General features: G+C 53.3%; 2 protein-coding genes across 2 annotated transcripts; both read left to right on the forward strand.

Annotated features, from left to right (window-relative positions):
• Window positions 1-8662: 8662 nt before the first annotated feature.
• On the forward strand, window positions 8663-34252 carry PTPN7 (protein tyrosine phosphatase non-receptor type 7). Its single transcript, XM_074977488.1, has 10 exons — window positions 8663-8698; window positions 13094-13327; window positions 13899-14082; window positions 15168-15252; window positions 17158-17234; window positions 26700-26837; window positions 27697-27807; window positions 28656-28813; window positions 30320-30433; window positions 33425-34252. Exons 2-10 carry the CDS (start codon window positions 13197-13199, stop codon window positions 33516-33518), a joined length of 1092 nt encoding a protein of 363 aa, XP_074833589.1. The 5' UTR covers window positions 8663-8698; window positions 13094-13196; the 3' UTR covers window positions 33519-34252.
• Window positions 34253-56727: 22475 nt separating this feature from the next.
• On the forward strand, window positions 56728-119657 carry ARL8A (ARF like GTPase 8A). Its single transcript, XM_074977668.1, has 7 exons — window positions 56728-56941; window positions 97922-98002; window positions 99379-99452; window positions 104346-104439; window positions 115675-115742; window positions 117225-117295; window positions 117625-119657. The coding sequence occupies exons 1-7, from the start codon at window positions 56819-56821 to the stop codon at window positions 117672-117674; spliced, it is 561 nt and encodes a 186-aa protein (XP_074833769.1). The 5' UTR covers window positions 56728-56818; the 3' UTR covers window positions 117675-119657.
• Window positions 119658-121896: the final 2239 nt, after the last annotated feature.

Below are 121896 nucleotides of genomic sequence, written 5' to 3' on the forward strand. Positions count from 1 at the left end.
ACAGGAGTGTCGTGAGCAAGACACGAGAAGTCATTCTTCTGCTCTACTCAGTGCTGATTAGGCCTCAGTTGGAGTATTGTGTCCAGTTCTGGGCACCACAATTCAAGAAAGATGTGGAGAAACTGGAGAAGGTCCAGAGAAGAGCAACAAGAATGATTTAAGGTCTAGAGAACATGAGCTCTGCGGGGAGACTGAAGGAACTGGGCTTGTTTAGTTTAGAAAAGAGAAGACTGAGAGGGGACATGATAGCAGTTTTCAAGTACCTCAAAGAGGGTTACCAGGAGGAGGGAGAAAAATTGTTCTCCTTGGCCTCTGAGGACAGGACAAGGAGCAATGGGCTTAAACTGCAGCAAGGGAGGTTTAGGTTGGACATTACGAAAAACTTCCTACCTGTCAGGGTGGTTAAACCCTGGAATAAATTGCCTGGGGAGGTTGTGGAATCTCCATCACTGGAGGTTTTCAAGAGCAGGTTAGACAGACACCTATCGGGGATGATCTAGACAGTGTTTGGTCCTGCTGAGTAGGCAAAGAACAGGACTCGATGACCTCTCCAGGTCCTGTCCAGTTCCAGTGTTCTATGATTGTACGATTCTATAATTCTGATTCAGTATCTGTTCTGCCCCGTTTCCTACTTTTGCTCTGTCTTTGCCCAGGAGAACTCCCTGGGGAGGTGCACTTTTAAAAAAGCCCCTGCTATGTTCTATTGCCTCCTTATTATTGCACACTGGGGGAGGATCTGGGTGTTCTGACAAGGACCCGTGGCTGATCTCAGACCAGATAAGCAGCCGGAACACCCGTGTCACTGCTCACCAGAACGGCAGTGTGTGGGCGCAGGATCTGTTGCAGGAAAAATGGAAGTGAATGGTTTCTCACCACTTCCTTGCCCTCGCCGTCTCTTTCTCGCTCGCTCACCCCTCTTGTCAATTTCATTTCCTGTTATCGATCACCACCCCCGCACACCAACAGGAGAGGTCACTGTATTTAAATAGATGAAAAGGCAGCTGGAGCTATTTCTGCAGAGAGCAGCCCTCGTCAGGCTGCAAGAGACAGCTCAGGCTTTGTGACATGCACCGCCAGACACCAGCCCTGGGCCCTGCTTCCAAGCCCTTGGGCCAGATTTGCAAGGACTCAGCATGCACAGCTGCAGTCAGGGTTTCTAATGAGCTAAGCACGCAATATGCTGAGCTGCTCTGAGCACCTGGCCACCTGTTTTGGCATCCAAATGGGAACTGAGATCTTCTCAGCCTTCAGGCCTGTACTCTTCACAACCAGAGCTGCAAGAAGGGTCTTTTGGCTCCAGACGCTTCCTTGCTCCCCTTCCACTTCACTGTGTTTCTTGAATGGCTGCGCCAGCCAATGACCACAAGCAGAAAGCAAACTTTCTGTTAGCATCAAGCTGACCTGAGCTGTGTCATTGCTCTGACCTCTCTGTGGCATCAGCCCTGAACTCTGCCTTTCCCTTCCGCAGGGATTGCAAAAGCGCTGTTAAGGAGAGCTGAGCAGAGACAACAGCAAACTATTCAGATAGTCACTGGGGTTTTGGAGCAACGTTGTGACTAGGAATTGCTGGCCGAGGCATTTGCTGGTAGGAACAGCCGTTCAAACAGCGGTTTAAGTGAGTTTCACAGATCGCGGTTGTGCCTCGAAGTCGCTGGCAGATGCTGCGAGAGATGTTTTGGAGCATGTGACTCGCCGGCAGAGGTTTCCAGGGACAGGTAGCTTGGCTCTGTGGCGGAATGTTTCGTACCCTTGTGGCGTTATTAAGAACCCCGGGGGAGACCTTGGCTGGAGAATCAATATTCGTGGAGAGAAATCCCAGGCAACCGCAAGATCTGCTGCTTCTCGATGGGCTTGGCAGAGCCTCCTGGGCAGCTACTCATGAGAGCGATTCGGGGCTGGGTGGAGGAGGACACAGGTTCCTGCAGCTTTTTGTGTCATTTTGTGTGCAGTTGTCTCCAAACAAGGCGCCCCAGCTAATTCTGAAACATCCGCCCCAGAGCTCATTGGATTTGTGTCAGAGTGGTAGCAAAGGGGTTGATGGAAGGATTCTGAGAGGGAGGCCCACAGTTAAGCCCCTCAGTCCATATTCAAGCACCTAAGTAAAAGTATCCTGCTTTTCCAGCCTGATGCCAAGTGTCCTGAGCGAGCATGAGGCCAGGCTCACTTTGGTGCCTTACGTCAGGCTCCCAAATCTGCACAGCGCCTCTTTCATGCCCCTCGCTTAGGTAAGAACTCACCCCCTCCTGCATGAGTGGTGCTTTTATCCCCATTTCACAGCTGGAGAACTGAGACCCAGAGGCGAAGTGAATCACTTAAATCACACAGGGAGTGTGGGGCATGGCAGGGAATTGCAGCTGGGTAAGGGAAGTCAGAGACGCTTGTCCTAACTGCTGGGACCGTCCTTCCCCTGGTCATGGAAAACAGCTGCTTAAAGAACACCCCACAGAGCCAAGGGAGCGGACACTGCAGGGCTGGGACGGAAGGGCCCATTAGGACCCACTGCTCCAGGTGCAGGGACCAGAGGTGAGAGACGCCCAGGGTTTGACACTGGCGGCGATGTTGTTATCATGAAGAGAAATGATTGTGCTGTATTGTGGCAGGAGGACGCCGGGGGTGGAAGCGATACTACAGAAGGGGAATCTTGAAATGCAAATGAGGAACCAGCGCCCAAGCACCAAACGCCCCTGCCGCCATGACTAGGCTGTACCTGGCGCACAGCTCCCGGCTGGGCCAGCCAACGTGCCCTGAAATGTCTGTCTCCCCTTGGAAAGGCAACCAGGCCTCCCAGGCTTGCTTAGGGGCCTGCTCCTTTAGCAGTGGGGTGTCCTGTGCTCTGTGGGCAGGACAGCCAGGCAGCCGGGTGGGGCCTGTGCCATGGAGCTGGCAGAAGCACACGTGCCCTGCTTGCCCACTGGTGACGGAGACTGGCTGGTGCTGTTTCATGTTGCCAGAACTATGCCAGCTGTTCCCCAGATGTGCCAGGCCCAGCTGCTGACCGCGGCTGTGCTGGCTGGTTGGTCAGTTCCCAATGCCTCCAGTGCAGTGAGTGCTCACCAGGTGTGAAGGGCTGTTCCCCGTCCGTGCCCCTCCGGCTCTGTTTAACCCCTTCAGCTGCTCCCCGGGCGCAGCGCTGCATTTGCACTGGCTGGGCCAGGAGTGCGGTGTGGCCTGCAGCAAGGCAGCGCGACAGGAAGAGCTGAGGCAGTACAAATAGCACTACCTGAGGTCTGGCAGCTCTGTGCACCCACAGGAGGTTGGGCCAGACTGGCTGCACCTCGAGGGGCTGGATTTCTGGAGTACAAGGCTCTCGGCCTGCTCCCAGAGGGCTCCCTGACCTGGCCTCTCCTGGGAGCCCGACCTCCCTGGCAAAGACGCAGGAACCCTCCCCTGACCACTTCACCCAAAAGGGGTATTCACAGACTCAGTCAGGGGCTCCTTTGCAGAAGCCCTGAGCACCCGTGGCACAGCTGTGCTCTCCCAGGCCAGCACACAGGCTCAGCTCTGTCCTCTGCCTCTTGTCTTGCCCTGGGTTTTCTCCAGGAGGGCCCCACCTCCCTCCCATGCTGTAAGGCAGCACTCTGGGAGCCGACCTCGTCTGTGAAGCAGGAGGTTTAAAAAAAAAAAAAACTTTGAGTACTTCAGCTTTTTCCACATCATCTCTCACTAGGTTACCTCCCTCACTCAGCAAGGGTCCCACGCTTTCCTGGACCAGCCTTTGATTGCTGTGGAAACCTTTCTTGGTCCCTTTCACATCCTTTGGTAGCTGCAGCTCTAGTTGTGCTTTGGCCTTCCTGAGTACTCCCCTGCATGAACATAAGAACGGCCACACTGGGTCAGACCAAAGGCCCATCCAGCCCAGTAGCCTGTCTGCCGGCAGTGGCCAGTGCCAGGTGCCCCAGAGGGGGTGGACCAAAGACAATGATCAAGCGATTTGTCTCCTGCCATCCATCTCCAGACTCTGACAATCAGAGGCCTGGGACACCATTCCTACCCTTAGCTAACAGCCTTTTATGGACCTAACCTCCATGAATTTATCTAGCTCTTCTTTGAACTCTCTTAGGCTGCGTCTACACGTGCACGCTACTTCGAAGTAGCGGCAGTAACTTCGAAATAGCGCCCGTCACGTCTACACGTGTTGGGCGCTATTTCGAAGTTGAAATCGACGTTAGGCGGCGAGACGTCGAAGTCGCTAACCCCATGAGCGGATGGGAATAGCGCCCTACTTCGACGTTCAACATCGAAGTAGGGACGTGTAGACGATCCGCGTCCCGCAACATCGAAATAGCGGGGTCCTCCATGGCGGCCATCAGCTGGGGGGTTGAGAGATACTCTCTCTCCAGCCCTTGCGGGGCTCTGTGGTCACCGTGGGCAGCAGCCCTTAGCTCAGGGCTTCTGGCTGCTGCTGCTGCAGCTGGGGGTCCGTGCTGCATATACAGGGTCTGCAACTAGTTGTTGGCTCTGTGTATCTTGCACTGTTTAATGAAAGTGTGTCTGGGAGGGGCCCTTTAAGGGAGCGACTTGCTGTTGAGTCCGCCCCGTGACCCTGTCTGCAGCTGTGCCTGGCTCCCTTATTTCGATGTGTGCTACTTTGCCGTGTAGACGTTCCCTCGCTGTGCCTATTTCGATGTTGGGCTGAGCAACGTCGAAGTTGAACATCGACGTTGCCAGCCCTGGAGGACGTGTAGACGTTATTCATCGAAATAGCCTATTTCGATGTCGCAACATCGAAATAAGCTATTTCGAAGTTGGGTGCACGTGTAGACGTAGCCTTATAGTCCCAGCCTTCACAGTCTCCTCTGGCAAGGAGTTCCACAGGTTAACTATGTGCTGAGTGAAGAAGAACTTTCTTTTCTTAGTTTTAAACCTGCTACCCATTAATTTCATTTGGTGTCCTGTAGTTCTTGTCCTATGGGCACAATAACTTTTCCTTATTCACCCTCTCCACATCTGTCATAATTTTATATACCTCTATCATGTCCCCCCTCAGTCTCCTCTTCTCTAAATAGAAAAGTCCCAGTCTTTTTAGCCTCTCCTCATATGGGACCTGTTCCAAGCCCCTTATCATTTTAGTTGCCCTTTTCTGAAAAGGTTCCTTTTCCAGTGCCGGGATACCTTTTCTTAGGTGAGGAGACCACATCTGTACACAGTATTCAATATGTGGGTGTACCATAGATTTATATAGGGGCAGTAAGATACTCCTTGTCTTATTTTCTATCCCTTTTTTAATAATGTCTAACATCCTACTTGCCCTTTTGACTGCCTCTGCACACTGCGTGGATGTTTTCAAGGAACTATCCACGATAACTCCAAGATCTCTTTCCTAATTAGTTATAGCTAAATTAGCCCCCATCATATTGTAAGTATAGCTGGGGTTATTTTCTCCAATGTGCATTACCTTACACTTATCCACGTTAAATTTCATTTGCTATGCTTGAGCGATATATTTATACTCTTCCCTAGTCACGGGTCTAAGCTTCCATTTCATGTAACCTTCCTTTCACTGTTAAACCAGACTGGTCGCCTACCGTATTTACTTTTTTATGCTGCACACCGGGATGGTGCGATCCTGTGCTTTCAGTGAGGCCTCCTTAAGGGAGAGCCAGCTCTGCTGGACTCCTTTCCACTCATGTTAGTGTCACAGGGGACCCTGCGCATCAGTTCCCTGAGGGAGTCCAAATCTGCTCTTCTGAAGTCCGGGGTCTGTGTTTTGCTTCTCTCCTTTCTTCCTTGGTCGGGATCCGAAACTCAACCATCTCATGGTCACTGCTGCCCCGGTTGCCACCCACACCTCCTTCTCCTACCAATTGCTCCTGGTTTGTGAGCAGTGGGTCGAGCTGAGCATGGCCCATGGGCGGTTCCTTCGGCACTTGTACCAGGAAGTTGTCCCCATTGTTCTCCAAAATCTTCCTGCATTGCCAGTAGTCTGGACGTTTAGGGATGTGTCTGATTGTAGACGTTATTCTGCGCCTTTTTTTCTGCAGCTGGGCCCCAGGGGCATGAGCCCTGCCCTGACAGGGAGGGGCATATGTGAGTGAAAACAGCAAAGAGGGAGGTGTACCACTGCCAGGGCCACAGGCCAGGTGAATTCACTGATCCCACCAGCCTCACTCCACTGACTGCAGCCATGCTGTGCACCACGCTTGCCGGTGGCAGACCGTGGCCCAGTCTCAGTGCTCAGAGCCAATGTTCCCTGGTGTGACGAAGCCGCTGTGAAGGTTTTATTCCCCTCGCTCGGTTGTGTGTGTTTCCCATGGCCCTGTAGCAACCCGAGGTGGGTGCCTCAGTTTCCCTAGGCATGGTGGTGAAGGGCGTTTCGGTGTGAGGACTTCTCACATGTAGGCAATGGCCTGCCACGTCATTGGTAACCTAGGCAACCAGGTGACCCCTTTCTTCCTGGGGAAACAGGCCAAAGGTGGGCAGAGGGGCCTGGCTGGCTTGAACTGGACGTGGGCATTGGAGCTCCCAGGCTCAGTAGAGACCAGAACCATTGCAGGGCTGGTGAGGAATGAACACATAATCTGCTCCCTGCCAGGCCTCCCACACCCAGTTGCACTCTGAGCCCCAGAGGCATGGGTGACCCCCTGGGGGACAGAAAGGCTCCGTGCTCGCCCATGCTGGTGCCTTGTCCAGCTCTCCAGCACCACAGAAACCGGCTGCACACGGGGTGTGGGGCCCCTGAAATCGCTGCTGGCTGGAGCGGCTCTGCAGAGGCACACGGTGCCGGCCTCCCGAGAGCCGGCTCAGAGCCAGCGCGGCTGAGGCACCGGGAAGGTGCGCTGCAGGGTCCCTGAGGCTCAGCGGGGCAGCAGCAGACGAGAGGAAGGAAGTGATCAGCCAAGTGCCTCTCAAGAGCCTGGGCCATGACAAACAGGAAGAGCTGGAGGGGCTGGGCCTGGGGCTGATGGGAGAGGGCCCAGCAAGGGAGTCCAGGCTTGTCTACGCCCTGGGGAGCCCAGCGGCCTGGCTCTGGTGCTGCAGCTCTGCCAGCAGAGTCCCACGGCGGAGACACAGCCGAGAGCAAACAAGGGCAGCTCCATTGGCGGGCGCCTTGTCCCATTCACCTTCCCGCCCTACCCCAGGGCTTAGCTCAGCACAGCTCCTCAGCCCCTCAGCGCACGCCCCAGAGAGGGCAGGCGCCCCCGCCCAGCCGAGGCGGACAGCTCTCCTGGCAGCAAAGCCCTGACAGCCCCTGGGCCAGGGAGGAGTCAGGTGAGCACGTGCTATGGGGAAAAGGCAGGGCCTGGGCTCCTGCAGCCTCCAGCCCCCGGGCCAGCGTCTCGGGACTGCTTCATCTGCCTGGGCCTGGCAGCCCAGGGACACGTGAGCCCCAGCCCCCCTCATGATGAGTGAAGCCCTGAGCTCTCAGGAGCTCTGCCCCATTAATGTGGCCCTGGGGGTGCACGAGGCCTGGGCTGTGGGGCGGGAGGCCACGAGAGCTGACTTTGGCCAAGCGGGAGGAAGAGGGGACCAAGCGGGCAGTCCTGGGCAGCGTGCCCTGTGCGCTGAGCGCCGGGCGGCCGCCCGGGAGAGGTGCAGGGGCTGCCCAGCTGATGAGCAGAGCACCCGCAGCCGGCGGCCTGTGCAGAGTGGGTGGTGCACATGGGTGGTGCACGTGGGCGTAGGCCTCGTGCAGAGAACACAGTGCGTTTGCCGCGTGGTGGGAAATCTCAGCAGGAACACAGGTGCGGGGGTCTGCTGGTGCCCTGGCCCCCAGGGCAGGGCCTGTGAGGTGGCGGAGAGGGCAGGCGAGGGGAGGGAAGTGGTCCCCCCTGCAGGGTCTCACAGCGGAAGACGGGGGCGGGGGGAGCTGCGAACACAGGCCGGGATGCAGAGCTGGGGCTGCCAGAGGCCCTGCTCAGGAAGGGCCCCCGAGGAAGGAGTGGAGCAGGGGCATGAGGCTGACTGCAGCCATCTCCTCTCCGCAGGCTGGAGCCGTTCTGCTGAGGTGCCTTGGGCCTGGGCCGGGCGGGGCCGGGCGGGGCGGGGCGGGGTGGGGCGGAGGGAGCTGTACACCCAGGAACCCCCCTCAGGGGACGCCAGGCCCCGGTAGCTGTGGGGCAGGGTGCACCGTGCCGGAAGGGGCTCTGCATGCCCCCCGCTGCCCAGGGGAAGGGGGAGCCCATGCAGACAAGGCTGGGGGCTCTGGAGCAGTGGGCTGGGCAGGGCCAGACAAGTGGTGCTGTGGGTGTGGACCGGGTGACCCCTACCCCCGGGGCAGCTTCTCCGGACCAGCCGCTGTCTGTTTAGCCCAGGCCTGTGCCCCGTGCCTGACCCCGGCGTCCCCCGCTTGGGCTGCTGGCCAGGCTGGCCTCAACTGCGGCGAGTCTATCGGGGCGGCCACGTGCGGCGCACTAGAGCTGGCCGCATTCCCCCACATCCTGGGGAGGGGCCAGCGCCTCTGCAGTGCCTCCTGCCCTTGGTGGCAGACCCCCGCTCTGTGGGGGCAGCAGAGGGGCAGGCAGGGCCTGGCCCCACCTGAGCCCCGGGGAGGTCGCCGGGGCAGGGGCCGTGCCCGCCTAGCTGAGCTGCGGAGCGTGTGGCCGGTATGTGCGTGGGCGGCAGGCGCGGGGGGGACAGGGAGAGGAAGCAGCAGAGGCAGCAGCCTCCTTGATAAACAGTTTCCTGAACACTTTCAAACCCTAGTGCCCGACCCACTTGTGCGCAGCTCACAGCCTAGTGCCGGGCAGCCGCGGGCCAGGTAAGCAGCCGGGACTAACCTGGACTAGCTGGCAGAGACGGGCAGGGGGGCTGCAGCTGTCGAGGGCACGTGTGCAGCTGGGGAGCCAGCCAGGGCAGCACAGCTCTCTGGGGACGGGCACAGGGTCAGCCCGCGGCAGCCCCAGGCAGCAGCCATGGGTGGGCCTGGCCTGGCACTAGGGCTCGCACGCGTGGCCCCAGGTGGGGGCTCGTGGCTCGGCGAGTGTGCAGAGGGCCGAGGGCTGCAGCAGCGTCAGAAGGCTGGTGCTCTCTGCCCGGAGATCGCGCTCCAAGGCCAGGCTCCGCCGGGGCAGGGCAGGCTGGGCTGGCGGAACTCAGCCCCTCCGTCCCTAACCCAAACGGGGGTCCCTGGGCACCTCCCATCTCCCCAGGGCCATTTGGCCGAGCCTGACGCCCTGGGCTGGGCCACGTACACACTGGCAGGGCTGGTTTGCCACGTGAGTCGCAGGCATCTGGCCCAGCCAGGTCCCGGCCCCTGGGGGCGCTCGTGGGCTCTGTGCCCAGCTTGGCACCACCTCTGCGCCGTGGAGTGGCTGTGCCCCACCCCGCACTTTGGGACACAACCTGCTCCAAACTGCAGCGCTGGGCAGTGGGGAGGGGCCAAGGCCCAGCACCACTAGCCTGGCCTGGACTTCCTCTCTATGGCCAAGTGCGCTGTGGCCGGGCGAGACGCCCGTGCTTGGGCCACTGGGCAGATCCGGACGAGCTTCCAGTCACGCTGGACCTGGGACCTGGCTCCAAAGGCAGATCTGAGTCCCTGGAGAGCCGGTGCCCAGTCCCAGCAGAGTGGGGCCTCTCCGTGCCCCTGGAGAGCAGGTGCCCAGTCCCAGCAGAGTGGGGCCCCTCGGTGCCCCTGGAGAGCAGGTGCCCAGTCCCAGCAGAGTGGGGCCCCTCGGTGCCCCTGGAGAGCTGGTGCCCAGTCCCAGCAGAGTGGGGCCTCTCCGTGCCCCTGGAGAGCAGGTGCCCAGTCCCAGCAGAGTGGGGCCCCTCGGTGCCCCTGGAGAGCAGGTGCCCAGTCCCAGCAGAGTGGGGCCTCTCCGTGCCCCTGGAGAGCAGGTGCCCAGTCCCAGCAGAGTGGGGCCCCTCGGTGCCCCTGGAGAGCAGGTGCCCAGTCCCAGCAGAGTGGGGCCCCTCGGTGCCCCTGGAGAGCTGGTGCCCAGTCCCAGCAGAGTGGGGCCCCTCGGTGCCCCTGGAGAGCTGGTGCCCAGTCCCAGCAGAGTGGGGCCTCTCCGTGCCCCTGGAGAGCAGGTGCCCAGTCCCAGCAGAGTGGGGCCCCTCGGTGCCCCTGGAGAGCCATGAGGGGCTACGAGACCCAGGGGAATCGGATGGAGGAGAAATATGGACCTGCCCGCCCCTGCCCCCAGGCTAGCCCCTCAACCTCTGCTCTTGCCTCCATGTCCCCATCCCGATGTGGCTCCCCTTATTTCCAGTCGTTTGAGGTTGATAGGCCCAGCTGCAGCCTGAAAGCCTGTTACTGGCTAGTCCTCCACTCTGGGGTTGGCCAGTAGCAGAACGCTGCAGCCCTGCCTGCACAGGAACGCTGCAGCAGGCGAGCAGAAAGCTGCTTCCAACCAGGATAGGTCATCCCCATGCGGACGCCCGGATTTCAGGCGGAAAAAAACTGCTTGAAGTTGGCTTCAGCCTCTTCCCACTGGACAGAGCCCACAGTGACCTTGTTTAGTGTGGAACAAGCTGGAGCCCTGCTCCAGCCAAACCAGCTTGAACCCTGACTGGAGTTGAGCTGCTGCCTCGGCCAGGCCTGGCCAGCTCGCCAGAGCCAGAGGTGTGCTCCAGCAGACCCAGGGAGGGAGGAATGCACAGCTCTGGTTTCATGCAGGGTTCCCCCTCTCCCCTTAGGGAGGCCTGGATGACTTTTGGGAGCTAGAGAAGAGATGACGCCTCTGACAGGTGCAGCTCCGCAGCCAGGAGCGGAAGCAGCAGAGAGGCTAGCGGCCACGCAGGGCGGACCCCCGGGTGGATTTCAGGCTCTGTATGCAGGGCAAATCTCCCCTCAAGCCAGCTGCTCTTCACATGAGCCCCCAGCCTGCACCGTGGGTTGCCCCAGTCCAGCTGCCCTGCTTCAAAGCCTGGCTGTGACCACAGGCCTGCTGTCACTCGCCAGGCAGCTGGGCCGTGCTGGGCTGAAGGTCTTGCCCCTTGCCTGGGTGGAGTTACAGCTGCCAGCCTACGCGGGCTCTGCAGCCAGGGAATACGGCCTTTAACCCAGCAGGTGTGGGGTGGGCTCTGCTGCTGGGCTGTCCTGCCCCCCTCCAGCATGCACCCCAGGGCAGCAGACTGCAGCGGAACCACTGCGATTCCCGGCAGGCAGGCAGCTTTCCAGCTCTGGCACGGTGGCTCACCGCTCTGCTGGCCAGCCCTGGCTTTGCCTCCAGCCCCTCCACGAGCTGGCAGCACCTGGCACGCAGCGGGCGAGCTGCGGGATTGGCTCTGCCCCACTGCCCCACCGCCCACCTTGGCCATGTGCCATCTTGCTCAACTGCATGGTTATGCCGGTTTCCTCTGACGGTTGGAGCGGAGGCGGGGCGGGGTGGGGCAGGGTGGGGCGGTGTGGGGCGGGGGATTGCACCGAGCCGGTGCCCGAGGAGGGATGCGCACAGTAGTGGAGAGCTGGGAGCAAGGGGTGGTGCTGCTCAGGTAGCAGAGTGCCAGGGGCGACCGTGCCCTCTGCTACTTCACAGCCTTACTCCTCCCCAGGGTCCTTCTCCTTCCCCCGTTCTCCTCACCCTCTCCCAAAGGCGGGGGCATGGGAGGCTGGCGCTGCCCAGCTCCTCCCTGAAGCCCTACCGGGCACCTCCCCTCACCCAAGCAGATAGGTTCTGGCCCTGCTGGGGTCACCCTCTGGCTCTTTTGAGGCGCCTGGTGTGACGGGGACCTAGGGACCTCCAGCCTGGGGGCATTAACCACCGTCAGAGCCAGGGCAGGAGCGTGGGCTGGGCCAGCTGCCAACGGTGCCAGGGAAGCTGTGGGTGTGGGAAGGGGGCGGGGGTCCTGCAAGTGGCAAGTGAGCTGGGCTGTGGGCAGTGAGGTGCACCAGGCTGAGGCCAGCTCCAGGGGCAGCGTGTGGGGATGGCGCGGGGCAGGCGCTAGAAGCAGCTTTGTGGGCTCCAGGGGTAGGGCTTCTACTGGTCCTTGTTACAGGCCCACCTGGGTGTCTGGCCTACGCTGGCCCCACTCATGGTCGCCAAAGGGCCAGCAGGAGCCTGGGCTGCCCCACACCTTCCAGCGCCAGGTAGGGCTGCTGTGCCCGAGGGGTCCAACGAGGGGAGGGGACAGCAGCACCTCCTGGGTGCCTGCACAGCGGGCGGAGGGCAGCTGCACGTGCCGTGTGGGGCTGCATAGCAGCAGGGCCGTGTCGGTGCCGTGGCCCCGGAGCGCAGGCTGCAGCAGGGCCGTGTCGGTGCCGTGGCTCCGGAGCGCAGGCTGCAGCAGGGCCGTGTCGGTGCCGTGGCTCCGGAGCGCAGGCTGCAGCAGGGCCGTGTCGGTGCCGTGGCTCCGGAGCGCAGGCTGCAGCAGGGCCGTGTCGGTGCCGTGGCCCCGGAGCGCAGGCTGCAGCAGGGCCGTGTCGGTGCCGTGGCTCCGGAGCGCAGGCTGCAGCAGGGCTGTGTCGGTGCCGTGGCTCCGGAGCGCAGGCTGCAGCAGGGCCGTGTCGGTGCCGTGGCTCTGGAGCGCAGGCTGCAGCAGGGCCGTGTAGCCACCGTGGCTCCGGAGCGCAGGCTGCAGCAGGGCTGTGTCGGTGCCGTGGCTCCGGAGCGCAGGCTGCAGCAGGGCCGTGTCGGTGCCGTGGCTCCGGAGCGCAGGCTGCAGCAGGGCCGTGTCGGTGCCGTGGCCCCGGAGCGCAGGCTGCAGCAGGGCCGTGTCGGTGCCGTGGCTCCGGAGCGCAGGCTGCAGCAGGGCTGTGTCGGTGCCGTGGCTCCGGAGCGCAGGCTGCAGCAGGGCCGTGTAGGTGCCGTGGCTCCGGAGCACAGGCTGGAACAGGGCCGTGTCGGTGCCGTGGCTCCGGAGCGCAGGCTGCAGCAGGGCCGTGTAGCCACCGTGGCTCCGGAGCGCAGGCTGCAGCAGGGCCGTGTAGGCGCCGTGGCTCCGGAGCGCAGGCTGCAACAGGGCCGTGTAGGTGCCGTGGCTCCGGAGCACAGGCTGGAACAGGGCCGTGTCGGTGCCGTTGCCCTGGAGCTGTGTGTGCAGCGGCTCCAGCTCCATGACAGGGGCCCATGTGCTGTGGTTGCAGAGCTGAGTTCGTGCTATGCCACGAGCTCACGGGCTGTCCAGGCAGCTCTGTCTGGCTCCTGGGAGGAGCAGGGGACTTTGCTGTGCCCAGGTGGGCAGCTAAGTGAGCACTTTGCTTTGTGTTTTCCAGACACCTTCCCCCGATGGCTCATTGATCTCCTGGGAGCCCTGCGCTGCCAGTTCCCCTTTGGACCCTCAGCGCCTCAGTCTGAGGGCTGCGCTGCCGGCACAGCATGGTCCAGGACTGCTCAGCGTGCTCTGGAGTTCCTAGCACCAGTCTGCCAGGCCAGGCAGCCCAGGGAGCAATGGACAAGCCTGGCGCTCCCGGCCCCTCTGCTAAGAAACATGTGCGGCTACAGGAGAGGTGAGCAGCAGCCAGGCAGTGGCAGGAAGGGCAGACAGCCTGTGACTGCCCTGAGCTGCCAGCCAGCCCAGAGGGAGAAGGCCACCTGCCAGGCCTGGGGACCCCTGGCCAATGCATCCCAGATGGCCTCAGCATGGGGAGAGAGGCAGCGTCCTTGCGGATCCAAAGCCCCATCCCTAGGGCTGCGGGCAGCTGGGCAGCTGCCCTCTGGTCCCACCGCTGCTCCTGTGTGGCCGTTTTATAATCTGGCTGTTATGTGTGGTGGGTGCCTGGCCAGCTGCCAGGAGGCTGCAGGGCCTGGAGCTGCTGGGGCCTGTAGGGCGGGGCTTGCCTGACCCGAATGTAGGGCCTCGGAGAGTCACGCCTGGGCACCAGGTGGGGGTAAAGGGCTGTTCCCGCAGCCCTGCCCAGAGCCCAGGCAGCACCTCCCCTCCCGAATCCTCAGGCACCCCCAGAGCTGCCCCCACGAGGGCACTGGCCTGCCCAGCACAGTGTCCCCTGCAGAGCTCTGCCTGCTGTCCTGCTGGACTCAGCCGGGGGCTTCCCCCTAACGAGCTGCCCTGCCTTGCAGGAGAGGCTCCGCTGTGTCGCTGGTGCTGGACATGAGCTCGCTGGCGAGCGTGGAGCCTCTCCACTCAGTCTGCACGCCCCGGGACGTCGCGCTGCGGTACCTGCAGACATCCAGCCGTGTCCTGACCTGCGCCGAGCTGCAGCAGCGTGCCAGCAGCCTGGAGCAGCTCCAGGAGGAGTTCTCGGTGAGAGGCCCACTCCCCGCTTTTGGGCTCCATAGGGTGTCCCCCTGCCTACTTTCAGGCTGCTCCTCTTCCCCAGCCTCCCCAGCTGTGATGGGCTCAGGGGTCCCCAAGCCCTGTGCCCGTCCGCAGCCAGGAGTGACCTCACGCAGCAGGCAGAACAGGACGTTCATTAGTCAACAGAGAGCCAGGGCAGCGCTGAGGTGCTAGTGCAGGAGGCAGAGAGATTCATTCCAACCCATCCTGGGGAGAGGAGCCCTAGGGGTGCCCCATCTAGGGTCTGGCCCCCTCCTTTGTCCCTCTCCCCTCAGCACAGGCTACTGCCTTCCAACTCTGCCCACACTGACTGCCAGCCTCCGATCCAAACCCAGCTGGGCTTCTCCTCGCTCTTCCTTCAGGGCACAGGTGTTGCCTGACAGCTTGGGTTAGAGCCAGAAGGGGTCGTCCCCAGCCCATGTGAGCAGCACAGCCTGTCGCACACACCCCGCTGCATCACACCAGGGCACAGCCATCAGCCTGGGGTTCAGTCCCCAGCCAGGGGAGGGCACTAGCTCTGCCCGCCTGGAGCCGGTAGGGACTGTGCATCCCACCCGCAGCAGCACGATCAGGGGACTGAACGTGGGGTCCTCTAGGGCACAGGCACTGCCACCCTCCTGGCAGCCCCAGCAGAGCAGGCCAGGCCCTACCCCAGAGGCATCAGCCTGGGAGTGTGGGGGAAGTGGGCACCGTGCTGGGGCACAGATCTCCTTGGCTGCGCGGCTGGATCATTAGCACACCCCCAATTTCCCATTTGCTCCCGCGCCGTTCAGGCCGTGCCAGAGGGCCTCTGGGGCACAGGCAGCAGGAGTGGGGACCCAAGCTGGCACTCAGGTGCCCTACGCATTGGCTGGGAAGGGCCCTTCCAAAGCCAGGCCAGCAACAAACCACCCAAAAGCCCAGTCACAGCCACAGCCTGAGGGGCCAGAAAAAGGATCCCACCAGCAGCCCGCCTGCTAGCAGAGTCCTGCCCCGGGGCAGTGGTGCCTCGTGGCCTGGCCTAGCCAGAGCAACCACCAGGGCATCACAGCAGCATCTGCTTCCCCGGGCAGAAAATCCCCTCCAACATTGTCATCCCAGAGGAGCTGGACATCCCCGGACGGGCCTTCAAGGACAGATACAAAACCATCCTGCCAAGTAGGTGCAGCCCCCACCTGCTGTGTGCGTGTGAGCAAGACGGGCGCAAGGGTGGGGCTGTGTGAGTGTAAGTGTGCAAGTAAGATGGGTGTGGGGGAGGGGCTGTGTGCGTGTGGGTAAGATGGGCGTGGGGGAGGGGCTGTGTGAGTGTAAGTGTACAAGTAAGATGGGTGTGGGGGAGGGGCTGTGCGTGGGGGTAAGATGGGCGTGAGGGAGGGGCTGTGTGAGTGTAAGTGTGCAAGTAAGATGGGCACGGGGAGGGGCTGTGTGAGTGTAAGTAATATGGGCGTGAGGGAGGGGCTGTGTGTGTGGGTAAGATGGGCATGGGGGAGGGGCTGTGTGCATGTGGGTAAAATGGGGGTGGGGGTGGGGCTGTGTGCGTGTGGGTAAAATGGGCATGGGGGAGGGGCTGTGTGCATGTGGGTAAGATGGGCGCGGGGGTGGGGCTGTGTGCGTGTGGGTAAGATGGGCGCGGGGGTGGGGCTGTGTGCGTGTGGGTAAGATGGGCGCGGGGGTGGGGCTATGTGCGTGTGGGTAAGATGGGTGCGGGGGTGGGGCTGTGTGTGTGTGGGTAAAATGGGCGTGGGGGAGGGGCTGTGTGCGTGTGGGTAAGATGGGCGGGGGGGAGGGCTGTGTGCGTGTGGGTAAGATGGGCGTGGGGGTGGGGCTGTGTGCGTGTGGGTAAGATGGGCGTGGGGGAGGGCTGTGTGCATGTAGGTAAGATGGGCGCGGGGGTGGGGCTGTGTGCGTGTGGGTAAAATGGGCGTGGGGGAGGGCTGTGTGTGTGTGGGTAAGATGGGCGTGGGGGTGGGGCTGTGTGCGTGTGGGTAAGATGGGCGTGGGGGAGGGCTGTGTGCATGTAGGTAAGATGGGCGCGGGGGTGGGGCTGTGTGCGTGTGGGTAAGATGGGTGTGGGGGAGGGGCTGTGTGGGAAAGATGGGTGTGGGGGAGGGCTGTGTGTGTGGGTAAGATGGGTGTGGGGGAGGGGCTGTGTGGGAAAGATGGGTGTGGGGGAGGGCTGTGTGTGTGGGTAAGATGGGCGCAGGGGAGGGGCTGTGTGTGCATCGGTAAGCCAGGCATGGGGGAGGGGCTGTGTGTGCATCGGTAAGCCAGGCGTGGGGGAGGGGCTGTGTGTGCATAGGTAAGCCAGGCATGGGGGAGGGGCTGTGTGTGCATCGGTAAGCCACGTGTGGGGGAGGGGCTGTGTGTGCATAGGTAAGCCAGGCATGGGGAGGGGCTGTGTGTGCATAGGTAAGCCAGGCATGGGGGAGGGGCTGTGTGTGCATCGGTAAGCCAGGCATGGGGGAGGGGCTGTGTGTGCATAGGTAAGCCAGGCATGGGGGAGGGGCTGTGTGTGCATAGGTAAGGCAGGCATGGGGGAGGGGCTGTGTGTGCATCGGTAAGCCACGTGTGGGGGAGGGGCTGTGTGTGCATAGGTAAGCCAGGCATGGGGGAGGGGCTGTGTGTGCATCGGTAAGCCACGTGTGGGGGAGGGGCTGTGTGTGCATAGGTAAGCCAGGCATGGGGGAGGGGCTGTGTGTGCATAGGTAAGCCAGGCATGGGGGAGGGGCTGTGTGTGCATCGGTAAGCCACGTGTGGGGGAGGGGCTGTGTGTGCATAGGTAAGCCAGGCATGGGGGAGGGGCTGGGTGCATAGGTAAGCCGGGTGTGGGGATTGGGGACGTGCACGTGGGGTTCAGCCCAGGTGCCCCCTGTGGCTCTGAGATGCCCAGTGAGTGGCTGACCCAGGGCTCTGAGCTCTGCCGTGATGTGCGGGTCCCTGATGAATTCCGTCCTGAGCTGGTCTCTGTGGGGGGAGGCCAGGCAAAGATGGCCCCTGTCCTATGGGCTGCAGGCCCTGCCCACTCCCAGCCCACTCTGGGGCTAACTCCTCTCTGTCTCCCAGATCCCCACAGCCGCATCCATCTCCAGAGAGCCGGCAGCCAGGAGGACGAGGGTTACATCAATGCCAACTACATCCGGGTGAGACCCACAGGGCCCCAGGAGTGAGCGGTGCACACGGCTGCAGTCCTTGGGTTGGGAACCCCACAAGCTGATCTGTCGGGCGGCACTGGGAGCGCTACTGGGGCCTCTCCCCATGCCCCCTCCCACACACACAGACCCCCGGGGCCCAGGCTCCCCGTGCGCTGTAGGGGAGCGTTAGAGGGGGATTCTAGAAGCCGTCAGAACTAGGCTGCCTGAGCCGCCAGAGGGAAGGGGCAGGGCTTAGGTTCCAGTTTACAAAGGCCCCACAGAGTCCCAGGCTTCCGGGAGCTGGGGCTTCTTGCATCCCAAACACCGCAAGAGTTGGAGCCCAGCAGGCAGGCACTGCCACCGAGGGCATGCAGCTGGCTCAGGGTCTGTGGGAGGGTGTGCGTATGAGCCCATGTGGCGCTGGCCTGGGGACTGCTTCTTCACCCAGGGATCTATCACCGAAGGCCCCGTGCACCGGCTGGCAGCGGGGAGTGGGGAGCTGGAGCCGGCTGTGGGAAGCAAGAGGGGCACAGGGAGTGAAACGACAGCAGCCTGGGTCCCTACCCCTGTTCTGCTGCTGTGTGAGCTTGTCTGCAAAGCACCTCGCAGAGGGCGCGCTGCTGGCAGCAGGCCCATGGCACACAGAGCCCGACTGGCTCAGGGGCTCAGGAGAGGCTTGAGGGGTCGCTGCTTCCTGTGTGTGTAAATGCTTTGGCAGGTCTCCTAGCCCAGCCCCACCCATCAGGTCAAAGGGGTTCCCAGCCCCAGGGCTGTGGGGGGCATTGGGAGAGGTAATGCTACTGACCTCCTTTCTAAGGGGCTTCAAGATTTACTGAGAAGTGCTAGATAAGTATTGTGCGCTGTTATCGAGGCTGGAATCCAGCCCTTTGGAGGTGGTGACCACTTGTGGGGACTGTGACATGCTCAGGCGTGCCCCGGAACAAGTTGGGGAATCTCCATGGAGTGGCGGGGGGATGACTCAGAGAAGTGGGAGTCAAAATGGACTTTTTTGTTATGCCCGTTTGATCCAGCCCAGCTAGGCAGTAACTGATTTGCTTCTTGGAGTGAGGGCCATGAGTTGACCATGAGTGAGGGCCATGATAGCTTGGAGTGAGGGCCATGATAGCTCTCTATCCACGCCCCAGGTATCAGGTCCCCAGAACTACCAGCCCAGCCCCTCCCAATTGGTGCTAGCAGTGGGATCTGGGAAGCAGGGAGGCAGCGTTTGCTGTCTGGAAGCAATGGCTTTCTCTAGAACTGCTCCCAAAGAGATGGTCAGCAGCTGACGCACCGTGCATTGGTGCATTGCCGTACTGTGGGGGCTGCGAATGGGGACAGGTCGGTACAAGAGGAAATGCTGGCACAGAAGCACCCTTTGCAGGGCACAATTTCAGGCTTGTTTAGTGCTGGTGTCCTCTGGTGATCAGAGGCGGTATTACACCCTCCACTCACTGGAGTTTGTAGTTGTGAAACATTTCTCCTGGGAGCCAACATTTGAAAGCCACTGACATGGACATGCAGGGGTGTGGGACGGGGGGAATAAAATTCCCCGTGTGATCTCCACCAAAATGCACCAGTATCAGTTAACTTGGGGAGCCATGAGAGAGCAGGGCAAGGGGGTTAACCAAAATTCAGCAGCTGTCTCAACCAGGCGTGTGCTGAGTCCCTAGCAGTCCCAGCCTTGCACAGGGCGCACTGGGAACTCATTTCCTGGGGGAGGCTGCATGGATTTGCTATGAGTGACAGTGGGATTGGAATAATACCGCTGAGCAGGTCTCCCCTTCCCTGAGCTTCACAAATCCCAGGCAGGCCAGATGGGTAAAGTGGAGCATTGAGCAGTTAGGTGAGCTGCCCAAGGACCATAGACCACAGCAGTGCCAAACAAGCCGACAGGTGGTAAGGCCCAAGGAGGCATTTGATGGGGCACTCCAGCCATCTGAACCCCCAGCTCTCAGACAGCGAGGCATCCGAGTTCATGTCAGACCAGCGTAACCCTGCATCTCTGCGTGAAAAATGCATCACGTCACAGGTACATAGCAGGCATGTGCGAGCAAGTATCTGAGTGTGAGCTCACGGCCTTGCATGGGCAGAGGCGTGTGTATGTGTCTGCCTGTATACACTGCCCTTGAGTACACATACACACATGTATACCCTTGTGTACACATGCACACATGTATACCCTTGTGTACACATATACACGTGTATACCCTTGTGTACACATGCACACATACATACACCTTGTGTACACATCCACACCTAGATATATTTGTGTACACATACAAACACGTATACCCTTGTGTACACATGCACACATACATACACTTGTGTACACATGCACACATGTATACCCTTGTGTACACATGCACATATCCATACATCTTGTGTACACATACACACCTGTATACCCTTGTGTACACATACACACACCTTGTGTACACATACATACATATATAGACTTGTGTACATGTACACACCTGTATACCCTTGTGTACACATACACACATGTATACACGTGTGTACACATACACACATACATACACTTGTGCACAATAACACACATGTATACCCTTGTGTACACATACACACATACGTACACTTGTGCACAATAACACGCATGTATACCCTTGTGTACACATACATACATATATAGACTTGTGTACATGTACACACATGTATACCCTTGTGTACACATACACACATGTATACCCATGCACACATACATACACTTGTGTACACATACACACATGTACAGTCTTGTGTACACGTACACGCCTGTTTTCTTTGTTTTACAAAACCCCTGTACATAATTTCAGGTCAAGCTTATACATAAAAATAGCTGTAACACAGCAGGGAACTGGCTAATTGGTCTCAAATTTGAATATTTGGCAGGGCATAATCTATTTTAAAGATCTCTCCAACACATTTGATGACACATCAACCCTCAGTGGGAAGTGAATCTATCTCCAGAGAGCTTCAGAGGGTTAGTCTATCGAGTCACCCATAACAAGCAGTCCTGTGGCACTTTAGAGACTAACAGACGTATTAGGTCATGAGCTTTCGTGGGCGAGATCTACTTCCTCAGATGAAAAGTGGGCTTTGCTGTCTCCAGATGAGGGTTCACTGTGAAAACTCTTTCTGCAGCAAGTAGCTGGCAGGGGTAAGAACTCGTCTTGGCCAGACTCCCTGGGACCTTTGCTATGTGTTTCCTATGAAGTGTGAACCTCTGTTCCCTGTAATATTTAGGGGGGTTCTGGGCACAGCTGAGAGAACCAGCCCTGGACAAATGGCTTAAAAACAAGCTACTTACAGCCAAGATCGGGGGCCTCCTTCTCAATAAGGTGAACCAAGTGTAATAGGACGAGGTTTTGGGGCACAGCTAAGGAAATCAATCCAGGGTATGTTTTCTTAAATTTGGGCCACTTACAGCCCAGGCTGGGATTTCCTTCTCACGAAGGCAAATCCAACCAACCACAAAAGCACCTCCACTAGCCCCACTGGCCAGCCAGAAGCCACATAAGCAAACCCACAGACTTCCCAGCTGCCCTGCCAGCCCAAACCAGCAACCCCCAGCTGAGGTGAGAAGTTATTAAATCTATTTCACCCAATCCACACAGATTCTTCAGGGTCCCCAAGGGTCCAGCCACAGTCCCTGGTCAATATACGCTTGGCTCTAACCCAAATCGCCACACTTGCCAAATCCTTCAGCTCTAAACATCTAAAGATTTCTTAACAAAAGAGAAAGAATAGGGTTAGAGAGAAAAAGTGTTAAAGCAATACTTTACATGCATCAGTTACAGCTGGTGACGCAGACCAGTGATGTTCTCTGCTGATTCTTGAAAGTCTCTGAAAGTTCACCCCATAAGGGGTACGATTCCAGGTTAAAAAAAAAAGCAGTCAAGTAGCACTTTAAAGACTAACAAAATAATTCAGACTCACTATTTAAGGCACAGAGAACCAAAAACAGTAATGAAGGTGGACAAATCAGAAAAAAATGATCAAGGTGAGCAAATCAGAGAGTGGAGGGGTAGACGGGGTGGGGAGGGCAAGAATTAGATTAAGCCAAGTATGCAAACGAGCCCATATAGTGACTCAGAAAATTCCCATCCTGGTTCAAACCACGTGTTAATGTGCCGAATTTGAATATAAAAGACAGTTCGGCTGTCTCCCTTTCAAGAGTGGTGTGAAAAATTTTCTTCAGTAACATGCAAACTCCTAAGTCATTAACAGAATGACCCACTCCATTAAAATATTGACTAACCAGCTTGTGGATCATAAAAACACTCCAGGTGCACAAACTGGTTAGTCAACATTTTCATGGAGTGGACCATGCTGTTAACGACTTAAGAGTTTGCGTGTTCCTGAAGAAAAATTTTCACACCACTCTTGAAAGGGAGACAGTTGAACTGTCTTTTATATTCAAATTCGGCACATTAACACGTGGTTTGAACCAGGATGGGAATTTTCTGAGTCACTATAGGGGCTCGTTTGCATACTTGGCTCAATCTAATTCTTGACCTCCCCCCACCTTCTACCCCTCCACTCTCTGATTTGCTCACCTTGATCATTTTTTTCTGATTTGTCCACCTTCATTACTGTTTTTGGTTCTCTGTGCCTTAAATATTGAGTCTGTTCTGGTCTGGCTATGGTCTGAAGAAGCGGGTCTGTCCCACGAAAGCTCACCTAATAAACTATTTTGCTAGTCTTTAAAGTGCTACTTGACTGTCTTTTTGTTTTGATAGTGTATAGACTAGCACGGCTCCCTCTCTGTTACGATTCCAGGTTACATAGTCTTAATTACTAGAGAACTGGAGGTCAGGCGAGCTGGAATCAGCATAGAACAGGACCATGAACAAAGACAGGAACAAAGGACATAGACTTTCTCTCCAGGATGGACGCTGCTAGGCCCCTTTTAGAGTTTTCTCCGATGGTGGGAAAAAGTCCTTTCTCCTTCCCATCAGGCACTGGAGAGTTCATGTCCCCTGATCCAGGTATGCTGCTGTGGCACGCTGCCATTAGCTGCTGAGCTTGCCGGCACACCTCAGTCCATATGCATAACCTGTGGAATGGATATCTGGGCATCTGGTTTCCATCCTATTGTTTAGTCCAAAGTCATCTGCTCCAGTTGGGCTACTGTGGCCTTTTCCCATTGGATGCCTTCCAGGAGAGAAGATCCACGTTCCTGCAATGTGTATCGGCTGTGTGAGCCTTTGTTTAGCACGGCTGAGTTCATCCCTCCTATTGTGAATCTTAGCACTAAAACATTGCTAATACAGCTGCAGAGCTAAAACCCATAACTCTACCTAGAAACATGAAACAGACACACAAGTAGCATACATAGAGTCAGGGCATCCTCAGCTTTCATTATGCACCTCACATGGCCCCCAGCACACTGTTTGGGGCCAATAGAGACAATGACCACCTAAATCAAGTCACGTGACACCAAGCCAGCCACAAAATACTTCTGCCAGCCCCTCTGACCAGCCAGCAGCGACAGAAGCAAATCCCCAGATTCTCCAGCAATAACAATGCTCAAACCAGTAACCCTCCTTACTCAGGTGAGAGGTTATGAAAACCCATTTCACCAAATCCACACAGATTTTTCCAGCCCGCCCCCCAGGTCAAAATCTACTTAGCTCTTACCCAAAACAGCAGGCTGGGCTAGTCCTTTAGAATCTAACATCTAAAGGTTTATTAACAAAGAAAGACAGAATAGGGTGAGAGAAAGAATGTTAAGTGGTAAGTTACATACATCAATTAAACCTATTGATGGAGGATACAGCTGATGGTACAAGTTGCTATTCTTGTGAGTCTCTGAAAATACATCCTCTGAGGGATGGGCGCCCAGTCCACACAAACTTAGTTCATGAGGACTGACGACCAAGATGGCCACTGCCGGGGACACCTTTATAGACTTGCAATGTGAAGGGAAAAACCCTTTGTCCTTCACTAGGCAGTGGAAGATCACCTGATCAGGTTACCTGTGGGGGCACTCTGCCATTGGTCGGTGGCTTTGACAGCACATCTCAGCCAATGTTCCTTTGTTGAGACCGTGTCACCTGGCTGGGAGGTGACCCGCCTTCCTTTGTGAACCCTTAGATCTAAAACATTTCTAACCCAGCGGGAGAGCCAATCTCTGTAATGTCATGTACAAACATGGCACAGACACACAAGTAGCGTATGCAGGTTCAGTGACCTCCCTTGGCCCACCTGGCACAACATTTGGTGCAAACTTAACACAGTGGTTATGCAAATGGTTTTACATTTATTGTAAAACTCTGGTGACATGACACCCCCAAGACCAGCTTGTCTGTGCGTCCTGACAGGGCAGCACTCTGCAGCCAGCACTGCTGGGGTGAGAAAGGGCAGGGAACCCCTGACCCTATCTAAGCACACATGGTGGCAAGAGGCAGTGGATGGCTGCAGGCCCTAGGGGTAGTACGTCCGGGGCGGTCTCTTTTGCAGATTGCGGCCCTGGCAGGCAGAGGGGCTGAGTGCACACAACACGCCCATGTCCAACAGGAGCAGGGGGTGCTCGGCATCTCTGGAAAGTGCCCTGGGGGTCCTGAAAGGGAGATCCCCAAACCTGCTGTGGGCTATGGGAGATCACAGTAATGCCAGGACCAGAGCCAACATCTCTGCTGGGCCTGCCTCACAGCCTTGGCCTGCGGCAAGGAGAGGACGCAGGCGTCCTTCTCACTGCCCCCTCCCCGGCTCAGGGCCCAGCGACGAGGCTCATCGTTTGCTGAGTGGGCAAAGAGTTGCCAGCCAGACGTGCCCCTCTCCCCAGCTGGCGCCTGACCCAGCAGTCCTGCATGCTGCGAAGGGAGGAAATGCAGCCTCCTCGCCCACCTCGGCTGGTGCTTAGGCTAGCTCGGGGGCAGTGGGGCCCAGTGGGTGGAACATGCCCTTGGCCTCAGGTGATGTGGGTTTTACCTCTTGGCTTGCTGGGTGACCCTGGGCAGCTCTCAGTGCCTTAATTCCCACCCTCCCCCCTGGGATGTCGGGATCCTGACTCTCCTTTCTCATGAGAACGGAGGCTGAGAAGAATGAGGTATTAGTACTATGGCAGGGGGTCTTCCATGTGCCCATCAGGCTCTGTCCCATGGGACCTGTGCCAGCCCTGCATGCTGGGCTGCACGCTCTTACCTTTGCTATCATATGAGCTGCTGGCAGCTCGGGGTGTGGTGGGACTCAGGTGTAGCACCCGTACGGAGGTGCAGAGCTATTCAACCGCCTCCCTCTGGTGGCCAGGCCAGGGAGGTCTCATTGGGTCTGGCGCAGGGTTATCCAAGGCTGGAAATGTTTCCAAGACAAGCCAGCTCAGGAGGAGGATGGGAGGTCCAGCGGGGAGAGCCCCAAACACAACCAGTTCCTGGGGAACTCACGCAAAGCGAAAGGGAAGGCACAAGCCATTTGCTTCCACCACCGTTGCACTCGCACTGCCACCGTTGTACTCACCGTTGTACCCTCACTGTCACCGTTGCACTCGCACTGCCACCGTTGTACTCACACTGCCACCGTTGTACCCTCACTGTCACCATTGTACTCGCACTGTCACCGTTGTACCCTCACTGCCACCGTTGTACCTGCACTGCCACCATTGTACCTACACTGCCACCATTGTACCCGCATTGTCACCGTTGTACCTACACTACCACCGTTGTACCCACACTGCCACCGTTGTACTCACAGTACCACCGTTGTACCCTCACTGCCACCGTTGTACCTGCACTGTCACCACTGTACTTGCACTACTGCCGTTGTACTCGCATGAGGCTGACATCAAACAGCCCCGGTCACCCCTTGCCATGAGTGACCAGCCAGGGGCGGCAGCAGCTGCTCCTCCCTTTGCTCCCATTGGTGTGGGCAGCGGCAGGCTGAGGAGGTGGCCAGGGGCCACTGCTGGGCAAGAGGAGCTGTGGGCCGCCAGCCACAGAGCCATGTACCCTGGGAACAGCAGCGGCAGCAACCCCAGCCCAGCGCCTGGCCTGGGCCAGTAGGAGCAGTGCGGGGACCTGCCCTTCAGCCCCAGCACCTCCAAGCTGCTGGTGCTGGTGCTGGTGCTGTGCTCGTGCTTCCGGCACTTGCACCTGCCACCTCTTCCTGCTCAGCATCAGCCTCCTCCACCACTGCACCTGGGGCGCAGCCGGCTGCCGTGGGACAGCTTCAGCAATGGCCTCTTGAATGAGGCAGGGCACCCCTGCCCCTGCCCCTTCCCCACCGGGCCCCCCACCACTGCCCTCCTCCCGCCATTGCTACTCACACCCCTGGCAGAGGTGGACTGGTGGGTCACAGGGCCCTGGGCCAGAGTATGTGCCCCTCTTAGTGCTCCTGCCAGGGGGGTGGGGTCAGGGCATGGGGCATGCCCCACTCTCCAGCAGGAGTGCCAGGCAGGCTGGGCACTGGGCTACTACTTTAATGGGGGCTCCAAATTGGCTGGTTCCCCTGTTCATAGCAGGTTGGCTCAGTGGCTAATCCACCACTGCCCCTTGTCAGCACCCCCTCACCATAAACTCACCCCAGCTCCCACCAGCCCTTCTCCCTTCCTCCCACCCCAGCCGCATCCTGCCCCAGCCCTGCTGCCCACTCGCTGTGCGCTCATCTTCTCTCTCATTTCACCTTCCAGCTCAAACCTGCACCCACACCTTATCCTCTGCCCACCACCACCCACCCCACCCCAATTCTGCAACATCCACTGTCTTGTCAACCCCCAGCCTCTCCCTCCCCTCCACCTGAACAACCGGGTCTCCAGACCGTTAGTGTGTTCTCCCAGGACCCCTGCCGACTACACCATTTTACCTCTCCACCCACATCTTCCGCCAGCTTCATTCCCTTGTTGACACTGCTTCCCACCATCTTCCATCCCTTTCCCCCAGTACCTGAAATTTATCGTTAAATTAAAAATTACTATATATGAGCAAACAACAGTTTTACACATCACATTATGAACTATTAATACAATCATAAAACGGCAAGTTCGTGTTAAGTATTAAATTCTTGATTCAAATGATTGTATTATATTCAATCCAAACCTGAAAAAATATCATAAAATATACCTAAAACCTAATGTCTCATAATAAATAATTGAGACTTTGCACTCGCCGTACATTGCTTAGGTGGCCCTGCGAGTTACCCGTTGTCGTTTGTCGGCTTTGAGTTTGACGTGCCCGACTTGCGTTGCTGTAGGGAGCAGGGTGCATTGCAAGGCCGCCTCGAGGTGCATTCTCGCAGTCCCTTGGGCGTTGCGTGCTCCAGGCAGAGCTGTGGTGCTCGCGTTGCATGGACTTTCCATTTTGCCCAGGTCTCTGCTCCAGCTCAGAGGATGGTTCGGATGGTGCATATGTAGAACTGAAGTTGAGTCGTGTAGCTAATCTGTGTAACATCCCACTGTGGCTTAGGGGCAGGGGGCCCCAGAGGTGCTTGGCTGCTGTTCCCGCCCATGCTGCTCTCACCTGGCGCTGTGTCCCTTCCTAGGGCTATGGGGGGTGCCCGCGTGAGTACATCGCCACGCAGGGGCCCATGCTGAACACGGTGGTGGATTTCTGGCAGATGGTGTGGCAGGAGGGCTCGCCGCTCATCGTCATGATCACCAAGCTCAAGGAAGGCAAAGAGGTATGTCGGGCCAGCTCCACCCCAGGGCTTTCCCCTGCTGCCTGTGCAGGACCAAGGGAGCTGGGTGCTTGTTAGCCCCAGCCAAGAGCGGGTGGTGTTGGGACGGCAGGGGTGTAGGAGTGGGGGTGGGGGTCTGGGCAGGGGGTTGGAGTGGGGGTGGGGGTCTGGGCAGGGTGTAGGAGTGGGGGTGGGGGCCTGGGGGGTGGGAGTGGGGGTGGGGGTCTGGGCAGGAGTTAAGGTGCAGGAGGTGGCTCAGTGTTCGGGCAGGAGATTGGAGCATGGGATGCTTACCTGGGGCAGCTCCTCTCTGGTAAGAGAGAACCGCTTTCATTGCACTGCCATGTGCTCGCCTGAAGGCCCCACCCCTGCTGCTCCCATTGGCCCTAATTCCTGTCCAATGGGAGCTGCAGGGGTGGAGCCTCCAGGTGAGGGCAGCGTGTGGAGTCACATCCCCAGCCCAGAACCAGGGCCGGGGCACAGGGGCTCTAACGGCTGCAGTCCTGGTCCCTGGGCTCAAGGGACTCTACTGTCCCTGTGTGAATCTGGCCCTGCAGCCTGCCCCAGCTCCTAGCTGCTCGGGCAGAGCCAGCCACTGCCACACCCCACTCCAGCTGCTCCACTCTGCCCCCCGGCTGTCCTGCTGCTGATCTCCCCAACACTGCCCATGGCCAGGAGGGGGCTGCCTGAATGCTCCCACATCCCCCCACTTCAGTGTGCAGCAGCCTTGCAAAGCTCCCCCACCCCCACACCGCCTGGCCGGATGGGAGATGGGGACACACAGCACTGTGCCAATCATGATCGGACCCCAAGTGAGGGCTCTTGGCCGCCCCCTCACCCTGACGCCCGCCTCCACTTCCAGAAGTGTGTCCACTACTGGCCCGAAAGGGAAGCCACCTATGGCCCCTTCACCATCCGCCTCCAGGGGCTGAGCGAGTGTGCGGAGTACACAGTTCGGGAGCTCACCATCCAGGTAGGTCAGAGCCCCAGGGCCAGGCGTGTGGGTGGGGGACGGGGCCTGTGAGGGAGTGAGCAGCACTCAGTGGGGCATAGAAGCTGTCCCTGGTGGGGTGGGGCAGAAAAGGGGGCAGAGTTCCGCATTGGCTTTAATTTCCTTCCCAGCACTACCCCTCTGCTTGCAGGTGGGCAGAGTTAAGGGGAACCCGGGCTCCCAGCCGCTACCCGCCTCCTGCTCTCAGTGAGGCCAGTGCAGTTTGGGGTTTTGCCACTGAATGCAATGGAGCTGGTGTAAATCTGGTGTCAGTGGAGGGGTGCAGAAGGCCCTGGTGTAATGGAGAGTAGGGTTTGGGGTTGAATTTGGCCAGGGCAGAGGGGCTGGGGCTGGGGAGCCCTCTGGGCGAAGCCTCGGGCCAGGCCTGCCTGAGTGTGTTGTGGGCAATGTTCCTGTTGGCCTCGTGCTGTCCTCACCCCCAGGGTCTGGGCCTCTGGGAGCAGCGCTCCCTGCACTGGCTGGGCAATGCTCACACCTATCCAGCGCAAGCCACTGAGATCCCGAGGCCAAGAGGCACCAGCCGTTTAATGGGAGTGAGACCATCCCCAGAGTGGGGAGTTAACGCAGACGGAGCTGCGCCACCCAGAGAGGGGCCCTGGCGCTCAGGGCTCCATCCACGCTCTGGGATTAGCAGTCAGGGAGGCCTTCTTGGGGGCGAGCTCTCCCTCCTCTGCCTGCCGGGGTCTGGCACTGTCCTCTCCAGCAGCTGGTGCTGGCTGTGGGTGGCCCTGGGATGGGCTGGGGTCTGAGCCAGCCTGGCCAGGCTGCATTCCTAGGGCCTGTTTCTCTTTCACCCCACGACTGGGAAGTGTGAAGGTGACTGTCGCCCGGTGAAGCACGTCTGCTTCCCCTCCTGGCCCGATCAGCAGGCTCCCGAGTCGGCCAAGCCCCTGCTGCGCTTGGTGGCGGAAGTGGACCAGATCCTGCAGGCTGCCGGCAGCACAGGGCCCGTGGTTGTGCACTGCAGGTGAGTTTTCCCTGCTCCTTGGGTTGGGAGGTGTCAGCTTCCACCCGAATGGAGGTGGGGTTGGGATAGTGGCGGGGAGCCCCCGTCCATGAGCCGTGTGCGGCAGGAACCTGGTCTCTTTCCTGTCCCTCTCCCGGTTGCACCCAGGGCTGCGGCTGCTGGTTGGGAGTCTCGGCTTCTCCCGGGGGCCCTGGCATAGCAGGTGGGCTTCACTGCAGCACTGTGGGAACTGAGGCATATGCAACGTGCTGGTGGTGTCCCCATGGGTTCCTCCCCACCGAGCTTCCCTTGCTCAGCGCCGGCTGCCGAGCGAACCCAGACACGCGGAAGGGGTCATGCTGCTGGCCCTGGAGAAGAGGGTTTAATCACTCCAGCATGGATGGGATAGGCCTCTGGGGAGGTTGCTAGGGCCTCATCAGCCTTGGGCCCTTCAGGCTCCATGGCAATTCATTGGGGTGGGAGGGTGGCCAGAGACAGGAGAGCCAGGGTCAAATCTGGGCTCTGCTACTGACTCCCAGCATGACCTTGGGTTAGTCACTTTGGCTCAGCACCTAATGTACCATCCATTGACATCCGTGGACGCCTTTATCTCTGTTCTCCATGGCTACGTCTACGCGTGCACGCTACATCGGAATAGCTTATTTCAATGTAGCGACATCAAAATAAGCTATTTCGATTAATAGCGTCTACACGTCCTCCAGGGCTGGCAACGTCAACATTCAGCGTCGATGTTGGGCAGCACCACATCGAAATAGGCGCTGCGAGGGAACATCTACACGCCAAAGTAGCACACGTCGAAATAAGGTGCCAGGAACAGCTGCAGACAGGGTCACAGGGCGGACTCAACAGCCAGCTGCTCCCTTAAAGGGCCCCTCCCTGACACAGTTGCACTAAACAACACAAGGTCCACAGAGCCGACAACTGGTTGCAGACCCTGTGCATGCAGCATGGATCCCCAGCTGCAGCAGCAGCAGCCAGAAGCCCTGGGCTAAGGGCTGCTGCACACGGTGACCATAGAGCCCCGCAGGGGCTGGAGAGAGAGCGTCTCTCAACCCCTCAGCTGATGGCCGCCATGGAGGACCCCGCTATTTCGATGTTGCGGGACGCGGATTGTCTACACGTTCCCTACTTCGACGTTGAACGTCGAAGTAGGGCGCTATTCCGATCCCCTCATGAGGTTAGCGACTTCGACGTCTCGCCGCCTAACGTCGAAGTTAACTTCGAAATAGCGCCCGACGCGTGTAGCCGTGACGGGCTCTATTTCGAATTTGGCACCGCTACTTCGAAGTAGCGTGCACTTGTAGACGCGGCTCACCTGTGCAGGAAGGGTCAAAGCCGCTCTGCTGACAGGGTGGCTGGTACTGAGAGGGCTCATACCCACAGCAGTGATGAGGGCCCTAGATCTAAGTGAGATGGTAGCTGAGTCTGGGGACGAGGGGCCTAGCAGAGGCGGACCATTAGGAACTAGCCTCAGGCACCTGATCAGTCCTTCTGTGTCCCATTCAGTGCTGGGATTGGTCGGACGGGCTGCTTTATTGCTACCAGGATTGGCTGCCAACAGCTGAAGGCCAAAGGAGAGGTGGACATCCTGGGGATAGTGTGCCAGCTTCGCCTAGACAGGTAGGTGCAGAGGGACAGCAAGGGGCCCAGGCACCAGCAGTGAGGCAGAGCTGGGAGGATGCGCCAGGTGGAGGGAGGCAGTGTCTGGTGGAGGGTTTGCCCTGCATCCTGGGACTGATGGGAGAGGCAGGGAGGGACTGGGAGCAGCAAAGTGGGACGGGGTATGGAAACAATGCAGCAGAGAAGGAGGAGCACCTAGGGGAGACGCCCTGCGCAGTGGGGCTTGCTTCAGATCAGCTGCCTGCTGGCCAGGAAGGCAGCACTGGGGCTGGACACAGAGCGATTCAGTACAGGGGCGTCTCACCTGGTCCTGCAGGAGGCAAACCCGACTCCTCACTCCATCTGACTTGCCTCCGGAAGTGGCCGGAGCCCTCGAGGCTGTTCAGACCATGATACGGGCCAAGCTTCCAAAAGAGCCCAGCCCCTTCGTGGCACCAAAATACGTGGCCAGGTTTGCAGAACATCCCCAGGGTATCAAAAACCTGGCTCCAACTGTCAGCACAAAGCACCAGAAAATCTCACCCAAACTGCCCAGGCTGCATTAAGCAGGGTGTTCCTCTAGCAGATCTGCTATGCCTCAGGCCACAATCCCCCTCAAGGCATAGGGAATTGTCTCTAAAGCCCAGACCCAACACGTCAGCAGGTCCTCAGCATCCCACTGCACCCACCCTGCGTTCCACATGTGGGAGGCCTTGGTCCCCGCCACAGACAGAAGGGGTGTGGGATAGCTCTGTGGTTTGTGCATTGGCCTGCTAACCTAGGGCTGTGAGCCCAGTCCTTGAAGGGGCCATTTAGGGATCTGGGGCAAATAGATTAAAAAGTAAATCAGCCAGGATTGGTGTTAGGTCCTGCTGTGAGTGTAGGGGACTGGATTCCATGACCGCTCAAGGTCTCTTCCAGCTCTGTGAAATAGGTGTATCGCTTCAAATCAAGAGTCCCAGGGCTAGAAGGGACCTCAGGAAGCCATTGAGTCCAGCCCCCTGCCCAAAGCAGGATCCACCCCAGCCAGGGCTTTGTCAAGTCAGGACTTAAAAACTTCTAGGGATGGAGATTCCACCACCTCTCTCGGTAACACATTCCAGTGCTTCACCTCCCTCCTGGGGAAAGACTTTTTCCTAACGGCCAACCTACACCTCCCCCTCTGTAACTTCAGCCCATTGCTCCTTGTTCTGCCGTCTGTCACCACTGAGAACAGCCTCTTTAGAGCCCCCCTTCAGGAAGTTGAAGGCTGCTATCAAATCGCCCCTCAGTCTTCTCTTTTGCAAACTAAATAACCCCAAACCCCTCAACCTCTCCTCATAGGTCATGTGCTCCTGCCCCCTAATCATTTTCATGGCCCTCTGCTGGACCCTGTCCAATACATCCACATCCTTTCTATACTGGGGGCCGCAGAACTGGACATGATATTCCAGCTGTGGCCTCACCAGTGCCCTTTTCATCAGCTTCTCATGGGCTGTCCAGCAGGAGAGCCCCAGTGACCTGGCCAGTGTTCCCTGGGCTGACAGAGACTCTGTGTGCTCTGTTTCCTGCAACCAGGATGGATTTGGCTTGAATTCAGCTTGCTCCACCGTACCACAGCTACCCTCCACCCAGACCAGAAGGGCCAATTCTACGGACCAAGGCTTTAAGACACCAAGTTGATTTTTCATATGTTCCCCTAGAACGTTTAGGTCCCATGTCTGACCATGGCTGTCCTCACTTGTTCCAGTAGGGGTCAGAGAAACCTACAGCCAGAATCTGATCCCAGACAGTGCAAACCCAGACTTCAGTGAAGTTACGCCAGATTGGTGCCGATGGAAAAGCAGCAGAATCTGTCCTTTCATCCAGGCTGGGAACAGCCTCCTAAGACTTCCACTGCTTAGGGTCCCAGGGCAGGGAGGCTCTGTCTCACTGGGGTTATCTGGGAGTTGCAGACAGGAGAGGAAGGCTCATGCTGCTGGGAGTTCTCCAAGGAATTAATCCATCAGGTAGCTCCAGTTTAGCTAGACCAAGGGTGGCCAAACCGCGGCCCTGGAGCTGCACACAGCTCTTTGATCAGTGAAATGCGATTCCTGCTCACCACTGCTCTGTGCACGCGCCCCGATGCCTGGAGGGAAACGTGCGTGGCAGCAGCTCCAGTGAGACCCAGGGTTAGAGCGGGAGTGGAGGGTGACTGGCTCTGGGGGAAGAAAGGGGGATTGGGTTAGAGCTGAGGGCTGGGGCCTGGCTCTGGGGAAGGGAAGGGGGATTGGGTTAGAGCAGGGAGGAGGCTGAGGTTTCCTGGCTCTGGGAGGCTGAGGGGGAGGGCATTGAGCCCCATGTTATATATTGATTTTTATCTATCTAGTTACTAGATAAATAGATAGATACATAGATGGGGTGGGTGGGGATAGATAGATAGATAGATAGATAGATAGATGGGGTGGGTGGGGATAGATAGATAGATAGATAGATGGGGTGGGTGGGGATATAGAGACAGAGAGATGGGGTGGGTGGGGATAGATAGATAGATGGATAGATAGATAGATAGATGGGGTGGGTGGGGATAGAGAGACAGAGAGATGGGGTGGGTGGGGATAGAGAGATAGATGGGGTGGGTGGGGATAGATAGATAGATGGATAGATAGATAGATAGATGGGGTGGGTGGGGATAGAGAGATAGAGAGATGGGGTGGGTGGGGATAGAGAGATAGATGGGTGGGTGGGGATGGATAGATAGATAGATAGATGGGGTGGGTGGGGATAGAGAGACAGAGAGATAGGTGGGTGGGTGGGGATAGAGAGACAGAGAGATAGGTGGGGTGGGTGGGGATAGAGAGACAGAGAAATGGGGTGGGTGGGGATAGAGAGACAGAGAGATGGGGTGGGTGGGGATAGAGAGACAGAGAGATAAAATCAATATATACTATGCGGCTCTTTGCACTCTACCCACCGATGTTTTAGTTCTTGGTCTGTAACTGCCTGGCCACCCCTGAGCTAGACCTTACAACTGAGCATCTTTTCTTCTCGCAGAGGTGGAATGATTCAGACGAGTGAACAGTACCAGTTCCTCCATCACACGCTGGCTGTGTACGCTTCACAGCTTCCTCAGAGGCCAGGTCCCTAGGCTGGCCTGCTTCTGGGCCCCGCCTTCCCCCCGATGTCTCCAGCATCTGAGCCGGCAGTGGCACTCCCGGAAGCGGGCTCCAGCTAGCCCGGGCTCCCGCCTGCTCACAGTGTGCCACCGTGGCTGCACGAGAGGAACTGTGGCCCCTTTCAATGCAAATGGCTCTGGCAAACCTGCCCCATGCCTGGCATCTTGGACTCAGGGGAGATACCTGGAGCTGCTTCGAAGGGCCCCAAGCAGCAGTGCTGGCACAGGCCAGTTTGGACAATGACAGGACTTCCAGGGCGTTTTTCTTGGTGCCATTTGCGAGGAGCAGAAAGCCAGATTCACTGACAGAAACGGGCTTTGGTGTTCTAAACCCGTAGCATTTCAGCCCCATCTCTCCCAGTGACTGTACTGAGGACTGGCCGCGTGCTAGGAGCCGAGTGTCGTGTGCAGTACAGAAAGAGGCGCCAAGAACTGAACAGTCCTCCACAGCCAACTCGCTTCTCACCTCCATAGGTTGCCTGTGGGCAGGGTGGGCCCTGTAACAGGTATTTCTACTGCTGCCCATGCTGTGTCTGCCCTCAGAATAAGCAGATCTCCAGCATCCTGGGCTGTCAAAACAGGACTTTTCATTGTACAGCGCCCAGCACACTGGAGTCCTGATCCCTGACTATGGTCCCTCAGGGCAGCTAATACACCTAATAAACATAGTACAGCGCCTGGCACAGTGGGTCCTGTCCATGACTAGAGTTCCTAGGCACTATGGCAATAAAATCAGCAGCAGCGCTAAATCCTTCTGAGGAGAAGAGCTCTTGTTCCCAGGGGCTGGGTGGATGCATGTGTGGGGGAGCTGCTTTCTTTACACCCTTAGGGGCATTCTGGTCTCGCAAAGCAAGGCGAGCTTCCTGCAGCAGAGCTCTGTGGGTGCAAGGGTGTGTGTGGGATTCCTGCCACTGCTCATATGCAGGGACAGCCCTGCAGGCTTTCTGCACGCCTCAGTGTCATGTATCTTTGTCCTCATCGACCACCTTGTGACGAGCTCATGAGCTGCCTCCCTGGGAGGCCCCAGGTGTGCCCAGAGAAGAGATTTTCACAATGCCAGCTGTAGAGATCAGACCCTGATGGGACTACCTCCAGTTATCAGAGCAGCTTGGCCTGGCTGCTCATGAGCCAACACCACCTCTCCTGCCAGACGCTTCTATACCCAGCTGGTGTAACCACCCTCAGGCAGGCTCACACTTGGGAGCTTAGCGCAGGAGCCCCTGCAATCCCAGCTAGCGCTCAGCTACGGCGCTAAAGGCGACTCAGCCTCGCTCCGTCAGTGGTCTAGGTGCTACTCCATGGGACACTGAACCAGACCCAAGAGGCGTATGCGTTACACCATGACGAGGCACAAATGTTAGACTCGGGGTTGGCACCCCCCGGGGTGCATGCCACTCTCGGCACACAAGCCGATCTAGAGCAACAGGCAGGGAGCTCCTCCCCCAGGCAGCATGGGAGAGGGAGGGAGTATGAAGTCGGAGCCCCTGCCAGAGCGTGAGGCCACAGCATGGGGCCTAGGGCTGGGGCTGGAGCCCAACTGAGCCGTGGTCTGGGGCCAGAGCACAGGGTCCCCACCCCCCTGCGACATGGCGCTGGGGCTGGAGTGTGGGGCTCCCAATGGGGCGCAGGGCTGCAGGGCCCTCGCTGTTGAGTTGCCACCTGCCATCATGTCCCTGCTCTGCCACAGCATGGGGGCTGGGGCTGGAGTCCATGGGGCCAGAGCCTCCACTGGGGCATGGGGCTAAGCCTGGTAGCCTGGGGTCCCCACAGGGGCGTGGGGCCAGGGCTCCCACCAGGAGGAGCGTGAGCCTAGAGTGTGGGACCCCTACTGTTGAGTCACCCATTGTTTCCCTGCCTGCCATAGCATCCCTGAGGCTGAAGTATCAAGTACAGTATCGGTCCATCAGAGAAGATGAAGACTTCCATGACACATGGCAGCATTTAGGACTGCAGGCACAGCGGCTGAAGAATCAGTAAGAGCAGTACAGAACAGGGAGGAGAACTGGAAGAATGTAACCTCCAGGAGAAGAAAGCCAGTTCAGGCATCCCTGTTTCTGGTGGAGATAGGTAGTAGTTTTCAGGGTTTCTGCATGGATGCTACGGTGGAGAATGCTTGGCAGAGACCTCTCAGGGAAGGGATCAGAAAAGACTCCACTGACTGAAAGGCCTGGGATGCGTAGTCTGAGGGTTGGGAGTTCTACAACCACCACCCTAAGACAAGAAAATGGGTGATGGGACACTCTCCTAAGAGGGTCGGAATTATCCATCTGCTGTCCAGACCTGGAATCTCAGGACGTTTGCTGCTTACCAGGAATAGAATTCAGGATATGACAGAGATACTTCCAGAAGTCAAACCTGTGGATTATTACCCCTTCCTGCTTCTCCATGCAGGAACCAATGACATAGCCAAGAAAGACTTTGAGCAGATCACTGCAGATTATGTAACTAGGAAGAAAGATCCATGCATCTGGAGCTCAAGTGGTCTCGTCCATCCTCTCTCTTGAAGGAAGGGGTCTAGGTAGGGATCGTCTAATTGTGGAAGTAAATGTGTGGCTGCGCAGGTAGTGTTGGAGAGAGGGATTTGGTTTCTTTGACCATGGGATTCTCTTTCGAGAACCAGGATTGCTAGGAAGTGATGGGATCCACCTAACAAAGAGAGGAAAGAGCATCTTTGCAGGCAGGTTTGCAAATCTAGTGAGGGGGGCTTTAAACTAGGTTAGCTGGGGACGATCACACAAGCCCTGAGGTAAGTGGAGAAGGAGGAAGGAATGACAAAGGAGGACCCCTGGTTCAAAAGGAGAAAGCAGGTCAATCTAAGGTGTTTGTACACAAATGCAAGCCTGGGAAACAAACAGGAAGAATTAGAGGCCCTGGCACAATCAAAGACATATAAGGTGATTGGAATAACGGAGACTTCATGGGATGACTCACATAACTGGAGCACTGTCATGGAAGGGCATAAACTATTTAGGAAGGACAGGCAGGGGAGAAAAGGAGGCAGGGTGGTGCTGTATGTGAGGGAGCAGTATGATTGCTCAGAGCTCCAGTATATGGAGGGAGGAAAGCCAGTTGAGAGTCTTTGGGTTAAGCTTAGTGGCAGAAGCAACAGAGGTGATGTTGTGGTTGGTGTCTGCTACAGACCACCAGGTCAGGTAAATTAGGTAGAGGAGGATTTCTTCCAACAAATAAGAGAAGCTTCCAGATCACAGGCCCTGGTTCTCATGGGAGACTTTAATCACACAGACATTTGTTGGGAGAGCAATACAGCAGCACACAGACAATCCAGGAAGCTTTTGGAGAATGTTGGGGATAACTTCCTGGTACAAGTGCTGAAGGATCTGACCAGGGGCCATGCACAGCTTGACCTGCTGCTCACAAACTGGGAAGAACTAGTAGGAGAAATAGAAGTGGGTGGCAACCTGGGCTGCAGCGACCATGAGATGGTGGAGTTCAGGATTCTGACAAAGGAAAGAAAGGTGAGCAGTAAAGCACAGACCCTTGATTTCAGAAGAACAGACTTCAACTTTCTGAGAGAACTGATGGGCAGGATCCGCAGGGAAGCTAATACGAAGGGGAAAGCAGTTCAGGAGAACTGGCAGTATTTTGAAGAGCTCTTATGGAAGGCACAGGAACAAACCATCCCGATGTGCAGTAAGAAAAGTGAATATGGTAGACAGCCAGCCTGGCTTACCCGGGAAATCCTTGGCGAGCTTAAACTCAAAAAGGCTGCATATAAGCAGTGGAAACTTGGACAGATAACAAATGAGGAGTATAAATGTATGGCTGGAGAATGCCAGGGGTTAAACAGGAAAGCAAAAGTTCAATTGGAATTGCAGCTAGCAAGGAAAGTGAACAGCAACAAGAAGAGTTTCTACAGCATGTTAATAAGAGGGTTATCAGGGTGAGCGTGGGGCCGTTACTGGATGAGGGAGGTAACCTGGTGACAGATGATGTGGGAAAGACTGAAGTACTCAATGCTTTTTTTTACCACTGTCTTCATGGAAAAGGTCAGCTCCCAGAGTACAGCACTAGGCAATGCAGTTTGGGAAGGAAGTGGGCAACCCTCAGTGGGGAAAGAATGGGTTAAGGGCTGCTTAGAAAAGCTAGACATACACAAATCCATCGGTCTGGATTTAATGCCTCCAAGGGTATTGAAGGAGTTGGCAAAAGTCATTGCAGAGCCTTTGGGAGCTCGTGGAGATCAGGAGAATTCCTGGATAATTGGAAAAGGCAAATGCAGTGTCCATGTTTGAAAAAGGAAAGGACTATTCAGGGATCTATAGACTGGACAGCCTTGCCTCAGTCCCAGGAAAAATCATGGAGGGGACTCTCAAGAATTCCATTTGGAATCACTTGGAAGAGGGGAAAGTGATCAAGAATAGTCAACATGGGCAAGTCATAGAATTGTGGGGCTAAAAGGGACCTAACGAGGTCATCTAATTTAGCCCCCGCCTAAAGCAGGATAAACCCCAACTAAATCATCCCAGTCAGGACCTTCTCAAACTGGGACTTAAAAACCTCTCGGGATAGAGATTCCACCACCTCTCTAGGTAACGCATTCCAGTGCTTCACCACTTCCTGGGGAAAGAGTTTCTCCTAATATCCAACCTACTCCTCCCCCTCTGTAACGTCAGCCCATTGCTCCTTGTTCTGCCACCTGTCACCACTGAGAACAGCCTCTCGCCATCCTCTTTAGAGCCCCCCTTCAGGAAGTTGAAGGCTGCTATCAAATTGCCCCTCACTCTTCTCTTCTGCAAACTAAATAAGCCCAAATCTCTCAGCCTCTTCTCATAGGTCATGTGCTCCAGCCCCTTAATTATTTTTGTTGCCCTCCGCTGAACCTGCTCCAGCACATCCACATCCTTTCTATACCAGGGGGCCCAGAACTGAATGTAATACTCCAGATGTGGCCTCACCAATGCCAAGTAGAGGGGAATAATAACTTTAGTTGGGGGTGATCCTGCTTTAGGCAGGCAGCTAGACTAGATGACCTCGTAATTTCCCTTCAAACCCTATGATTCTATGAATTTTCTTTCTGACCAGTGGGGCTAACAGACTTCAGGAGTGCACCTGAGGAGTGATCGCATCTGGCCATGAGTTCTCAGAGTTCTCAAGGTCACAAAAGATCCCCAGCATGGAGCCATCAGGAGATCCGGATCTCATTTGTGGGGAAGGGGGTTCTGTGCTGAATAAACTGCTAACCAGCAAAAGAAATGCAAACATTTATGGGAAGATCTCCCAGGGCGTGATGGAAACGTCACAGCAGGGACGCTCAGCAATGCTGGCGGAAAATCAAGGAGCTCAGGTAGCCATTATGAGAAGGTGAGAGATGTCAATGGACAGTCTGGGTCATCTCTGAAAACATGCCGCTTTAATGAGCAGCTTGGTACGATTCTGGGGAGGGACCCAATGACAGTCTCCAAAAGCTGTCTGGACTTCTCAGAGAAGACTGCTTGGCTGTTCTGTAAGCAAGGATGAGCAGATGCAAGCCAATGAAGGGGAGGAAGATACTGAGCAAGCCAATCAGCAGGTGGCTGAGTAAACTTATCCTGCCAGCCGCCAGGAACTCTTGATTAGTCTGGAGGCAGACCCCTCATTGCAGGATGCTCTGGAGGCAAGCAATGCTGGAGAGGGCTCTTCTGGTGAGCATATTTTTTAAACTGCTACAAGTGGGTTGTGGCTGGGTTTGGGTAGAGGGTTACTTCTGGTGAGCATATTTGTTAAACTGCTACAAGCGGGTTGTGAGTGGGGTGAGGTGGATCTGTGCATCTGCAATCCAAGGTACTAGAAAAGCTTGTTAATATTTTTTGGGATGGAGCATTTGCCCTTTATGGCGATCTCCCTAAAGGTCTCAGCTAGGTACTCTTTTGTTTTCTCATTAGGTTTTTGGGGAGGCCTGATTTATTCCAGCTTCCACAATAGCACACCTTGCCATGCCATGCCACCAGTAAGTAATCTGGAATCATGGCACCACACTGCATTGCAAATTTCCCAGCCCTGTTCCCACAGAATATGAGCATATTTTCTTTTGCACTCTCTGTTATTCTTGGGAAGCTGATGTCTCTTTTTGCAACCTGGAAGAAGCATGGAAGTTTCATGAAAATTTGTCCCTTTCACATTATCACACTGCCCCCTGGCCATTTAAATTTACCAAGACTTCCCTACTGCACCACATGGCTGATGGGCTCTCCATCCCCCTGCGTCCTCCACACAGCTGGCAGGCTCTCCAGGTCCCTCCCCTCCATCATGTGGCTGCAGAGGAATTAGGAGGAGATGCTGGGAATTTTGTTTTCTGTGCTTTACAGTCCACGGGACTCCCCCCACCAGCCCACCACACAGCTGGCGGGTTCACCCTCTCCCCCCTACCATGTGACTGCGTGAGCCCTGCTTTCTGGACACTGGCATGCCCAGAGCAGGCTTTCAGTGCTTTAAATGGCTTTTTCCCTGAATAGGATTGAGGAGGAGACATGAGGAAGTTGTTTTCTGAGCTTTACATTTGACAGGGGTACCCCTACCCCACCTACCTCGCAGCTCGCGGACTCGATCCCTCCCTCCTGCCACTTGGCTGCTGGGCTCTGCAGACCATGCTTCCAAACGCTGGCAAGTCCAGCACGAGGTTTCAGTGCGTTACTGGCTGCTGTGCTCTATCCCCCTCTCCCTTACCCACCAGGATCTTAACAGGTCCGCAGTGAAATGGTGTGGAGAAGATGAAGCTTCTGTTCTGCAGCGATTTATTCATTCTCAGCCTTAAGAAGCCAAAAGTGGCCTGATAAAACAAAAGATGCTGCAATTGTTAAACAGACATCCATTCATTATACGGCTCTGTGCATTGTGTCACGTTTAAAAACTGCATCTAAATTTTGACCTTAACTGTCTTCAACAAGCTGTGCAAGTGGGAGTGTAATTGATGTCTGATTTCTAACTGTGGGCAGGTTCACCCTGATGTGCCAGAAGAAAAGGACAAAGCAAGACCTCACCCTGCAACAGCTGCAAGAGGTCCAGAAGGAGCAAGTGCTAGCCACCGCTGATAGAAGGAGGACACGGGCGTAGTGGCAAAGCATGCTCCGGCATAGGATTCAGGACTAGGCAGAGCTCTGGTGGCTGTCAGGGCACAGACCGATATCCTCCGGTCCCTACTGGAATTGCAGAGGGCCCCTCACATGGCCTCCTCGCCGTGTTCCCTGGCCTCCCCTCGTCAGGGGCCCGGAAAGTGGAGGGAGGGGGAGGGCAAGGACAGTCTCACAGTACACCCCCAGGACTTCTCCACACTGCAGAAGGCTTACATTCCCCCATATGTGATGGCAGGACTCAATTTATTCTTCCCACCCCTTAACCCTCAGCCCCTAAATAAAAACAATGCAGGTGAGAAAACCACAATGGTATTTATTGGTTATAATAGGGTGGGGTGGGGTGCAGTTGGAGGTGCTTTCATAAATGTTACGCACACATCATTTGGGAGTGTGGTGGGGGGCTGTCACAAGAGTTAAGTACAGAGATTCATCTGGGTGTCTGCTCATTCATAAAGCTATTTTTCAAAGCATCCATGATGTGCATTGCATCTCTCTCTGCTCTCCTGATTTCCCCTGTATCTGGCTGTTCATAAACAGTGCCCAGGACGTCTGCCTCTGCCCTGCAGACTGGCAAAAAAATTTCCTTCTTGCCTCATAAATGCTATGAAGAATACAGCCACCCCAATCACAGGGGGGATGTTGGCTTTGCTGATGTCCAAATGGGTCAGAAGACACATGAATCTGGCTTTTAAATGGCCAAAGGCACATTTTACCTCTATTCTGAACTTGATTAGCATATAGTTGAAGGGCTCCTTGCTGTGGTCCAGGGTGCCTGTGTATGGCTTCATGAGCCAAGGGAGAAGAGGATAAGCAGGGTCACCCAGTATCATTATGGGCATCTCCATGAATCCAATCTTGATTTTCTGGTTTGTGAAAAAAGAACCACGCTGGAGCTTTTTGTACAGATCTGCAATCTAAAGATGTGTGTGTCTTGCGCCTTTTCCCAACTATCCCATGTAGATGTTGGTGAAATGACCTTTGTGATCCATCAACATCTGCAATACCATGGAGAAGTACCCCCTTGCATTTATGTACTCTGAGGCCAGGTGGTTCAGGGCCAGGATGCGGATGTGCATTCCATCTATTGCCCCATAGCAGTTAGGAAACCCCCTGGCAGCAAAGCCATCCACTATGTCCTGCACGTTCCCAGAGTCACAGTCTTTCACAGCAGTGGGCATTGATTGCTTTGGCAACCTGGATTGCCACAACCCCCACTGTAGATCTGCCCACTCCGAATTGATTTCCCACTGAGTGGTAGCTGTCACGTATTACAAACTTCCACAGAGCAATTGCTACTCCCATGTAAACAGTAGTGGTGTTACAGTGCTGTAGAGTGGAGGACAGCAAATCACAAAGTTCCATGAAAGTGGCCTTGTGCACGCAGAAGTTTTGCAGCTACTGCTGATCATCCCGTATGTAGTGGGGTGGAGTGGCCACCCCACTATCCGGGAGGTAATCAAGGACGATAAAGCCATTGCAGAGGGACTAAATGATTTCTTTGCATCCATCTTCATGGCTGAAGATGTTGGGCAGATTCCCAAACCTGCACCGTTTTTTGTGGGAAATGAAACTGAGGAATTGTCCCAGATTGAAGTGTCAGTGGAGGAGGTTTTGGAAAATAGATAAACTTAATGTTAATGGGTCACCGGGACCGGATGGCATTCATGCAAGGGTTCTGAAAGAATTCAAATGGGAAATTGCAGAACTAGTAACATGAGTTTGCAACCTGTCCTTTAGATCAGCCTCCATACTTAATGACTAGAAGATAGCTAATGTGACACCAATATTTACAATGGGCTCTAGAGGTGACCCTGGCAATTACAGTCTGGTAAGTCTAACATCAGTCCCAGGCAAATTAGTTGAAACAATAATAAGGAATTAAATTGTCAGGCATGTAGAAGAACATAATTTGATGGGCAAAAGTCGACATGGTTTCTGCAGAGGACCAGTCCTGTTCAATTTATTCATAAATGATCTGGAGAAGTGGGTGAGCAGTGATGTGGCAAAGTTTACAGATGACACTAAACTGTTCAAGATAGTCAAGACAAAAGCAGACTGTGAAGAACTTCAAAAAGATTTCATCAGACTGAGTGATTGAGCAACAAAATGGCAAATGAAATTTAATGTGGAAAAGTGTAAGGTAATGCACATTGGAAAAAATAACCCCAGCTGTACTTACAATGTGATGGGGGCTAATTTAGCTATAACTAATTGGGAAAGAGATCTTGGAGTTATCGTGGATAGTTCCTTGAAAACATCCACACAGTGTGCAGAGGCTCTCAAAAAGGCAAATAGGATGTTAGACATTATTAAAAAAGGGATAAAAAATAAGACAAGGAGTATCTTACTGCCCCTGTATAAATCTATGGTACACCCACATCTTGAATACTGTGTACAGATGTGGTCTCCTCACCTAAGAAAAGATATCCTGGCACTGGAAAGGGAACCTTTTCAGAAAAGGGCAACTAAAATGATTAGGGGCTTGGAACAGGTCCCATGTGAGGAGAGGCTAAAAAGATCGGGACTTTTCAGTTTAGAAAAGAGGAGACTGAGGGGGGGACATGATAGAGGTATATAAAATTGTGACAGATGTGGAGAGGGTGAATAAGGAGAAGTTATTGTGCCCATAGGACAAGAACTAGGGGACACCAAATGAAATTAATGGGTAGCAGGTTTAAAACTAAGAAAAGAAAGTTCTTCTTTGCTCAGCGCATAGTTAACCTGTGGAACTCCTTGCCAGAGGAGACTGTGAAGGCTGGGACTGTAACAGAATTTAAGAAAGAGCTCGATAAATTCATGGGGGTTAGGCCCATAAAAGGCTGTTAGCCAAGGGTAGGAACGGTGTCCCAGGCCTCTGATTGTCAGAGGCTGGAGATGAACAGCAGGAGAGAAATCGCTTGATCGTTCACCCCCTCTGGGGCACCTGGCACTGGCCACTGCCGGCAGACAGGCTACTGGGCTGGATGGACCTTTGGTCTGACCCAGTGTGGCCGTTCTTATGCTCTTAAGGGGAAGATCCCTTCCAGCGGCCATTTTGAGTGGATCGGGCCCCTCGCAGCCACCTGACCGGAAGTGCGGGGATGGGGTGAGGTCTAGAAAACCCAGCCTGAGGACTCAGTTGGGGCAGAGCCTCCAGAGGAACCAGAGGGCGGTTCTGGGCTCCCTGCGTGGGAGGCTGAGGACCGACTGAGTGAGGCCAAGGCTGGAGAGGGCTGCCTGGGCCCCTGCCGGTCCTGACAGTGGAAGCTGCCTGATAGAGACGACCAGCCGGACCCAGAGGACCGACGTGAGTACCCACCTCAGCCTGCACTGTGAGCCAGCCTGAGGCTGCAGAACCCCTAGCACCCAGACCCCAGCTGGACCTGGACCCCTGTGAGCCGGCCGGACGCAGGGTATGTGTGCGGGGGAGTGGCCCAGGGCGTAGAAAGGACTGTTAAAGGTCCCAGGGTCAGCGTGTTGCGGGCTGGATTCCCGGCTGGCCCATGCAGCAGACTGTGCTGCCGTGACCAGAGCCCCGGGCCAGGATGTGGTGGAGCAGGTGGGCCCGTGTCCCCCATCACCCAGTGGACAGGTGGCAGGTCTCCTCCCTCTCTGGCCAGCCCGGGAGAAGTGTCTGTGCCCGGTCGGAGCTGCGAACGGGGTGTGCTGTCTGCCCTGAGCTAGGGCCTGGGCTCCTAAGACTGTGTTTGTTTGTTGCCCTGCCTTGATCCAGGGCTCGGGCTCTCTGCAATGTTTGCCACCCTGCCCTGAGCTAGGGCCTGGGCTCCTCTGACTGTTGTGTTTGTTGCCCCACCCTGAGCTAGCGCCCGGGGCCACCTAAGAGTGGGTTGTTTCTAAGCCTGTGGCTTGCCGTCACCCTGACCTAGAGCTAGGCCCTGACAAGAGCTAATTTTCCCCAGCACCTGCCTGAAGTAAGGTGGGCGGCTTTGAACCTACCTGAGGCAAGGTGGGAACCCCTGAACGAGGGACTTGGGGGGTTGTTTGATACTCGTGGCAGTAGGGTGGGACGGCCGCCCACTGACCCAGAAGGGGAGGAACCTTTCCGGGAGCCCAAACTGGCTACACATACCTGCAAAATGATGTGGTTCTACCATTGTGTGCTGGTTTCACAGCTCCAAAATCGGTGCTGCAGAGAACGCAATGCATCCAGTGCAGCCAGCAGCTCTGCATTCCTGATCTCCAGTCCTTCAACATGCTCCAAATCGAGGGCTGCCTCCTTCTCATCCTCCTCATCCTCCCGCTCGCTTTGTCTAATAAGAGGCTGGCCATACCACACGGTGTAATGGCTCTAAGCTGCTCAAGCCCCACCCCTAGCGTGGGTAATGGCGTGTTGGGGGCAGGCTTAGGAAAAGTGGAGCAAAAATTTCTTTGCTATTTGTTTTCAACAGCGGGGTAGTGGGGAGAGGGTAATGCACTCTGATATGATGACGTCAGACTCTTCAAGGGGAGAGGAACCCCAGTTAGGTTGACCTAATCCCCACAGTAAATGCAGCAAGGTCCATGGGGGCGGGGGAGATAAATTAATTACACCTCTGGCCAATCTCTTCCACTGGCGTACTAAGTGTCTGCTCTACAGCCATGGAGCTGCACTGTGCAGCTGTACTCAGGGATGGGCATGGCATTATTACTGATCAGAGTCTTATTGTCTGCGTTGCCTATGAGCTCTGCCGTAACCAGAGACAGACTAGGTGGTGATTTTAGCATTGGAAAGCAGGGTTCTTTCTACTTGCAGGCCTGCCTGTAACCAGTTTCGTGCCCCTGCTCATATGCCTGTCTGTGCTGTCTCCTCAGTTTAAGCAGCAAGATCTTTGGGATGGGGAGTGTCCCTTCCTCTAGCCTTGTCTGTACAAGAAGCGCTTAGCTAGTACAGCGGCACTGGCAGGGCTCTTTAGTGTAATGCCGAAAGGTGTTTTTTTGTTGGGGTGACACCAACCCCTTGAATAACAATAGGGGTTTGTGTACATTTCTGTGGCAGTTCTGGCACTGCAGTTGTGTCACTATAGCTGTGAGGGGTAGATTGGTGATTGGTAATCCAGGCTAGCAAGTGGGCCACAAGCGGCCCTCCATCATCTCAATGGGCTGCAAGACTGTCAGAACCAGGACAGCCTCCCGGATGGTTTTGATAGCTGCACTTGCGTGCCTGAAATTTGCATGCTGCGCGGACTGAACCCGAGCAGAGCCTTGATTGGATGAGCGGCGCGCATAGCTCTCACCAGCGGTGGTGTGTGCAATCAGCTCACGCCTCCCTTCATGTGCCCCGGCTTTATGTGTGCACCACTTGAGTAATACCAGTAAGAAAAAACCTACATGGAAGGAAACCAGGTGAATCCAGCAGCAGTAACCACAATGTCTTGTGGGCCACACACAGAACCTGATGGGTCACACAGGGCCCTTGGGTCACAGGTTGTTCAGCACTGGTGCATGAATTCTGGTATCCATTTTCCATTGATGTACCTGTTTGAGCAGAGATGGCTAAGGTGACAGAAGAGCTTTTCTGGTCTGCAGTGGGGCTTGGGTTGAGCTGACTACTCACACAGGGACAAACTGTCACAGCCTTGAGTGATACAATAAGGTGGATCTAATTTTTAGGGGCAGGCCTGATGCAGCTATATTGACAGAGGCATACTGGTGTTGGGATGGCCATGTTCACAACAGGGTTTTGCTGGCATAGCTGTTGGCTACAGAGCTGTGTGTGGTGTTGGTTTTTGTCCATATCTTTAACTGACAAAGCTCTGCCACCAAAACTGTGTAGTGATGTGCTGGTGTGTTTGGCACCAAACGCAGGTGCTGCTGGAATACTGCTACTAATAAAACAGTAACTACGGATTGGGCCACAAGCTGTCATTATGACACACAATCTTGTATTGGGCAGGAAAGCTGCAATCTGACTGAAATGGGAAATCTTGGGGTTCTGCAGCACCAAGGATGTCGAGGCATTTGCCACTGCTGTAACCTGTCTCAGCAACTATTCAGCATGTAGGTGGAAGGGATAATGAGGGACAGGTTTGCTGGTACTAACTAGGGCAATGGCAGGCAAGATATGGCCCGTGGTCTGCATATGGCCTGTTTAACACTTCCAGCCAGTCCCTGTACTACTTCTATCCCACTGCCTGGGTGGCGGCAGGGGCTGGAGCCGTGGGTTTATTAAATAGCCGCAGGAAGTGGTCAGATAGTGCAGTAGCAGTGGGGACCAGGAGCCCTTTAGGTAGCAGCAATTGAAAGTGCTCCAGGCTCACATCTCCCAGCCCCTGCCTGGCCACTGCCTGGGGTTCCCACAGCTACTTCAAAAGCCCGCGACTCCCAGCCCTGCCGTGGCCAGGTTTGCTCCACACGCAGGCAAAGAATCTGTGGAAACATGGCTTCTAAAGGGAGTTGTTCTGTCCTAGGGACGGAGCCCCAGTGTAAATTCTGCAGGTGCCCTGATGGCTACAGTGTTTTTTCCACAGGTCTCTGGAGAGGCCATGGGGTGAGGACGCACCATCTCCTCAGGGTGTGACAAGGAAAAGGAGGGGAACACATAGGAGTGGCTGAGGGTACTTCCAGTGCCACTTCCTCCAATAGATGGTGATGTAATTTCATTAATAAGAGAAGTGCGGCCGACAGCTTACCCTGCCGCCCCCAGCACAAGTTACTGCCCAGCCATGAGCTCGAGTGCGCAAGTCAAGCGCATGTTCATCAGCGAGACACAGACATGGTGTCTGAGCAGCTCCCGGTCTATAACAGTCTGTGGTGTAAGGTGAGGAATTTAATTTAGAACGGCTAAGGCTGCGATGGGACCCGTAACAAAAACAGGCTCTGGCCCGTGTCATTGCATGCCAGTATCTGTTGCCTGGACAACCCTTATTCCTACCAATAAAGAGATGAAACATTAATATCTAAACCAAACCAAGGGCAGGTTATTTAAAGAAATAATTTACAGTGTGACGAGAGAAACCAGTAAACTAGCATAAAACACTCTAATGATACCACTCAGTCCCCAAACCAATACCAACAGGTGTCATGCGTCCATTCATTACCCTTCTTCGCAGTTCCTGTTGGTTGCCCAGGACCTTGTACCATTGGACTGGTGTCAAGTCCACCAGGAGGAGCGCTGGGGCGGTCCCTCGACGGTGAGTGGATGAAACACTGATCACGGCTGATGGATGGTACGAGTGGTGGCGTGTCCCGCGGTGACGAGTGGTGGATGTTGCTGGGAGTCCTGTGATGTCTGATGCCTGCGCCACTCTGCCACTCGGATGGGCAGCACCCACAGAAGCTCAGTGCTGACCTCATATTGTCCTTATGGCAGGAAAAACGTATGTAATCGAACCCCTGCAGGGAAACCCCTTGGGAGGCTCTGAGGTAAATCAGAAAGGGCGGGAAGAATCTGCTGCACCAGAATGACTCAGAGAGATTCTACCCTCCTTTTCGGGACGCCATGTAAAATGGGGCTCTGTGTGGGACACATGACCGTCCTCCATTCTGAGGCATGAACAGTTGTGGGCGTTTTGGGTTTCACTCCCAACAGTGGGTTGGCTTCAAACCTCCTTTAAGCTGATGAGGGCAACCAGGCTGGCCAACAGGCAACTGCCACGGGGCCTGGTCTTAGAAAGGGCCCAGGGCTCCCAGCCCCCATCGCTGCTACTGCAGAGCCCTGGGCCCTTTAACTCACTGCTGGAGCCCCACACAGTACCGAAGAGCTGGCTGGGGGGGACTAGTCCCCAACCCTGCCCCTTGCGGCTAAAGCCCTGCCGCTTCCTGGAGCGCAACGCCACCCCGACTGTAACAGGCACATTTCTGTCAGGTTAAATGTACAAAGCCCTGTCTGGCTTCATGGGTACGGCTCCACTGCAGTTAAACACCTGCGACAGCCCCCAGGAGCTGGCTCAGGCTCAGATTATGGGGCTGTTTAACAGCAGTGTAAATTATATATTAGGTGAGCTTTCGTGGGACAGACCCACTTCTTCAGACCATAGCCAGACCAGGACAGGCTCAATATTTAAGTGCCTGGACCTCTCCACGTCGGTGAGCCGGCAGACAGGCGGAGTGTGTTTAATTGCATGGGGTAGCAGAGGTGGCAGCTCTGGGCACCACCAAAAATGACAGAGAGTGACTCCCAACCCAAGCCCTACCTTTCATGGGTGGACTCCGGCTCTGGGGTGGAGCTGGAGATGCATGGTTTGGAGTGTGGAAAGGGCTTGGAGTTGTGGGGTGGGATGTGGGGGTTAGTGCCATGTGCCTCCTCCCTTGACAGATGCAGCAGTCAGCCTGCTGTGGGGGTAGGGAGGGGGCTGTTCCCTATAGCGCTCCAAGCCAAGCTCTTTGCTGCAGGCTACAGGAAGGGCAGGTAGCTGGCAGGGATGCTCGGGATGTTCACAGAGGCCAGGGGAAAGACCTGGCCGGACCCTAGTGTAGCTGGGTGGGACATGACTGGGTGTTTAAGTCAGTTATGAAAGCCATGTATGTTACCAATGTATGTAATTGGCACCGACCCTTGTGCCAGCTGGGCCAAGTGAGGAGTCTAATGAAAGCTGGTGATGCCCTGAATCTATCAGTGTTACTTGTATGTCTGTGCCATGTTTGTAGGTGAAGTTACAGATTCTGGCTCTACAGCTGCATTAGAAATGTTTAGTGATGAGTTTCACAGGGGGAGGCATGATCGCCAGCCCAGCCAGGAAGAGGGGCTAAGACAAAGGAATAGATTCCCAGATGTTCAATACACATCTCAGGAATGTGGGACTTTCCTTCTGCATTGCAACAAATAGCAACATGCCACAGTAACCCACCTGGTCAGGTGGTAAGCCAAGACATATGGGAGAAGAAAGGAATTTTCCCTCTGCATAGAAAAACTATAAGATGGGCCCTAGCAGCGACCGTCCTGATTCCTTCAGTCCTCATGAGTTAAGCCTGTCTGGATTGGGGGCCCATCCCCCAAAAGGGTGCTTGCAAAGACTTTCAAGAAATCAGGATGTAACATGGCTGGTCTGCATCATCATCAGTAATTGATGTATGCAAGGTATCACTTTAACAATATCTCTCTCAGCCTGTTCTTTCTTTCTTTGTTAATAAACCTTTAGATTTTAGATGCTAAAGAATTGGCATTCAGCATGCTGTTTGGGTAAGATCCAAGTATATATTGACCTGGGACTGTGGCTGGACCATTTGGGTCCCAGGAGAATCTGTGTGGTGTTGGTGAAATAGGTGTTAAGAACCTTTCACCTGAGTAGGGGGCTGTTGGACTGGGCATTTTGAAGTAGCTGGGAAGTCTGTGGGTTTGTCTGTGTGGCTTCTGGCCAGCCAGTGGGGCTGGCAGAGGTACTTTTGTGGCTGGTTGGATTTGCCTTATTGAGAAGGAAATCCCGCCTGGGCTATAAGTGGCCCTGTTTTAAGCTAAGATACCCTGGATTCGTTTTCTTAGCTGTGCCCAGAAACCCCACCATATAATACTGGGCTCCCAGGACCTCAAGCTGTTTGAAGCCCCAGCACCCTGGGCCCATACAACTTGCTGCCTGTGCTGTGTAGATGTTCACTCGCTCAGGAATTCTATGAAGCAGTTTGGGAGGTTTGGGCTTTGAGTGACTAACAGTAAGAGCGTGCAGGAGATGGACGCAGCCTGGACAAGTGCAATGTGGGATCCTGCCCTTCAGAGGAACCCAGAATGGCAGCTTGTGGTATGAAGAATGTCACTTTGCCATTATAACAATCTTGGTAATTGTTACAAATAAAACAGCCCTCGAGTCATTGTGATTGAATGTACATGGTGTCAGACTTTTTGTTCCTTCCATACTCCCAAACATGAGGCCTTTATTATGCACAGCTGGTGGAGTGTCACTTCTCTTGTTAGGCTCAATGAAACTGACAAACAGTTGATTACAATGAATTATATAGGGTGCCAATGGGCAGAGGGAAGCAAAGGAGCTGGGCGTTCCTGAAGACTCCTGGACAAATGCTAGTGCCAAGATATAATGAGCACAAATAAGCCAATCATCTAAAAGATTACATAAGTTTTCTCTTGTAGAAGATAAGCTAAATTCCAGGTCCTAGTCTTTAGGAATGGCTGGGGCACCTTCTGGTAGGTGTTTTCTGCGGGTACATTCCTATATGGCTTTGAGACATGAAGGGACAAATAAACAATACAGTAGACCCCTGAGTTATGCGAGGGCTGCGTTCCTGGGCAACCTCAGGACTCAAATTTCATGCAAGTCATGGGGAGCTGGGAAACAGAACAGCACTGGTCAGTTTCCTGGCTCCCACCATGGTCGGGAGCTGGGGAGAAGCTGCAATGGCATGGCCGTCTGCCTGCCTGGCTTCCCCCAGCTGAGTGGGTGGGCAGACAGCCATGGTAGAGTGGCTTCTCCACAGCATCCCCCAGCTGGAGGAGCCAGGGGCTGGAGCAGGGAGCTGGCAGAGGAACTTTGCTACCACCAGCCCCTGGGAACCCCAGGACTTCGACTCCCATTAACACAAGTTAAAAGCAAGTTGAAATTGCATATATTGTGGGTTTGCTATACATATATTGGCACAATTATAATTATATGGGCTCAGATTGGCACCTGTGAAGGGTAGACATCATCACTCATGCTGACATGTAACGGAGAGGGAGCCGTACTAGTCTATATACTATCAAAACAAAAAAGCAGTCAAGTAGCACTTTAAAGATTAACAAAAGAATTTATGAGGTGAGCTTTCGTGGGGCAGACCCACTTCTTCAGACCTAAACAAAAAGCAGTAAAGTAGCACTTTAAAGACTAGCAAAATAGTTTATTAGGTGAGCTTTCGTGGGACAGCCTCACTTCTTCAGACCCACTTCTTCTTTTTGTTTTGATAGTGTATAGACTAGCACGGCTTCCTCTCTGTTACTATTCTTCAGACCTGTTAGTCTTTAAAGTGCTTCTTGACTGCTTTTTTGTTTTCATGCTGACACGTTAGACCTTTTCTTGAACTGGGCTAAGGAAGATTCGTTATCTCTTTTTCAACTAAAAAGCAAAATTTTAGGCACCTCTCCAATGAATTATGATGCTATAATTCAAGATTACTTCTTTCACACCCAAGGATTATACTGACTAACTTCAACGAGCCGTTGTGGAAATGGACCATGCCTGGCTCACTTAGAATGAAATGCTTGGGGCCCTGTTTTTGTAATTTTATGTTAAAGATTTTGAACAAAAACTGGGCCAGAATCCAGTATAATACAGTATCAGGATCTTAGCTCTTCAGCTATGGAATCTGAAATGTGGTACAAAGATGGTCTCTTTACTACCCATGTGCATTTATGAGGTTCAAAAAGATTTTGCTAATTTCTTCCAAACTAAGTTCCTCTTCAGGCAGAAACTCCCACTAGAAAGTTTTGACCAAAATGTGTGACTTTTTTCACGGCATGCGAAGGAGCTACAGTGGTGCATTCAAATCAGACCAAAACTACTTCTTTAAGGGCTCCATGGGAAGCACAGGAATTTCCGTCTTTCACTGGTAGGAGCAACTCTGAAAAGAAAATGGCTGCTGCTCCAGAAACAAAGGCAGCTTCATAGTGACAGCCACCACCTAATGGAAATGGTTTTGCAAACTTACCTAGAGTGGGCACAATAGAATCCACATAGTAACAGAGAGGAAGCCGTGCTAGCCTATACGCTATCAAAACAAAAAGCAGTCAGGTAGCACTTTACAGACTAGCAAAATAATTTATTAGGTGAGCTTTTGTGGGACAGATCCACTTCTTCAGACCATAGCCAGACCAGAACAAACTCAATATTTAAGACACAGAGAACCAAAAACAGTAAGCAAGGAGGACAGATCAGAAAAAGATAATCAAGGTAATCATAGTGATGCAAATACTGACAACTAAGTTTCTTCAGTGAGCGCATACTTGTCTTTCAGACAGCTAGCTAGCTCTGGTATGGCAGAAATGAATTCAGGACAGCTTGATGGCTAGAATGGACCAGAGTCTTTTTGCAGTCGCAACTAAGGGAGGAAGGGCCTTTTGATTACCCAGCCTGAATTATAAGCCCACCCACATTTAAGCATCAGTCAATAGCTTGTCTAAGAAGTCTCCCTTGTTTGGGCTGGCCTATGGGCTGCCAGGGGTTGCTGGCTAGAGGGATTTTTTTCTAGTGTGAGAAGTGAGAGAGTGGAAATTACACTGTTGCATGTGAGATGCTAGGTCTGGTTTGCAGTTTTCATGGTCTACCAAAAGAACAAATACTAGTGTAAATGCTTTTTGCAGCCATCAATTTACAGAGAAAATCCTTAGCACTAATTTGCCGAGGAAGTCCAGTTGCCCTGGCATTTAAGTTCTTTGTTGAAGTAGTAAATAAACTTCTGCTCAAATGATTCCTGTTTATCTTACATACCCCTTGTGGGCTCAGAACAGCATAAGGAGACAGTCTCTCAGGGGGCAGAACAAGTATGAGCTGGAGTTGTTCCCATATTAAATCATTTCTGCATTTCCCTCGCACCTTCCATTGAGGTTCACAGAATGTAAAGCGCTCAGAATCACACCACCATCCTTATGAAGTACAGAAACTTCAGAGCTCACTCACCGCACTGATGTGGACTGTACAGGCAGTTAAATAACCCACAACAGTGCAGAGAGGTAATAAATACCCCACTCGAGTATCCCCAAAATGGCTTCAGATTTGGGGGCCTCAGCTTCATTGTTACAAGGGAAGTGTGGTCCTGAACACCCACTCTCTGAAAAACATGGGCAAATAATTTACTCCAGGTCAAGCCAGGTCTGATTCTCAACCCCTTGCAGCATCCATTTGTTTCCACAGTGACCTAATGACTCGCATCTTACTGCTCCCTGACTTGGCAGCTAAAAAAACTAAAATCAGAGCCATCCCTCTGCAGAAGTCAGCACTGGGTGACACTAAGGGGACTGAAGTTCCTAACTTGGGTGTCCCCCGCCCATTTAAACACTGTCTCTGTTTGTTCCCTCAGGGAGTTTCTGTGGTATTTGCCCGACTTCAGCACCTGGCCATGCCCTGCACTGATATTCAGCATCCAGTTTTCTCTGGTTCAGTTGCCTGGCAGAGATTCTCACTAAAGAGGCGGGTAGGGTGTAACTTGCAGAGCCCAAGCCCGGCAGGACATGGGCACCTGAACTAAAAGCAATGCAGTGAAATGTTGTATACGTAGACCTTGGTTACTTGAAGGGATGTGTGTGTGTGAGGAGGACAGGCTGAGGAAGGGGGTTGGGCCTGGGGTGGGGGCATGCCCAGCCATGTCAGGAGGGGCCAGGCCTTGCACTGGGGATGGCTTAGGCCCTACGTGTGCATGCGGGGAGGGTTAGTGTGTGAGAGGGGACAAGCCTAGTATTGGGGGAAGGGAGCTAGGCCCTGCGCATGTGTGAGTGGGAGGGGGGGTTATGTCTGCCATTGTGGGGCAGTGAGGTAAGGCTTAGCCCTTGTGTATGTGGGGGGGCTTAGGATTTAGGGGCTTAGGCCCTGGTGTGTGTGGGGGGAGGCTGACATGGGGGGTTAGGTGCTGCTGTGTGGGAGGGGAAGCCTGATATTGCAGAGGGTTAGCTCCTGGTGTGTATGGGGGGGGTGGGCTGGCATTGCAGGGGAGAGGGACGAGGTGCTGGTGTGGATGCAGGGGGGAATGCCTGTCATTGGGGGAAATAGCCCCAGAGTGGGTGTGGGGGGCTGGCATTGCAGGGGGAGGGGGATAGGCCCTGGTGTGGGTGCGGGGGGCTGGCATTGTGGAGGGGAGGGAAATAGCCCTGGTGTGAGTGCCGGGGGGACAGGATAGGCCCCAGTGTGGGTGGTGGGGGCTGGCATTGCGGAGGGAGGGGGATAGCCCCGGTGCGGGGGGGGGGGGGGGGGCTGGCATTGCGGGGGGAAGGGGAATAGGCCCTGGTGTGGGTGTGGGGGGCTGTGTGATGGAGTGGGGGATACCTGTGTGTGTGTGGCTCACAGAGGGTGGGGGGCTCCTGCTGAGGGTAACCCTGATGACCAGGTAACACCTTTGTACTGCAGACAAAGGAGGAGGTGGAGCCTGAGGGGTTTGAATTGGAACTGGGAGTTGAAAGCAGTTAGTCTGGGCTGGGAGAGAGAGAGACAAAGGAGGGGGCCAGGCCCCAGCTCTGGGGGCCTCTCGGGGCCTCCTCTCCCCAACATGGATTGGACTGGCTGTCTCTGCCTGCTGTACTGACTCCTCTGTACAATGCTGTGTCCTGTCGGCTAATAAACCTGCTGTTTTCCTGCTGAGTGAGAGACTCTCCTGCCTGCGGACAGGGTGCAGAGCTTGGGGGACCCCAGAACCCCATCACAGGCTGGCACTGCGGGGGGAAGGGGATAGGCCCCGGTGTGGGTGCGGGGGGCTGGCACTGCGGGGGGAGGGGGATAGCCCGGTGTGGGTGCGGGGGGCTGGCACTGCAGGGGGAGGGGGATAGGCCCTGGTGTCGGTGCGGGGGGCTGGCATTGTGGAGGGGAGGGGAATAGCCCCGGTGTGAGTGTGGGGGGGGCTGGCACTGCGGGGGCAGTGGGATAGACCCTGGTGTGGGTGCTGGGGGCTGGCACTGCGGGGGGAGGGGGATAGGCCCTGGTGTGGGTGCGGGGGGGGCTGGCACTGCGGGGGGAGGGGGATAGGCCCGGTGTGGGTGTGGGTGCGGGGGGGGCTAGCACTGCAGGGGGAGGGGGAATAAGCCCCGGTGTGGGTGCGGGGGGGGCTGGCACTGCGGGGGGAGGGGGATAGGCCCGGTGTGGGTGCGGGGGGCTGGCACTGCGGGGGGAGGGGGATAGGCCCGGTGTGGGTGCGGGGGGCTGGCACTGCGGGGGGAGGGGGATAGGCCCTGGTGTGGGTGCGGGGGGGGCTGGCACTGCGGGGGGAGGGGGATAGGCCCGGTGTGGGTGTGGGTGCGGGGGGGGCTAGCACTGCAGGGGGAGGGGGAATAAGCCCCGGTGTGGGTGCGGGGGGGGCTGGCACTGCGGGGGGAGGGGGATAGGCCCGGTGTGGGTGCGGGGGGCTGGCACTGCGGGGGGAGGGGGATAGGCCCGGTGTGGGTGCGGGGGGGGCTGGCACTGCAGGGGGTTGGGGGATAGGCCCGGTGTGGGTGCGGGGGGGGGCTGGCACTGCGGGGGGAGGGGGATAGGCCCGGTGTGGGTGCGGGGGGGGGGGCTGGCACTGCGGGGGGAGGGGGATAGGCCCGGTGTGGGTGCGGGGGCGGGGGCTGGCACTGCGGGGGGGAGGGGGGATAGGCCCGGTGTGGGTGCGGGGGGGGGCTGGCACTGCGGGGGGAGGGGGATAGGCCCGGTGTGGGTGCGGGGGGGGGGCTGGCACTGCGGGGGGAGGGGGATAGGCCCGGTGTGGGTGCGGGGGGGGGGCTGGCACTGCGGGGGGAGGGGGATAGGCCCAGTGTGGGTGCGGGGGGGGGGGGCTGGCACTGCGGGGGGAGGGGGATAGGCCCGGTGTGGGTGCGGGGGGCGGGGGGCTGGCACTGCGGGGGGAGGGGGATAGGCCCGGTGTGGGTGCGGGGGCGGGGGCTGGCACTGCGGGGGGAGGGGGATAGGCCCGGTGTGGGTGCGGGGGGGGGCTGGCACTGCGGGGGGGAGGGGGATAGGCCCGGTGTGGGTGCGGGGGGCGGGGGCTGGCACTGCGGGGGGAGGGGGAATAAGCCCCGGTGTGGGTGCGGGGGGGGGCTGGCACTGCGGGGGGAGGGGGAATAAGCCCCGGTGTGGGTGCGGGGGGGGGGGCTGGCACTGCGGGGGGAGGGGGATAGGCCCGGTGTGGGTGCGGGGGCGGGGGCTGGCACTGCGGGGGGAGGGGGAATAAGCCCCGGTGTGGGTGCGGGGGGGGGGCTGGCACTGCGGGGGGAGGGGGAATAAGCCCCGGTGTGGGTGCGGGGGGGGGGCTGGCACTTTGGGGGGAGGGGGATAGGCCCGGTGTGGGTGCGGGGGGGGGGCTGGCACTGCGGGGGGGAGGGGGATAGGTCCCGGTGTGGGTGCGGGGGGGGGGGGCTGGCACTGCGGGGGGAGGGGGATAGGCCCGGTGTGGGGCGGGGAAGGCGGGAGGGGGACGAGGCCGGCGCGGGCTGCGGCGGAGGCGCCGGGGCTGTGACGGGGCCTCCGGGCCGGCAGGGGACGCTGGCGGCGGCGCGCGCAGTCTCCGCCCTGGGCCGGGGGCGGGCGCGCGGCGCGGCGCGGCGCGGCGCTGAGGGAGCCGATCCGATCGGAGCCGAGCGGAGCGGGGCCGGGCCGGGCCGGGCCAGGCGGCGGCGGCGGCAGGATGCTCGCGCTCTTCACCAAGCTGCTGGACTGGTTCCGGGCGCTGTTCTGGAAGGAGGAGATGGAGCTGACGCTGGTGGGGCTGCAGTACTCGGGCAAGACCACCTTCGTCAACGTCATCGCGGTGAGCGCCGCGCCGCGTGCCAGCCCCTCCCCCGCCCGGCCGGAGCCGCTCGCCGGGCCCTGCCGCGATGGCCTCGGCGCCCGCCCGCCCGCCGCCCCGGGGAGCATTGCGCCCTTGGCAGCCGGCGCGCGGGGAGCGGGGCGCTCGCAGGGTGCAGGGTCCAGGCTCTGCCCGGGCCGCGGGGGCAGCGCTGGGTGCGGGGGCTCCGGCTCGTCTCGCGTTGTGCAGCCGGAGCCGTTCCCAGCCGCCTCCCGCGCGGCACAGGGGGAGCGGCGGCCCGGGCCGGAAGCGCAGGGCGCGTCCCCACGGTACCGACACTCGCGTCGGCAGAGGGAGGTGGGAGCCAGTGACGTGCTGGGCCGGTCTGTCCCCTTTAAAGCCCCCGACCGGAGCTCGGGGCAGACCCGGAATCGGGCTTTGCTTGGCCGGCAGTTTGCTGCCTGTGCGGCTTCGTTTCCCGCGGGGTGTCACTCTGCGGAGCGGTCCCCGGGGCGGGTGTGCTCGTAGGTAGCGCCGGTCACGCCCGCCTTCACGGAGCCTTTTAGCCCGTTGAAATCAGCCAGGTCCATGTCGCTGTGGCTGGGTGCCGCACTTGCTGCTCGGAGTCAGATGCAGGTGTCCGACCCTGTCCTCAGCAAGCGACGTGGGGTCCTTAGTGGCCTTTGTGACTGCTGGGACTCCGGCGTGTGGCTCCCTTGTCTGTGAGTGTGGAGGAGTTGTGCTGTGAGGGGTGTAACCCCCTCACATGCTCTTTCCAACCTGCTTGTTTTCGCACAGTAGCTGGCAGTGAGGAAAGATGGAGGCTTCTGTAGGCTTCACTTTGGAAGGGCTGGTCTGTCATTGGCAACTGATTTAACAGCCTGTGCTGGACAGAGCTGGGGGCCAGACATCTGTACCCCCTTCAGCAGTAGTGTCCAGTAGAAATTCAGGGATCACCGCCCCTCCTCCCTGCTCAAAATAAATGGCCTCCCCCTCCAACAGAGTCAGGCATGTGCATGTACACAACACGCACAGACACACGGCACAAACTGCTGGCAATGCACCAGAGCTGCCACTGGAGCTGCAGGGCTCTGGGCTGGAGCACAGGAGGAGCTGCTACTGCCATGTGCTTGTACCACCAACTGGTGCGGCGTGTGCGTGGAGGGGCGGAGGGCGCTCCACGTGTCCGTCTCTACGGAAATGCATTTTGCCACACCACAGCAACAAGTTCACCGCGTGGGGTGAACAGAACGTATATTGGGCACTGCGGCCCTACCACTCTCCAGCAGCGCGCATTTTTTATTTCAGTGACAAAACATCCGCTCTCTTTAGACAGTCTGCAGTTGGTGTTCCCAACCCTGTTTTTGTTGACTGCATAGTTGAGGCCTTGTGATGTTAATTGAGGTTGGTGGAAAATACCTTATTGTACTGCCTTGTAGTACCCAATGTACCATTAGCTGAAATAATGGGAAATGTTGGGGTCTAGGTGATATAAAGATTATAATGGGGTATGGAAGCTTTCACTTCTTGTTGTTGGTTTGGTCCTCTCCTAGCTCAGTGATAGCAGTCTAAAGGTACTGCTCTCTGGCATTAGCCGATGGTCAGTGTTTCCTTCTCTTAAAATTGGCACTATTGTTCACAGCCAACATAGCCAAAGACTGATTGGCCAGGGACCTTGAATCTTCTTTTCACGCAGAGACAGGCCTTTTGTATGCCCAGGATGAATCAAGGGGTAGCCAGGAAGAGCTTTCACTGCACTGGATAAACAGAACAATTTTGTCTCCAAGGTGGCCATTCTGGCATCTTTCGTTCTGGGCACTGCTGCATATGGCGACCCTTTCTGTTAGGGTAAAATGCCTCTCAGCTATGTTAGGCTTTGTAAACTGACAGCATGAGTGAATTTATCAATTCTGTTCACTTGTAATGCAATATTAATGAGAAGAGGTTCTTAAATGCTCTAAAACTCAGACTGTCCTGCCTGAGGCAGCTGTGCAGGGCAACAGCAGGCAAGGGCCCCAGGGGAACATGTTAGTTGCTCTTAGTAATAGCACCCTAACAATGCCAGCTGATCTGCCAGACTGGACTGTGCAGCTGCACAAGCCATGACACAACAGCAGAATTCATCTGGGAGCAACGACAAACCAGCAAGTTTTGGAAGTCTTGGTAGAAGAAAATGTCGGCGTATGCCGTTGTCTCCAGAATTAAGCACTTGTGAATAATATGTTTTGGTGAGAAGCCGTCCCCATCTTCCTCGAGTCTTTGCGCTCTTTGTGTTTGATTCCTCCACTGCTTTATTTTGGAGAGGAGAGCTTGTTTTCCCCTTATTTTTCTCACCATTTAGTAAAGGTGGAGCGGATGTGGCACTGTATTGGGAGAGCCAATGGCTTCTTTTCATGGGTCAGCTGTCAGAGATCAGAATTTAAGGCAGCATCATCTTTTCTCTTGCGGAAGCTTTGATTGTTGCTCCAATAGTGGCTCAGAATGCCATTGTCTTAGGCTGTGGAGGAGGCTAACACACTTGGATCTCTTTGAAGTGCCCCAGTACCTCTGGGGTACCTTTGCTTTCTACTTCATTTATGGTCTGTGATATGTGTTTTCTGAGGCAATTATCCTTATTCTGTAAGGCATGCAGGGTGGACAGTATGTATTCTTGAAGGACAGTCATGGCATCCATAATAACCCAAAACCATGCTGCTTGTGTTCACAAGACTTCTGTGGAAATCGCAAAGACATTTGTGTGGATGTTACAGCTCCTTTCAGAGCCCCCTTGCACATTAGTGCCCATCTATTGAGGAGGCTGGTCTCCCATCCTACTGGCAGTGCGGAAACAGAATACTCTGACTGAGCCCCCACCATATTTGTGGTCATGAAAAAAGTATCACTGATCTTCAAAACTGGTCATCCTACAGGAGATCTGGTCTTTTGTGTGCTTTTACCTTATATACTATGTAGATTTTACAAGCGAGACCAGCATTACTCCAGTTGGGGTCCTGAGCCAAAAGGGAGTTGCAGGGGAGGGGGTCACAAGGTTATTTGGGGGATGGGGACTGTGTTATTGCCACCATTATTCTGCACTGGTTTCAGACATGAGCAGCTGGAGAGCAGCCAGCTGTTAAGCAGGTTCCCAGCTCTAAAAGCAGTGCCTGGCCAACAGCAGGGTAGATGTAGGACAATACAATACCGTAATACCCTATGGCTCCCTAACAGCTGTGGTCCTGCCTTCAGAACCAGGCAACTGGAATGTGGCAACTGCTGACTGAGAGCCCAACTCTGCAGGCAGCAGTGCAGATGTAAGGGTGGCAGTACCATGTCATTCTTAATATTTGTGCTGCTCCTGGCAGCAGCTCTACATTCAGAGCTGGGGTCCTGGTCAGCAGCCACTGCCCTCCAGCTGCCCAACTCTGACAGCACCACTGCCAGCAGCAGTACAGAAATAAGAGTAGCAGTACTTTGCCCCTCTCCCAGTCATTTAGGAAACAGGGCTTCTAAAATAACACCACCATGAACTGTCAGATTGAAATGGAAATCCATGATATTTACAATTTTTAAAATCCTTTGGCAGTGAAATTGACCAAAATGGACTGTGAATTTGGGAGGCCCCTAAATTATGACCAAAATCAGTTCCTGCTCTGTATTGTGGCAGTGGTCATATCAGAGCTACTTTACACAGTAAGCTAAAAGTACTACTTACTCTGATAATGGCTCTGATTATTTGTTTGGTGCTAAAGGTGAACTGAAGAGAGATATTGAAGGTTTTGGTGCGTAAAGAAGGCTTAAAATATAAATTTTTCTTTTTATCTTTAGAATATCAGGGATGTCAGGCCTTATTTGTTTATTTGGTAGTTACCACCAGTTTGGGAGCTCATTTAGTCCTTCTCTGAAGGGAATTTGGTATTGAATCTAACAATTAACTGTTCTACAAATATTTATTTGGGTGTCAACTTGAAATCTACTCAGCCGTCTTTAAGAAATATGTCACAAATTAAAATGTGAAGCTCCTCTTGTCTTAGAATGCCCTGGAAATGTTTGTTATCTTAATGTCCTGTTTAAAAACAAAAAAAAATCTGCCCCGAATATTGGAAAGGAGTACATAAACAGGAAAAATAACTACCTATGGTACTGTCAAATAGGGAGCCTTTCTGTGCTCTGACGGGATTCTTAGAAGTTACTTTCAGCAATAGAAGGTAAATATAAATTTGAGACCTGTGTGCTTAAATTGAAATGCCCCTTTAAAAAAAAAGGGGGGTACATAAAACCATTTTAAACAGTCCACATATAACTGCTTCACCTCTTAGTAGTGAGTCAGGTTTCTCTTTTGGTATCTGCTTCCAAGAAAAATAGGCTGGACAAGACTTGAATTTTAATATGCAGAACCTCTGGAAAAAACATTTTAGGCAGACTTTGTGCATGATACCTAGTTACAGCAAGGAGCAAGAGTTGTAAGGTGACTTTACCACTCCTATTCTTTCCCCTGCCCATGTTGCAGGGAGTTGCGATGGCATTAGTTGTGTCATGGTAAACTCATGTTTCTGAGGTTGGCTGTGTCTTGGCAGATGTGTAAAGGAGGAGTGATTTCTTGCTTTTGTTTTATAATGTAGACTTTACTTGTAAATATAAACATGTTAAACTTTTTAAAAAGATGTAGTTTCACCTTTAAAGCTAGATGCAAAGTGCCTAAGTGAAGCGAGGCTGGTCTGCACTGGGGTACGTCAGTGTGTTTTGAAGATCCTTGAGAGACATAACTATGCTGACTCAGCCCCCAGTGTAGATGGTGCAAGGTGGGCAAAAGAGCCCTTCTTGTTGGTGTAGGCAGTGCCAACCCTGAAGCGTGAGAGCAGTGCAGTTGCAATGTTTTAAGTACCTGGGACTGCAACTGTCAAAAGAGCTCTTGTCTGCAAGATGGCTACCAGCAGGCAGGAAGCTCCAGAATAGTCGTCATAATTAAATCATTAATTTTTCAAGTCACATCTGAAGTGTGTGGGTTGGGAAGGCAGGAAAGACCTGAGGCTTTCAAGGTCTGTAATTGGTTTTGTCTCCCAACAGGTGAAAAACTTGCTGAGCAGCAGTTGCTGTTAGAGTAGAATTGCTGAAAGAAGGGACCTTGGAGTGGTGAGGGAGGCTGAGGGGCTTTGTGAGGGAAAACAGTGTTTTTTTCAGATCAGAATCTTTGATGCTGTTAAATCTGTGAATTCAGGTAGAAATTCAACCACAGGTTTACAGACATAATCTTAAATCTGTTTCCCTATATGAACCTTATTTTCCCCATCTTTCATTCTGAAGAGTTCTATCCAGATCCTATTAGGATGTTTGGGATATGTGGTAGTGATAAGCCGAGATAATCGTTGACAGGTGAGGTGCTGATTTTCTGTTACCGTGGCCAGTCCTCTGCCCCATTACTTCTGTCTTTTTGTTTCTTTTCACATGTTGTAGCTTGTTATGACACTAAGCTCTGAGCTCTCTTGCTTGAGCATTTGGCACCATGAAATTGTGATCCTTGAGTGGAATCTCCAGATGCTAAAAATGTGGCATAGTCAAATCAGCTGCCCATGTCTGGTAATTTCCTTAATCCTTTTAAAATAAACATATGGGAATTTATAGGCCATTCTGTTTTATAGTTATCCATATTTTGCTATGATTTGGGCTATGTCTACACTACAGAAATCTTTTAAAAGAAGCTCTTCTGGAAGATCTCTTTTGAAAGAGTGCATCCACACACAAAAAAGCGGATCAAAAGGGTGATCTGCTCTTTCGAAACAGAGCGTTCACACAGCCCCAGCTCTTTCGAAAGAATGGGCCAGGGATTGAAAATGAAGAGTTCTTTCGAAAGAAGGGTCCTGCTGAGCGTTTCCACGTTTTCTTTCGAAAGGGGGTGCTCTTCCTGAAATAGGAACAGAAGAGTGATTTTGAAAGGAGAGCCACATTCTTTTGGTTTACTTTCGAAAGAATGCTTTTTGTGTGTAGACGCTCCATGGGCTCTATCGAAAGAGCCCCCTTCTTTTGAAAAACCTTTCACAAGAACTTGCTAGTATAGATGCAGCCTTGATATAACAGAAATGTTATCCAGTGATTATACGCTAGAGCTCTGAACACCAGAGTTACAAACTGAGTAGCCAACCACACACCTCACCTGGAACCAATCAGGCAGCAACAGTCAACCTCCCCCCCCCCCCCCCCACCAAACAAATACACTATAGTACTGTCAAATAACAAGCAATTCTGTAGCTCCTTAAAGACGAACAAATATATTAGGTAATGAGCTTTTGTGGGTAAGATGCACTGCTTCTGAAGTCTTACGCGCAAAAGCTCATTACCTAATAAATTTGTTAGTCTTTAAAGTGCTACAGGACTGCGTATTATTTGTGAAGATACAAACTAACATAGCTAGCCTTCTGAGCCTAGCACAGTACTGTGTTAAACATAAACTAACAAGTAAGGACACTTTCTGAGCTTCTTTCATTTAAATTTAAATGTTTAAAAGCAACATTTTTTTCTGCTTAGTAGTGTTTTAAAACTATATTGTCAATGTTCCGTTATCGATTTTTGAAAGAACAACTGTAACATTTTGTTCAGGCTTACAAACAACCTCCATTGCTGAGATGTTCAGAACTCCTGAGGTTCTACTGTGGTAGCATTCACATCAAATGTGCCACACTCTGGTTTAAGGCCATTATGCACTGTTCTGGAGAATAGAGTTACAGACTGTCATGTATGCCAGTGGAGTAATTCAGCTGACTGAACTCAGGTGTATAACAGCAAAGTTTAAGTCCACTATACATTTGACAAAACCACTAAAATGGCTTGAAAGGTTGTTTAGACATTTCAAATTACATCTTAGTTACCTCTTAAAAATCAGCACCTTACCTTTTTAGAGTCCAGTGCTTGAGGTCTTGTCAAGGACGATTTGAAATTTCTGGCTGATGCTGTGTTTCAAGTGGTGTTCCAAAAGCTTTCTGAAAGTAGATGTAATTCAGTTTTTGAAAATGATTCTAAGGCTCAGTAATTCAGAAACAGCTTGTCTATTTCACCTCTTTTTTTCACCAAAATGTCTTCTGATCCAGACCCCACAAATGAAGTTTCAAATGTAAAGCTCTCGGTTGGAAGAAAGACCCAAACTAAATTTACAGTGGAAATCTCATCACAACTTTTAATTATGCATCAGTACTGGGATTCCGTAAAACTGAAGGTTGCAATTCAGTGTGAAGAAGTGATTATGACAAAATGGTTCTTGACTATGGAGCTGCTTGGGATAAGACCTGAAGAATATACCATGAAGAACTTTCCCAAACTGGCCACTGCAGGGAGCAGACTAGAGACTTTCTTTAAGTTTTCCTAAGACCTTGTCTACCCTGGGTTTTAGGCAGGAGACCGCTGCACTGGTGCAAAACCTTTAGTGCACCTTACATAACTGGTCTTCCATGGCATCTCAGAAGAGTGGAGCTGGTTTTCCTTCCCAGCAGGTGGCTATAGGAGGAGGCACTTCTTGGCTGTCTTCTGTGTCCAGCAAAAAGGCTTGCTGACTGGTCCTATTTTGTTAAGAAGTCCTGTTCTAGTCTGTCTGGAGTGCAAGGGATGTATTCCTCCTTCAAAATATAGTACCTGTTCTCTGCCGCACCAACCGTCTTTCCTCACCTGGCTGGGAGAAGTTTAGTTTCAACATAGTATGTGTAAAGAAGGTCTGAAAGGAATTGCAGAACAAATTCTGCTTGACTTTCATGAGACATGCTGCTCTTGCCTACCTGTTTTCCTTGGAGACTCTGTGGACAACTTTAAAACTAGCAGATTTGACAACAGATACACAAGTAAAATTTGATTGAGGGGGGATTTAACCGGCTTCAGACTTTAAGACAATCCTTAGACATCTCCATCTGTTGAGGTTTTTAAGTCCTGTCTTAACAAAGTCCTGCCTGGGATGATTTAGTTGGGGTGGATCCTGCTTTAGACAGGGTGCTGGTCCCTTCCAGCCCTGTGATTCTATAACTCAAGTTCATAAAACATACCTAGAAGAAAAGGGAAGAAGGAAGCTTCAACCATCTTTTCAAATAAGGGCTGAGAAACTTTCCGATCTGCATTAAGGTGTCCTCCAAGGGAGATCTCTAGCAAACATACTGTTTTTAATTATGTGAATGTTTTAAACAATTCTGTCCGCTCTATGTTGTCCAAATGGGTTTTGCTTAGTGGATCCTAGGACCCTTTGTGTCATGAGGAAGGTCAGTAAAGCTTCTGGAAGCTGAATGCAGAAAACATTGAAGCTTCATGAAATGATGCACTCACAGCATCTGGGGCTTGGTGATTTTACCATCGGGGCCAATGTCAGATGCCAAACCAAGATGGGACCAGTCTGTTCTGACCACCTGCATAGCACAGGCCAGAGAACTTCCACATGTTTGATCAGTCTGGCTTTCATTAAGATGGACCCTTGTGGGGGCCATTTGAATGGCTGGCCGTTCATTACCTTCTCTTGTGGCTGAAAATCTTGTGTGGAACCACCTTAGACTGCGATAAGGTCACCCATCATGTATAATTTTTTTAAAATAAATTACTAAGTGGGTTGAGGCCTAGATTTCCAGACTTCCCTGATATTGTACTTGATGAACAGTAACAAGGAGGAGGAGTCCAGTGGTGCCTTGAAGATCAACAGATTAATTTGAGTGTAAGCTTTTGTGGGCAAAACCCACTTCGTCAGATGTGTGGAGTGGAAGTTACAGAGGCAAGCATGAATATATATACTAACGTGAAAAGAAGGGATTTACCTTATCACGTGAAGGACTGGAGCGAACAGAGCCAATTCAGTCAAGGTTGAGTTTCAGCAGTTTTCACCCCACCATCAACTTCCGCCTAGACCCTCCCATACAAGTGATCCACTTCCTGGGTACTACAGTGCAAATAAGCGTATGGCCCCTTTTCATCTCTAGAGATGGTGGTTAGCAGCAACGGTGAGGATCTATGGGCAGTGTTTGAGTCTGCAGCTTCTCTCATGGCTTATCCGTCCAGTATTGGATTTTCACGGTTGACTGCAGTAACCGCATGTTGATCTGTTTCTGAATTCTCAAGTCTGAGAGCTTTCTAAAACAAAGTTCTCTTCTGTGGCTTGCACATGTACTATCAAAGGGTGATGTGCACTGTCGTAGCAGTCATCGCCAGGTATTTTGATCTGATGATGTAGATTCCCAGGATTTTGGATCAATGTTGAATCTTTTCATGGCATTTTTGCATATGTCCTTGAATCTTAGCTTTGATCTGTCTCTTCTTCTCAACCCACATGAGAGCTCATCAAAGAGGATTTCTTTGGGAAGATGTTTGTCGCCGATTCTTCTCACGTGACCAAGCCAACATAGTCTTCTGCTGTTGAGGATCGGTATAAGGCTGGGTATGCCAGATCTTGACAGGAGATCTGCATTTGAAACGTTACCTTGCCAGTTGATATTCATAATTCTGTGGAGGCAACAAACCTGGAAGCTGTCCATTTTTTTTTCTCCTAGTTCGAGTAGGTGGTCCATGCCTCAGAACCATATATCAAAACACATGCCTGACAGATTAATGTCTTTGTTTTCACTGTCAGTTTAGGATTATTCCATGCACATTTTGTAAGTCTGCCAAAAGTAGTAACTGCCTTCATGATTCTGATGTTCCGTTCTTCGTGCATGGAGAGGTTTATGGTGACAGTAGATCTAAGGTAACAGAATTGCTGAACCACATCTAATGGGTTGTTATCCAGAATGACATTGGGTCACTGAGGTATACCTTGAGTGAATACAACAGTTTTCTTCATGCTTATGTCAAGGGAAAACAACTTGCAGGCTCTGAACAGAGAATCCATCAGTGACTGTAGTGTGTCTTCATTATGAGCAATGGGAGCAGAATCATCTGCAAAGAGGAGTTCCCTAATGAGAACTTCCTTGATCTTAGGTTTGGCCTTGAGTCTTGCCAGGTTGTAGAGAGAACCATCTAATCTTGTGTGGAGAAATACATCACTGTGTGAGTTTTGAAATGTGCAATTTTGAAAAGTGCAAATAAGTGATGGTCACATAAATGTCATCCGAAGCCAGAAACCTACTGAACTCTGTCCTTACTTACATGCGTCCAGCTTCCATCTGGGACATATCACACAATCCATTTTCTGCAGCCTAGCTCAAAGATAAAACCACATGTGCTTCAGTCCCTCAGGCTGGGAAGAGAAGTTCCCTAATGAGGACTTCTTTGACAGTAGTTTTGTTGAGACAAACACAAAATCTTTATCCAGCATTCTGAAAACTACAATACCCACCCACCTGTTGAAGTGAGAAGCAGACTGAGGAGTCATACAGGTACCCAGATTTCACCTACTATAGGACAGGCCCAACAGAGAAAGTAACACCACCACTGGCTATCACCAGTAGCCCCCACCTAAAATCTCTCCAGCACATCACCAGTGGTCTATGCTGGAAGATGATCCTTCGTCTCATAGACCTTGGGAGGCAGGCCTGGCCTTGCTTACAGACCCCAACCGGAAGCAAATACAGGAGCTCCTTGTTATAAGTCGCTTTGCTATAAGTTGTTTCGCATATACATTGTTAAGTAATTCAGGAAAGCAGATTCACTATAAGTAAACTATAAGTCAGCTTCCCCATGATGGTCCTAGATGATGCGGTATGGGAAGGTGGAGGGAAGCCATCTGTGGGGAAGGAACAAGTTCTGAGCTATCTAGAAAAACTAGATGTGCACAAGTCCATGGGTCTGGATTTAATGCACCCCAGGGTACTGAGGGAATTGGCAGAGGTCATTGCTGAACCTTTGGCCATTATTCTTGATGACTCCTGGAGATCGGGGGAGATACCGGATGACTGGAAGAAGGCAAACGGAGTGCCCATCTTTAAAAAAGGAAAGAGGGACAATCCAGGGAACTATAGACTCGTCAGCCTTACCTCAATCCCTGGGAAAATAATGGAGAGAACCCTCAGGGAATCCATTTTGAAGCACTTGGACAAGGGGAGAGTGATCAAAAGTAGCCAACATGGATTCACCAGGGGCAAGTCCTGCCTGACCAATCTGATTAGCTTCTATGACGAGGTTACAAGCTCTGTGGACATGGGGAAGTCAGTGGATGTGATATACCTTGACTTCAGCAAGGCTTTTGATACGGTCTCCCACAACATTCTTGTCCATAAGTTAAGGAAATATGGATTAGATCCTTGGACTATAAAATGGATAGAAAGCTGGCTTGATGGTCAGGCCCAACGGGTAGTGGTCAATGGCTCAATATCTGGATGGCAGTTGGTTTCAAGCAGAGTGCCGCAAGGCTCAGTTCTGGGGCCGGTGTTATTCAACATCTTTATTAATGACCTGGATTAGGGACTGGGTTGCACCCTCAGCAAGTTTGCAGATGACACAAAAGTAGGGGGAGAGCTAGATATGTTGGAGGGTAGAGAGAGAATCCAGAGTGACCTGGATAAATTGGAGGACTGGGCCAAAAGAAATCTGGTCCGGTTCAATAAGGAGAAGTGTAGAGTCCTGCACCTGGGGCGGAAGAATCCCAAACATTGTTACAGGCCGGGGACCGACTGGCTCAGCAGCAGCTCGATGGAAAGGGAGGGACCTAGGGGTTATGGTGGATGAAAGGCTGGATATGAGTAAACAGTGTGCCCTTGTAGCCAAGAAAGCTAACGGCACACTGGGGTGCATTAGGAGGAGCATTTCAAGCAGATCTAGAGAAGTAGTTATTCCTCTTTATTCAGCACTGGTGAGGCCACATCTGGAATATTGTGTTCAGTTTTGGGCGCCCCAGTATAAAAAGGATGTGGATTTGCTGGAGCACGTTCAGCGAAGGGCAACAAAAATGATGAAGGGTCTGGAGCATAAGACCTATGAGGATAGGCTGAGGGATTTGGGCTCATTTAGTTTACAGAAGAGAAGGCTTAGAGGTGATTTAATAGCAGCCTTCAACTTCCTGAAGGGGAGCTCTAAAAAGGAGGGTGAGAGACTGTTCTCAGTGGTGTCAGATGGCAGAACAAGGAGTAATGGTCAGAAGTTGAAGAGGGAAAGGTGTAGGTTAGATATTAGGAAAAACTACTTCACCAGGTGGGTGGCGAAGCATTGGTATGCATTGCCTAGAGAGGTGGTGGATTCTCCATCCCTTGCGGTTTTTAAGTCCCGTCTGGACAAGGTCTTGGCTGGGATGACTTAATAGGGGTTTATCCTGCTTGAAGTAGGGGGCTGGACTAGATGACCTCCTGAGGTCCCTTCCAGCCCTGTGATTCTGTAAGCTGCACTTAATGTCGTTTAGGGTCCAAGGGGCCTAAAGCCGGGAACATAGCAGAGCTTTGGGCTGGCTGGGTAGCAGGCACTGTAGTGCAGGGGCCCTGAAAGTTAGCCCTGAAGTCATGGGGGAGCTGGTGGGGAGCTGGCTTATCTTTGTTTATTTGTTTATTTATTTATTTATATTGTTTTTTGTGGGTTATAGGTACATTATATGTATTGGTAATGTATCTTAAGCTAATTACATTATTCATTGTAGATATTATTTCTCCTGTATAAGTCATTTCACGATAAGTTGCGTTATTTAGGTATGTAACCTGAAGTTATAACAAGCAGCCCCTGTACTCACCAGCAACAACACACCACACCACAGAAACACTCGGGAACCAATCCCTGCAATAAAACCAGCTGACGTGAGTAAGGGATGTTTGGGCCTGTGAGCTGCTGTTTCAGGTTGTCAGGAGATACAGTAGACAGATGCATTCACTCCCATTTTGGAGTCTTCTCTTTGCAGTCAAGTGGCTAATGATCTCTCCAAAAAAAAGCTCGAGCAGAAGAAGATGGAGTCCACAGGGAAATTCGCTGTGTTGCCACTACAGTGAGCCCACCCAATTTGACGTCAACTAATTAGTTTTCCCAGCTTCCTGCAATGCCCATATATAATAGTATGCAAAAGGAAATTTTAAGTACAGAATTCAAATGACTGGGTCACTGCCGAGTCAGTGGCAGAGTTCAGGTAGAAGCCAATATTCCTGAATCCAAGCCTCCTTGTTCTAATGTGTTCCCTCCGCATTCTTGAGGTGGTTAATAATGTGCAGAGCACCAGATCTCATTTAGATGCCATAACACAGCCCTGCACAGGGATATTGGCAGGAGTAGCCAAGTGTAAGCAATCTAGATTAGATCTTGAACTGAATCCAAATAATGCATTTTGTTTAAACTAATGTGTTGAGGCTGTGGTGTTTGTGGGTGCAGTGATACCCTAAGTCACCTAAAGTAGGCTGAAAAGTTTTCTTAGACGTCAGCAGGCAGAAAAGGCTTTATCCTGTTCTCAGTGGCAGTCTCCAGCTTTTCCTGGTAGTAACAAATAACAGATATTTTCGCAGTATTGATTTTTCTTAAACAAAGTTCTTTCTTGTTTGTAAAGCTCAGAGAAGTGTGAACATAGTGGTAATCTAGTCCAGGGAAGTTAATGTTGCATTTTGAACGAATTATCTGGAAGAGGGCTGCAGGGCTGTGGCAAGTTGGATTTGGGCCATGGCTGTCTTTCTTTTTTGGCAGGACTCTGCCTTGCAGTGCATTTGCTGATCCTTGCCCATCTCCTAGTGTCCTTTGCTCCTGAGGTTTTTCCAGGTCTAGGGTTCAATGATTCTGTGCTTCAAGTGCACACTTACTAGCTTTCCTTTCTTCTGCGTCTGACACTTGATGGCTTCTGGCTCTCATATTTTGGCTCCATCAGAGAACATGTGCTGCTAGGGCAGGTGGACAAGGATAGAGCACCCCTGTCTGCTTTGTGCAGCCAGCCTCCAGGTGCTCCTACAGGCAACCTGAGAACTGCAAAAGAGTGGGGAAGAATATGGGCAAGTGACTTCTCCAGAAGCAACCTGCCGTTTACTCGTTGGTCAACCAGTGAGTTTGTACAGCTTGCAGGGCTGTGTTGGAGCTTTTCCTGTTGTCACCTTGCACAGTCTTCTCAGTGCCCTGCTTGGTTAGATTGTTTCCCCACCTTTCCTCCACAATACCCAGATGGAAAAGAGTTGCAGTAGAGAGATTTGAAAATCAGTGAATTTTAAAGTCTCATTTAAACAAACAATGGAACTCTTCAACCTGAAGAGAAGGCCTGTACCAGGCATATGAAGAAGTGGAAAACTGGGCAGCAGTGACAATGAAATGGTCAAGTTCAGGATCCTAACCAAAGGAAGAAAGGAGAGCAGCAAAATACAGACCCTGAACTTCAGAAAAGTAGCCTTGACCCCCTCAGGGAACAGAAAGGCAGGATCCCCTGGGACATGAACCTGAGAGGGAAAGGAGTCCAGGCCAGCTGGCTGTATTCCTGATGTGCTGTTAAAAAAAAAAAAAAAAAAAAGCAAATATGGTAGGAGACCAGTGTGGCTTAACAGTGAAATTTTTGACTGTAAACACAAAAAGGAAGCTTACATGAAGTGGAAGCTTAGACAGGTGACTAGGGAAGAGTAGAAATATATTCCTCAAGCTGCAGGGTAGTAATCAGGAAGGCCAAAGCACAGCTAGAGTTGCAGCTAGCAAGGGATGTGAAAGGGATCAAGAAAGGCTTCCACGGGCTTGTTAGCTATAAAAGGCTGATCAGGGAAGGTGTGGGACCCTTGCTGCTTGAGGGAGGTAACCTAGTGAGAGATGATGTGGAAAAAGCTGAAGTATTTAGTGTTTTTTTTAAACCTGCACCTTAACAGACAAGGTCGGCTCCCAGAGTGCTGCCTTACAGCATGGGAAGGAGGTGGGGCCCTCACTGGAGGAAAAACAGGATAAAAACTATTTAGAAAAGCTAGAGATACACAAATCCACAGGGCTGGATCAAATGCGTCTGAGGGCGCTGAGCAAGTTGGCTGATCTGATTGCAGAGCCAGTGACCATTATTTGAAAAACTTGTTCCCAGGTGATTGGAAAAAGGCAAATACGGTGCCCATCTTTCCAAAAGGGAAGGAGAATCTGGGGAACTACAGACTGTTCAGCCTCACCTCTATCCCTGGAAAAACCGTGGAGGGGATCCTCAATCAATCCCTTTTGATGCGCTTGCAGGGGAGGTGAGTGATCAGGAAAGGTCAACAGGGAGTCAACAAAGGCAAGTCACGTCTCACCAACCTGATTGCCCTCTATGGTGCAATAACTGGCTCTGTGGACATGGGGAAGGCAGTGGGCATAATATATCTCAACTTCAGCAAAGCTTTTTATATGTCTCCCATAGTGCACTTTCCAGCAATCTGAAGAAATATGGATTGGATAAATGGAGTGTAAGGTGGATAGAAAGCTGGCTAGATCATTGTGACCTATGGGTAGTGAGCAATAGCTCTGTGTTTGGTTGATGATGGGTATGAAGCAGAGTACCCCACGGGTCTGTTGTGGGGCTGGCTTTGTTCAAAATTTTGTATTAGTGATGCGGATGAGAGATTGGGTTGCACCCTCAGCAAGTCTGAAGGTTGAAAGTATGCTGAGGGGAGAAGATACGCGAGGGGGTAGGAACAGGACCCAGAGTGACCTAGACAAGTTGGAGGATTGGACCAAGAGAAATGTGATGTTCAACAGAAGCAAGTGCAAAGTTCTGTACTGAGGATGGGGAAATCCCAAGCAGTGCTACAGGCCGTGCATCAGGCTAAGCAGCAGTTCTGCAGAAAAGGCTCTGGGGATTACAGTGGATGAGAAGCTGGGTGTGAGCCAACAGTGTGCCTTTGTAGCCAAGAGGGCTAACAGCATATTGGGGTGCATTGGTAGGCACACTGCCAGCAAATCTGGGGAAGTGATTATTCCTCTTTATTCTGTACTGGTGAGGCCACATCTGGAGTAAGGCATCTGGTTCTGCCCCACCCACCCCCCTTACAGAAAGGGTGTGGACGCATTGGATTGGGTCCAGCGAAGGGCAACAACAGTTATTCGGGCACTGCAGCACATGATTTAAGAGGAGAGGCTGAAGGATCTGAGCTTATTTAGTCTACAGAATAGAAAACTGAAGGCAGATTTGATAGCAGCTTTCAATTACCTGAAGGGAGGTTCCAAAGAGGACGGAGAGAGGCTACTCTCAGTGGTGGCAGATGGCAGAACAAGAAGTAATGGACTGAAGTTACAGAAGGGGAGGTGTAGGTTGGATATTAGGAGAAAGTATTTTACTAGGAGGGTGGTGAAGCACTGGAATGGGTGACCTAGGGTGGTTGTTGAATCCCTAGAGATCTTTAAGCCCTGGCTTGACAGTGCCCTGACTGGGATATTTAGTTGGGATTTGTCCATCTGTCAGCAGGTGGTTGGATTTGATAATCTCCTGAGGTCTCTTTGAATCCTGTGACTGTGCGATTCTATGAAAGGGTGGGAGACACTCGAGAAGACCAGCGCTGGTAGGGTGAGGGCGCGAGGTCTGGTGGGAGACAGTGTCGGAGCACTGCTTACCTGTACTGGAGTGGTTCTCAGTGTGGTCCAGGGACCTCTAGTGGTCCATGACCACCTTGCAGGTGGTTCCAGGGGCTCCCCCTCTTGCCCCCTGCCCTCATCATACTAGGTTGGTGAGCCAGTGCCAGCTTCCTGATGTGGGCATGGGGGGAAGCCCCAAGCCTCACAGGCCAGAGCTCGCTCCTAGGGAGAGCAAGTGGCTCCACGTGCTGCTGTTCCTCCTTCCCCTGGCTGGGGGAGTGGCAGCCAGGAGACTACTCGCAGGAGGCTCCATTGGCCAGAATCGCAGCCAGTGGGAACAGTGCAGAGCGTGGTGCCAGGTGAATGTCCCCCGGCTCCCTCCTGCCCAGACCCCCACCCCAACTTGCTTCTGTACCCTCCCTTCCATCCATATCCCCCCACCTGAGCCCTCTCACGCAGCCTCCCTCCTGCCCAGCCCCCCACCCTCAGTCTGCTTCTACACCCGATCTCCCACCCAGACCTTGCACCCTCACCCTCTTCCCTGCCCAGATGCAGCACCCCCATCCCTCTCATGCTCCCTGGCATCCCCCTCCCACATGCGGAACCCCTCAGTTTTGGCCCCACCCCAGAGCCTGGGGGGCCCACAAACTCTATTTGGTCCTGATCCCAGGTAAATTATTCTGGCCCATGGGAAGCTCTGAACCTCAGTCCTTCCTTCCTCCTTTCCCTGGCAGGCTGGAGTGCAAGAGGAGTGAGGGGTTTCAGCTGGGGGCCACTTTCACCTTTGTGTCACCCCGGACTGATTGCTCTGTGAGTCAGCAACCTCAACCCAAAAGGGCTCCTCCTGCCATAAATAAGGACAAAGTTGAAACTTTTTGACATAAAGTAATATTTGACATGAACTTAGCATGATATATACGTCTCTTATGTCATAGCTGTGTAGTTACATTTTCCATGGGCCACATACAGTGCCTTGCAGGGTGACAAGTGTCAGAAGAGTAGCCATGTTAATCTGTACCTGAAAAACAGTGAGAAGTCCTGTGGCACCTTATAGACCAGCAGATCGTTTGGAGCATAAGCTTTTGTGGGCAATGACCCAGTTTTGTTTTTGACCATGGAAGCTTATGCTCCAACATATCTGTTAGTCTATGAGGTGCCACTGGACTTGTTGTTGTTTTTGGAGATACAGACTAACTTGGCTACCGCTTTCATACTTAATATTTAAGGTATTTAGAGAGAAGCAAATGCGTGTGATCATTTTGGGCGGTTGGCTGGTGGGCTGCGGACAAGTTTGCATTGAGTGGGGTAGGCTGCGGGAGGAGAAGTGAGAGAAGCACTGCTGTTCAGCAGCCCAGTACTGCTTCGGCTTTGTCAGGTTCTCTCAGGGCCCCAGCACCCTCCCGTCAGCACAGTCTCTCATTCCTGGTCTTTCATTTTTCTCATTCTGTGGTGCACGAGGGGGTGGGGGTAAGAAATACAAATTAACTTAATGCAGAACTCCAGTTATTTAAATGACAAGTACATGTTGAAACTTCCCTAAATCTGGGATCAAAATCTGCTTGCCTTCTCGACTGACTTATGTTCAGAACATGTTTCTCTGTGTTCTAATGGGCCCCCACTTTCTGGAAGTGGCAACAGTAAAATGCTACAACTGCAGGTATTTCTTTAATATCTACTTTTATTTTATTTATCTTTACAGCCTTTGATCATCAGTGAATTCCCCTTTACATTGCTTTCAGACCTAGCATAATCCACCCCTTGTTTGCTCCCTGCCCTCCTTAGCACCTTCAGAGTGGAGAGAGAAGCCAAAAGGGTACAAAAGTCAATTCATTGGCCTCAGTAGTCCCCGGACTCTGTTGCAAATGCAAATAGTCATCTGCCCAAATCCAGTGGACACTGTTAGTCTAGGGACTCTGTTATTGGCTAAGGTGTAGTCACGTGATTGCGAGAGCTAAAATAGATATCCATCCAGAGGCAGGGTCTAGAAGATAGTTGGTATAGAGATGGGGAGAGAAATTATTGGCTGCTGTGTTGAAAATGAGGCTCTCAGGAGGCAGCTAATCTCTGTCACTCTTTCGTATTGTAAGGCAATAGCTTATTTTCCTCTAAACCTTCACTTCAGGAAGTCTAGACTGCCTTTCTCTGGGGACATAGGATTACCATGACAAATTACAACCCATGGTGTGTAACTGCTCCTTAGCCAATGAATAAACTGGAGTCAGTGCTTACAAATGACACGCATCTTTCATGTTTCCCCTCAAACCAAAACCCAGGGAGACTCTTTTCCGCCTGTGACCTCACTGCAACAAAGGTGGTTTGTTTTCACATCAACTGTTACCTCTGTGTAAAATCCCAGTAGAGACAAGGTGCTGTGGTTTGTCTCAGTATAGCTAGTTGAGGTAGAACGACGTTGAAGTATACAGTACCGTGGCTAGCTACATCGAGGTAATTGCCTTAAATCCTGGGGCAATTATTTTAAGAGTCATCTTGATACAGAAGCACACATCTTCCTCTAGTGAAGATATAGCCCAAGTGACTCTTCCAAGAAAGGACTATATGCTGAGCCACTCCCAAAGGGAAGATGTAATATTCTGTGCTGATTAAAGAATAGATCCCTGGCGTACTGAGCCTTAATAGCACTGCCATCAGGGCTGACAACTGTTGAAAACCGTTTTATGTAGGCAGTGGTGGTGTAGCTGTGTTGATCTCAGGGTGCCAAAGAGATGCTCGAAAGTGTGTCTGTTACACCCAGAGAATAAGAGAAACTACCTCACCCATCTTGTCTCTCTGAACCCCTTTTAAACAGACACAGCCTGCTCAGGCCCCAAGCAGCTCCTTTTGGAAACTGCGCCATGTAAACTGTGTTGTTGCAGAAAATCTCAAGGTTTTCCTAGCAGTTTTTTTTATCTATTCACGCAGTACAGAGAGAAGTGTGCTGTACTCAGCCATATTGGAACCCAATGTCCGACGTGTGTGGTCGTGTGTACCTGGAAGGAAACACCACACTTGTTGCGGTTAGAAGGCTGGTTGGCCAAATAATGGGAGCTGCCTGGAAAGAAGTGGTAACTTGTGGTGAGGGATTAATAAAACCTTCTCAAGGTGGGAGTTCTAGTGATTTCACTTTTGGCCACTGTTGGGAGACAGGATACTGGGCTAGGTGGACCATTAGTCTGTCCCACACTGGCCATTCTTCTGTTCTTCCACCCTGCCCTTTTCACATGGTGATTACAACACTGGTGGGGGCTTTGATTTTAATTTGTAAACAGCTGTCTCCATTCAATCTGTAACTGAATGAAATTCAATCCGTTTGATGCCAAAGTAATTCACTTTTGTTTTCCTCACTTGACCTCCTTCCTCCATCCTGTGATTATTTTTTTTTCCCCTTTAAGGTCTCTTCTTTCCTGATGACTTCCCCAGCACCTTAGGACCAGATAACTTGGGTCCGTTTCGTTCACTGGAGAAATGTGATGAGCTGAAGGGTGCTGGGTTTGTTTTCAGCCAGAGCACAGGAAGGGAGACTCTGATTCACACCTCTTTCTTGTACTCCAGATGCCCTTTCTGATGTTGGAGCATCCCAGCCTGCTTTTGCTTCTCCTACATGGTGTTCTCTTCCCTTCTGAGTGGGAGCAGCAAAGTGAAACTGGCCAGGACTTGTCAGTTTTACTGCTGCTGTCCTATGGGAATGTTATGTAATAGCAGGGGCTCTAGTGTTATCTTCTGTAACGGGGATGGGAAACTTTTTTGAGGTCAGAGGCCACTAACTCACATAGAAATCAGTTGGTAGCCACACAAAAGTGACAAGCAAAAACCAAAAAACCCCTACTCTGGCTGATGTGACCCCTGACTAAGACACCTCCCCTCCCGCTCAGCCCCACAAGGGAGGACAGGAGGGAGGGAGGATCAAGGTTCAGTATTCAGGACTGCCCCCTGACCAGATTAACTCCTCTGGAGGCCCAGGGCTTGCAGATTTTGTGAGCCCCCACGACCCTGGGATGGAACCAAAAATGAAGGGTTTGATGTTCTGGAGAGGGCAGGGAATGCAGGGTCTGGGCAAGAGGAAGGTGCAGGAGTGGGGTGGGGGTGTGAGGTCTGGCCAGGAGGAGGCACTTACCTGCCACTGCTCCCTGGGGACGCATGTGGCTCCATGCCTCCCCACCGCTCTTGGGCACTGCTCCCCGCTACTCTCACTGGCTATGATTCCAGCCATTGGGAGCAGCAAGGGGAAAGCCTACAAGCCATCACTTCCCTGTGCAGCCATTCCCCCAGCCAGGGTGTGTTGGGGGTGAGAGGGAGTGGCAGTATGCAGAAATGCTTCTCCCCCTCCCACTGCACCAGGCAGTGTCCGTGGGCTGGATCTGGCCCTGCGGAGGCTGAAGGGGCTGGAGCACTAGCATGGGCTCCCTGCTTCATGGGGAGGGGATGGGGAGCCCTGAGCCTCATGGGCCAGATCCAAGCAATCCAGGGCTGGATCCAGACCATGGGCTGTAGGTTCCCCACTGTTATATAGGAGGTTTCTCCAGGTATAGCTGGGAGAGCCAACCTGGCCAAATTGCTAAAAACAAGGCTACTTCCAGCCCAGGGCTGGGGTTCCTCCGCGGTAAGGCAAACCAAACCAGTCACACAGAGCACTTCTGTTACTGCTTTGGCTAGCCAGAAGACGCACAAGTAGTTCCCTCAGACACTCCAGCTTCCCTCTTGCCACAACCAGTAACATAACCTTTCATAGGTGAGAGGTTATGTTAACCAATCTCACCAAATCTGAACAGGTTCTTCTGGTCCCAAAAGGAACAGTCACATTCCCAGGTCAATATGTACTTAGATCTTATCCCAAACAGCACGCTGGGCCAATCGTAGAACACTAAAAGTGGATGGGACCTCAAGAGGTCATCGAGTCCAGTCCACTGCCCTCTCAGCAGGACCAGTCACCATCTAGACTATCCCCAATAGATGTCTGTCTAACCTGCTCTTTAATATCTCCAGTGATGGAAATTCCACAACCTCACTAGGCAATTTATTCCAGTGTTCGTCCACCGTGACAGTTCAAAAGTGTTTCCTAATGTCCAACCTAAACCTCCCTTGCTGCAGTCAAGCGCGTTGCTCCTTGTCCTGTCCTCAGAGGCCAAGGAGAACAATTTTTCTCCCTCCTCCTTGTAACCCTCTTTGAGGTACTTGAAAACTGCTATCAGGTCCCCTCTCAGTCTTCTCTTTTCTAAACTAAACAAGGCCAGTTCTTTCAGTCTCCCCTCAGAGCTCATGTTCTCTAGACCTTTAAATCATTCTTGTTGCTCTTCTCTGGACCTTCTGCAGTTTCTCTACATCTTTCTTGAAATGTGGTGCCCAGAATTGGACACACTACTCGAACTGAGGCCTAATCAGCACTGAGTAGAGCAGAAGAATGACTTCTTGTGTCTTGCTCACGACACTCCTGTTCATGCGTCCCAGAATAATGTTTGCTTTTTGTTCAACAGCATCACACTGACTCATATTTAGCTTGTAGTCCACTATAACTCCTAAATCTCTCTCCGCAGTGCTCCTTCCTAGACAGTCATTTCCCATTCTGTATATATGAAGCTGGTTGTTCCTTCCTAAATGGAGTACTTCTTCCTATTTACCTCAGAGCATTTCTCCAGTTTGTCCAGATCATTTTGAATTCTCACCCTGTCCACCAAAGCAGTTGCAACCCCTCCCAGCTTGAGGTCATCTGCAAACTTATGAAGCATACTCTCTATGCCAGTATCTAAATCGTTGAAGATATTGAGTGGAACTGGTCTCAAAACAGATCCCAGTGGAACCCTACTTGTTGTGCCCTTCCAGCATGACTGCGAACAATTAGTAGCTACTCTTTGAGAATGGTTATCCAGCCACTTGTGCACCCACCTTATAGTGATCCTGTCTAAGTTGTATTTGCCCAGTTTATTGGTAAGAAGATCATGCAAGAGTGTGTCAAGTACCTGACTAAAGTGTAGGTATACCACATCCACCGCTTCTCCCTTATCCACAAGACTTGTTTTCCCAGTCAAAGAAACTGTCAGTTTGGTCTGGCGTGGTTTGTTCTTCACAAATCTAAAGGCTTATTACTAAAAGAAAGAAAGAAAGAATAGGGTGAGAGTGAAATCGTTAAAGCAGTCATTTACGTACATCAATCACAGAGTTCTTCATGCACGCTGCAGCAAATGGAACAGCCTGCTATCTTCTGGAGTACATCCTATGTTAGGATGGGTCAGTGATCCTTCCAAGCTCAGTTCATAGCATAGTCAGGTATTCCTTAACTTGTGAGCTGGGTTGAAGACTGCCGCCTGGAGATTGAAGACAAAATGGAAGAACCTCAGGGTCCCTTTTATACTCTTGCCCATGTAAAGAAAAATCCAGTTCCTCCCTGCCTGGGAGCACATGTCCAGGTCCCCTTTTGGGCATTCTGCCTCTGGCTATCTCCCCAGCTACATGTCCACAGCTAAATTCCTGAGACGTGGATTGGGGTCAAGTGCTGATTCACGTGTGTCTCCCAGAAACCAGCATTCCTAATCTGACCACAGAGCCAGTCTTGTAACTCCGCACGTAAAAATCATACAAGCCGCATAAACAGATTCAGTGACTCACCAGCTTTCATTGTACACCTCACTTTGCACAAGATTTGGTGCAAATCAAAGACCATGATTACAATGATGGCTCTCATGGTCATTTTAAAATCTAGTACCGTCACACCCCTCCATCCCCCCATTCTGTAGTGAAGTTCCCTCACCTGGAGAATTTTGGTGGCATGTTTTCAATCCTACTTGAGGCTTAACCCTCCACGTGCCAGGTGTGTTGCATAGATACTTTTGTTCTCTCCAGAAATAGCTTTGAAACTAAGTTTCCTGCAAAAGTCCTGGTTTTCCAAAGCGCTACACACTCATAACTCAGCTTGACATCTCTGGGAGCTTCAGGTGTTCACCATCTGTGGAAAATCAGGCCACAGCTGACTAAGCTTCATGCAGGTGGTGACCTTCCAAGGCAAGCTGTGAGCGCAGACGGAAGCCTGGAGGATGCCGTCTGAGCCAAGAATTCTCTGCATGGCTGGTGAATCATTTGACCACTGTCTGCCACCTCAGTGGGGGAGGCACTCAGGCAGCTCCCTGGAAATGGGACTCTGCTATGTAAGGTGAGCCTCCGTAAAGGGAGCCAAATGGTAATAAATTCACAGCTGGTTAGTGATGTCTGTAATAAGGAGGCAGGGAAACAGCTGCCAATCTGTTATGCCAGCTTCTCTTACAGCTCACTCTTCTAGGAGTGACAAGATGAGTGAGGTGATAGCCTCATAAAAGGTGTCTTCTGGGAGTGTCTGGGTGCTCTGCAGTTGTGAAAATCAGGTCTCTTAAGTGCTAAGAGCTGAGCTTGGGAGACTAACATTAAGTTCCTATTTTAAAAAACTTGGTTTACCTTTTTCCCCGACACCCACTGATTACTTATCTCCCTGTTTTGAATAATTCCTCCGTTCTAGGGATCATCTCCGAACTTCACCTTTATGCTGAATGTGTAAGAGTTTTGTTGTAGCTTTAAACGTGGCTTTCACAACTAAAATAGTTGTTACGTGAGATCGTCTGTGATGGCGGACAGTTGTGTTCACTGCAATAGCTTGTGTTTGTGAGTTCTTGTTTCTTACAGGCCTGCAGCACTGAAGGTTAAAACTGATACTCGCCCTCCACCATTATGTGCAAAGTTTATATTGAAGAATGCTTAAAAAGAGATCAGTGGCAAAGCACTGAAGGCAAAGCTTGACCTCTTCTTGCTCCTCACGTTCAGTCCTTTTGAGGAGGAGGATGACTAATGGTGCCAAATGCTGCAGTGACATGGTTGCTCAGATGGATGTTTTGGTCATGGTTTTTGTAGCAGTCTAGTGGTGGAATAATTTTTTTAATGGAAGTAGCTTTGCTCTTTGGCTCTTTGCCCTGTGGGAGTCAGCTGGAGGGGCTTTGCTCTTTTGTATGTGAGGTATCATTTGAGAGATGTAGTCTTATAGAAGTGGGGCTATTTTTATGTATGGTAGTGTCAAAAGTATGTTAGACATCTGCAGACTAATAGAGGTTCTTGGTCCTGAAGGACTTAGAGTCTCAGGAATCATCACTTGATTCCCAGCCTTTTTCGCCAGCTATGGGCTGTGTTTGATGTGGTCTGGATGCCTTGGGTACAGTCTGAAAGAGGTAAATGAATTGGCCACACAAACTCAGCCCTGAGTGCTCGACTACCTTCCCCGAACACCTCCTGCTTCAGGGGAAAAAGAGAGAGAGAGAGAGAGGAATATAATACACCTGCAAGTGACTGTATCTTGATTTAGACTCAGTAAAGCATAGTTTACCAAACTGGGGGGTGTGAAGAAATTCCGGGGGGGGCGTGAAATAACTCAGCCCCCGCGTCATGCCCACCACCTGAAGAAAGATCCCAAACTGACAGTACAAAACTGGCATTGTGTCGGGTAAGTTCACTGCTGGGCATAGGGTTCTGAACAGCAATAGAGAAACAGACAAGAATCTTCTTAATTTTGTCTGGCAGCCTGGCAAAGGGGCGAGCACCAAAGGGCACTGGGGAGATCTGCCTGTAAGCTCATGATGATGGTTATTACCACTGATGTAATTTTTTGAAGTGTTGACAGGCCGTGTGAATGGGCACATAGTGAAGACTAAGTGGGGGCAGCAGGGGAGAGATATTTGGTACATATGTTTAGATTCTTCCCTGGTTTTGGCTTATTCCCCTTCCCACCGTGTCTGCGTGAGTGTATAAGGGAGATACCCTGCTGCACACATCCCCTATGGAAGAGAAATGAAAGCCTGCACTTCCCCAAGTTGGCTTGCCTGCACTTGTCATAGAGGTGTCCCTTATTTGGTTCTCCCCTGCCCCCCAGCTTCCCTCTGATTTGACTTGGAAGGGTCCCGCCCGGCTCTGTTGACTGGGCTCTGTGCTGTAGTAGCAGTCCCAGGGTGTTTCGGGAAGTCTAAAGCTCTCCAGGCTCCTTGACACAAGGCTGTTTTTAGAGCTATTGTGTGTTGCTTCTCCCCACCCGCACCCAAGCCATGCACCTCCTTTTAAGAAGGGAATTGTTCCTTGTCTTGTGTGGAAAACAACAACAAGTCCTGTGGCACCTTATAGACAAGCAGATATTTTGGAGCATGAGCTTTCGTTGGCTCACGAAAATACCTGTTGGTCTCTAAGGTGCCCCAGGACTTCTTGGTTTTGGTGATACAGACTAACATGGCTCGCCCTCTGATGCCTTGTGTGGGTGGTTCTTCCGCTCCCCACCGTTGAGTAAAAGGTAGACATGCCTGGGAGAGCAATGCTGTCCTAAGACTCACTCCTTCCCATTTGCACAAAGAACCTCTCCTTTCTCCGGCCGTGGGGAAACCTCCCTTCGTAGGAATCGGCTTGAACTGACTGGGACTTGTCAGGCAGCGGTGAGCACATCTAGCAGGACAGGCTCGACCTCATTTACCCCGCACTGGTGACAAGTGAATTGTGTGGACGTCAGTGCGGAGGAAATGGGATCAGAATGGGTGTAATTCCCAGCGAGCGACGTGCCTAACATTTGCCATTAATTGAGCCCTGGTCTTGAGCTGAGTATTCACGGGAAGTGGGGAAGCCAGAGTCAATGTGTACAGTTTACCCTTCAAGGCTGAAGGACGTCCAAAATGGTGCCAATTTTGTTGCTGTCCTACAAAGCAGGCTCCTGCTGACAATCTCTGAAATCTTGGGGATAGTTCCCCACGCCTGTAGCCATCGTTTGTGTGCTTTAAAAAAAGTTTACCTAGTTCTGTCCACGTGTACAGCACCTGAGGAACAAAGAGTCCAGACAGTCCCTGCGCCCAAGAATTTGCACACTGAGGCAAATCCAACTGCTCTGAAGAGGGAAAGTTGATGGCCTTATTGATGAGCATTTGTCACTTCTTGTTGCACTGGAATGGAAGAGCAGAAAGTTTCCTCTGCCACTTTGTAAAACATGGTGCAAGGAAGGGGAGGATCCGAGTACATCCACGGTGAGGACTGGGTTAGTTTGGACACTGATGAAGGGGTAGATTTCTTCACTGCCTCTGTTTTGAACGAGCCTAGGCTGGGTCAGCGATGATTTAGTTAACGTGTGGTGTCCCCTCTCTGACATGCATTTGGTTGTAGTGCTGTTCCCTGAGAACAGGTATCCACATAATTGAAACCTGTCCTGTAACTGGCCCTGATTGAATTCTTTGCTTGGGAGGCCAAGAACATCATTGGCCATGGACATTTCTGCTTTCGTAGTAAATTAGCTGGATTAACTTTGGAGCTGTTCACTCTGTCTGTGTTTTATGAGAACGTGGAGCACTTCAGAGGTGAGGAGGTCAGCAGGGTCCCTTGCTCAGATTATGTGGGGGTTATGAATTCTTTAGGAGCCTAGAGGTTAATGGGTCTGGGATGCATGTGGATTTTCTAACTTCCTGAAGATTAAGAGCTGCCTGAGCCTTTACAGGAAACTTCGATTTAATGTACTAATGAGGGGAGGGGGTGTCGGTTATTCCCGAACAGCCGTTACATGTGAGGGTTTACTGCCCACGCACCCCTGCCAGGCTCCCCCAGCCTCACCCCACCAAAGAAAGAGAGCTGGCGACTCATCAGAGCCTCCGCTGCTGGAGACAGAGCCACTGCCCCCGGAGGAGCTGCCTGGGACCCTGCTACGCACGGCTGGAGCTGCTGGACCCTGCCACGTGGCCAGCAGGAGCTCTCGGGGTGGGGCGTGTACGCAAGTGCTGTCTGCCAGCATACACGCCCCACCACTGGTGGGAGAAGTGCGCAGTGGCTCCAGAGGAGGAGGGGCGCTTCCTCCAGGCCACAGCTGCATGAAGTCCCTTAACATAGTTTTTGAGGGGTAGGATTTGGTGGATTTCAGGAACAACAGGGGTCTGGCAGACATCCATTGTTCCCAAAGTCTGCTGAATCGGGGTCCGTAAAATCGAGGGTTTACTGTAGTTCTTCTGCAGACTGCGTTATTTGTCGTGGTATTAGGCTGCAGAGGCAAAGAAGATGCGGCAGTAGCGTGCAGAAGCTTTGACAGAGATGGGGCTGGGCGTGGTAAGAGACAGTCACTGCCCTAGTTTAAAATTTGAATAGACAAGGCGGACAGAGAGAGGGCAGGAGAGAAGAAAACAGTATCACTCCCCATCTTACCAGTAAGGCACATAGCTGTGTGGCTGGTCCCAGGTTAGCCAGAGAGCTGTCAGACTCCGGGAGTAAATGGGCAGGTCCAGGGTTCTGATCCAGTGCTTTAACCTCACGACAATCTTCCTGTAAACTTTTGCAGTGACCCCCAAAGAGTCTGTCTTGGCAGTGGTCCCTGCCTGTTTGCAAACTCTGCTGGAGGCAGAGCCAGGCACCAGTGCCAGGACTCGTGAGGGATATATTAGATGTTCAGGATTAATGCGGCTGTAGTGCTGCTGCTATCCCAAGTTTTTCAGTTCTGCGGAAGAGGAGGGAGCTCCTGATGTGCTTTCACATGATCTCCAGCACTGACCCTTCATTTGCCTGCTCTGGGAGTAGATGTCCTTAGCAGGCAGGAGCTCTAGCTGCTGCTTGCGCGGGTGGCATGTGCAACACCAAAATTTGAGTGTCCGTGTTGTTTAAAGAGGGCTTGGGGGATTGGCATATACCCAAGTGTGCAAGACCGAAAGAGGTTTTTTAACTCCAACAATTCTTACAGTAGTTAGAGAGATAAAGAAATCCCTTCACCAGGGTTAGTTCTCCTTTTTAAAGCAGGAAATTTGTAGCCAAAACACTTGAGGTGTGGAGGTTGTACCTTGATACTTTGTGGCTTACGCTGCTGTTAGCAGTTTGTTGTGTTTTGTATTTTTTTAAATAAACTGTAACCGCATCTTTTAAGTGCCGGTACGGTGTGTGGCAGGGTCAGTCTTGTCCCTGGCCCTCTGTTCAGTCCACTGGCCCCACCATAGGAACCCCGTTATGCTTGCTGGGGCAGAGGGGTGGTCTGGGGGAACACAGTCCCCACCCACTCGTTCAGGCTCCGGACCAGGGACCCTGGATGGCTGCTGCTGGCAAGGGCTGACTCCCTTCACCCTGGCCCCTGCAGCTCTTCTCCCTGGCCCACTTCCCCAGACGGTCCCACCCGGTACCTCCTTTGGGTAGTGGCAGCTGCAGCAGCAAGTCCCCCTTCTTTATCGGCTCCACTGGCTGACCAGTTCTCCACAGTCTCTGGTTGAGCCTCCAGGCCCCCTGGACTGGGGGCAGCCCAGCCCCAGGTTATGGGGCTTTTCTCCTCCTCCTCCTCCTCCGTCTCTGCTGCTGTTCCTCCAAGTCTCCCTCCTTCTCCTCACTCACCTCCTAAACTCTCCTTAGTGCTCTCACACTGCTCCCCCGCGCTTGCCCTGTGTGGGAAGGCGTTTATAAAGGTAGGCCTGAGTGGATCAGCTGGCCCTGATTGCTGTAGGGCAGCCTACTCCTCAGCTGCCCCCACTCAGCTCCAAATCTGCCATTTTTACTCTTCTTTCCTCCCTGGCCTCACCCGGCCACAGGTGCTTTCACTTCCTAAATGCTGAGGTCTGGAAATATTCAGGTTCCGGTGCTAAATTTAATCCTGCTCTCAGAACTTCACTTTAATATGGAGGTACACCTAACCCACAGAACTGGAAGGGACCCTGAGAGGTCATCGAGTCCGGGACCCTGCGCTCACAGCAGGACCTAGCACCATCCCTGACAGATTATTTTTTTTAAATCTGTGTGCCCCAGATTCCTAAACATGAGCTCACAACCCTGGGTTTAGCAGGGCAGTGCTCAAACCACTGAGCTACTCTCCCCACCCCCCGAATCTCTGTCCATCTTCTGTCAGGTCTGGGCCTCACACCCCTTTCTGTTGACAAGTGGCCCTAGTCAACACAGAGAAGCCTGTGAAGTAGAGATGGAAGGCCAGATGCTCTCCGGAGAGCTGCCCACATCGCACCTCTCCACAGCCAGGTCGTGCAGAACCCTGTTCACTGCAGGGCACGCTGTTAATCCTTCCCATTTTGTTTAGGGCACCCACTCTACATACAGAGAACCATTGTTCCCTCTGAGTTCCTCTTCCCCCAGCGCTCTGTATCTGACAGACACACCTCTTCATCCTGTGCTGAAATCCAGCTGTCTTTGAGGTGAGACACAGCGACTGTCTGACAAACACAGCAACAGCTTGCGATGGAAAAAGGGTAACATCTACACTTCGGGCAACAAGGGTAGATGTACTGTTCATTCTTGCTAATGGTCCCCTGACACCTGAAGACAACACAAGTGATTGGGAGCTTGTTTTAAGCATGGTACAGCAGCTTTTCCTCTTTAAAGATATTTGAGCGAGGAGGGGGGTTTCCAGTGGCTTCCAGGAAGTGGGAGGATATAAAGACATGGAGCAAAGAAGTCACTGGTCCAGAAATATCCTCTGTTCCTGCTCAGGAAGGAGCTCCTTTGGCCAATGAAAGTGGGGATGCCAACAGAGCTCGTGTCTCCCTCCATTGCTCCAAAGGGTGCAGCGAATACAGTAGAACTTCAGTTACGAACTGACCAGTCAACCACATACCCTACTTGGAACCTGCAGTACACAATTAGACAGCAGCAGAAACAAAAATGTGAGAGCAGACACAGAACTGTACAGAATTAAATGTAAATGACAAAAAATAAAGCAGCACTTTTCTTCTGCAGAGTTTCAAAGCTCTAAGTCAATGCTGAGTTGCAAACTTTTGAGAAAACAGCCATAACATTTTGTTCAGCATTAGGAACAGTTCAGACTTAGGCACAGCTCCATCTTGGAGGTTCTTGTCACTCAGAGGTTCTGCTTTAGTTGCCTTTCCCAGGCATTTTGTATATCCACATACGGGCTCCTGGAGTCTGTGTGCTGAAAGGTGGCAAACAAGTGCCCCAGAGCAACCTGCATAGGGCTTGCTTGAGCTGCCTTGGTGAGGCCCGCCTCTGGGAGCAGTGCTCTATTTGCAAGGCCTTCAAGCCTAGGACTTTGAAAGACAGAGCTCAATGGCTGAAGGTTCAACTAATGGAATCAGCCTTGCGCCTGGACATTTACCCAGCGGGAGCTCAGAGCGGTGCATCGTTGGTGCAGAGCGCTCCAGCGCTGTTGGGAAGCTCCCGGCGACGAGAGCAGGACTGGGTGCCCAGCGCTTCCTGGCGTCATAAGAGCCAGTCCCCGGTGCCTCACAAGAAGAGGAGGAGGTGATGGCAATCCTTGGAAGAGTCCACCAGGTCGCACCGTGACCGGGGTCATGAAGTGCGGGTGTTGACTCCAGCTCGAGGCAGGAGCCTGCTCTCTCCCAGGCTGCCCTCGACGCCGGAGGCCTTTAGCGCAGTGCAAGGCCTCCTGCCGGTAATGATGCTGCTGCAGATGCCTCACTGGGAGCCTTCATCGCCCCAGATACAGGTGTCTGAACAGTCTACAGGGGCCCCGGCGTAGTTCCTGACACCGGTAAGACCCCCGCAAACGGTCGCCTCCCTCGGTGCCTCGCATCAGACGGTGCAGGGTACGCAGGAGCCGATAGGCGCCACAGCACCCTCCGCGCCTCTGTGGTTGTCGATGTCGGAGTTGGACTCCTTTTACTCCAGCTCAGCTCGGAGCGGGAGTACAAAATCATCCCGGCGCAATGGGCATTGATGCCAACCCCGACGCCCCTTGGAGGTGGAATGGCAAATGCCCCCCCCCAAGGTGCCCCACAGTGGCCTTTCTGGACTCTGTGGGCAATCCATGAGGCACAGGGCCGGGCTGTGGGACTCCCGGCTTGGGCACCCAGCACTCCCCAGGTGCAGAGATCAGCACTGACCACTTCATTGGGAGCCCCCGCCCGAGAGAGCAAACGGAGTTGTCAGCACTGGCACTAGTGCAGTCAGCACCGACCCAAACATGGGCACTGCCCTTGCAGGCACTGGGACCTGTGGTGCTGTGGACGCCAGCACTGACGGAACTGGTATCAGCCCAGGTGCCAAGTGGCTCCGTTGTCACGGCACCTTCCCATATGCCACTAGGGGACCCTTCACCCAGGCACTGAGCGCGGCACCACAAATCACGCTGCTGGGGACTCAAATGGGGGTGCCTGAACCCCCCCACACCGATGGACTTGGGGGGTATGATGCACTCATCCTCATCCTCCCCAGGTGAAGCATTGTCTGGATCCTCTGCATCCCCGGTAATGGAGGATGACCCAGATTCTGGGGGTGCAGGCGGAAGAGGTCAGGGATGAAATAGACCCTGTTACAAGCATTCTCTCAACATCTGGACCTACCAGGATGGCACTGCCCATTATAAAGACAGTTGCCAACACAGCAAAGACAGCATGGCAGGCCTCAGCCTTACCCACGGCTAGAAAGAAAGAGCGCCGGTATTTCGTTCCAGCCCAGAGCAATGAACACGTGTTCACCCACCCTCCCCCGACTCCCCGGTCATTGGTGCTGTGAACAACAGAGAGAGGCAGGGGGTCCGGGGTCCTCCCCTAAAAACAAAGAAGCCGAACGCTTACACCTGTATGGCAGAAAAGTTTATTCGACAGGTGGCCTCCAGTTGAGAACGTCCAACCAGCAGGCCGTGGTGAGCAGGTATGCGTGTAATACGGCCAGCTCCATGGACCGTTTCACTGAGCTGCTCCCGCCAGAGACCAAGTCGGACTTTACAGCCCTGGTGGAGGAGCAGAGACTCATGCCTAGAGCGGCAGTACAAGCTGCGCTAGATGCAGCGGATGCGGCCACCAGGGTCATGGCATTGGGTGTGGCCATGAGAAGGGGACGTGGCTACAGGTCTTGGGGCTCTCGCATGAAGTGCAACAGTCCATACAGGACCTCCCCTTTGAGGGCCCCTCCCTATTTTCAGAAAAGACTGTTACGAGGCTTCGTGGCATGAAGGACTCAAGGGCCACCCAATGGTCGTTGGGTCTGCATACACTGGTGTGCTGGGGTTCGGGGGTCCCCATGCAATTGCACCCCGGCCGCAGGCAGGAGTGACTCTCACTCAGCAGGGAGAACAGGAAGTTTATTCAGTGACAGAGGCCCAGTTTTTTTACAGAAGAGTCAGTGCAGGAATCAGAGACAGTCCTTCCAAACCGTCCTGGGGAGAGGAGCCGGAGGGGTGCCCCTCTGGGGTGTAGCTTCCCCCTCGCCTGGCTGGCTGCCTTCCAGCTCCCTCTTCCCTCTTTCAGCTTCTAACTGCCCCTTCCGATTCAAACCCAGCTCAGCTCCTCCCTCCTCTTTGTTCAGGGCAGAGGTGTTACCTGCCAGCCTAGGTTATAGCCCCACGGTCATCCTTAGCCGCTGGGAGCTGCTCTGCTTGTCTTACACACATCCAGCCTGAGTCTCACACAGGCACTCCCCCCACTCCATCACATCTTTCCCCGCTTCCAGACCAAACTGAGCGGGGTCACTTAGCCAGTGACCTGGGGAAGTTTGGGGCCCTCCCTGCGTGACAGGGCATTGGCTATGGTGTTGTTGTTCCCCTTGACATGGACTACTTCCATGTCGTAGTCCTGCAGGAGCAGACTCCACCGCAGGAGCTTGGCGTTGGCCCCTTTGATGTGATGCAGCCAGGTTAGGTGAAACACCGTCCAAACAGGTACGGCTGCAGCTTCCCCAGAGCCCACACTATGGCCAGACATTCCTTCTTTATGGCCGCATAGTTTTGTTCCCGGGGTAGCAGCTTCTTGCTTAGGTACACGACGGGGTGTTTCTCCCCCTTGTCATTCACCTGCATTAGCACCGCCCCCAGCCCCACATCTGAGGCATTGGTGAACACGAGGACGGGCTTGTTGAAGTCTGGATTTGCCAGCACTGGGGCCCTGACCAGAGCCTCCTTCAGTGCGCAGAGGGCCTCTTGGCACTGCTCGGTCCAGACCACCTTGTCAGGCTTTCCCTTTTTACACAGCTTTGTGAGGGGGGGCTGTGATGGAGCTAAAGTGGGGCACAAACCTCCGGTAGTACCCCGCCATCCCAATGAAGGCCTGGACCTGCTTCTTAGTCTGGGGTGTTGGCCAATCTCTGACAGCCTCCGCTTTAGCTGGCTCTGGCTTTAAGCGGCCGCTACCCACCTTGTGGCCCAGGTAGGTCACCTCAGCCATCCCCACCTTGCACTTCCCTGCCTTGATAGTCAGCCTGGCCTTTGGAAGTCGGTTCAGCACCTGCTTGACCTGGGACATATGGTCCTCCCATGTTTGGCTGAAGATGCAAATGTTATTTATGTAAGCCAGGGCAAAGCTTTTCATCCCTTTTAGTAGCTGGTACACCAGGCGCTGGAAGGTAGCGGGTGCCCCCTTGAGGCCAAAGGGCAGGACCAGGAACTTGTAGAGCCCCACAGGGGTGATGAAAGCCGACTTGAGCCGGGCATTTTTGTTTAATGGCACTTGCCAGTGCCGCTTGGTGAGGTTTATGGTGGTGAGGTAATGGGCTTCCCCGAGCTTGTTTAAGAGGTCGTTAGGCCTGGGCATGGGGTAGGCGTCCGATACGGTGATGGCGTTAAGCTTGCGATAGTCCACACAAAAATGGACAGATCCATTTTTTTTAGGGACTAACACCATGGGAGAGGCCCAGGGGCTGGAGGAGGGTTGGATCACCCCCAGAGCCAGCATGTTTTTAACCTCCCACTTTATGTTCTGAGCCGTCTTCCCTGTGGCTCTGAACGGCACACACTTGATAGGGGCGTGGGTGCCTGTCTCTATTCGGTGGACAGCCAGGTCAGTGCGTCCAGGTCTGTCAGAGAACAGCTGTTGGTGTGAATGCAGCACCTCTCCGTCTGCTGGGCAGGGGTCAGCTGGTCTGAGAGGGGAATAGACTCCAGCAAGGAGCCGGCTCCACTCCCTTTGAGCAAATCCACCAAGGGATCATCCCCCTGCCCCTCCTAGTGTCTGCACACAGCCAGCACCAAGTTCTCTCTGTTCCAGTGAGGTTTCATCATGTTCACATGACAGACCCGGTGGCTGTGGGCTCGGTTCGACAGTTCCACCACATAGTTCATCTCATTTAGCTGTTTGACGACCTTGAAGGGGCCATCCCAGGCAGCTTGCAGCTTGTTCCGCCGCACAGGTACGAGAATTATCACTTGGTCACCGGTGGCATAGGCTCGGTCCCGGGCGTTATGGTTATACCAGACCTTTTGCTTCCTTTGGGCCCTGGAGAGGTTCTTCCTGGTCAGGCCCATGAGCTTGGTGAGTTTCTTCCGGAAGGTCAGTACATACTGTACCACTGATTCCCCTTCAGGAGAAGCCGTCCTCTCCCACTCTTTTTTGAGCAAGTCCAGGGGTCACCGTACCTTCCTTCCATACAGCAGCTCAAACGGGAAGAACCCCGTGGATTCCTGGGGCACCTCCCTGTATGCAAACAGCAGGTGGGGTAAGCACTTGTCCCAGTCATGGGGGTGTTTATTTATGCTTATTTATGAAGGTTTTCAGCATCTGCTTTAGAGTCCCATTGAACCTCCCCACTAGCCCATTGGTTTGTGGGTGGTAGGCTGTGGCACAGTTGTACCGGACCCCACGCTTGTCCCACAAGCTTTGCAGCAGGGCCGACAAGAAGTTGGACCCCTGATCCCTGAGGACCTTCTTGGGGAACCCCACTCTGCTGAAAATGGACAGCAGTGCATCCACCACAGTGTCAGCTTGGATAGAGGTCAGGGCTCTCCCTCCCCTGATCAGGGCTCACTCCACCAGGGCACAGGCATCCTCTGCGGCATACTTGGCCAGGTCCCTATCCAGGACATCTGCAGGGCGGCCACTTGGTCCTCCATTCACACGTTCACAGCACATTACGCATGAACGCAGCACGCACAGGAAGACGTTGAGGTGAGTAGGGCTGTCCTACACTCCTTCCGGGGCTCCAACCTGCCCCCAGGCATTGGCTTGCATTCACCCAAATGGGAATGCACATGAGCAGTCACTCGAAGAAGAAAAGACAGTTACCTGTTCTGTAGCTGGTGTTCTTCGAGGTGTGTTGCTCATGTCCATTCCAAAACCCTCCTGCCTTTCCCACTGTGGGAGCAGCCAGCAAGAAGGAACTGAGCGGGGGTCGGGTCAGGGGGTGTATGTCTGGACGGCAATACGGATGCGACTCCAGGGGGTGCTGCACCAACCCTAGGGCTACCGGCTAGGGCAAGAAGCTTCCAGCACCTGGGCGCACACCCAAATTGGAATGGACATGAGCAACACATCCCGAAGAACAACAGTTACAGAACAGGGCACTGTCTTTTCTGAGGTGTGAATTGCAGGTTAGGTAGAGGCTGGAATGTGGGGTGGTGGTGTAACATTGACTTTAATGCTCATTCAATTTCATTTGTAATGAAAAACCTACTAGTAAGCTGGTGGGCCTTTCCATGAGCCGTATAAGGGGCAATGGTGCTCCAAAAGTACCCCCTTTCAGTTCCCTTTCTCAGGGCTGTAAAGCAGAAACGGATCCAGAGCTAAGCAACCCAACAAGCAGTGCTCTACAGATTCTTAGCCCTTTCCGCCTGGCCCTCAGCATGCGTAGCTAGCTCCTGACCCTTCCTACCCTCACTGAGAGGTACAGTCCTGACCCCGGTCTCTTTGAAGAGGTAGGACTCTTTGTATGCAAGTTCCCATAGGACATGATGACTAGAGATTGGCATATGACTTTGAACTCTAGCTCCCAGATCTGAAGGGTCCAAGGCATCATCCCAAGGTGTGCAGCACATGGCTACGCCTACAAGTTGAACAGTGTGGATGTAGCTGCTGCAGAGTTAAGGAAATGAGTGTAGGATTTAGCTTCTGTGCAGCAGTGGACAGAGACTTTCCTCCTCCGATCTCCTTCTTCAGACCACCAAGAGGCAGTAGTATTCCTAAGGACAGTGTGTTGAGGGCCAGGGAGAGTAGGGGACTTCACATTGCTCAGACCTTTGGGCCCAGTGAAGTAGTAGTGCCAAAGGGTTGTCTGGATCCTGCCCTACCTGCAGCTCTAATGTACCTCAATGCAAATGAAAGTCAAAGCCTAGCCCCTGTTTTGGTTTGTTGAGTTTTAGGGGCTCAACTTGAGGTCAGCTGAGACTGATTTTCAGGGGTATCCATCACCTGCAGTCCCCAGACTTCACTGGGTGTCTTCGTTAATGAGCACCTTGCATTGGCACCCAGAATTGGGCTGCTTTTCAGTCTAGGCCAAAAACATCAGCGTTCTTTAAAGCAGAGTCAGAGCTCTCTGCCCCCAGCCAGAGCACAATGAGGGGAGAGGGCTAAAGGACCGTGGTCCCTTCCTGCAGCACTCTCTCTGATGTTCCCAGCCGGGGTTTCCATGCTGCTCTGCTGGTGCTCGTCATTTCTCACCTGCAACATCTGCTGTGCCCGGGAGTGGGAAATCCACTTGTTCCAAGAGAGCTCCCTCTGTGAAGAGCAGACTCGGGTGGAACACAGCTTTGCATTTAAACAAGAGAAGCTCAGTCGCCCCAGGGGTGGTGAAGATAACGTTCCAGCTGTGGCTTCAAGCTGTGCTTGGACACATTCAGACTGAAGATAAAAATTTACCCTCCCTGTTTAAAAAAAAAAAAACATAAAACCACTACCACTAAGGATAATTAATCATTGGAACAATTCCTTGGGGTTTGTGATGATTCTTCATGGTTGGCCATTTTGAAATCAAGGTGGACTGCTCTAGAAGGCCGGCTCTGTTTCAAACTAGAATTAATTCAGGACCAGCTTGTGGCCTGTGGGATGCATGAGATCAGATTAGGACATGGGTCAGCAACCTTTCCGGGGCGGCGTGCTGAAATGTGACCTTTTGACCTCTATGTATGGTCTGAGTGCCGGTGATACTTTTGGCATCACTCATAGTCCTGCTTACAACAGCCTCATTAATAAATCAGTGAAGGTGCAGAGCGTTGCTGTTTGGACACTGGAAAACCTTACTCTTTCAGGGAACAACCACCAAGGGGAGGTGCTGCAGAGGTCTCTGGGTGGATGCAGGTTGACCACTCCCATGAGGCCAGAGCAATGTTGGTTTGAGCCTGGCCCTTTCCTCCTTCCTGGCAGTGAGGGAGACTGGTTACCTCGAGGATTTGCTGCTTGGGTTGGACCAGTCCATAGTGAGGCAGGGGCAGTGGTGTCCTTTCCTCTCCTCTGGGGGATGCTGGCCCCGTCACACCTTCTGCTGATGGTGCAACCAGCATTTAATTGTCTCTTGGGCAGCCTGCTGAGCCCCCTTCCCCTGTGCTTGGGACACACTGTCCTGCCCTTTCCCTTCCCCCTGCTTCTTCTCCCACCCCCATTTCCCGTCTGGGGGTATAGTGTGCTCTCCACCTTCCCTTGCAAGGGGTTGGGGGAGGTCTGAGGCCCTTCCCCCTGCAGGTAGAGGGCTGGGCCCATACTTCCTGGCCAGCAGAGTGGCTCCTCCCCCTCTCTTGGGCATGGGGCACTGTCTCACTTGTTCACTGGGCTCGGTTTGGCTAGGCTGGGCTGCACGCCAGGCTCCCTTCTCCCCAGCACGCTGCACACGGTGCACGCCTGGAGCCCCTAGCATGGCTGGCAGCGCCTGGGCAGCATGGCGGGTGCTCCCTGGACCCCACTTACCTCCTACTCGAGCAACGTGTGTGTTCCGTGCCCCGGTCCTACTTCCACCTGGGCTGGGCCGAGAGCAGCTCATCTTCTCTGCCCCCTCCCCTCCCCTCCCCAGGTGTCACCGCCTCCACAGAGCTGCCTGCTGTGGCAGAGCAAGGCAAGGATTAAGGAGCCACTTGGTCTGGAGCCCTGCTTCCCAGCGAGGCTGGCCATGACCCTCCCCCCACCCCCCCGGGGCAACGAGCCACAGGGTGAGGCAGTGGGCGGAAAGGGTTGGCCAGGCCCTGACCTGCCCCATGACTCGTAACAAGCTGTGGACCCGCTGAGCCAGACCCTGCATCCCGCAGCACCCCACCCTCTTGAGCCCAGAGAGTGATGCCTCCAACTCCCAGCAGGGGCTCAGATGGCCCCAGGTGCAGCATGTGCCAGTGAGAAATGGGTGCCGGGGGCCGTTGACCCCTGGAATGGAAGCTGGCAGCAGCCCCTTCCAGGAGTGGAGGCGCACAGCTGACAAGGCAGTGGGGCGGGATCTGGGGCAGTGGCCCTACCCCGTGAGAGATCAGCTGCACTTCCCTTTCGTAGATCTCTCTGGCTGGCAGAGAAACCTTCTCAAGCCCTGCACTGGGCCTTGGGGTGTCGGTATGAGAGCCCCCTAGAGTGACACATCCCGGGTAACTTGGTTTAAATCCATTGGTCTGTCTGGACAGTTCAGTCATTAGAGCAGCTCTTCCCTCGAACGCTGATGGGCTCTGTGGGGTTCTGCAGAGATGGATTGAGATGGTTAATGGCCTGTGCTGTACGTGATCCAGAGTGGCACCAGCTGAGGGACGGCAGCCAAAGCGGCACTCGGAACTGCAGGGGAGAGTCACTGGTGATCTATGCGCCTGCTGATGTAGGCTGGTGCCCCCCCGAGAGAGACACAGACGGCTTTGGTTTTGTGGACTGTGCCCTGAGAGCAGCCTGCAGCCCATCTTTCCCACTTGGTTGTGGCCCACAGAAGCAACATTCACAGCGTTTGCTTGGGGCAGGAGTGACTTCATGGAGCGTTCTAAAGTCAGCTAGTTTGGGTTGCAGGGGTACCTCCTTCAGGGCGCAGTGATTTAATTTGCCCATTTAGTCAGCAAGCAGAAAACCTAGATTATAAATTGTCTGTTTTTAGTTGTTTTCCTAAAGATAGATTGATTCTTGTTGATTGGCACCCATTAAAATGGGTTGATGGGAATTAAGTGTAGTCTTTATGCTAAATTGGATGCTTTTTGCTAACCAAGCCAATGTACTAAGTTTATTTGTACTTAAGTGAATTGTATAGCTTGGTATTCGTTTATTCAGATCCTTAATTTTTATGTTTAATGTTAGAAATTGGTGGGTGATACATTTATTTTTAGTTGATTAAATTTTTATTCATGTTTTGCATCAAGCTGTACTTGGATGGAAATTGGAGTTCAATGGAAAATGCAGAAAACTGGCTTTTTCAAATTGTTTTCATTAGACCAGTAAAACTACCTTAAATGTGCTGATTGCATTAAAAATAGCATTTATCAAAACACGTTATGTATTTAAAACTAACTGAATTATTAAATAAAGTGGGTATTCCTGAACTGAACTGATAGTTCCTGGTCATCTCATCTTTCATCCTTAGAACTAGTTGATCTCATCCTCTCACACCTCATTTTATTCTTCAGTCACAAACGGAGAAAAAGCTTCTCTGTGTTTTAGCTTTCAGCTGGGTTCTTTGCTTTATGGAACTGAACTAGTAGAATAAACTGAAGTGAAGAATATATTCTCTGTATCTTCAGAAGAGGCTGCTGCTGCTTTCAAAAGCTGAATTAGCACTTCAGCAAATTCTGGATTCAGGGGCTTATCCAATGACTTCCACCAGCTGAGTGATTTGGCTTTCTGTAAACTTGCAGAAGCAAACACATACTGCTTGCATGATAGCTTTTATTTAATTGAAAGTATTTGTAATAAGCATAGGCCTTAACTTATAATACTTTTCAAATACTTTAAAAAAATCTGATTTTTTTAAAAAAATAAAGATATTTTAGCTATCCTGCAACTCCCTTTCATGAGTTAGCTCAGCATAACATGAGCCATAAACCTCTAATTCTCTGTTTTGCTGGAAACATAACCAGGAGGCAGGATTTAATTCAGGGAAGATCTCGACTTTCAGAGACCCTTTTAACTCAGCTGGAGCCCCAAAGCCAGAAGTTAGACTGGAGGAAAATAGTTAGACATTCTCCTATGCTTCCCCCACATATATTACCAAAATCAGTGGTCATTCAACTTTAGATCAGGTTATGAAGATCTGCACTTCTCCTTTATGTGCTTTAACTTAGTAGTAAAGCAGTCTAACTGTGGTTGCATCTGCGTATTCTTTCCTAGGATTCAGAATTAATAAATAGCTCATTACACGTTAGAAAGGGTGTGAACAAACTGGGGAGAGCCTAGAGGAGATCAGGGAAAAAAGCTTTAGAAGCCTTGACTGAGGAGAACAGGTTTAAAAATGGGCATGTTTAATCTTGAGAAAAGAAAACTGGTTGGGAGGATTACACACATGTTAAGGGCTGTTATAAAGTGGACTGTGATTGATCTCCGTGTCCACCGAAGGTAGTAATACATCCAATTTGCAGCAAGGGAGGTTTAGGTTAGATAGTAGGGAAAACTTACTTGCTGTAAAGGGAGGGACCAAACTTCTAAGAGAGGTCAGTGGTGGTGGTTAAGAACAGGGTGGACACAACTGACAGGGATGGGATGGATTACTTGGACCTTCCTCAGCACATGGGGCTGGACCTGATGAACTTTCAAAGTCCCTTCCAGCCAACATTTCTATGAGTCTGTGAATAGTGGGCCCTATAGCTACAGACTAGTGCAGATTGGCAGCTATGACCACAGCCCGTTATGAGTGGAGTTCCCCGCGTGGGCCCAGCTTCTGAGCCTGGTTTGTTCGCTGTGGGATACCTGGTTCTGATTTGTCCCTCTATTTTCTGCTGGCGTTAGTCATGACCAAAACGAGCTGAATGTTTGAGATTAGCTAGAATTGAGTAAAAGTTACTGTAGAGTCTTGTTGTACTGAAGTCTGCCTGGGGGAAGGGGAGGAGTTTAGCTGCTTTGTGCTGGGCTCAGGGTTTGCATCCCTCCATAATGTGGCTGACTCCTTGTGGTTTGTTCCTTGCAGTCAGGGCAGTTTAACGAAGACATGATCCCAACCGTGGGCTTCAACATGAGGAAGATCACCAAGGGAAACGTTACCATAAAGGTATGGCTGCCGACGGTTCCTCTTCTGTGGCTGCTGGATCAGGAGATGGGAAGGAGAAAATCTAGAGATTTGCAGGGTTCTTGGGGTGCAAATGATACAGAGTCAGTAGACTTACAAATAGACCAACTTCCACACTAGTTCAGTCTGTACAGTCTTGGATTGCTGCCGCTCCTCTTCAGGGATCCAGTGTTTTGGGATGCAGGTTATTCTAGGCTCCTGCAGCAACATGGAGTTTCCTGATTGCTTTCATCTCGCTCTTGGACCTTCTCCAGGCTACTGCAGAAGGTTAACTTTTTCCAGTAGAGTCTAGAAAGATTCTTTGCTGAGGAGAGGTGGGAGAAGTGGGGGGTCCTGGTGGGAGGAGCCCATTGGAACCATGGCGCTACAGTCCAGGATTCATAGCATTTATGTTACAGCAATTGTACAAGTAGCTGTTGCCCCTACTCTCCTCCAGGAGTACCTGGATCAGGAGCACTGGAAATAACCTTGAGTTAGACAGCAGCTCCCACCACTCAGTTATTGTAAAGACTCTGGCCTGAGTTGTGCCTTTGGTGGCTGCTCATGCACTTCTGAGAACAAAATGTGGGTCCTGGAAACATAGACTTCCAGAAAGGCGGAAATTCTCCCATCACCCTAGCATGGTGAGCACAGCAAGGATCTGCCAATTCACTGGGACTTAGGGCCTTAGATCCCAGCCCTGGAAGGAAATAGCTGTGAGCTTGTGGAGCATTCTGGGTAATTACATGCAAATGAGCAAAGCTGTGCTTATGAATTCCCCAAACCTGCCACGCCATGTAGAAGGGTGTGACCTTTCATAGGGTTCATCAGCAGGGGAGAAGGGGTAAGAGTTTCAGTGGCATTGTGCAAAGTCCATTTCAGCTAGGCTCCAAGATCCACTTCTGCTTCTTTGTATGCCTTCTTCCCTGGTCCGTGTGTGGCGGTGCCCCTTTCCTTCAGGAGAGCCTGGCTGGAATGGCTGTGTTTTCCTCTTGGGAGAATTCTACAGCTGTCTCAATGGGAATTCCTTATGCCTGTCTGTCAAGGGTCTGGAAGCCTTATGTTGAGGCATGGGGTGGGTGAAGGCACATCTCATAGGTCCTACATATTAGTGTAGAACTTAATCTGTGGGCAAAGAAAAGGATGGATGGTTGATTCCCTTGGGATGAGGTGTTGCTGTGGGAATGTTGGGTTTTCTCTTCTCGGTTGGTGGGACTGCAGGGTAGGTTTTGGTGAGGCAGATGGTGGCTAAGGATGGGCGTGTAGAGGTTGTGGGAGAACGTTGAAAGGGAAACAGGGTAGCTAGAGGCCTGTGAGGGTGGTAGAACAGGAAAGAGGTGGGTGGGTTTGAGATCTGACTCTGCCTCTCTTTCCCACAGCTCTGGGACATTGGTGGTCAGCCTCGTTTCCGTAGCATGTGGGAGCGATATTGTCGTGGAGTCAGTGCTATTGTGTAAGTATCTCTCCGCTATGCGTGCTCTTCTCTGTCATGGACCTTCCAGGCTGCTGAACTGAACACTGGTGACCCTTCAGGATAGCATGGGAAAGCAGTAGAGGGTACGCTCTTGGCTGAGTGTCTGGCTGTGTCCAGTGGTTTTGTACTCACCCAATAGAGCAGATTGAGCAATACACTGATCCTAGGGTACAGGAGTCCTCTGCTGGGAACCAGGCCCCTTGGCCTGCACTAGCACTCCACAGCAGCTCGCTCAGTGCAGCAGGATCCCTGTGCTTTTGCTACCTGCTGTCAAGTGGAAGAGGTGCTCATCCTAGAGATAGGAATGTATCTGCTCAATGCAGGAGCCCTAATGTCTTTGTGGTTTTGCAGTCACCACAATCCACCACAGGCTGAGGGGGCTCTAGGGAGCATGTTACTGTGGGGCTTGATATTGTCCAGAGTAACAGGTCTCTTCTGGAAACCACAGGCTCTTGTGCACCTGGCTGAAGATCTGTTGTCTTTGCTGATGCTACTAGCTCCTTTGCTCCTGAGGTGCTATTTACTCATTTGAAGGGCTCGGTGGAGGTGAACCAAATAGCCTTGGGTGGCGCCACTCATTCCGAAGGGTGGTTCATAGGGACAGCTGTGGGCATCTGCTCTTTCTTCCCAGGGCCTCTTATGCAGCTTGACAAACGCTGATGTATGAGAAGCAGCAGCCTTCAGTCAATATTCGTTCAAATTTCCTTGTTCTTAATCTGCACCTCTTTTGTGTTCCTGTGTGCAAACATTACAGGGACTGAGTTTACAGGTAGCAATGTCTGTGGACACAGCAGCATAGCAGACTAGTCATGGTGAGGAGGCTGCCTGGTCGTAAGTGCCTAGACCTGAATCTGAGTCATGTTCATCCAGGCAGGGAACAGAAATGTACCGGGGGCTTTGTTGCTTCACAGAGCTCTCTACTTTAGCGTGCCCAGCTTCAGAAACCTGGGAAGGGTCTGACTCATGAAGGCAGCACACGTGAAAATTGAGGTACATGTGCACAATTAAAGCAGCACAGATGTTTACTATTAAATATGTGCAAACTGCACGCCAAGCAAATGAGCTACTCACAGATGGTAAGAAATAGTGGAGAATCTCAGTCCACGTAAGATGTCTGTAAACAGAAAGAAAGAGATGAAGTCAGAGCCCTAAAAGCTGTAACAGCAATTATATGCTCAACTCAAGTCCCCTAATCACACTGTTTTCAGGATCATCATTTACATGCAGATGCTTGGCAAAGATTGGTGGTGTGAGCTCTGATGTCATAAGTCTGCTGCGGGCGTTCAGCCCCATCTCGTTTCATCAGACAGAATAGACTCCTTGTTCCCGTGCTCTCGGCCAGCAACGGGCCTGGGTGAAAGCCAGAGCGTAGCTGATTTAAGCTCAGTAACCGAGAAGGCAGAGGTGATACTGACTGAGAAGCTCCTTGTGGGTCTGAGGAAATTTATAGTTTCTTGTTAGTTGTTTGGCTTCCTGTCTCCAGGTCTAACCAGACAGCAGTCTGCAGCCAGAGCCAGAAATGCCTTCAGTCTGCCTGATGTGCCTTCCCTCTCTGATAGGCCCTCCACTGCTCATCAGTTCATTGCAACCCTTAGGCTTGTTTGCTGCAAGATGTCTGTCTGGAATTAGCATCGAAGGCCATTCAGACCCTGTCCTTCCTGTGCCCTGCATCCCCTCTTTGTTCCATTGGTGAAGCTCCCAGATGCGTGAGAATGGGGTGATTTTGGCAGCAGGTGCTCCTTTTGGAGATAGGACTGACTCAGCGTGGTGGCGTTTAGAACCTGATAGCTCTCATTTCTCAGGCTCGTGGCTGGAGACTCCCCGGCATTCAGCCTATTGGCTGAGGTTAAGCCTGGGGATGGAGGAGGCAAGTTTGGGGCTTGAGGGGTTAAGCCTGGGGGTGGGGGGGCAGGTTTGGAGCTGAGGGGGTTAAGCCTGGGGGTGGGGGGGTGGGTTTGGGGCTGAGGGGGTTAAGCCTGGGGGTGGGGGGGGCGGGTTTGGAGCTGAGGGGGTTAAGCTACATATAAGCCTGCTATCAGGGGTTCTGCAGGATTCTTTCCAGTTTCAAAGGTTCCGTGGCCACGTAGAATTGGGAGAGGCACGGCTGTAGTGTAAGATGCTGGGTGAGTTGAAGTTGTTGTGGTGCCCATGAGAGTTCCTGGCTCTGAAGAGGGAAAGGGTTAGTGACTGGCTTTCCTTCCTGAGGGCTGAATGTGGGTCTGGTTCAGTAGTTAGAGCATCGGCCTTGGTGAGTTCAATCCTTCAAGGGGTCTGGAGCAGGTTGGATTAAAGATTGCGATAGGGCCTGCTGTGAGGGCAGAGTACTGGACTTGATGACCTCTCCAGGTCCCTTTCCAGCTCAGAGATATATGACGTGACTCCTCGGGGCTGTTGTGAGATGGAAGGCCTCATCCCATACAGCACAGGCCTAGTGTGAGGCCTGAAGCCTAGCAACAGTGGACAAAACATGGCTCAAAGCTAAGCTGTGAGCAAGAGACAGGGCTCTGCTAACAGAACTTGACAAAGTCAGAACTGAGAATACAGGACACTAATTGGTAATTGGCCACGGCCAGAACAATAAATGGTGTAAGGTGAAATCACAAGGTCTTACCAGCTCATTAAAAAATACTTTGGTACCTACTTTGCACAGACACAGACCCAGGTTCAGGAATGGGTCTAAAATGACAGCATGATGGACAGAGATGATCTAACCAAACCATGAGGTACCAGGAGATGGGTGGTATCTACGTAGCATCAGAGGGTGGTAACCTGATATGTCAACAGTGAAGTGTGCTTTATTTGTATCTGTATATATAGTGTGATGTCTTGGGGGTGGGGGGGACTGTCTTTGTCTGCCCGTGGAGGGCAGTGGAATTTCCACTGTTTGTGTCAGTCCATTGCAGCAGGCGCATATGTACAGGGTATCAGTATGGTATACTGTACCGAACAACTCAAAAAGGCAGTCTGGTAGCACTTTGAAGACTAACAAAATAATTTATTAGATGGTGAGCTACCGTGGGACAGACCCACTTCTTCAGACCATAGCCAAGGAGTCTGTTCTGGTATGGCTATGGTCTGAAAAAGTGGGTCTGTCCCACGAAAACTCATCATCTAATAAATTGTTTTGTAAGTCTTTAAAGTGCTACTGGACTGCCTTTTTGTTTTGATAGTATATAGACTAGCACGGCTATCTCTCCGTACCTAACAACTGTTATTTGTACCTCCTTGACAATAAACCCTGGCTGGGCACCTTCAATCCTTACCTGGTCTGTGGTCTTTGGGGAACCTCGCGGGGTCTGCTGATATTATTGGTACCACATAATTGAACACGCACGCAAGCAGCCTTCTGGTTATCACCAATGGAGACAAAGACCCATGAGGACATAACAGCAATAAATTGGCCAAACTACAGGGGCTTTCTGGAAGGGTGCTGGGAGTCCAGAGGTGCCAAGGGAAGGATGTGGTTCTGTAATAGGACAGGATTTCTGGGCACAGCTAGAGAAATCAATCCAGGCTACCTTTGCTTAAAATCCGTGCCACTTACAGCCCCAGGGTGGGATTTCCTTCTTCCTAAGGCAAATCCAGCCAGCCTCAACAGCCCCTCTGCCAGCTCCACTGGCCAGCCAGAAGCCACACAAGCAAACTCAGACTTCTCAGCTGCTATACCAGCCAAGAGCAACAACTCCCAATTTCAGGTGAGAGGCTGTTACACCTGTTTCACCAAACACCACACAGAGTCTTCGAGACCCCAAAGGGCCCAGCCCCAGCCCCTGGTCAGTAGATACTTGGATCTTACCCAAACAACCACACAAAAGCCAGGTCCTTAGATCTAATATCTAAGGGTTTATTAATACAAAAGAAAGTACAGGGTCAGAGAGAAGAATTGTTAAAACAATACTTTGCATACATCAGTCATAACTTCCTGACGCAGGCCAGCGATTTTTTTGGTTGATTCTTGAAAGTCTCTGAAAGTTCATGTCAGGTTACATAGATTGAGTCATTGGAGCATTGATCTGGCCGCCTGGGGTCCACATGCTGGGACATGGACCCTTGGAGACCACAAGACAAAAGATCCAAGATGGGTACTGCTAAATCCACATTATCGTTCTTAGGGATGGGTCCCCAGTCCAGACAGGCTTAACTCCTGAGGACCGAAGAACAAAGAAAATCCCTGCCAGGCCTCATCTTATAGCTTTTCATATGCAGCGGGAAAATTCCATTCTTCTCCATAGGCTTTGGCCCACCACCTGACCCAGTGGGTCTCTGTGCTGAGTTTCCATTTGTTGCAGTCCCAATGGGAGAACCCCACCATCACAAAATGAGTGTTGGCCATCTGGGTCTTTGCTCAGTCTGTTGTCCTGGCTGGGGTGGAGCCCCACCTCCCTTTGTGAACCTCAGCACTGAAACATTTTTCACATAGCTGCAGAGCTAAAAATCTATTATTTTACATACACACGTGATACAGACACACAAGTAGAATACATAGATTCAGGGCATCATCAGCTTTCATTTGGCACCTCGCATGGCACCTCTAGCACAGTATTGGGCCAACAGTCACACTGGGCATATAGAATGGTTTCCAGACCAATATAAAGGTCCGGCCATATGACAGAGTCACTGATGCACAGCTCTGGCGAGGGACTGATAACTGGGACCTGTTTCATAGCCCGGATTGACACAGGAGGGTCAGGAGGCTGCAGAGCTGGGAAGATAGAGGTGGTGGGAAGCAGCTTGGAAGGGACCTGAGACTTGGTAATTGAGCAAAGTGTTAAGGACTCTGGTTGGTTCATGCTCCTCAGGTAGGATTCATTCAGTCTTCCACTTCCTGGTTGCCCAGGCTCAGTACTAATATTCCCTTCCCTAATGTGCCAGGTACATGGTGGATGCTGCTGACCAGGAGAAGATTGAGGCCTCCAAGAATGAACTTCACAATCTCCTTGACAAGCCACAGCTCCAGGGCATCCCAGTAAGTGCTCTCCAGAGCTGGGCCTGTTGGCAGGCCTTCTGGAAGCTCAGACTGGAGGCAATGAGTATGAACAACGACCTGTCCGTGGCCCATTGCATGGGGTTTGTAAGTGATTGACTGCTGAGTATGCTCAAGAGGAGGAGCTGCCATTTGGAAGGCATGTCTCGTTTGTGACACTGCGGTAGGGTTTTGGATGGACCAGTAGGGCTGCTGGAGCAGTTTGCAAGGAGTGAATTGTAATATCCATCCAGAGGCTGGGTTTGCTGCTTCAGAAATTCAGAAGGGGTACGGTGTGCTCCATGCAACGCTCAAAGCACATGATCTCATCTTAGCTGGGGCAGGGGCGCGTCACCAATTCAGCTGTTTTGTGGGATCTGTATGGTTTTGCTGCCATCCACAAATTCTGAGTTTAGTTTCGACCAAATCAGTGTTTGTTCCTGTACATACCACTTAGAGCTACATATTGGAGCCTTGAGCACGTTAGCTTTCAACAACATTCATTTAGGAAGGGAAAAGCTGTCAAGTTAGCAAAGCAGGACGTGCTGAGTTAGGTGTACAATTAAGCAGGGTTCTGCCTTCCTCAGGCTGGGTCTACACTCGCCACAGAAGATTAAATGCTCAGGCTCGATCGTCTGGGGTGCTGTTTCACGCATGTGTGAAATGGCGCATTCCAGGGTCAATGTCGACCCCGGAGCTGCTTGTGAGTGGCAAGGATTAAGCAATGCTGATGGGAGGAGCGCTCCCGTTGGCATTCTGCAGTGGGCACAGGGACAAATATCAACGGCAGCAAAATCGACTTTTTAGTGTGCAGTTGGCGTACCTAAAATTGTGTAGCAGCCACTGATGTTCCTGGTAAGCGTAGACCCACCCTCAGAGGAACTCCACAATCCTTCCTAACTCAGTGTTGTATTCTCCAAAGGAAGCAGAAAATATTGCCCAGTATTGTTTTGTAATTGGTCTTAAGGAAGAATGTGTGTGTGTGTGTGTGTGTGTGTGTGTGTGTGTGTGTGTGTGTGTGTGTGTGTGTGTGTGTGTGTGTGTGTGTGTGTGTGTGTGTGTGTGTTGGAGAACCTTGAATTGAGAGAGCTCAGTGCATAGTGCCATTGTCATTGTTACTTAGTTCATGGATCGACTGTGCAGCTCTCTTGGGGTTAGCTGGCCTCTTCTCATTCTGTGTGTCCATGTTGCCTGTGCATTTTGCAGGAGGTATTATGCATTTCATAGGGTTTAGCAGTGCAGGTTGAAGTGAGCAGAGGTGAGACACTATCGTCAATTGCTTTCTCCATGAATGATTGGAAAATGACTTTTAAAATGAACCCAAGAGCAGCCGTGCTGGGTCAGACCAAAAATCCATCTTCCAACAGCAATGTCAGGTGCCCCAGAGGGAATGAACAGAACAGGTGATCCTCAAATGGTCCATCCTGGTGCCCATTCTCAGCTTCTGGCAGACAGAGGCTGGGGACGCCATTCTGGCTGCATGAATTTGTTTCGTTCTTTTTAAAGCCTTTTTAAAGCCTTGACCTTCACAACTTCCCCAACAAAGAGTTCCACAGGTTCCCTGTGCATTGTATGAAGAAGTATTTCTTCAGTGGTTGCTCATGTGCATTCCAAACTGGGTGTGCGCTGGCGCATGCCCAGTTGCTGGAAAGCTTTTTGCCCTAACTGATAGCCATCAGGTCAGAGTGGCACCCCCTAGAGTGGTGCCAATATGGCACCCTATATATACACTGCCCTCTCCCCCGCCCCCCCCTTCAGTTTCTTCTGACCGCACTGTTGGTTGCTGGGGCTCCCTTTCTCTCTGTCATTGCTGGCAGCCTTTGTTGATAGCGTGAATAGTGTAAATAAGTTGTAAATAGTTCTAATTAAGTTGTAGTAGTTTGTGTTCATTGTTCCTAATTACTGGGATAGGTTCCCTGTTCTTCACAGTGACTTGGTGCTCGGGGGTGGGATGTGCCTGGCTCCCTGGACATCAGGAACTGTAAGAACTGTGGCAAGCGTATGCCCAAGTCTGATCTGCACGCAGAGTGTCTTGGCTGTCTCCGAGAGGGCCATCAGGGCAACCCCTGTGCAATCTGCTGGTTGTTTAAGCCCAGGACTTTAAAAGACAGAGCTCAGCGGCTCACAGGGCTCCTCATGGAGGCGGTGTTGAGCCAGATGTTCTCTGCACTGAAGGGCCTGGTACAGCCTCCTTGGCGTGCAGCGCAGGCATTGGTGTCAGCACGGGAGGAGGCTCGGCCGAGAGGAAGCGCCAGGCCCCCTTTGGGTGAGGTGGCACAGTCCCCTGTCCCAGAGGAGAAAGGAAAGAAGCACGATAGGGGCTGCTCCCCTATCGCACTGAGGCGTTGAAGACCCTGGCACCCCTGCTCTGCAGCAGCCAATGCATGAGCCCCAGGCACATACCTTGCTACAGTGTGAGGAGGGGACCCTCACATTTCGGAGTTCCCTCAGTGCCGGAGGCGTCCCAAGCATTGCAGGACTTTATGTGTGCCATGCCACCACACACCTCGATGCCAACAGAGGCACTGCGACCAGGTGCCGGAGGGGCTGTAGTTGGCTGCCTCTCCTGCTTTGCCTTGGTGGTGTCAACACCTGAGCCACCTTGTGCTCCAGAGTTCATCGGCACCCATGTTGCCCCTGTATGTGGTGCTGGAACACAGACTCATAGAATCACAGGGCTGGAAGGGACCTCAGGAGGTCATCTAGTCCAGCCCCCTGCTTCCAGCAGGATCAACCCCCACTAAGTCATCCCAGCCAGGACCTTGTCCAGCCAGAACTTAAAAACCTTGAGGGATGGAGAATCCACCACCTCTCTAGGCAACGCGTTCCAGTGCTTCACAACCCGCCTGGGGAAGTAGTTTTTCCTAATATCTGATCTACACCTCTCCCTCTTCAACTTCAGACCATTGCTCCTTGTTCTGCCATCTGACGCCCCTGAGGACAGTTTCTCACCCTCCTCTTTAGTGCTCCGTTTCAGGAAGTTGAAGGCTGCTATTAAATCACCTCTAAGTCTTCTCTTCTGTAAACTAAACAAGCCCAAATCCCTCAGCCTCTCCTCACAGGTCTTGTGCTCCAGACCCTTAATCATTTTTGTTGCTCTCCACTGAACCTGCTCCAGCAAATCCACATCCTTTTTATACTGGGGGGCCCAAAACTGGACACAGTATTCCAGATGTGGCCTCACCAGTGCTGAATGGAGGGGAATAACTACTTCTCTAGATATGCTTGAAATGCTCCTCCTAATGCACCCTTGTATGCCGTTAGCCTTCTTGGCTACAAGGGCACACTGTTTACTCATATCCAGCCTTTCATCCACCATAACTCCTAGGCCCCTTTCCATCGTACTGCTGCTGAGCCAGTCGGTCCACAGCCTATAACAATGCCTGGGATTCTTCTGCACCAGGTGCAGGACTCTGCACTTCTCCTTGTTGAACCGCACCAGATTTCTTTTGGCCAAGTCCTCCAATTTATCCAGGTCACTCTGGATTCTCTCTCTACCCTCCAACATATCTGCCTCTTCCCCTAGTTTTGTGTCATCCACAAACTTGCTGAGGGTGCAACCCAGTCACTCATCCAGGTCATTAATAAAGATGTTGAATAACACCGGCCCCAGAACTGAGCCTTGCAGCACTCTGCTTGAAACAGACCGACATCCAGATATTGAGCCATTGACCACTGTTGGGCCCGACCCTCAAGCCAGCTTTCTATCCATTTTATAGTCCAGTGATCCAATCCATATTTCCTTAACTTGTGGACAAGAATCTTGTGGGAGACTGTATCAAAAGCTTTGCTGAAGTCAAGGTATATCACATCCACTGACTTCCCCATGTCCGCAGAGCTTGTTACCTCATCATAGGAGGTAATCAGATTGGTCAGGCAGGACTTGCCCTTGGTGAATCCATGTTGGCTACTCTTGACCAGTTTCCCCTCTTCCGAGTGCTCCAAAATGGATTCCTTGAGGATCCCTTCCTGGACCATGAGTGGTTATAACACCCAGATGTGCTGCACTGTTTTCCTAAAGTGGAGACATCTGCATGTGGACCTCTTTAGCTGACATTTTAATGCAAAGTGCCAGATGTGGTGTTCTTATTGGAATCAGAGTCCGGGGTCCTGGGCAGACGTGTTCATCATTCCCTGGACAGACCTGTGGCTATACACTTTTCCTTCGATTCTGCTGGTCCACAAGGTCCTACTCAAAATTCAGTCCGATCAGGCATCTGTTGTCCTGCTGGCCCCAGCATGGGCACGGCAGCACTGGTATTCAGTACTCCAGAAATGTTGGTCTGCAAACTAATGATACTCCCATTATAGGCAGACCTGTTGACTCAGGAGGAGGTGTGTCTGCAGCACCCTAGCCTTCGATCCCTGCACCTCACGGCTAGGAAGCTCCATGGCTAAAAGGTGTGGAGCTTTTATACTCGGGCCCTGTCAGGGAATGCCTGTTAAATAGTAGGAAACCCTCTGCAAGGGCAGCCTCTCTGGCCAAGTGGAGGAAGTTTTCCAACTGGTTTGCTCAGAAGGGGCTCTCTCTTTCTCAGGCCTCAGTACCTGTCATTCTGGACTATTGTGGTATTTAAGTCAGGAGGGGCTGTCCTCGTCCTTCATTATGGTGCATCTGGTAGGCGTTTCACCCCAGCCCCAGGGTAGCCTCCAGTCTTCTCAGGCCTGGTGGTTTATGAGAGGCCTGGAGAGGGTTAAAGTGCTGGTGTGGGCCTCTTTACCTGTGTGGGACCTTAACTTGGTGTTGTCAATACTTATGGGGCCCCCTTTGAGCCCCTGGCTTCTTGTTCCCTGCTGTTTCTAAGTTACAAAGCAGCTTTTTGGTGGCCATCACTTTGGCCAGGAGGGTATCTTAGTTGAGGGCACTGACGGTGGACTCACTTTAGACAGTGTTCCACCAGGACAAGGTTAGATTGAGACCCCATCTGGCATTCTTACTGAAGGTGGTCTCCTCCGTCCATGTCAACCAAGATATTTCATTGCCAATGTTCTGCCCAAAACCTCATGCCTCCCCTAGGGAACAGAGTTTACATACCTTGGATGTTTACATGGCTTTGGCTTTTTATGTGCACAGGACCAAACCATTTCGGAAGACACAGCAATTGTTTGTGGTGGTGGCTGACAGAATGAAGGGCCTTCCAGTCTCCTCCCAGCAGCTCTCCTCCTGGATAATGACCTGTATTAAGGACCGCTTTAAGCCGGCGGGGGTTCCCCCTCCCCCATTCAGGGCTCCTCCTACCAGAGCGCATGCATCTTCTGCAGTGTGTTTAGCCCATATTCCTATCCAGGACATCTGCAGGATGGCCACCTGGTCCTCCATTCATACCTTTATGGCCCATTACGTGCTGATGCAGCACATAATGGACGATGCTGTGGTGGTCAGGGCTGTCTTACAGGGCTCTGACCCCACCTCCAAGGTGATTGGCTTGTACTCACGCAGTTGGCAACGCACATGACAGTCATTCAAAGGAGAAAAGACAGTTCCCCGTTCCGTAACTGGTGTTCTCTGAGATGTGTTGCTCACGTCCATTCCAAAACCCACCACCTTCCCCACTGTCGGAGGAGCTGGCAAGAAGGAACTGAGTGGGGCGTGGGTTGGGCACTGCATATATTGGTCACCATATCGGCACCACTCTGGGGGCACCGCCCCTGCCTGATGGCTACCAGCTTGGGCAGGAAGCTTTCCAGCAACTAAGCATGTGCCAGTGCGCACCCTCAACTTGGAATAGACACGAGCAATCGCTCAAAGAACACCCAGTTATGGAAGAGAGAATTGTCGTTTCCCTTGTTTTGTTTTAAAGCTGTGGCTGTTCAGTTCATTTGGTGAGCCCTAGCTCCTGTGTTACGAGAAGCAGTAAACAACACTTCCTTTTGTACTTTCTCCACACGCATCCTGGTTTTCTAGACCTGAATCCTTTGCCAGTCTTACTCATCTCTTTTCCAAGCTAAACAGTCTCCATCCTATTAATCTCTCCTCAGATACAACAAGAAGCAGGTCTTTGCCCATGAAAGCTTATGCTCCAATATATCCGTTAGTCTGTAACGTGCCACAGGACTTCTTCTTGTTTTTGAAGATATAGACTAACACGGGTACCTCTCTGATACTTACCTCCTCAGATAGAAGGTGTTCATAGAATCCTAGGCCCGGAAGGGACCTCTGGAGGTCATCTCATCCAGCCCCCTACCCGAAGCAGGATCAACCCCATCTAAATCATCCCAGCCATGACTATGTCAAGCCGGGACTTAAAAACCTCTAGGGATGGAGATTCCACCACCTCTCTAGGCAACGCATTCCAGTGCTTCACCACCCGCGTGGGGAAATCGTTTTTTCCTAATTTCCAACCTATACCTCCCCGTCTGTAACTTCAGAACGTTGCTCCTTGTTCTGCCATTTGTCACCACTGAGAACAGTTTCTCTCTATCCTCTTCAGAACCCCCCTTCAGGAAGTTGAAGGCTGCTATCAAATCACCCCTAAGTCTTCTCTTCTGTAAACTAAATCAGCCCAAATCTCTCAGCCTCTCCTCGTAGGTCATGTGCTCCAGCTCCCTAATCATTTCTGTTGCCCTCCACTGAACCTTCTCCAATACATCCACATCCTTTCTATACTGGTGGGGCCAGAACTGAACACAATAGTCCACATGTGGCCTCACCAGAGCCAAGTAGAGGGGAATAATATCTATATCTGCTGGAAATGCTTCTCCTAATGCACCCCCATATGCCATTAGCCTTTTTAGTACAGAGGCATAACTTTGACTTCCCCGGGTCCACAGAGCCATATACCTCAGCATAGAAGCTGATCAGATTGGTCAGGCACGACTTGCCCTTGGTGAATCCATGTTGACTACTCTTGATCACTTTCCCCTCTTCCAAGTGCTCCAAAATGGATTCCTTGGGGATTCCCTCCCTGATTTTCCGGGGACTGAGGTGAAGCCGACTGGTCGATAGTTCCCTGGATTGTCCTTCTTCCCTTTTTTAAAGATGGGCACCACGTTTGCCTTTTTCCAATCACCCAGGACCTCTCCCGATCTCCACAACTTCTCAAAGATAATGGCCAAAACTTCTGCAGTGATATCTGCCAGTTCTCTCAGTACCCTTGGATGCATTAAATCCGCACCCATGGGTGTGTGCGTCTAGCTTTTCTAAATAGCTCTTAACCTGTTGTTTCCCCACCAAGGGCTGCCCACCCCCTTCCCATACTGCATTGCCTAGTGCCGTAGACGGGGAGCTGTCCTTGTCAGGGAAGACAGAGGCAAAAAAAGCATTGAGTACTTCAGCCTTTCCCACATCATCTGTCACCAGGTTACCTCCCTCATCCAGTAGTAGCCCCACAACCTCCCTGATAACCCTCTTATTGTTAACATACCTGTAGAAACCCTTCTTTTTGCTCTTCACGTTCCTAGCTAGCTGCAGTTGTGCTTTTGATTTCCTGATTACCCCCTGGCATTCTCCAGCCATATATTTATACTCCTCCTTACTCATCTGTCCAACTTTCCCCTTCTTATACACATCCTTTTTGAGTTCAAGCTCACCAAGATTTTCCCTGGTAAGCCAAGCTGGTTGCCTACCAGATTTTTTTTTTTTTTTTTTTTTTTAGTTGCACATCGGGATCGTTTGTTCCTGTGCCTTCCATAAGAGCTCTTTAATATACTGTCAGTTCTCCTGAACTCCTTTCCCCTTTGTATTAGCTTCCCTGCGGATCCTGCCCATCAGTTCTCTCAGAAAGTTGAAGTCTGCTCTTCTGAAATCAGCGGTCTGTGTTTTCCTGCTCACCTTTCTTTCCTTTTGCCAGAATCATGAAATCCACCATCTCATGATCACTGCAGCCCAGGTTGCCACACACTTCTATTTCTCCTACTAGTTCTTCCCAGTTTGTGAGCAGCAGGTCAAGCTGTGCATGGCCCCTGGTCAGATCCTTCAGCACTTGTACCAGGAAGTTATCCCCAACATTCTCCAAAAGCTTCCTGGATTGTCTGTGTGCTGCTGTATTGCTCTCCCAGCAAATGCTTGTGGGATTAAAGTCTCCCATGAGAACCAGGGCTTGTGATCTGGAAGCTTCTCCTAGTTGTCTGAAGAAATCCTCCTCTACCTCATCTGGTGGCGTGTAGCAGACACCAAACACAACAACAACTCTGTTGCTTCTGCTTCGAAGCTTAACCCAAAGACACTTTACTGTCTCTTCTTCCTCCATAAAGTGGCGCTCCGGGCAGTCGTACTGCTCCCTCCCGTACAGCGCAACTCCTCCTTCTCTTCTCCCTGCCTGTCCTTCCTGAACAGGTTTTGCCCATCCATGACAGTGCTTATCTCCCCAAGTCTCCATTATTCCAATCACCTCATACTGCTTTGTCTGTGCCAGGGCCTCTAATTCCTCCTGTTTGTTTCCCAGGCTTCTTGCATTCAAGTACAAACGCCTTAGCGAATAAGCCGATTGGCCCACTTTCTCCTTTTGAACTGTTCCATAGCCCTAAACGTTTTTTGGCCTTTATCTGGACCTTTTCCTATTCCAATAACTCCTTTGAGATGGGGGACCACATCGGCAAACAGAATTCAGGATGTGACATACCAGCTGTGTCTACACATGCACGCTACTTCGAAGTAGCGGCACTAACTTCGAAATAGCGCCCGTCGCGGCTACACGCGTCAGGCGCTATTTCGAAGTTAACTTCGACGTTAGGCGGCGAGACGTCGAAGTCGCTAACCTCATGAGGGGATCGGAATAGCGCCCTACTTCGACGTTCAACGTCGAAGTAGGGACCATGTAGACGATCCACGTCCCGCAACGTCGAAATTGCCGGGTCCTCCATGGCGGCCATCAGCTGAGGGGTTGAGAGATGCTCTCTCTCCAGCCCGTGCGGGGCTCTATGGTCACTGTGGGCAGCAGCCCTTAGCCCAGGGCTTCTGGCTGCTGCTGCGGCAGCTGGGGATCCATGCTGCAGGCACAGGGTCTGCAACCAGTTGTCGGCTCTGTGTATCTTGTGTTCTTTAGTGCAACTGTGTCTGGGAGGGGCCCTTTAAGGGAGCGGCTTGCTGTTGAGTCCGCCCTGTGACTCTGTCTGCAGCTGTGCCTGGCACCCTTATTTCGATGTGTGCTACTTTGGCGTGTAGACGTACCCTCGCAGCGCCTATTTCTATGTGGTGCCGCGCAACGTCGAAGTTGAACATCGACGTTGCCAGCCCTGGAGGGCTACGTCTACACGTGAAGCCTACATCGAAGTAGCCTATTTCGATGTGGCGACATCGAAATAGGCTATTTCGATGAATAACGTCTACACGTCCTCCAGGGCTGGCAACGTCGATGTTCAACATCGACATTGCGCAGCACCACATCGAAATAGGCGCAGCGAGGGAACGTCTACACGCCACAGTAGCACACATCGAAATAAGGGTGCCAGGCACAGCTGCAGACAGAGTCACAGGGTGGACTCAACAGCCAGCTGCTCCCTTAAAGGGCCCCTCCTAGACACACTTGCACTAAACAGCACAAGATCCACAGAGCCGACAACGAGTTGCAGACCCTGTGCATGCAGCATGAATCCCCCGCTGCAGCTGCAGCAGCAGCAGCCAGAAGCCCTGGGCTAAGGGCTGCTGCACACGGTGACCATAGAGCCCCGCACGGGCTGGAGAGACAGCGTCTCTCAACCCCCCAGCTGATGGCTGCCATGGAGGACCCCACAATTTCGACATTGCGGGACGCGGATCGTCTACACGGTCCCTACTTCGACGTTGAACGTCGAAGTAGGGCGCTGTTCCGATCCCCTCATGAGGTTAGCGACTTCGACGTCTCGCCGCCTAACGTCGAAGTTAGTGCCGCTACTTCGAAGTAGTGTGCACGTGTAGACACAGCTGAGGACGTGTAGACGTTATTCATCGAAATAGCCTATTTCGATGTTGCTACATCAAAATAAGCTATTTCGATGTTGGCTTCACGTGTAGACGTAGCCACCATGTGATGGGATCCCCTTGGGTGAATCCTGGGACCAGGGGACCACTGTGCCCCCTTAACTCTCTCCAGCCTGGGTGATCTCTAATAGCGCCTTGCTAGTGACCAGCAGCAAGCCCTCCAGTGTCTGTAATCGCTCAGCACCCAGCTAGGCTGCATGAATGCTTCCAGAGCCGCTCACCAATCTCTGAGAAAGTTACCAGCCAGGTCCCCCAGCTCCCAGCACTGTATCCCAGGGATTACTGTCTAATTCATTAATGGGCTCGCTGCTTCATCAGCAGAAAGGAGACACATACCAGCTTTTAAGAAACCTAAGCAGATGGGCCACACACTTCACAAAAGTTCACTGGTAAAGATAAAGCAGAACAAGTTTGTTGACCTGGAAGATAGAATTTCATTGACTGTAAGTGTTGGGTTAAAAGTCAGCAAAAGAAAATACAAACCTGCAGGGCTTGGGGGGGCGGGGGGGGTTGAAAAGAAGAAGAAGCTGGTACCCAGCCGACGCCCCCTCTGCTCCCTACCTCCTGCCCTCCCAGCCAGTCCCGTGGCTGGGGCTGCTGAGGTGCCGGTACTGGAGACACGCAGTCCGCACTCTGAACTGGGGAGCAGCTAGCTCAGGCAGCCTTTCTTTCTCGAGTGGCGCGGCGGTGTGTAGCATATGGATGTCAGCCTCGAAACGGGCCGGTCCCCTCCACTGGAGGTTTTCAATGTGCCTTTGGTGCTTGCAGCGTGGTGGGGGCCCCTGTGTTTTATTTGGTACCCTCAGGTCATGTGCTTGGGGAGCACAAGTGCAGGCAGGTCTGGGGGCATTGCTGAGCGTCCAGGCAAAGTCGAGCAGTTCTCCTGGCGTGGCCTTATGCCAGTTGTGTTGTAGCTCCCGTGCTGGGCAGTGGCCATTGACACCTCGCTGTGTTGCTTCTCTCCTAGCTCTTGTCTCTGGACAGCTAACACCTGGCTGATCCCCCAGCTTACCCGTGTTTTCGTGACAGCCATACAGCACATTCACATCATTTCCTGTGTACTGATGCTCTACACATACCGACAGAGCAGTGACTCCCAGCAGGTCCCAGCCTTTCCCCTGACGCCTTCCATCAGGGAGGAGCACAGTGAGACAAAAATGAGGCGTATGGGGGCCGCAGGGCGCTGCCTCCAAGGGACAGGCACACCAGGGTTTATACACAGGCAGGACGGCAATGGAAATTCGTATCAGAGCTGCAGTTAGGGGCCTCCCCCTCCGGCCCGGGCACAATCGAAGCTGGCCTGGGGCGGAGAATTCTCACGCTGGTTTCCCGCCCAACAGGTTCTAGTGCTCGGGAACAAGCGAGATCTGGCGGGTGCCTTGGATGAGAAGGAGCTCATTGAGAAGATGTAAGTACGCTCACGGTCTGGGCTGCTTCGTCCTCTCCCAGAGCCGCGGCTGCCTGTGCTGCTCCCCTGAGGCTGGGGCGGGACTGCAGGACTGCTTTGGAGAGGCCGAGTCTGTATCGCTGCAAGGGGTGCTGGAGAGGCCGTCCCAGAGCAGCAGCAGAGCTGTGCCAAGGCTCCCCGGCTGTGCGGTCCCAAGTAGAGTCCTGTACGGCAGGAGCCGCTGAGCTGGGAGGGAGTATTGGCAGGAATAGGGGGCAGCCCAGTGACCAGTGAGGCAGCTGCTGGGGGGGTGCATGTCCTGGGGACTCGGCTTTGCCCCAGGCAGCATTGTTTTCCTTTTGTGTCTACATTTGTCTGGGTGCCACAGACCTGGGGAGCCCCATTCCCCTGAGCCAGCGTCTGGAAGGGGAGCTGAGGGCCCCAGGCTCTGTCCTAGCGCAGCCGCACCCTTAGCAGTGTGGCCGTGGGTGGGGCCGTGCCAGAGAAGGGGCCAAGCTCCAGCCTGGGAGGAGCTGAGGTGTCCTTGGCTGACAATGGTCCGTTTGCTGGAGCTTTTCTCGGCCTAGGCCACAGGGTGGCACCAGAGCTGCAGCTGGGCTCTAGCGCCAGGGCTTCAGCTGCAGGCTGAGCACAGCTGGGTCTGAGTCTCTGGGAGCCTGGCCCGGGGTGAGCATCCCCCCATTGCTGGGTCTGCCCTCCAGAGGTGCGCTGAGCCGCTCCAGGGCTCCTTCCCAGTCAGCGGCTGGAGGAGTGGGGAGTTGTGGGGCGGGCATTGCAGCTCGCACAGCGCTTGTGGGTTTTGCTGGCACCCGCACTGAAACATGGGCCAGTCCCAGCCCAGGTGAAGCGCAGCCGGTACTCTAACCCCCAGCCGGGTCAGCTAGCCTGGGCTAACGGCCTGCAGATGTGGGCCCGAGGCACTGGTGTGGATGAGCTGCGTGGGGTGGAGAAGTCGGGTTAACTGCGGGAAGGACGTACCTGAAACACCTGCAGCTGCATCCTGCCGCCTGCGTGGGAGGAGAGCGTATCCCCCAGTGTCGGTGCACGGCACGGCACGCAAGCCTCTGCAAACGGCTGAAGAGGGCCTTGGAAGGCTCTGCTGCTGTCAGTGGGCTGGAGCCAAGGTCTCAGCACAGCCCTCCTGGGCTCCCTGCTGCCGGAGGGATGCTTCTGGTGCCAGGGTTGGAGGGTCTTATGCATTTTACAGCAGTGGGTCTTTCTTGTCCCCTTTCCAGTGGGAAATGAGTGTGGGTCAGGCCCTTAACTCCTGTGTAGGGCTGTCATGGCTGCTGCGCACTACAGAGCCGGCCTTTGTGCTGTTTGTCAGGGCACTTTTCTCTGTGCCTTTCCCATGGCTGCTGACCAGCAGCTCTAGGCTGTGGTGGGGTCTCTGCCAGGGGCCTCCTCCTGGAAGAGACTCTGCTGCCCCGAGCCCTTGCCCCAGACCAACTGTGTGCACTCACGGCTCCGTCTCTTCCTCAGGAACCTGTCTGCCATCCAAGACCGGGAGATTTGTTGCTATTCCATCTCCTGCAAAGAAAAGGACAACATTGGTGAGTGCGAGGCTGCAGCAAGCAGGGCGAGGGTAGGAAACCCCTGCAGGTACACCGTGGGCAGGGAATTCAGGAGTCTGGATCCTACGCCCATTAAGCTCAGGGCGCGGCAAAGCGGGGCCGAGGTGTCGTTTCTCAGCCGTTAGCGAGGGCAGCCCGGTTCCCAAAGCTGGGGATGCTGCCCAGAGCAGTGCCTGAGATGCAGCACTGAACAGCTGTGTTAGAGGAGGTGCCAGTCAGGCAGCCCCTGGGGTGAGCCCCGAGAGGCAGGTGTGAGGGGGTGGCTCCTGGCCTGTGGCAGGTGTTAACTCTGTGCGTTGCCTTTGCAGACATCACCCTACAGTGGCTTATTCAGCACTCGAAGTCCAGGAGGAGCTGAGAGCCAGGGACCGCGCCTCGGAGCGGGAAGATGCCATTGTCCAAGCCCGTGCCCCCTCCTCTCTGTCCCCTGCTCTGTCCCTCGCTCGCCATCTCTCTCTCTCGATGGGTGTTTTAGGGGACCCAGGCGCTGCTCCTGCTGAAGCGGAGCGCCTGGTTTTATTGTAAAGGAGCCGTTGGGCTCCTGTCTCCCCTTGCGTTTGGCACTGTTCTGTTGTGGTCGATGTGCGCACAGTAGAGATATGTATATATCTTTTATTTAAGCAGTTAACTGTACTGACCTGGGCCTTGTGACAGTAGGAGTGCTGGGGGGAGGGGAGCCAAGCGGCCGGGCTGGGCCATACGGTGCTGCCCTCAGGCTCTGGTGGGGGCATTCCTCCAACACAGAGCCCTCTGGGCCCCTTGCTGTCTTCACTAGGTCCAGCTGCCCCCAGGCCTCTGGAGCTGCCACTGCCCGCGCGTCTCTGTTCTCGTCCCTGCTGCAGGCAGGCTGCCCGGGGAGGGGGAAACTGGGCAGAGGTACGGGGGCATCCGAGCTCGTCCATCAGGATTGACCAGGCTGTGCTGGTCAGTGCTGGGCCCATCTGCAGAGCCATCTCCCCTGCCCCCACGCCTCTTGGCCCTTTGACCCCACGTTCGGCAGGGCTTGGGCCCTGGCTGGAGGGACAGCTCCCTCCCCCTCCGCTTCCCTGCCTGCGACCCAGCTCTTCCCTGGAGGCAGCGTGTGGGACCAGTGTTGCTACTGCTCTGTGCCCGGAGCTGGGGAGGGCGCCATGGCACCTGTTGAGCCAGGCCCGTGCAGAGACAGACGTGTGCGGCACACGGCCCTGCGCCATCGGGGAGCTCTGTGCTGTTGCAATGGCTGCAGAAGTGCAGCAGCGGTGGAAGCTCTGGGGAAGGCCCTTCTCCCCCTCCCCCCATGCCTCAGAACCCAGAGGCAGGTTCCCCTGGTGCTGCAGCCCAGGTCAGGTGCATAAGTCATCCCTGAGAGATCAGGGCTCAAGCCTCCGGGGAGTCAGAGATGGGAAAACCTCTTCCAGCCTCGTCCGTCTCCATGGGGCAGGGTCGGCTGGGCCGTGCAGAGGGGCTCTCCGCCTTGGCTTCTGGGTCTCGGGACCTGGGTCCCCCTCCCTCCTGCCGGAGGATCCCTATGTCGAAGGCTGGCAGGCAGAGACCCTGCCCCTGGGGAGTTCAGGGGCTGTGGACACCTCTCTGCCCCTTCCCCCCCAAGGCTGGGCGTGAGGGAGGCTTCCTCTGTGCTCCAGGTTCCGGCAGCGGCGCTTCCTTTCGCAGTGCAGGGCATGGGCTCCCCGTTGCGCTGCTCCCAGCTGCTCAGCGCTGTGCGTGTTGGAGGAGGGATGCCCTGCAGGGGCCTGGGGCCGCCCACAGCCCAGCACAGCAGAGCTGCCCGGGGTGCTGGGGCTGCTGTGCAGAAGGCCCTGTTCCCGTGCGTGCGGGCAGAGCGGCCGTGTTCCAAGCCGCGGGTGGTTCACTTGGGCGGGGAGGGGCCGTGGTGCCAGGCAGGGAGGAGGAAAGCAGCACCACTGACTTCTGCCCTGCACTGGCGCCAGCTCTCCGGGCATGGCCACATGGCCCCTGGCAGGCTGGAGGGGAAGGGCCAGACTTCTGCTCACAACCTGCCTCTTTGCAGGCCCAGGCCCATCCCTCCCTGTCCAGGCGTCAGGTCGGGGGCAGCAGAGCGCCCTGCAGGAGGCCACAGGGTCCCCTCCCCAGACCTCCCATGCACAGAGCTGCGCCAGGGTGGGACAGGCTCCAGGCTGCTTTGTTCTCCTCCCCTTTCTCGCAGAATTGCACAAGGAGCCATTTCCATGGTTTATTTAACGAATTGTAAAGTGTTGTCCTTATTCCTTTGTCAGGAGAGGGTCTTTGGCTCATATCGGCCATCTGCTGGGGAACGACTCTTGTAACTGTACAATTATTTTGGCCTCCTAATCAGAATAAATTAACAGTTTTGTGTTTGGGGGAGGAGTTTGCTGTGGTCTCATTTCCTCATCTCACCAGCCTGCGTCACAGCTGGCAGCAGCTCAGTGCAGGGACAGGGAGGGCTGGTGCGGTCCCCCCAGGGCTCTCCCAGCTCCTTGCAGGGAGGGTGGGAGCAGCTGGCGTACTCACTTACGGCTGGGGGTGGCTCCCTGAGATCACCCCTGAACTCAGTTAGCAGCTGGAGAGTGGATTGTGCAGCAGCGTCAGATCTTCCTGCTGGTCTAGTGATAACTGGGAGGCTCAGGAAGCAGCTTGGGGTAGGAGGGAGTCTCCCTGCGCCTCGCCCGGGACCCGTGGGGTGGAGATGCAGGGTGCTCGCACTTCACGCCACACCCCGCTCCCCCTGGGGAAGTGGCTGCCCATGCGACGCACAAATCTGGCTTCTGAGGCCCTGAAAGGGCATTTGGCTGGGCAGACAGCATCCCTGCAGGCCCGCGCTCATGTGGCTGCTCCTGGGACGGTGACGGAGCCCTCCGCTTCCAGCTGGTCCTCGCTCGTGGTCACAGAAGGCAGCTTCTCTCCTCCGTGGCTCTGCTGCGTCTGGGCTGTGGTGTGGAAGACCTTTCCTGAGGCTCCCTCCCCTGCGCTGCTACCTGTCTCCTGCCCTGCGCAGACTTCTGAGGAGCCTGCCCTCGCTTTGCATTAAGGAAACCCTCTCCTGCCTAAGACCCCACCACCAGTCCTGGCCCCGCAGCAGTGGGAGGCGGTGCACTCCTTTAAAAGCAGCTGTTGTGCCAGCCAGCCAGGCCTGGCCTGCATGTGCCCTCCTGCTCCTTTGCCTGGGCCCCTGGCCTCTGAGTGAGCCTTGGAGAGGCACCGAGCACTGCTGTGAGAAACTCAAACAAGTTCCCCTGGCCCTTGCAGCACGTCCCGTCCCAGCTCAGGACGCCCCAGGGGGCAGAGCGGGCTGGGTGCCAGGGCCAGCCAGCCTCTCCAGCGAGTCCTGGGGAAGCTTTTCCCACAGCCGAAGGGCCAGGCTGGTGCTGTGTGCCCAGCCCTCTGCACTACAGCAGGCCCTGCTCCGTCCCACGGCGTGGCAGAGCTCCAGCACCCTGAATCGGGAGAGCGCAGGGCCGGGCTGGCCCCAGCCTCTTGTATTAGGGGCACCTCCTTCCCTGTGCTCTCCCCACGGGCCCAGCCACCTCAGGCCGCCACAGCAGCTGCCTCCCTCCAGCAGCCCCGGTCGCCCCACCCAGGGCCAGGCCTTGGGCACGCTGCTGCAGCAGTGGGGCAGAGGGAATGGCTGACAGGAGCCCGCCACAGCAAGAATGCTCCACCCTGCCCTGTGTCCGGAACGGCCATTTGGGAGGTGCAGGCGTCTGGCCCTTTTGCTGGGGGCGGGGATCCTAGAGGTCTTGGGCGCTGGCTTGTGGAGGTGGTGGCCCTGTGCCCCCCCACCGAGGGCAATGAGAGTGCCAGGGAAGGAGACCCTTCTGAGGCAGGACTGGGACCCTGCCGCTGCTGGAGAGCCCCAGCGTGTTACATGGAGATGTGAGTGGCAGGTGGATCATGAGATCCCCCCTTCCCCCGTGACGGCTGAGCTGTGACTTCCCTGCCCCTGGAGGGGTGGCCAGGAGATCCCAGCAGAGCTCTGGCCCCCTCCTAGCACTGGCCAAAGTCAGGGCTGGAGACCCACTGCCCGCACGGGGCTGGGGGCCTTTCTCAGGCCCAGGGCGCTGCATTTCCGAAGCACAGAGGAGCCCAGCTCCCCTCCAGCCCGGCCCTGGCCCTGCAGGCCCACTGCCTGATTTCAGCTGTTTGCACACTGCAGCCGCTGGCCAGCCGGCCTCGGGCTGCTCTTCCCTTCCCTGCCTCGCTAGGCTCAGCCGCCCTCCCCCAGCAGCTCCCAGACAAGCCGGCATTGTTCCCTGGCCCCTGCTCAGGCCAAGCAGCCCAGAACGAGCCACCCCAAGGCACCGCCGCCCTCCTCCCACCTTCGAGTCCCAGCAGCCCCCAGCCGTGGCGTGGGGGAAGGACGGGCCTATCCCACGGCTTTTCTTCTGTGCCAGCCCTGTGGGGCCTTGCCCTGCCCATGGCCAGGGCAGCGTAGCTCTGGGGAGAGTGAGGGGCTGCAGCAGGACAGACCCCTGGCCTCCATCACCTCCCCCATGGGCCACGCGAGGCTGGGGGCTCGGCTGCCTGCAGTGAGGCGCTGAGGACGTGGCAGTCCCAGCCAGGCAGCGGCAGCTCGGCTGTAGGCAGGTGGCCTGTGCTTATCA

Source organism: Carettochelys insculpta, chromosome 26 (genome assembly GCF_033958435.1).
Source record: "Carettochelys insculpta isolate YL-2023 chromosome 26, ASM3395843v1, whole genome shotgun sequence".
NCBI classification, from domain to species: Eukaryota; Metazoa; Chordata; order Testudines; family Carettochelyidae; genus Carettochelys; species Carettochelys insculpta.

Excerpts from the sequence above, each read along its gene's own strand:
- ARL8A (XM_074977668.1), top strand. The coding sequence starts at position 56,819 with ATGCTCGCGCTCTTCACCAAGCTGCTGGACTGGTTCCGGGCGCTGTTC. Across the intron at positions 98,003-99,378 it reads AGGGAAACGTTACCATAAAG|CTCTGGGACATTGGTGGTCA; the intron begins GTATGGCTGCCG and ends TCTTTCCCACAG. Across the intron at positions 115,743-117,224 it reads AAGGAGCTCATTGAGAAGAT|GAACCTGTCTGCCATCCAAG; the intron begins GTAAGTACGCTC and ends TCTCTTCCTCAG.
- PTPN7 (XM_074977488.1), top strand. The coding sequence starts at position 13,197 with ATGGTCCAGGACTGCTCAGCGTGCTCTGGAGTTCCTAGCACCAGTCTG. Across the intron at positions 13,328-13,898 it reads CATGTGCGGCTACAGGAGAG|GAGAGGCTCCGCTGTGTCGC; the intron begins GTGAGCAGCAGC and ends CCTGCCTTGCAG. Across the intron at positions 28,814-30,319 it reads CCCGTGGTTGTGCACTGCAG|TGCTGGGATTGGTCGGACGG; the intron begins GTGAGTTTTCCC and ends TGTCCCATTCAG.